The sequence below is a fragment of the Lutjanus erythropterus genome, chromosome 19 (genome assembly GCF_056507025.1).
Source record: "Lutjanus erythropterus isolate fLutEry1 chromosome 19, fLutEry1.hap2, whole genome shotgun sequence".
Lineage (NCBI taxonomy): Eukaryota > Metazoa > Chordata > Actinopteri > Lutjaniformes > Lutjanidae > Lutjanus > Lutjanus erythropterus.
In genome coordinates this window covers 33,810,229-33,954,407 of record NC_139335.1, presented here as the reverse complement: position 1 = coordinate 33,954,407, position 144,179 = coordinate 33,810,229, and the positions used below count along the sequence as shown (strand labels likewise).

Here is a 144,179-nt window from a genome sequence, read left to right as displayed (position 1 = left end):
TCAGGTGCGCTCTATAGTCCAGAAATTACGGTATATATATACATATATACATATATATATATATATACACATAACATTTGTATAAAACATAACATTTTATGTTTATTCTGTTGTTTTTTTCCATTTGAAAACTGGTCACCATTCACTTCCATTGTTTGGCAGTTTCTGCAACAATTTTTTCCTGTGAAACTCCAGCAGTGTTTTGTGGACTAAAAAAACTAAACCTGAGACCTTCAATCAACATGAGGGTGAGTAGATCATAACTATTTTTTTCTATTTGTTTTTGGTGAAATATCCCTTTAAAATTATGCATAATTAAGGGCGTACCCATTTTGAGTGATAGGTGGGTACCATCACAGATGGGTAAATGCTAGATAGCCACTTCAATTAGCCGCCTCAGCTCAACCCACAAGCCCCCTTTGCCCATTTGTGGATTAGCCTGGAGTTGGCCATTGTCAGGCACTGCCAAAATGGAAACAGCCAGAGCCCCACTCTGAGCTTTACAAACCTATGCATGTCACGCATGCTCCATCCATTATTTAGTATACTGTCTATGGCTTATAATAATAAGTGGATTGACTGAGCAGAGTCAGTCTATTGTCAGCTGCAGGAATCAATCCTACAACCCAGAAATGAGTTTGCATATTTGCACGTCTAGTTCCTTTGTCTTGAAGTCACTGGGCGTTAGATTACATGTGAGTAACACATTTTGTTTTTGTTTTGTTTGTCAGCAAATACTGCACACAATTTTGAAGCTTTTAAGTATCGGTTGCTCTGATGTCAAATCCATGTGACTGTCCTGTAGTTTGTTTATGGTCTAATGTTGTGGCTTTAATGCTTTTTACTTTTAGTATCATAAGCTTTTGTTGGCCACAGAGTTTATTTTTCAGTGGAAAAGTCCCATTGTTTGTTTGTTGGTTTTTTTTTTTTTTGTTGTCATTGAAGGAACCAGAGAGGTGCTGATATCAGGGTTGGTCTACAAAACTATGTCATCCCCACAGCACTCTATTACTGCAGAGTCACATGGACACTTTATGTGTCCTGTAACCACGGTAACTGCACAACAAAGATGGTGACAGCTGTAGCTTCAAAACACTTACAAAACACAAATAACTAAAACTAACAAAAATCTTTATACACACTTTCACCAGAAAATTAAAACTTAATCTAAATCAGGTGCTAAAGTCAACTCTGCTGCTGTAGAATATTTATCTGTCACAACCCTTCAATTTGAAAAAGACACACCGGCATTAATAGCAACATGACACACTGTATCTGTGCTGTAGATTATGTGTGTGCTCCATTTCCAAGTTGAGCGCTTCTCCACATTCATCATTAACCTATTTATAACGCTGACGTCATGACCTGTCAGCATGTTGGAGTGTGCCTACGTGCATGTGTGTCTCACTGATGAGGCAGATGTGACACAGTGCTGTTTAGACATCCACACAAATACAACTCAAACATATTGTGTATAAAGGACAGTGCAGCGGTGCGTCATTCAGCTTCTATTCATTTAAACGAAGCAGCAGGAGATGTGGAGGCTGATGCATCACTGCTAACACAGTTCAAATACACTGATTTAGTGGAACCAACTGCCCAGGGCATCAATATGGAAAGGAATGTTTTTACCTACAGTTTTACAATTGTACATGAATAATAATAAATTAAGAAAGATGTAGATTCATATTTTATTTACTCTAGATCACAAATTGCCTCAGTGGAAAATATATGATCACTACTGACCTTTGATGACTGATCCCACTGGGGCTCACTATCTGCCAGACGTTTAAAGTACACCACTATGGTTTTAGGTTTTTTACTTTAATGTTTTTAAGCTCACTGTTAAATGTCTATGAGCATTTCATGCCTTAATCAGTTCTTGGATATATTGTTTTCCTTTGCTGAATCTGCCTCACACATTTACCTCAGTCGACCTAAGTTATTACAGCATTCAAAGAAAAGTGAGTGTGAGAGAAATCAGTAGGACTGAAAGGAGGACATTTGGTCTTACTGGTTTAAACAGGACATTAATGTATAAACCTGCTACAGGTGATGTGGACACTGTGGACTACAGGAAATGCTAGAACATGTCATTTTATATTGCCCGAGATAAACATGAGACACTTCAAACTACACTTCCAATAAACTAAATGACACCAGACATTAGAGTGTGATGAAGTCTGTCTTGTGCAGACTGGACAAAAGCTTTAAATACACATGTGAGTTCAGGACAGAGACACAATAACATTTGAGAAAGATACAAAAGTAAGAGAGGTTATCCTCCATTTGTCTTCTCTAACATTAAAACTCATAAATACTTCATACAATTAATTCATTCATTAATTCTTGAGCATACCTGAGTCCATAAACAGCTTCTTTCATGGAGCAGCTGTCTCTGTGGCCGAGGAAGGAACAAAACTGTTGTGGAGGCAGCAGTGAACATATATAGTGACCAAGTCAAACCAAATAACACACAAGGGGAAAACAAGATGGACGCCAACTACAACTAATACAAGACAAAAACTAACTAAAGCCTGACACCCCCCACCCCCTCTCACTTGGCAGCACATGGTTTGGTCTGATGAGCTGTTTTTCTGACTTAAGAGGCTCCACCCCTCAGACACACCTTTTGTTCAACCAGGAAGTGAACCGACCCCAACAACCACAGTAAGTCAAAGACAAAGAAACACATGGTTAATATAAGAGAAAAGAGCTGGTTTAACCCCACAGTGTGAGAGTGTGTTCACTACATTTAAACAGTGAGAATGTGTTCACTCCATTTAAACAGTGTGAGAATGTGTTCACTACATTTAAAACAGTGTGAGAGTGTGTTCACTCCATTTAAACAGAGTGAGAGTGTGTTCACTTCATTTAAAACAGTGTGAGAGTGTGTTCACTCCATTTAAACAGAGTGAGAGTGTGTTCACTTCATTTAAACAGAGTGAGAGTGTGTTCACTTCATTTAAACAGAGTGAGAGTGTGTTCACTCCATTTAAACAGAGTGAGAGTGTGTTCACTTCATTTAAACAGTGTGAGAGTGTGTTCACTCCATTTAAACAGTGTGAGAGTGTGTTCACTCTATTTAAACAGAGTGAGAGTGTGTTCACTCCATTTAAACAGAGAGAATGTGTTCACTTCATTTAAACAGAGTGAGAGTGTGTTAACTCCATTTAAACAGTGTGAGAGTGTGTTCACTTCATTTAAACAGAGTGAGAGTGTGTTCACTCCATTTAAACAGAGAGAATGTGTTCACTTCATTTAAACAGTGTGAGAGTGTGTTCACTTCATTTAAACAGAGAGAATGTGTTCACTCCATTTAAACAGAGTGAGAGTGTGTTCACTTCATGTAAACAGTGTGAGAGTGTGTTCACTCCATTTAAACAGTGTGAGAGTGTGTTCACTTCATTTAAACAGAGAGTGTGTTCACTTCATTTAAACAGAGAGAGTGTGTTCACTTCATGTAAACAGTGTGAGAGTGTGTTCACTCCATTTAAACAGTGTGAGAATGTGTTCACTCCATTTAAACAGAGTGAGAGTGTGTTCACTCCATTTAAACAGTGTGAGAATGTGTTCACTCCATTTAAACAGTGTGAGAGTGTGTTCACTTCATTTAAACAGAGAGTGTGTTCACTTCATTTAAACAGAGAGAGTGTGTTCACTTCATGTAAACAGTGTGAGAGTGTGTTCACTCCATTTAAACAGTGTGAGAATGTGTTCACTCCATTTAAACAGAGTGAGAGTGTGTTCACTCCATTTAAACAGTGTGAGAATGTGTTCACTCCATTTAAACAGTGTGAGAGTGTGTTCACTTCATTTAAACAGAGAGTGTGTTCACTTCATTTAAACAGAGAGAGTGTGTTCACTTCATGTAAACAGTGTGAGAGTGTGTTCACTCCATTTAAACAGTGTGAGAGTGTGTTCACTCCATTTAAACAGTGTGAGAGTGTGTTCACTCCATTTAAACAGTGTGAGAATGTGTTCACTCCATTTAAACAGTGTGAGAGTGTGTTCACTTCATTTAAACAGAGAGTGTGTTCACTTCATTTAAACAGAGAGAGTGTGTTCACTTCATGTAAACAGTGTGAGAGTGTGTTCACTCCATTTAAACAGTGTGAGAATGTGTTCACTCCATTTAAACAGAGTGAGAGTGTGTTCACTTCATTTAAATAGTGAGAATGTGTTCACTTCATTTAAACAGAGTGAGAGAATGTGTTCACTCCATTTAAACAGAGTGAGAATGTGTTCACTCCATTTAAACAGTGTGAGAATGTGTTCACTCCATTTAAACAGAGAGAGAGAATGTGTTCACTTCATTTAAACAGAGAGAGAGAATGTGTTCACTCCATTTAAACAGAGAGAGAGAATGTGTTCACTCCATTTAAACAGAGAGAGAGAATGTGTTCACTCCATTTAAACAGAGAGAGAGAATGTGTTCACTCCATTTAAACAGTGTGAGAATGTGTTCACTCCATTTAAACAGAGTGAGAATGTGTTCACTTCATTTAAACAGAGAGAATGTGTTCACTCCATTTAAACAGAGTGAGAGTGTGTTCACTTCATTTAAACAGAGAGAATGTGTTCACTTCATTTAAACAGAGTGAGAGTGTGTTCACTTCATTTAAACAGAGTGAGTGTGTTCACTCCATTTAAACAGAGTGAGAGTGTGTTCACTTCATTTAAACAGTGTGAGAGTGTGTTCACTCCATTTAAACAGTGTGAGAGTGTGTTCACTTCATTTAAACAGTGAGAATGTGTTCACTTCATTTAAACAGAGTGAGAATGTGTTCACTTCATTTAAACAGAGAGAATGTGTTCACTTCATTTAAACAGAGTGAGAGTGTGTTCACTTCATTTAAACAGAGTGAGAGTGTGTTCACTCCATTTAAACAGAGTGAGAATGTGTTCACTTCATTTAAACAGTGAGAGTGTGTTCACTCCATTTAAACAGTGAGAGTGTGTTCACTCTATTTAAACAGAGTGAGAGTGTGTTCACTCCATTTAAACAGAGAGAATGTGTTCACTTCATTTAAACAGAGTGAGAGTGTGTTCACTTCATTTAAACAGAGTGAGAATGTGTTCACTTCATTTAAACAGAGTGAGATTCACATCAAATAAACTGTTTGGGTGTGTTTGACTGCAGATGAAATGAACTTGTGCAGGTGAGTGTGACTGCCTGTTAGCATGTGTGACTGTTAGCATGGCTTTAGCATTTGTGACTGTTAGCATGGCTTTAGCATGTGTGGCTGTGGTCATCAAACATTTAGCACTCTTTTTAAAGACACCACTCGTACTCATGCACACTTGTACACATTGTACTTGTAGAACTAAATGAACATGTTTTATAACTTAAACTTTCTTTGTAATGGTAAGTTAAGGTACTTCAATTAGTGCAAGTAATTCTTATTTTACAATTTATGCTGAGAGACTAAGCAAAAAGTACCTCAATAAGTATGAAAGAAATCTGATACCACAAACCTTCAGACAATCGAACAAAATTATAAAAAAAAACTAAAACCTATTAGAAAATGACAAGATTTAAGAAATAAATTAATTAATCAATTAAAAATTGCCATCTTGTGGCTTAAAATGTACTTTTTGTCCATAAATTCTTTCTGAGAGATGTAAATGTCTCAGAGACTCTGTGGTTAAATGTCTTTGACAGGTCTATATAAAGTACCTGCTTTAAGGTGTGCCACCCACTTTTCTACATAAAATATAAACATAAAACATTTTAGACTGAAGTCATCATTAAGTCCATTTGGTGCCATAGTGTTGAGTGTTAATATCCAGAACATTTCTCTTTGGGACAGTTTTTTTTAGAATGTCTCCTCTACGAGTGGGTATCGTGACCTCAATCCCACAGAACCTCAATGAAGAGGGGGGAACCATGATTGGCTTCTGCATAATGTTTGGCAATTGCATAATCCATATTGCCTCTGTGGATTGCAGTTTTATGCTCAGATATACGTTGTTTCAAGGGTCGTTTGGTCTGTCCCACATATACTAGTCCACAGGGACATTTTTAACAGCCTTTTTGATTTTTCACCCTTCCTCTTGTGTTAGCTTTCCGTTACTATCTCTTATGTTAACAGGTTGGTTTTGACCCGTGTCTTGAATCAGCCATAAAATACCCTAAAAACAATTATTTATCATCCAATTTGTTTCTTATCTCTTGGTTACCTTGTTAGGCTTCCCTATCCATGAAAAGATTGGTTTTAATATTTTTGTTGTGGCCCCCTGGGCCTTTCTTTTGACATTATACCCCTCATTTTCAATATAAAAAAACTGTCAAATGAACATCAAGAGAATTATATAAATAAATAAAAGCTTGTCATGTTACCTGACTGTTACTGAGGGGTATTAGAACACATCTCTTACATGTTCAAAAAAGAATTTTTTTTAAATTTTAATATTATTGACTATAGTAACATCTATGGTGTTACGGGTCAATTTTGACCCATATATATTTACTTCATGAAAAAGGCAAAAAACAAGTCTTTTTCTTTTCAAAAATAGAACTTAATACAAATACAAAATGAAAAGCAGAACTAGTGTCCATCCATCCATTTTCTGTAACCGCTTATTCCCGAAGGGTCATGGGGGGCTGAAGCCTATCCCAGCTGACATTGGGCGAGAGGCGGGGTTCACCCTGGAAAAGTCGCCCATTCATCACAGAACTGACACATAGAGACAGACAACCACTCACACTCACATTCACACCTACGGGCAATTTAGAGTCACCAATTAACCTAGCATGCATGTCTTTGGACTGTGGGAGGAAGCTGGAGAACCTGGAGAGAACCCACGCAGACACGGGGAGAACATGCAAACTCCACACAGAAAGGCCCTGCCTCAGGAAGCTGGGGGATTCAAACTCATTACCTTCTTGCTGTGAGGCGGCAGTGCTAACCACTGCACCACCATGCCGCCCCGCAGAACTAGTAATAATACAAAATGTAGATTTGCAAGGTCAAACAAACAACAACCAATCAAGCAAATCAAACCAACAGAAATCAAGTACTAGTTCCATAAAAACTCTATGTTCAAGAACTTGCATGTGTACTTGTGTATTATTAGCTGCATGTGTGGCAAAAAGTGACACTAGTGTGTTCTTTGCAGAGCTATTTTTTGCAGAAGAGGCACAATTCATTTGTACTAGGTCCATAAAAATCTCTGTGCAGCAACATGCATGTGTATGTGTGTGTTTAGATGCATGTGTGGCAAAAAATGACACTTTAAGTGTGTTCTTTGCAGGGAGATTTTTTGCAGGTGAAGCACAATGTGTTTGTCTTTCTGTCCTTACAGTAAATCTTCTTCTCATTGTTGCATGCTGTAAACTGGAGATGTGTACTCTGAAAGTCACCAACCCTAAACTGAATTGGCCTTACGTACCTGGACATGTCCCTCTTTGTTTGGTCAAACAGCCAAAGAGAGAAGCCCCTAACTGAAGCTCAAGTAGTTGGAGGAAGAGCTGGCTGTGAACTGTTGGCTGATAGTTTGTTTGTGATTTCAGTTTTGGCACTTATTATTATTTTATAATCTTATATTATAACTGGGTTGAAACTGACCCTAACAACACAAAGGCCATAATTTTAACCAGAGCATTTTATAATTTAGTAAAATTATTTTTTTTTTTTATTTTATTTTGTTTAAATAGAAGTTCCTGACAAAGTCAAAAAGTCTTGATGCAATAAACAAAATTTATGTAGTACTTTTATGCATTTAAAATCAAAAAGGGGTCGGTGCAGACCCTAACACTAGAGGAAGGTTACAGTTACTAGTTACTGACAGGCAGCATTTTACGGCACATTGGTTACTTTTACTTTTCATATAGAGAACAGCTGATAATGTTTAGATACATTTACTCAAGTAAGGTTTAGACTGCAATACTTTTACTTGTAGTGGAGTATTTTCACAGTGTGTATTAGTGTTTGTACTGAACTAAATGATGTGACTACTTTATCCAGCACAGCTCACCTGTCTGAAGATCACCTGGTTCCAGTCTGAGTTCCACTGTCACTATGTTCTCCACAGAGAGTTTATCATCTTCCTCTGATTGTTGTTGCTTTACGATGTCGGCTGATCAGGTTCTTTAACTCTGAGCTTCTCTTCTAACGTTGTCTTCTCAAGACATGTTGTTTTTGGTGACTTACGTCTCCATTGTAGCAGCTGACGCACTGAATTCCTCAAACTATCACCACATCTCCCTCTGCTGTATTAATTATCAGATGCAGATGGAGCCAGTCGCTCTCTGCTGCCACCCAGAGGTTGACGATGTGTAAACCAGCAGCATTCAGATGAATGCTGAGGGTGCAGGTTCTGTGCTCCACCAAGCTTTTATCTCTTGTATTGAGAAGATCAAACTGCACATGTACAACTTATAGTGAGAGTAAATGGGCAGAAAGCCAGAAGCCCAAGCCAGAAACACATGACCTATCTGTAACTTTGGACATCTTAAAAAGCACATTTTAGTACAGATGATACATTTTACTCACTAACTACACCTTATTGTTGCTGCCCATCTCAAGAAGTATACAGTATAAATTTTAAAGTAATTAAGTCTTGGGGCGGCACCCTAGCGCCCTCTATTGACCGGCTGCCATTGCAATCGTGTACAGAATTGTACCAAAAATGGTAAAACTACTGGTGTTAAAATGTTTAAGGGAACATTCATCCTCAAATCGTTTTTTCCTCTCATCTGTTTATCCATGTAGATAGTTATGGTCAGTCACAAAGTCACACCCGAGGAAGCAAAAGTTGTCATGATAAGAGAACTCAAAGATTTAGAGCAATATAAATAAAAAGTGAAATGATTACAGCTGTCATTGAGAAGTCCGTTCGTTCCTGTAGAAATGTGTGAAGACTGGATATTATGGACAATGGATTGTGGACAATGTTTTGATGTCTGTGGGGAAGCACTTCCACAGATAATGAAAAAAAACAAATGAACAAATGATAAGTTTGGATGAGGATTATATGTTTCCATTCAGAGACTTTGAAGAAGAAGATTTCTGTGGAAATGACTGTCAAGATGGGCAGTTTTCCAGTACACACATTGAAAAACTGAACTTTAAAACTTTTGAATATGCAGAGCACAAGATGTATGACCCTGAAAGTAATTTTGACCCAGATAATTACTTCTACAATAACAACGCTAAAAAAACTATAGCTGTGAGTACTACACAGATGACCAGTTCAATATAAATATTAAAATGGAAAATGCATTATCAGTTATACATTTCAATAGTAGAAGCCTTTATAAAAATCTCTCTAAAATTAAAGAATACTTGAGTAAACTTAATAGGTTTAATATAATTACAATATCGGAAACGTGGCTCGATAAGGAGAAAGTCAGTGACATGGAATTGGAAGGATATGAATTATTCACAATGAACAGGGTGAATTAAAAAAAGGGGGCAGGGGGGAGTTGCTTTATATGTGGATAGAGCTTTGAGATGCAGCCAGATTGAATGTATGTCAAATACTATAGATAATTTATTGGAATGCTTAACCACTGAAATTCATATTAAAAAAGCTGATAATATAAGAATAAGTTGTATTTATAGAACACCAGGATCGTGCCTTGACACATTCAATGAAAAACTAGCTGCCTTGTTTAGCAATTCAAATGACAAAAAAGTGCAAATAATTTGTGGTGATTTTAATATAGATTTGTTAAACCCAAATGGACACCGAACAACATCAGACTTTATCCACACAATGTATAGCAACTGCCTTTTCCCTGTAATTATAAAACCAAGTAGAATAACAATGGACACAGCTACACTGATAGATAATATATTCACAAATAAAATTGACTATGAAATAGTAGGTGGACTTCTCATAAATGATATAAGTGATCATCTCCCTGTTTTTGCAATTTTTCAAAATTACTTTGGGACAAAAACTAAACAAAAGACTTATACAGTTGAAATGATAAGACATAGGACACCAAGAACCATCGCTGCCCTTAAGGTGGATCTAGGGGAACAAAACTGGAGTGAGGTTTATGTTAATGAAGACCCTAATAATGCATATGATGCATTTCTGTCAACTTTACTGCTGTTATATGAGAAGCACTGTCCTTTAATAAAAGTTACCAGGAAGCACCAGTTCTTAAATAAGCCATGGATCACAAAGGGAATAGGAGATGCATGTAAAATGAAAAATATTTTATATAAGAGATTTATAAAACAGAGGACAAAAAGAAATAAAGTATAAGACATATAAAAATAAAATATTATAAATATTATAAGAACAAATAAGAAAGAATATTATCATACATTATTGGAATAGAACAGGAGCAATACACAAGAAATGTGGAGAGTATTAAATAGCATAATCAAAAAGGGTTCTAAAAAAATGAGTATCCAGAATAATTTATAAAAGATAAAAATTTTATCATTGATAAAATTCAAGAAATAGCTAATGAATTTAATGGTTTTTTTGTACATGTTGGTTATAACTTCGCAAAAGAAATTCCTGAGCCAGGAACTAATAATGAAATAGATCAACATATTACTAAAAACTCCTCCTCCATGTTTATTAGTGCTGTAAATGATAGAGAAATTCTTGATATTGTGAAAACACTTAAGAATAAAAAGTCCTCTGATTGTTTTGACATGTTATTAGTAAAAAGTATTATAGAATATATAGTGCAACCATTTACATACACCTGTAACCTGTCTTTTCGAACTGGTATTTTTCCTTCAAAAATGAAAACAGCAAAAGTTATTCCTATCTATAAAAGTGGAGAAAGACATCACTTTACCAATTACAGACCAATATCACTACTTCCGCAGTTCTCAAAAATTTTAGAAAAATTATTTGCTCGTAGACTTGACAAATTTATTGAAAAATACAATCTTTTAAGTGACAGCCAATATGACTTTAGAGCAAAAAGGTCCACTTCAATGGCAGTGATGGAACTTGTGGAAGAGATATCTACTGCGATAGATACACTGTTGGTGTTTTTATAGACTTAAAAAAGACATTTGACACTATTGATCATAGTATATTAATGAATAAACTAGAGAAATATGGTATAAGAAGGTTAGCATACAGGTGGATGAAAAGTTACCTGGATGACAGATATCAGTATATGCAACTAAACAATGTAAAATCAAATCAATTGAAGGTCACTTGTGGGGTTCCTCAAGGGTCTGTGTTAGGCCCTAAATTATTCATATTATATATCAATGATGTTTCCAAACTGTTAAAATGTGTTTTATTTGCTGATGACACCACTCTCTACTGCTCTGTTAAAAACCTGGAACTGTTTCTGACTACAGCTGAAAATGAATTAAATATACTGAAAACCTGGTTTGATATTAATAAGTTATTTCTGAATTTGAACAAAACAAAGTTTATCATTTTTGGTACCAGACAAATTAAAAACCAGGTTAAAATCAGGGTTAATTGCAATGAAATAGAAAGAGTGAATGAGAACAAATTTCTTGGTGTGATAATTGATGATAAACTTTGTTGGAAGCCACATATAAATAATGTGAAAAGTAAAATGGCTGGTGATGGTAAAAGACCATAGCAATCGCAAATATAAAATTGTCAAAATAAAACAAGATGGCAGACCCAGAGAGCAAAGCAGAAACCAGTTCAAATGTATTTAATAAAGAAAACAAATGGTCACAAGCTTACATAGACGCAGTCAGGTCATAACCAGAATAAAAAAAAAAAACTAAAAGATTCTACAAAGGGCAAAATACAAAAACAGTCCAAGGAAACAAACACCAGGTTCAACATGTGAAAGCATGATTAGGAGTATGCAGGAGGACACACAACGGGGATGATGAACTGACACTGAAACAGAGAAACAGAGAAACACAAGGACTAAACAGACAAGCAACTAATCAGAAACAAGTGGAACTAATCAGACAGGTGAAAAAAATGGTAATCAAAAAGGGCAGGAAAAGGACAAAAACAGGGAGTAAAGTCAAGACACATGATTGAGGACCAGGACTACAAAATAAAACTGAAATAACCAACAAAAAACCCCTAACCATGCTAAAAACATGAAAAAATGTCCTCTAGGATGCCCTTCCAGCAGACAAAACAAGAAATAGTGTCTTCTAGGGTGCCTTCCAATGGACAAAGCATGAAAAAGTGTCTTCTATGATCCCTTCTAGTGGACAAAACTTGGAAAGGTGTCCTCCAAGATATCTTCCAGGGAACAAAATGTGAAATTGTCTTCTATCATGCCATCCAGTGGACAAAACAAGAAAAAGTGGTCTCTGGGGTGTCTTCCTTTGGACAAACATGAAAAGCTGTCTTCTAGGGTGCCTTCCAGTGGACAAATTGTAATACAGTGCCATTTAGGCTGCAAAATAGTTGTTGTGCTTGTCTGAACAGGAAGTGGAGGTGTTTTACCATATGTGCATCTCAACTTTCCACACACTGGTGCCCTTTTTATTTTTTTCGCCCCTGCCCCTTGGATAGCCTTAGTCTGCCACTGCTGCTCCACCAGTTTTGGGTTGAGTGGTGCAACAACACAACCGTTTACAACCCTGAGTCTTTATCCTTTGTGGCAGTTGATGCTTATAAAAATATATATCATAAATTAAGAGTATACTATAGTTTTCCACTGCAGTGTTTCCCAAACTTTTTTCCTGGGGACCCAATTTTTTGAAATGACAAACCATTGCGACTGAAGTACCAAAAGGCCTTATGAAGAAATTCTGGTAAGAGTTGATTTATGCATAAATGAATGTTGCTGACAAATTTTACTGTCATTTCAGCATTTTAAACTACAGTATATTATCTTGACATTTTATTGATAATATATGCATTTTAAAACTTTATAAATGAGAAATAAATTCATTTAGAATGAGTTCACAGGCCACTGCATTTTTTTATTTCCTGGAAAAATGCTTTATAAAATGTGTACTGTAGATGAAAATCTTAGATTTGCAGTATTTCCTCCACTGTATATCCTCTATAAATGTCTCATTTCAAACCCTGGTTCAGTAAATAGAAAATAATAGTAATGTAGTCTCTCACCCTCCCCTTCTAGTTGTATGGTCAAAAAGGGGAGGGGGGAGGTATACACACAAACACGGCTGCATCCACTGCTGATGTCAGACTCCAGTCATGTCGACCCTCCTCAGCGCCATCAACACCATCATCTTCATGGCTTCTCTACAGAGACACAGTGAGTAACCCGCCGTCGTTTGTGTCTTTATCTTTCTAACTTGTCAGTGTGTGTGTCTGTGTATGTGTGTGTTTGTGATCTACCACTGTGTGCGCCTGAAAGCCTCGTTTACCGGTGAAAACATGTTCCAGGATTTGTCGGTCTGGGATGTTTTGGTTGCGCAGCGGTGGATGCTGTCGGTGAAAAGGCTCAGCGGTGACGCTGTGATGAATATTAGACAAATATCGCCTACATGAACATCACAGAGAGAATGTGACATAGGAAAAATATATCCAGGCTCGATAAGGTTGATGGAAACTCTTCAGTCCCACAGATGCGCTATGCGGCGCTGTGGGGAGATTCTTGGAAGATATTTGGTACATTTAGTACCGAAGCTTCAGTTTCTCTCTGACTGTTTAATCCTCACAATGACATATAGTGAAGAATACGTTTTTATTCAGTATCAAGGTTTTAACAAGGCTCATATAGAGCGCGGATGTACTGTCCGTGTGGCGTTCAGGTGTCGTCGGTTTTCTGGGAGTGTGGACATCTGTGGAAAAAATGGGGATTTTGCGTCATGTCACTTAGATTGAGAGGCTCAGTTTTAACCCCCGTTACAGACACACACGTCCTGTAGGACGACAGATGCGTTTCAGTAGCGTCTCATGTCCTATTAGCTTTCAGTCAGATCACAGGGAAGAAGCGGCGGTGGAAGTACTCAGATCTTATACTGAAGTAAAAGTACTAACATCACAGTAAAAGTACTGCATTCAAAATCTTACTTAAGTCAAAGTACTGATATTATCGAACTGATATTATGAGTTTGATACCTATCACAGTTATATCGGCCTATATTGGTATTGGCATATGTCTGATATGCACTGATATGAAAATCTTTTTTTTTTTTAAGAACGCAGTGCATTTCTTTAAATTAATGAATGATTTATTTTTTAACTCTTTGCTATTATTTGTCATTTATTCATTGTTTCAGCTTTAGAGGCAGCATTTTATATGCATTTGATTATTTCATACTTAATTCAAGTTGTAGGTCTATATATTTTGTTCTTGTTCTGTTTTTTGAATTTATAGTTATTTTTAATTATTAAAATACTGGTGCAAGTTAACTGTTTCAAGATTCAAGATATTTATTTGTTACACATATATTTGCACAAAGTACAACAGCAGTGAAATGACAAGACAACAATCAACTGTGCAAATATCAAACTTCATTATATTTTATATTTATATTTTTGTCTTTTTTTAATGGTTCATGCCCTGAACAATGAAGTGTTTGATAACCACATTTGAAGGATCAAAGAAAATGTGTGTTGATGTATTCATTCTATATTAATTGTTTGATATCATTTTTTTTGTTTGTTTGATTGTTTTTTTTGTTTGGTTTTTTACATTCCCTAACAGTGATATTATAATGTATTAGTTGCTTTATATTTTTTATTAACCTTCTAATATACTCATTGCTGGCCCTTTACACTCACAAAACAGCCTCAATTATAATGCAATACGTTAAAAAAGAGGCAGGGCTCTGATTTAATTTGTCACATGACTCTCTGGAGGTCATGTTGAATCCTTTTTTTTTCTGCCTTCCTCCATCATCTCTCTCCAAAATGTCTTTTTCTGTCATTCTCCAATCTGGAAAAAAGTTATTCACATTGAGAGATGAGTAAAGTTTAATTTTCAATCGTTTAATGTACTTTATTTGGTAATTAAGTAATTGAGAAAACAATCAAAATGTAACTGTTACCTTGAAGAACACTGTAACATTATGGATTTCCAACATGATATTTTTGGTATTATGTATTTAGGTTGAGACACTGTTCAAACAATATAAGATAAGATGTAACATGCATCAATAACATTTTTTTTAACTTGTGGCAGCAACACAACAAATGGTTGCAACATCCTGTCTGTCAGGAAAAACACACAGCAGGAAACTAAAACTTTTTTCATTGCTTACTATTATGGTATGGTGTTGCCTTAAGGTAACACACCCAAAATTTTACCTAAAAATTTATGAAATATTTCTGAAAACATCACACATCACGTCAGTCAGCCTTTGAGTTTTATTTCAGCAACATCACTGCTTTACTGCATTTAAAAGCAGTAAATCAGTATTTACTTCTAATGCTACATTTAGTTGTTAAAAATAATACATAAAAATGATAATAAAGTAAATATAATATAACATAATAAGATGTCAGGTCAAACTGAATAGAGTCCCTGAAAACTCCACACAATACAAAGAGCCTTTAAAATAACATTCTTTGTTTGTATATTAAACATGTAAAGTGAAATGGGCTGTATATCTGTTTGTCTGTTCCCATTATATATTAGCATTGAGCTAAAGGACAAAGTGCTAGTTCTTTTAGAAATCAATTCAGTAATCCAAAAAATTGGTTCAGAAATCCTAAAAAAAAAAAAAGAATTTATAAACTAAATATGGAATAAACAAATGGCACAGTATGAGACTGATTCAGATAAGATTTTAATTAAAAAGAGCATCAGCTTGGACACATGGACAGAAGACCCCAAATACTCTTTTCTTTATCCCCATCTGCTTTGTGCCTCCTGTCACTGGCTCTATCAGTGACCCGCTGTGTGTCCTCTCTGTCTGTCCACATCAGTGTTCAGTGTGATTAGCTGGAGTCAGAGGAGAGATGACTTTGTGCAGTGACCTCCCAGCCATACTGCCTATGCAGTGGTGAACAGGGTGCGTTCGTGCACGCACACACACACACACACACACACACACACACACACACACACAAAAGTCAATTAATGGGCTTTGTTTGTCACTGATGTTTCAGACATTCTCTAACAGCTGTACAAGATCCAATCGATTCAGCTGACCATGCCCCTCATAAAGCGTGCGCGCGCGTGTGTGTGTTGGATGAGGTCAGATTGTTTGATTTAAAAGAATTCTTAAATGTTCCACTATCCAGCTGATATTCCTCACCCATGTCCCCAGTGACAGCCATGTTGCAGGTCCACATCTCCTTAAGCAGTTCTTCAGGTTCTGAACTGTTTCTGACCCACAACTGAACATTTCATCTGACCCATGACTGACTGTGTGTTTCACGTCACATTATAGCTAGCTGTCTAGCTAACTAGCTCATTCAAAATCCTGTTTTAACTTTGCTTTTACTGTCAAAGGGCAATTTCTACAATCAAAGGGATATTTAGATTATTTGGAACATGGCTGTATGAAGTGCTTATCCATAGTCAGTGTGTTGCCTATAGCAGATGATGGTTGGCAGATTGGAGAAGCAGCAGGAGTACTGGGTGTAGGAAGCTAATTAAGAAACTGCTGTGGGAAGGGTCAGCAGAAAAATGTATTTTTGCCACCTAAAAAAAATAATACACTTATATCACTGTCTGCACACCAACCAGAGAGGTGGATAAAATCGGTAGTTATACCACATAGAACACTGGAGGGGGCCAGGTGTAAATGGATGAAAAGCTGTTGTGTGACTATTTTCACTCCATAAAAGGGGCTTTTTGCTCTCTTCAATGTCAATCATAAAATAGCATTAAAACTGAGCAAAACATAAACAGCAGCTTTGAGTTTCGGGTTGAGTTCAGGTCTGAGAATTGGTCAGGCTTTGGGTTTGTCGGTTTAAGCTAGGGATGTCCCGATACAACTTTTTCACTTCCGATATGATACCGATATTGCAGCCTTGAGTACTGGCCAATACCGATATCGATCCGATACGATATCAGCACAAATCATACATACTTTTATTACTTATTTTGTAGTGTGAAATGTTAGAAAAGGCTTGATCAAGTGATGTTACTCAAACAGAGAACAATAGTCAGCAACCAGAGTCACCTATGGAAAAAGGACTGCTTGTCTGAGCGCTTATATCAGAGATTTTAGATGTAGTCCGATAAAATCCGATACTCGTTTTTTGGCTGATATCGGACCGATATCCGATATCAATATCGGATTGGGACACCCCTAGTTTAAGCCCTTGTAGAACACTAGTAGCTAGTAAAACTGTTTGGGCCAGGAGTCACATGTTAACATTACGATTAATTTACCCATCTCACTTACTATCTTATTAGTTGATTGATGAACTATACGATTTTCAAGCGACCTTAATATGTGCAAGATAGTAATGGAAAGTTTGTGAGCCAACTGCAAACTATAAGAGCAAGAACTGTCCAATTTCTAAGTGCCATGTTTTAATACGAGCACATGACTGATTTTTTAAAAACCTCAGAGTTTTTCTGTACTCTCTGTCAGATATTTAAAAGAATCATATTTGCATAACTGAACTGCAGACTTGTTGGCTGCATCTGCATTACTCTTGGTTTCAAAGAGGCTGACTGAATCACACTTTGCCTTACCTGTCATTTTGTCCTCACCACGCTTCCCTCTCCATCTGAAAAACTAAAACTAGCTGGAGGTGGGTGGTCTGCTCAATCATTCTCCAATACAGCAGCTTGGAGAAAGTCCAAAAGAGCCAGGAGTAGCAGAGAGCTTGTTTTACGTGTAGTTGGCTGTAACAGCGGTATCATTTGTTGCAGAAGGTAGAGGGAGATAAAGGGGTTTGGAGAGCATGTTTTAAGTTGGTATTTGTGTGTACATGTGTGGGAGGAGAGGGCAGTGGAAGACCTGCAACAGTGTACAGTGAGTACCCAAGACCCGACTGCAAATACAAGTGAAATAAGGCTGTCTCAATTGTCCTAACATTCTCAGAGTGATGAAGGTTTGGTCCTTCATTAAGGAGACAACTGAAAGCATTTAATCATCCCTTAAAGGAGAAATCTGTAATATATTTATTGTACTAAATCAGAAAATGACCACAATGTGTCATCAGAGATCAAGGAAACATGCTAAGTTGAAATACTTTTCTCTGACATAAATGTTGCAGTGTCCTTCTTTGAAATTTTTATTCTGGGTCAGAATAACTGTTTTTGCACGCCCATTTCCTGTTAATTAGAATTCAAATTAATGCCAAATGTCCGTGGAATGAGTTGTAAGGTATCTTTACGAGCTTGTAGAAGCTGTAGATATTTTTAGTCAGTCAAGTACTCTATGACTGGCTATTTCACCTATACCCAGATTGGTCCTGCCTACATTAATTAACCCTTCAGTGGTTGTATTAGTATTTTTTATGAAAAAATATGTGATATATCTTATACAACTTATCAACTAGTCAACTCCATTTTGGTAGTGGTCAATGAACACTAAAAAGCAGTCTTCAAACTGTCACCTCCTTTCAAATGGCACATTAGAACATAATGCTGGATGGAGGGGTGCCTCTGGAATGATGCTACAGGTGAACAGATGCAGGTGCACTTTTCCATACACAGCTAAAAGCAAATATGAAACAGTAGAATAAAGCAGATACCTGAAAGTACAAATAGCAACAGAATAGAGAAACTATATTTGAGATTGAGCAGAGATTCAGTTGGAAGCTACAAAAGTATTGAGAGCTGAATGTAAAGACACTTTTAAAAACATTGTTCTCTCTGCTGTCCTGCACATATGAGCTGAGTATCACAACCCTCGCTTGTTTGAGGAGGCAAAAGGAGGCTCATCACAGGTTGGCCTGTGGGACGTCACTGCAGCAGGCTTGGAGGCAGGTCGGACTCGCTTTGGCCCCAAGCGTTACCGTCTAGACACGACCGAAAAAGGTGCAGAGCTCCAAAAATAGAAAATCATGTCATGGTGTCGATGTTTTTAATGTGGCGGCCGCCATAAATAAAACACTATTCACTGATCCACAGAGAGTCACTGAAACACTGATCACTGACCTGCTGTGATGGAAAAATACTCACATTCTTTACTTAGGTATTTTTACATTGTGGTATTAGTGTTTTTACTTAATTACAATTTAAATTTTTTTTAAAAATCAACATTTTTATTGCTGTTGTTGTACTTTAATGGTATTCTTATTGCTATTTTTTTTTATTACTAAATACAGACGTGCAAACTCATAAGAGGAGAAAAAGGTGGCATGTTGGTAAACCAGTCCCCTGTCCTCTGTCCCCTGTCCTCTGGGGGTCTGGGAGCGTCTGTCCTGCTCCAGAAGAAAAATGTTGTGATTTTAACATGTGAACAAAACATTCTGGTGACTGTTTCAGTTAAAAGAGTTAGTTCACTCTTCTGTTTGTGGTTTCTGCAGACATTACTACCTTTACTTTTACCTTTGTACTTGAAAAAAAAAAGTAAAGTGAAAACAGTAAAAGTAAATCTACATTAAAAGTAAAGTTACTTTGCTGAGTATTTTTACTTTAGCAATTTATAGTTGTTCATTTAATAGACCTGTCTTATCTTTTCTTTTGTATATTACCATTGTTCTTAAATAAAGCAAAAGTAATGTAATAGAAAAAAATGCAGAACAATATTTCTTATCTGATTACTCACTTAATCGGCAGAATAATCAATAGATTATACTTAAATTTTACTGGTTCGGCCCACTCGAGAAAGTTAGACATTATGATGTTCAGGACCTTTGCTTTATGAAATTTTCTCTAAGTGGACCTCTTTGAATTTTAATTGAATACCCCTGATCTAGGTTGTGGCTCGGCATGATAAAAGGGGTGATGGAAATGCAAACCAGCACAGCACAGTTTGACTCTGCACCAGTGGAAAAGCCCCAATAAAGTCTCATCTAATTTCCTCATAGTTTTGAAGTGTATGCCTTCTCACAAAGATGCTACGTTTAACACATAATGATTGAGAATGTGCTGGTCGTCAGAATGCACATAAAGATTACTGTTATTATCCAACTGTTATTATCATGTTCATTAAAAGCAATGCCAATCAGTAAAAGAGCATCAACACAAATGTGGTTATTGAAACAATACCACATGATTCCTCATGTTTTGTGTAATGGATCCACATGCCTGGTTCTGTGACTGCAGAGATCCATTGTCCCTTTTATCTACTTTTTTCTATATCTTTTTTCCTAGTTTTCTTTTAATCTAAGTTGTAAGTGAAGCTATTGCCCAGTAGAATGATGTAGCTTTGCATGGTCTTTGTCATTTTTCTCGCGTTTGAAGTATTTTTATCTTGCTGGATCCCCATTCTGGCGGAGGTGAGCCAGGATTGCTTTGTTTACACCAGTCAAGAATTTCCTTCAGGATTAATAAAGTTCTGTTTAGTCTCGTCTTGTCTTCAGTGAGAAGATAAAACCTTTTACTTCACACAGTCAAAGTTCCCGGTTGACTACTATGGTACTTGGTTTGTGTCTGTGGATAAGGGCACACACACACATGCAGGTGATGCACACACATTCTCACACTATTGCACTGATCTGTAAGCAGCACTGACATTCCAACATTTGCTACAATGCTATGGAGTAAATGTTTTCTTTTTCTGTTTTTTTAAGCAAAGTGATGAAATGTTCTGAACTTACAGACTGTTCTAGCTGTTCTGTTATATGCTGGAAGTCTAGAAATGGCAGTAATTGCACCTAATCTGACATTGTTTTGTCTAGCAAAGGCATTTGTTGATTAATGAAATTTATAATGAATAATAATGAAAAGGAGAAAGAAGAGAAAAAAAGTGTGTTGTGTGTCTTATTAATTATCAATGATTGATGATTGATTATTAGTGATTAATTGATTGATTGTTACTATTTTCAACTGTCGGTTAAGGAAAATGCACAAAATTTGTAACCCTAGTCTTAATATTTTGTGACTGCATCAATAGTCATACCTACAATATTGTTACAATATTGATATCGTTATATTATTGTATCTGGTCAAAAATATTGTGATATGTGATTTTGTCAATATTTCCCAGCAATAACACAGCAAACTGTCTTTATCACCTTGGCCACTAGACAACGTGTTTGCAGTCATGACCTATGTGATCAATACTTATTGATATCGACTGATATCAAAGTTCACTATCATGATAGGTCTTTCAGATATCACCCAGATTTAGTGTACAGTGACATTGAGTGTCTGCATTGAAGCCGTCCTAATATCAGGAGCAGTGGGCAGCTGCTGAGCAGCACCCGGGGACCAGCTCCAGTTCTAAGCCTGTGCTTAGAGGATGGTGGGGAAAACTGGAGCAAACCCACATGAGCATGGGGAGAGCATGCAAACTCCACCCAGAAAGCCTCTTTCTGATTCAAACTGACAGCCTTCTTGCTGTGAGGTGGCAGTGCTAACCACTGTGCCACCGTGCTGCTCAGGCGACAGGGAAGAAGAGGACTGCTAGCAAGTAAAATGGATGTAAATAATATTTATTTGTTAGAGCTCAAAGATACACACAGTGAGTTTTGTGAGTAACAGTGTCAACACAGCCTGTATAAGGAGAGCAGCAGCAGCTTCAGTGCTCCTTCTGTTACAGGATGCATTCAGGCACAGTATTGACTGTAGGTCAGCTGTGTTTTGGCAGAGCTCCGAGACCCACACACAGGTAGTGTGGTTACGCACATAAAATAGAATAAAATAGACTCAAAGCATAGAAATTGAATTCAGGTCATATTTACACCTGTATTGTGTGATTTATATGTGAGCCCTTATGAGGCCTCTGTAGAGAGCTGTTTTGATTAAAATTAGGGCTGGGCAATGTATCAATATTATATTGTTATCATGATATGAGACTGGATAGATGGATCATGATAGATTGTGGTCATTTTTATATTGTAATATGTCATAAGTTGTCTTTTCCTGTTTGTTAAGGCTGCATCACAATAAAGTGCTGTACTTTTCTGAACTTACATTCTGACTGTTGTAGCTGTTCTATTGTTTGCCTTTACCCACTTAGTCATTATAGCCAGTAAGTGTGAATGAGACGGATTTGATATGCATCTTGATACATGTTCAACATTGCAATACATACAAATTTTTAAATAGCCAACGATTCTGTACGATCGATTCAGCTCTGTCACGATACGATATAATATGATGCAATGTGTGAATCTTTACATTTTGATTCAATTAAAGCTATATTTGTAGGGTACAATTAGTTGCAAAAGAACTAATTGATAGTTTTATTAAATGCAGTTACAGGACAGACAGAGAGAAGGAGACATTACAGTGGTGTTAACATCTTATTATGAGTCTCATGTGTAAATGAGATCCTGTAGCCTAAATGAGAATCTGTGAACAAACTTCAAAACTGTTTAAAATGCATTTCTGCAGTAAGATGATCTGCTGCTCTGTTTCATATGAAGAGTGCTGTGGTTTGGATTAGTGTGGAGGAACAGTGATGCTCTGTGTTACCTGCTCTCAAAGTGACATGACGTCTCTGTGGGTCAGATATCAGACTTGCCTGTAATGATTTCAGCTATATTGCCCAGGCCTGATTGAAACAGAAGTGGATCACTTCTCTCAGACTGACACTCTTTCTGGGTAGACTTGTCTGGGTGTAAACAGACACCTTTTTTTTTTTTTTTTATACAAGAAGACTGCACAATGGCCTACAAAGCAAGAACTGGGATAAGTGAGGGAACTTAAGGATTAATTAATATAAAACAAATAATTGAATGTCAAATAGACATTTAGAATTTGAGATGATAGTGCTGTGTATAAAGTCCTGTCAGTACCAGTCACAGATGTCATAAGTTCAAAATTATGTTTGTAAGCAATTCCTACAAAATCAGAAAAAGTCATAACGTGGATAGAAGAATGTTAAGTCTAAAGAAAGTACTTTAACAGCAGCGCAAGTAGGTAAATGTTGGGGTGGACACAGTATGGGGCTGGACACAGACGCAGAGGCAAGGTTAGGTTAAGAAGATTTATTGATTTTACTGTCAGAGAGTAATGGCTGGGATGGAGGAGGGTGGATGGTATGGGCAGGCTGGAGCTGTGTGGAAACAAAGAATACTAAGAAAGGTCACTCAGTAGAGTGCTGATCCCTGTCAGGCAACAGATGGTCAAGCACCTACTGCAATACTGCCACAACTGTCAGATGCAACCAGCAGAGATTTGTTAAAGAGGACCTATTATACTCATTTTTGGGCCTTTGTATTTGATTTTTGGACTCCTATAGAGCTGCTACACACGATTGCCCGCACAGAAAGCTTTGTAGATCTTCAGGACGCTGTGCCTCTGGCTGCATCACTTCCTTGTATTTTCTGCATCCCGCAAAAACGGTCTGTGTAATTTACTCCACCCCCCGGCCCTGCTCCATGTATGCCTCCCGCCGAGCCCACTCCACTGTGATTGGTCACACTCCCGAGGACTTCCGAAGGGCTGCCGAGCGCTGCCAAGCCCCATCTCCTCATTTTGCCGATATGGGAATATACAGCAAACTTTATGAAACTTAATTTCTCTTTTGAAAATGTCAAATTTTGAAATACAGCCGTATGTGTTGGATCCCGAATCCGATCTGGAGGTAGAGACTGGACAGCCTGAAGTTCCTCAAGAACAGAGGTTACTTCAAACACTGAAAACTTCTACTACTTCAAAACATCTGTGTAGAGAAGTACCAAAAGTAACGTAGCAAATTTGAATTGTTCTGTCTTGTATGGAAAATGTCAGGTACTACTACAACTAAAGTATCTGTACAGTTATTAATCCAGTTACAGCAGCAGTTTACCAGCTAATCCAGCTTCCTACTGGCCCGTGTTGACAAAACAATCCCATGTGAGGTGCTGTAGACAGTCAAACATGGAGGTGTTTTTCTTTTGCTGGCCAGGAAAAAGCAACTCTGTCCATTTTCTGGGAGCCATTGCTCAACATACTAACACTGAAATCGTTGTAGACAGCAGAGCAGCGCACAGCGATATAACTTCCGAAGCAGAGCGGGTAGCGGGTAGGCCTAGAGCATATGCCTGGGTATAACCATATAAGTAAGTCTGGCACGCATTAACGTCAATGGGACTACATCGTTAAAAAAAGACAGTAAAACACAGCGTGCAGAGCCTCCAAAACAGCTTGCAAGGCTCACTTTCAAATGCATGAACCTCATTATTTGATGCTTTGGAATCGTTTAACACAAGTATCCGACATTGTGACAACATTTATAGGTCAGAAAAGAGGAAAAGCATAATAGTTCTCCTTTAAGTTTTGCCACCATTAACATGACATCACATATGTTCTGAACTGAAATGATTTCAAACTGAAGCAGTTGTTGATCACTGAAGAGTGAGAAGTCAGCTGTCAATGGTTGTATAAAACAGAGCAGTCAAAAAATAGAATTACAAGGGATGCTCCCATAGCTCAGTTGGTAGAGTGTTTACCCCATGTACTGAGGCTGTTGGTCCTCTGCAGCGGTCGCTGGTCGATTCCCGCCTGTGACCCATTTGCTGCATGTCATTCCCCCTCTCTGCCTCCTTTCCTGTCATATCTTCAGCTGTCCCTATCAACATAAAGGCAAAAGCCCAAAAAATAATCTTAAAAAAAAATAAATAAATAAAAGAATTACTGCTGAACAGTTGTTTGTTTCCACAAACCAGTGGTGGACAGTAACAAAGTATATTTACTTGAGTACTGTACTTAAGTACATTTTTTGAGTATTTGTACTTGAGTGATTGTTTTTTGGAAACTTTAACTCCACTACATTTCTAAGACAAATATTGTACCATTGACTCCACTACATTTCTAGGAAGGTTGTTGTTACTTGTAACTTTTAGTCTAAGCATAGCTTTGAAGTCAGCTGTTGGTGTTTTTTCTTTTCTAAAATGCAAATGACCACACACTGTGTTCCTCACAGAAGGAAACCAATCACAGTACCTGCTCTCAACTAGGATTGATGTAAAAGCAGAAATATGTCACCCAGGTGTGCTCTGTAACAAGCAAGGTAATGGTGATGGCAGGAGAAATATAAAATTAAATCTCAAGATATTATTATAATTAGAAAAAGTGAAATAATTCCAGGTAGCTTTTAAAGTTGGATTGTTTTCATCGAGGTGAAGAATACAACATAATTCATGTATATATACTGCCCCTGAAGACAGAAAGAAATCTCAGTTATTTAACAGACTTGGAGAACTCCTTACAGTTAACTTCAATCTAATTTTATGTGGTGATTTTAATACAGTTACATCAGAAAATGACAACAGCTGTCCTTTTTGTTTTTGATTATATTTCTATGCTGAAGTTTTTATAGGTGTTTCTATAGGCTTTGTGTAGCAGAGTGGTTCTACAAGCAAGTCTGTATGTTATTAGGTGGCTTCAGAGAGCTACAAGGTTCTGTAAATGCATTGATATTAGAAAATGTACCTATATAAAGTATCTATACTTTGACTCAAGAACTGGGGTTAAGTACTTTGTCCACCACTGCCACCAACCAGTCAAGTTACAGTTTACATCCGTGTCTGTCCAGATACATATAATGTCTGTAGTGAAGACTTGGAAGTAATTTAATATGGAACTTACCACTACACTGACCTGTAATTTAGAAGGAATTTAATAAAATGTATTAATTAAATTTTTTGCAAAATTTAAGATGATTCCAGGTAGAAACATGCTGTCTTCCCATAAAGACTATTTTTAGAGAGGAGGACAGTGGACTGAACATGACCTTTGACCTTTTGGCTTAAAAAATGTCATCACATCATCATTTTATCCTATTAGATATTGGTTTAATTTTGTCAGCATATGAATTCTTGAATTTTTTTTTTAGTGAGGTTGCAGTGACCTTGACCTTTGACCTTTTACCATGAAAATCATTTCATCTCTGATTCCAAGTGGACACTTAAATCAAGTTTGAAGAAATTCCCCTTGAGCATTCTTGAGATATTGTCTTCGTCAGTCTGGTAGTAAATGTACAGTACATGTTACAGTGGGTCAGTTAATACTGCAGCTACTCAAGTCCAACAGAGGCCTTGTTTCTTGTTTGCTGTGCTGGAAAAGTGAACTGGGTTAGCCTCAAAGTAAGATAAGCAGGAAAGGCAAACGTTAAGCTAATGCTAACACCAGCACTGTACCTTTACTAGGGATCCAGTGTGATTGTGATCTACCAATAGATGTCAGACTCTGACTCTTTGTTATATTATTACTGCAGACTGATAAATTCAGGGTAGTAAGCAAATTAGGGGCCTTTTTGAGCAATGTCCTGCCTCTGTATAAATGACCTTGTTTGTGGTCTGGATCTATTTTGGTAATTTACCCATGTATTGTTGCTTTGTTTTATGTCTGTACTTTATACCATGATGTGTGGTCTAGAGTAAATCAAATCTGAATCCAATCTGTCCAAACAAACATTTTTTCTCCTGGAGAACTGAAGAACAAGATTTTTAGGCCAGGGCATCTCTGCAGCCTTGCAGTACTTTCATTTTTTCACACTTTTTTCCTTCATCAAAAATTGCAGCATTTTGTGATTTGCATATTACACTTTTACTCTGGATTCACAAGATCACATGAGAATCCATCTTGCCCAGCTTAAAGTTATCTGTTTGTATCCGCACAAAAAGTGGTACAACCAATCAGAATCCTAGGAGGGACTACTGGCAGCTACAGGCGTAGTTTTGGGTGTGACGACAGCGAGAAGCGTCCATGGAAATGTCTCGTCTTGAACAAATAATGGCAGCTCCTGAAGAGGTTAGCATAGATACTGTGATAGCATCAGTTATATCAGAACTGGAGAGACTTTCTTCATTGAAAGAAGACCAAAGAATGACCGGCTTTTCTCCAAGGAGAAGATGTTTTCACTCTTCTCCTGACTGGCTTCAGCCAGAGTTTAATCTGATTGGTTGGAGTTAGCCCATGTTAGACAGACAGGCAGATGGCCAAGGGGTTTTTGAAAGTACCTGCCTTTTTCAGTTTTTAAGGGTGACTTCCCAGATGGTTCTGTGTAATAAACCATTTGGTGTGTCAGGTTAATTAAACTATATTGAAATTTCAATAATATGGTGATTAATTGTGCAGCCCTCTACTTTTCTGTGTTGAAAGGTTGTTGTTGTCAGCATTTTGTTAGCTGTCCACTGGCAATTCCACGATGCGGAGGCTTTGTTCTTGACTTGCAAACCAATCAGCGGCTGTGTTCCTGCCTTGTTGTGTCCCAGCATTGACAGCAAGTTGTATAATAAATAAATGTGCTGGTCCCAAACCCACTGCACAGTGGAGTAATATGAATCTGACCCTTCAAAATCAAATTTTGCAGAGATGATGGAAAGGAGCTCAAATGCATGGCATCACATGCAATAATGTGGTCATCTTGACCTGCCCTAGTTTCAACACAAATGTTTGCGAAGGATTTGCAACGCTGAGGTCAGTGTCCTCATAGTCACATGTGTGTTTTTTTTATATGACTAGTAGCACAGAAAGTTCTCTTCAAGACCTCATTTTCTTATTCTTCACCTCCCTCACCCTTTCTCTATTTTCTCTCCCTGTTCTTGGACTCTGTCTCTCTCCATGTCCTCCTCACTTATTCTTAATGTCCTCTCATCTCTGTGTCTCTGTTGCCTTCATTTGAAGTCTTCTTCTCCCTTTGTCTCTCTCTGCTTTCTAGCTGACTGCCCATCGTGTGTGTGCCCCCCATAGACCTACACACACACACACACACACACACACACACACACACACACACTGAGTTTGCCCTCAGCTGTGCTCATAGATATGGTGCCATCTCCTCAAGGACTGTCTCTCTCTCTCTGTGTTTCTCATGTTTGCTTGGCTTGTATCATAATTAAGCTTCTTTCTTTCATTCCTGATGTGAAACAATATGTTTCTGTTTCTCATAAAGGTATAAAAGATTGTGTTCTTCACTGTTTTTGGCGATGATGTCATAGAGCTTTTGGGAGACGATCTGAATGCTGATTGGCTGGTGGTGGCCATGGTTTTGAGAATCCTGGGAATATTAGGGCAGTGTGTACTCATGAGCATTGAATTATTACAACCATGAACCATCTTTCTGTAGTGCCTTCTTAAAGGGATACTTCACCCAAAAGTGGAGTTTCACATGAAAACTGGTCACTCACTTCCACTGTTTGGGAGATTCTGCAGCGCTGTTTTCCTGTGAATCTCCAACGGTACTTTGTGGACTAACAAAATAAACCTGAGCCTCAATCGGCATGAAGGTGAGTAGATAATGACTGAATTTTCATTTTTTGGTAAGCTGTCCCTTTAAGATGGAACACTGTCAGACTTGTAGTCCACGTTTCAGCTAAATTTGGCTGCATCTGTACGTGTTCATAATTCTAATGGCAGTTTATCAAAGCTTACAATTTTTTTTTTGCAAGCTATTAAAGAAAAACAGCACAAAATAAGTTTACTTTTTCTTAACTTTAATACTAATACTTAAATGGCGATGTTGGGTGTAACAGTAACAAAATCTAACAAACAACATAAATTTACGGGATAATTAGATCAGGAAATGAGATGTGCTAGTGCTTGGTGATTTACCGCAAGAAAAAAAATTGTATTACGTGTATGATGTAAACTGTGGGATGTTGGTCTGCTTGTCAGGGATTTACCTTTTGAAAAACCTTCAGGAACAGAGCAGTTTGATGTCAGGAGCAGACCAGTGATGGAATGAATGATGTTTTTACTGGCAGGTAGTTAGGAAGATGGGTGTACCAAATGGGATTTCTATATTTTATGTATTATTATAAATTATATTTGCCAATAACACACATGATGATAATTTTATTTGTTTTTCCCCCTGGCTGGGCTAACACTGTGAGTGAGTGCTGAGTGCTACAAAGACACAAAAGACAGAGAGAGACTTTGTGGAGGCAGTGGGATGCAGCCAGAGTGTTCAGGAATAGATTTTGTCTTTATGTGCAGTTTGTTTGAAGCATATTGAGGCTTTAATCTAAATGATCCTCTTGGGTTGAATACAGTTTGCTCTGGTGTTGCTTTGCATCATTATGTTTCATGACATAACCATAACATATGTTCTGTTTATTTTTGCACACAAATTATTAATTCAGCAGCCAAAATTAAGTATGTAGATAGAGCAGCAATTATTTAAAGTGCATCCCAGTAATTAATTTTACACTTCTGTAAGCTTCAGGGACTCACAAGTCACAAGTCCTTTTACACAGATTGCGCAATACTGCTGCAACAAAGGCTTGTCATTACACCGGTGTCGCTTTATTACACCGGTGTCGCTTTATTACACTGAACCAAACAGTGTCACTATAAAGCTGCCCCAGTGTGTGATTTCAGACAGCATGCTGGTGTTGTGGATGCAAAGAGGCAATATGTAACACAAAAGCACCGGTGTCTAATGTGACGACCACGCTGGTCAACATACGATTCTACTTCTCTGTTCTTTTCGAATCACACACAGCTTGATGACCTCATGAATTTATAACATCAAGCTTTTAATGTGTTCCTGGATATACAGGATATTGTTTCTTCTGCAACAATGAAGTTGTGTGATGATCTGTCTGTGTGTCTGTGTACATGTATCTGGTGTGTGTGTGTGAGAGAGAGAGAGGGAGAGAGAGAGAGAGAGAGAGAGAGAGCGAGAGAGAGAGTTTGCTTGCTCGTCTCTCTCTGTTTAGACCCAACTGACAAATATCTGAAATAGCACAATCACAAGCAGCAGTGAACGTGTAACTCAGCAGTGTCCTGTCCTACCTGTGTGAGTTTCACTTTGAACAGGATGTGTAAGGGTTTACTGAATGAAGCAGCAGAAGCTGAGGTGTCCTGACTTTCAGTTCCTTAGGGCCATGCTCCAACTTTTCCCATGATGCAATTGGATAGTTCTTTCATTACAAAGTCCAAATCTTACTCCAAATCTGTGCTGCTGCAGTGTTTTGTTCTGTTTCCATGTCACTGTTGTCATTGGTCTGTGATCAGATCACCTGATTGGCTGCTGAAATACACATTAAAGGTTTGGATATTAATTGTACTCAATTATGATTGTAAAAGTAACGTAAGGTAAGTAGATTACATAGTGTAATGCATACTTAAGTATGAGTGAAAGTACAAACTTGAAAATCTACTCTTAAAAGTACCAGTACCCAAAAAACCTACTTGATTACAGATAACATGGTGAAGGTAGAAAAATTCTGTCCACAACCATAGATTGAAGGAAAAAATCCCAGTGCCAGACTAATGCCAGCTAAACTCTTAGTTCTCTGTTTCTTGCATCTACAGCACCTTTCAAGATCATTCTGTGATCCCAGAAACATTTGGCAAATTGTTTCATTCTTCGTGTTTAATAATGTATTTACTTTCATGTTGTATTTTCATTCTTGGATTTCTTAATGTTCAAAAAAATATACATAAAAAAATAAAATAATGAATAATTAACAAATATAATAAATGAAATGCAACACTGATAGCTGCATAACTACATTGCTATGTGGTCAACATGGTCGCCATAACTGCACACACTGTGATGATGAGGCAGTCCACTGGGTTTTGTGTTTAATCGTAGGGGATTGTGGGTAACGCGGACTCCTAGTCCATTAATAAATGAAACAACCATGTGATGAAGACATATGGCCCTGTTCTGATCTGCCCTTGGCTGGTACTGTGTGTGTGTGTGTGTGTGTGTGTGTGTGTGTGTGTGTGTGTGTGTGTGTGTGTGCATGCATGCGTGTGTGCGTGTGTGTATGTGTGTGGACGTGCGCTGATGTGCGCTCCTGCAGAAAAAAGTCAATAAGCTGAGTGAATTGAGTTGAAAATTGAGAGGGAGATACAGAGGATGAGCAGAGAAACAGACAATAGACACAAGCAGTGTGTGGGCTGAATGTGTGTGTGTGTGTGTGTGTGTGTGTGTGTGTGTGTGTGTGTGTGTGTGTGTGTGTGTGTGAGAGAGAGAGAGGGAGAGAGAGAGAGAGAGAGAGAGAGAGAGAGAGAGAGAGAGAGAGAGAGAGAGTCTGTGGGCTGTAAGAGTGGGAGTTACCTGCAGAGAGATGCTCTGACCTCTCTGCTACTGCAGCTGCCTTTAGGCTCTACATGCACACACACACACACACACACACACACACACACACACTGAACATGGGAGTAATAGTGTATTATTGAAGGAGAGAAGGGGGGATTTAGATGTGTGAGAAATCTTTTCTGTGCTACTGTACTCTGCTCTTGAGCTGAACCTCAGAGCTGGAGGCCCCTGCATGGTGCTCTGTGGCAGCTGCTGCTCCAACAGTCACATTGTGTCACTTTTGATCATTGGACTGTTTTTTATAGTCTGTTTATTTGCTAGTTGAAGCTTGTTAGCAGTGTACCAGAACAGTCTTATGGCAGCTTGTCAAATAGTCCAAATTTTATATATATGTTTTTATATTTGTGTATGTGATTTTTTTTTTCTAACACTCAATATAGCACAACTTCCAAACTATTAGCATAGCAGTGGTTCCAAAGTTTGTTTTTTTTTCTGGTATGCCCGCATTTCGAAAGTTGAAAAAAGTTTGTGCTCCTTTCGCCCCACAGTTTTTATCAATCATTCAGAATCAGTGAAGCAACTGATAGAAATGGATTCAATTCAATGAAATAAAGGTCAGCCTGGTAGTATCAGCAAACTCTTGTTTGTTCATTTCCCTTCATAAATCATATTCATTCAACTTTGTTTCACTCTCACCCCCAGTCATCTGCACCCCCCTGCAGTGCCTCTGTGTATAGTATCTACTGCCGTTTATAATAATAAATAATGCAACGTCTGGGTACACTTTCAAAATAAAGGGTCTTTGGTAGATTTAGGTGCCAAAACTACTTGGTTTAACCTAACACTACAGAGGGTTTGTTACATAAAACCATGTGGGAAGTCATCCTTACAAACTGTCTGGAAAAGGGCAAACACTTTCAAAAACACTTGGCAGGTGATTAGATGAACCATCTGTTTATCATCTCTAACACAGACTAACTTCAACTAATCAGATCAGTATTACCATGCAGATTTCCTAAGATAAAGGGTGTACTTCAGACATATATTATACATTTGTAGAATTTCTTCTAAAGTTTTAGTTTTTCTTTAGTCTTTTTCATCAGTGACCCAAAACATAATCTCCTAAGACCCACCTATGGGTCACGACCCAGACTTTGGGAGTGACTGCTCTGGAAGGTTAAAACAATCAAGATTTACTATTGGTCTCACATTTGAACCAAACTCTAGCCTCCTGTGTGAACTTTCTGTTTTCAACAACCCATCCAGTCTGTCCTCCATGTTGCCATGACACTGAGCTGAGTGTACATACCACATACACTAAGTGCCTGTGCGGTGTTGGTGTGACAGCTTAGCTTCTCACGTATGTAACAGTCTACGAGTCTAGAGGCCATTTTACCCTGTTCAAAATTCCTAGGCCACTTAATCAGCAGAGTATCATGTTTTGACTCATGGTCTATTTAATCAAAGTCCTTGTGAAAACCCAATATATCCACATTTATCAAGGCAGGTAAACTTGAACAAGGGTTTACTGAATATTGATTACAGCATCACAGCAGGTGATCAAACTCACATTCCAGCCCAGTTCATTACTGACTTAAAAATATATGTCACTCCTATGCTGCATATATCCAGTACATCTTCAAATCACACAGTCAGAAACTAACAATGATCTAAACCTCTGCTGATTTGCAAATATCTTTTTTTTGACTCTTGCACAAAAACTGCATCACAGTATTATCACCTGCTCACCTGACATGACTACAGCAATAAATGATATTAACAATTTACACTGAATAATAGAACATAATAATTAGAAATAAACTTAGCAGAGTACAATACTCAAAATGTAAATTACATGTGACCATATAAGTGATATGTAATAACAAATGTACCAAAATATGAGATGTGTTTAAGTGGCACTTAGAACAAGGAACTGTAGTTCTCTCTGTAACATTTCTCCACAGCCCTGTCCTTTTCATCTGCTCTGTCTCTTTATACAGTGGAGTCACAAAGCCTCAGGATAAAAAACAATCTTTCACTCAAGTAGAAACAATTGTAACTCTTGTGGACATGTCTTTGCCTTTGGCCCACCAGGGAAAATCTGCATCTATTTGTGTTAACACACATTTTTACATTATATACAATTGCACTGCCTCTAAAATTCACTTTATATTCAGTCTGAACTGTTTAAGAGGTTTTGTGGTTCACATGACTTCCACTTTTGCTTCTCGGAGGCTACAGTCATTATTTACACAAGAGGCTGGTTGTTAGGGAAACATTTAAAATCTTATACTCTCATTCTAAAGCTAAAGCCAATCTAAACTAAGTTATTCTGGTTAAAATGTGAATGTGACGTGAGAACCACACTACCTGCTGCATTACATGATTTTCACTAGCATGAGGGATTTGTGCATGCATATGTGTGTGTGGCTGCTGTTGTAAAGGAAATGTTGTGGCTGTTATGAATCTTGTGTAAGATGTTCATGTATGAAATGTTAATGTGCTGCAGAGCTGCACACTCCATCCCGCTCTCATCAAACTGCTGTTGCTGGCTCAGCATCTGAGGACTGTTCCACATGAGGCAAAATATATTTTTAATTTTACATGGTCAGACCTGTCTCATCCACAGAGACCATGGAAAAATATGGTCACTCTATTTGTGACTTCACCATGTTCAGGTTTCTCAAGAGGGGCGTTTGGAAGACAGGGATCACTTCCATCTTGGTTTATTTGAAACCCAAACTGCTTGTGCTGTCTTCACTGCTCCTGGAGTCCTGGTCAGAGCTGCTGTAAATCACCATGGCACTGTATCTCCTGAAGTGTCAAAAAATTGATATAGTGATATCAATACTGAATATTTAAAATGCTTTAATACTCTTTTTTTTCACCACATCAATACTCCAGTACCAAGTGCACTTTCAGACTCTCTTTTCTCTTCGACACACAGCTATAGTTGTAACTCTCACTTACTCACATAGTGCTGTCACCACTCTTCTCCTTTGCTATATCTGTAGTCATGCTATATCCTCTTTATGTTTATCTTTAAATAATAATTTGCCCTCAATTTTGAGTCATTGCTACTGATATTATTCGGGGTATCGAAATGAGAAATTCTAGTATCATGACAACACTAGTTGTAACTGGCTGTTGTAAAACATCCTTATGTTATGCATTGAGACAAATATTACACATTTGTTTTTTTAGATTCTTGGATTGGAAAAGATCAAGTTGGTGGTATTCTACAATAGCCAATAAAGCCAGATATCACACCTGTCGACCATATTGGAGATGGCTGAGAAAAATTCTGAACAAAACATACAGTATTGTTTCTTTACTGATGCCTTCATTTGTGGGTGTTGTTTTGAAATGAGATCCTCTTCTTTTTGGGGAGAGTGGTCAGTTTTCTGTTGCAACCATGGAAACCGCCAGTGAGAGGCAGGGGACAGGGAAGAGACGATGTATTTTACAGCAGCAGATGGAAAACACCAGACCTTTGGCTGGCAAGCTCAGTGTGCTTCTGGCTGAAGTTTGACAACAAGTACACACACACAAACGCACTCTGACTGTCACCTCTGCCAGGACGTGGGGCTCAGCAGATTTATTGCCATTAGTCCCCCTGCTGTGTGAGGTGGAGAGTGCAAAGTGACTTACTGAGCTGACATGGCTGCGAGCCTTCTTGTCTGGCTGCCCAGAGTCCAGTCTGTGTTCTCTGCACTACATTTCCCAGAGACTCACTGCAACTCTCTATTTCTCCTACAGCTAACTGATGATGGATCTATTCCGCAGAGGAGAGCTGGGACTGCTGGGAGGAGGAGAGGGGCTGAGAGATGATGTGGGCGTTTCTGGAATAAGCTGGTCAGCCAATCGGCTGCCAGAGGACATGTACCCGGCATCAGGGTTGGCTCTGGCTGCTGCCTATCATGACATCAAGACCCGACTGGCCAGTCTGGAGAGGGAGAACAGCAGCATCAAGAGGAAGCTCAAACACTACGAGGTCAAGGTGGAGAGCAACCCCCACACACACACACACACACACACACACACACACACACACACACACAAATGTACACACACAAAATAGGAGACAATAGAATAGAATAGATACTTTGTGTGCATTATTTTGTGGAGAATCAATCTCTTCTCTCGTCCTCCAGTTTCCTATGATCAGTGAATTTGGAGAAGAGAGGATAATGTGCTGTTCCTGTGAGCCCATCGTCAAGGATACCAGTGTCATCCAATCAGAGACCACCAACCTACAACAGAGGATCAACTCTCTCACTCAGGAGGTACTCTGTAATATTATCACTGTTGTACTTACCAAATAAAGAAGGCACCAGCTGTATGTGGCAGCACACCAGTGTGGTGAAAGTCATGATGCATTGACGGTGAAACAGTTTCAATCACTGGTTTATATCAAAAGTGTTTCATTATGTGACTTAATGCATGCCAACTACCTAACCTCTGACATAAAAACACAATAAAAATATTAAGTCCAGAGTGAACTGCATCATGTTTTCTCCACTGGAAGGACACCTTTTATCTTAAGTTCAACTCCACATGACTCTTTGACAGGTCAGGACCTCGTACATGTGGTCGTATCTGAAAGAAAATTAAATTGGTGAATGCCACAAATTCTCCTAAATCACTTGTACACACCACTTAAAAACACATCTGTTCATACGAGTGGTTCTTCAATAAGGCCCCTTAGTAGCAGCAGAATAAAGCACAACACAGTATGTTCATGTATATTACTAACTTTGAATTCACTATATTTGTGTGGAGTGCAGAGCTAAACAATACAACAATATCTAACAGTAGCAAAAGCTCCTGATAGAGGGCTCTGAGGAGCCACTGGACCCACTGGACCCACACAACTGAATTAATGGTGATTGGAATCACACACTATACTATACAGACTGTTACACCTAGGGATGGGAATTCATGAGATTTTATTGATACTAATGCCATCATTGGTTCTGCTTTATTGATTCCCATATTGATTCTTGTGAATTTTCTGTGTGGAAAAAGTGAAAGTTCTAAACTGTGATAGTCTTACTAATGAATATATTACATAAAACATTTCAACTAATTATATAGTTGGTAGTCAGTGATGCGATTTGTCCAGTTTCAACACTACAGCAGCTTACACTGAACAGCGTATGATTACATGTGAAAGGGGCCTCACCACAATGTTCAAATGCTTCTGATAAGTCTGGGTATCATTTGGATTTGATTCTGATGCAAAGACTGTTGTTTTTACTATTTATTATTATTATTATTATTATTATTATTATTATTATTATTATTATTATTATTATTATTATCATTGGTATTATGTGTAAGGTTACATGAAGCTGAAACTGAATTTTAGTGGTGTAAAGTTCTGTGTCGGTTGATGTTGATGGACTGTGTTTGGGAGTTTTCACCATCTGGGAGGCTTGTTTAATGTTCATGGCTTCTTCCAACCACTGTGGGGTGCTGTAGGATTCAGACTTGTGAGGTTCATGTGTGCAACAGATAGGGGGTGCTTTCCATTCAGTAAATTGGTCTCCTCCTCTCCTCCACTCGCTTCCTTTCCTTGTGTCTTAGCTCCACCCAGCGAGGAAATGAAAGAGGGATACGAGGAAAAAATGCGAGGACAGAGGAGACAAAACTCGGAAATGAAAAATCCTGGTTCCACAGCTTCAGTCTGAAGTCAGTTACTGATGACGTGTTGCACAGCTGTATTAGCTGTCAAAGGGACTGCAGCTGAATGCCCAAAGAAGCCTTTACTTGTGAACAATTTATAAAAACTCACAGTAGTCTTTAATTTTGTAATTTGTTTTAAATATGTGGATCATTTAAACTCGTTTAAATCATCTAATATTAAAGTCACCTTTATATCCTAAAGTGTCAGACACATCACGCACAGACTGACAGTGCATGATATTGTGTTTCATCATGTAACTGTGAGAATAAACTGTGTAATTAAAATGATTTCATTGTGTTCAGGATAACGTGGAGTGCGTCATTTATTCGGCACGTCCCTTAATTGATAAAAGACTTCTGCGTAGGACACACCGGCGTATCCTCACTCTGAGCTCCTCCAGAAGCCTCCTCTCTCCTCTCTTCTCTCTCCTCGTCTCCTCCAGGTGTATTTAAGTAGTTGGAAAATCCTTCATCATGGTGGAGGGGTAACGACGAGGGGAGACGAGGAGGCAAAATTCAATGTAATGAAAAGCACTCATGATGCTGAGACATAGCCCTCATTTGCATAATGACCAGGATGCATTGCTGAGAGTTCAAGTTTACTATTTAATGGTCCAAAATACAAATGTTACATTTTGTTGGTGTTTGTGACTTGTTTGTTCACGAAATAGTGTTTTATGTTGGTTCAGTTCAAAGATTTGTTGTCACTGATTTATATGTAGTCTGTTTTCTTTCTTAATGCTAAACTAAATGGCTGCACCAACATTCAAATACACTTCAGTAGGCTACATACAGCAGTGTAATTATGACTGTTGCTAGTCCAAGCTGTCATATTCAGTTCAGTACAAAACTAGCCTCTACAAGCTGTGTACACACGGCGAAGAGCTCTGCAGTCTTTTACTATGTTTTTAATAATGAAGTGTTGCACTGTGAATTACAACTGAACTGACAGTCACTAGTGAGGAGTGACACTGCTAAAAGATAATGAGCTCTATCTTCCACTATTTTCTGACCGACACGGTCGTCATTTTCTCACCCTGCACCCTCGTTGTGTAGGTAGCAAGTGTACTTGTGCCACTCTGTGCTCCCATCAGTGTACGTTCTCATGTGCACTGTAATGTCACAGCTGTCATCCTTCTGTGACTCGTTGTGCATAACTGCGCACACACATGGGGGACCTGCTGAATCCATTATTTAAAAAGCACTGTGTCAGAGGCACGTGCTGATGGCTCTTAAAGGGAATGGGAAATGACAGAAGGACATTCACAACTACTGCCAAAAAGTAGTCCACCAGTCAATAAGTCGACTAGTTGCAGGAGACATAGATTCTTTTAATCAGTAACAGCTATCAGTTCTTTTCATCAAAAAGGTTTCAAACACAACCACTACTGTTTGACAGCAGAAACAATGTGACTGCTGAGTCTTTCCTTCTTTAAATACCTTAAACTCTGTTTCTTGAACACGACTGACCACAGATGAACAGCTAGTCTACAGTGATCCACAGTGTTGACCAGTGGTTTTGATGTTCAGCTGTTCTATAAAAACCCTAGATGACACCTTGATTGGTTTCATCCATGCTACACATGCTATGATAAACATGATAACATGATAAATTAAGAGACTAAATATAGCCCCTTTGCAGAGGGGAACCCTGAAGGCCTTCTAGGCCTAACATATCAGTATTTCAAATGCTGTATTTAAATATATCATATTTGATTTATTTAATTTAATTTTTAGGCTATTATCTTCTAATTCCAATTTCAACCTTGTTTTCTATCAACTTTGCTTGTGAAAACAAGAAAATAGTCATCCAATCAGATTTTTTTGTTGTTGTCTCGAAGCAGAGAAAGGTTTCTCAGCTGGCCTGCTGAGACAGTGGCCACAGCCTGTGTGTTTGTTTAGAAAGTGACAGGTAAATTAACATATCACATTTTGATTTACACTGGGTGGGACCAAAATAATCCCCTTCCTGAAGGACAGAGATATTTTACTGGAAACAAAGTAGACAAGACCCACACTGCTGCTAGGTGGCTAACTTGATAGCGCTGCCTTTTTCGCAGCGTAGCAGAAGATCTGCAAAGGACTGTGTTAGTTTGGAGACTGAAATTGCACTTGTCCCTGAGTTTGTTAGAAAACAATTTTCAGAGGCTTAAATCTTCTTTCAGAGCTGTGTTGGTAAACAGAAATAATAAAACTGGAGATCTATACTACATGTAACTGTGTGTGTGGTACTGAAACAGAGAAATAAGAAACTCAGAATGATTCATATAGATTATTACAGCTCTCAATGTCAAACACAAACTTTATTCTAACTTATCCAAACAAAAGTAACAGAGTAAATGGAAATTCTATACCGTTTAATACAATGTTAAGTAAACTTTTTCTATTTGTGTTTTTGTGTGTTTGTTTTTCATATGTGGCAACTACACACTATAAATGTATATCACAATGCCTGGCTGTCTGCCACTTATTCCAGCAAAACCTTTTCACATTTTGCTGCATTCTTAGTGTTCTTGACTGAGTTTTGGCCAAACTGAAGTCCCAGCTCTAATAGCCACGGTTTGCCTCTGCCCCTCTGTTCCTGTTGCCTTACTTTGCGCCCAGATTATGCACCATTTAAATAGCAAGTAGTAGTTGACCACATCCTAAACACGCCCTAAATGCCCTTGCACTATGACCATGCACTACAGATCATCTAAATAGGGACCACAGATCTTATCAGTGACACCTGTGATAGTCAGTTCAATTTGAAAATTCATTGAATATTTGTTAGTACATGTACTGAATACCTCCACAATGGGATGCATTTATGAATAAATAAAAGTGTTAATTCAGATTTTATCTGAATATGAGACACTTGATGTGATGTGTAAATGGGGACTATAGAGATATCATTTTTGCAGATTTCTACTATGAACTACATGTTTTCATTAACAATAGGAATGACAGAACAAAACAAATAATATAATAATAACAGTAATGTAAAATATTGTAGTAAAGTGGAATTACCCATTTTCTCTGTCTGTGTCTCAGCTCCAGAAGAGTAAGGAGAGAGAGGAGAGGCTGGAGGAAGTCATCCAGGCTTATGAGAAGATTCACCTGGAGAAAAGTAATGTCCAGAGAGACCTAGATAAGATGGTAAACACGCACGCGCACACACACATACACACACACACACACACACACACACACACACACACACACACACACACACACACACACACACACACACACCAGTGTTACTTTGTAATAATATTCTAAACTAGAGTGTTGTTAAGCAGCACTTTGAGTTTGAGTTTGGCGTGTGTGTGTGTGTCAGACAACTCTAGCAGAGCAGCATGTGGAGCGGATCCACAGTCTGGAGTCGGCTCTCAGACAGAGAGAAACGTCCCTTCAGAAACTCAGCACTCAACTCCGCAGCAAAGACACACATCAGTCTCAGCTCCACGCCAGCCTGGATGTACCCAGAGGTGGGTTCTGTTTGGAATCATGGTAGCAGTCGCAAGTCAAGAATTATAATCATAAAAGCACTGTTAGCAGTCAGCAGGACCTCTCATAAAAATAGCAGTTGTACTACTAGTAATTTGTCATTAGTTAAAAAACTCAACCAAATGTCCTCTTATCACATGAATCTGTTTAATTATGAGTTAAAAAGCCAGAATATGCTCTTTGCCCTTTTACCTACTGCTTTTCTTAGAGGGGTTTTAAGTTGGAAGGAAAATTTTAAAGGAAAATTTTGGCACCTTTAATGTGGATGTCCAGTTAGTGTTGATGGTAAATGTAATCAATCAGCTGTGCCTACATGTACCAGGATGCATTTGAGTTTATAAAACAAAACTACTTGGGTAAGTTTAGGGAAAGGTCATGGTTTGCCATTTGGGTTTAAGTAGCCAAGCTGGCTATTTACCCATTGGACGTAAATAACATTGTTGGCTACAGACACCTGGGTATTGTTTCTGCTATGCTAGGATATATACAGTACCTCTAGTGGCCACTTTATGCTCAGCAACAGTTGACATTAATATCCAACCAATAAACATTCACATGATTTAGAAGAATGAATGTTATTGTTCCATTCATGTCGGTGTAGAGCAGTGACTTGTAAGATAAAGAAGAACTAGGCAGGAAAGATGAAGCACACTGAAGCTGTTGTGTGTGGTTCTTTCAGAGGGCCGTGGGCCAACGCTGCAGAGCTCCCGCAGTCTGGACGCCCTGTCAGACCTGAAGCTGCAGCGACTGGAGGCCGAGCTAGAGGGGGCACGGCACCAGGCTGAGGGGGCCTGTCAGAGGGAGAAGGAGCTGAGGGCTGAGCTTCAGAGGCTGCAGCAGGAGGTCACCCAGCTGCAGGAGGCACAGAGACAGGTAGGCCTCATGCTTAAAAGACTGGATGTCTGTCCCTTTATCTCTACTGCAGGCCTTCAAACTTTGGCCATTTTGTCACACTTGATGGACATTTTTGGACAACTTAAATGCAAAGACCTATTTGCAAATATATTCTTTATTGCATATAATGGGATAGGGTATTAAATGACAAAACAAAATGTAATGAAATTGGAATGAATAGATTTTTGATTTATGAGTTAGATATGGGACATATGTGTTACAGAAACAAATCATAAAATAATCACTCCAACCAATTTTATATTATTTTCATACAATCAACAAATCTCACATCCAGAGACAAACTGACAATGATTGTATCCTGTTAACAAGTAGTGTGTCCTTATGAAAGTCCTATTTCCCTGTGCCATGGACCTCCACTGTATTTTTCCTCTAGCTTGTAGTGCTATTTATCCATCTAGATAGATTTGGTGTGAGCTGCAGAGTTTTGGAGATATCAGCTGTAGAGATGTCTGCCTTCTCTACAATATAATGTAACTAGATGGCACACATGTATGTGTGTATATGCATATACATGTATATGTATACACATATACATATACATATATATATATATATATATATGTATGTATATGTATAGACAAGCATATATATATATATATATGTATAGACAAGTTGTTAATCACAGCTGTGCTTCTCTCTCTGTCTCTCTGTCAGTCCCAGGACTTGTCCCCACACTGTGAGCACTGTGATGTAGAATGGATAAAGAAAGCTGGTGATGAACAGTGAGTCTCATTTCAAACAGGAGAATATTTTGATGTGTCTCTTTGTGTCTGTGTATTCATGTATTCAGTAACTCCCTTTGTGTTGCAGGGTGAACCTAGCATTAGCCTACACTGAGCTAACAGAGGAGTTGGGTCGTGTTCGCAGTCTGGCTGTGAAACAGACTGACCTTCTGAGACATGTCTCACAGGAGCCTGGTAGGTCACCAAGTATCTTCTTGGTTTATTAACTTTGTGGTATCATTGGAGATTTTAAAGCAGAGCAAAGACAGATGGTTAGACAGACTGTCCTTCAGATATGGTGAAAGTTTCAGTTTGAAAGTTCAGAAAAATGGACTGGGACTCACTAATAAAATTTTGTATCATTTTCACTGCATGTCCATGTGGACAGAATTGAGACAAAGTCTAAATCCTTTTACCATCCTGTTTGTTAACCTCCTCCTCCTCCAGTCTCTCGTCCTCCCCCTGCTCCTCAGCATCTCTCCCCCACTTCCCCCCAGCGCCCATCACTCTCCCCTGACAGGCTCCTTCCTGCCACCTCTCCTCCTCTGTCCCCAAGTGATGGCCCCGCCTCCTACTCCCATCAGCCAACCAGCAGCCGTCTGCGAGCAAAGTTCCAGGGTCGCCGCAGTTACTCGGAGGTGAGGCTAGATTTTTGGTACTACTTGGTTGGAAATTAGACTTGGACTACATTTCAGTAACTCAAGATTAATTTAAGCCAAGATTATTATTTAAAATTAAGCAGAGCGCAATTAAAAACAAGTATTTCTTTAGTAAAACTTTAGTAAAAGTTTGCAAAATGTTACATTGTTTTATAGCTAGCTTAAAATTCAACAAAATGTTACACTGTTTGCTAGCTGGCTAAAAAGTTAACAAAACATGACATTGTTCGTAAGTTTGCTAGAAAGTTTGTTCACCCGGTTAGCCTACTCAAAATGGTTCAGCAGAGGAGCTCTCATTTTTCAGACTATTTTAAGAAACTCAATTTGCTTGAGTCTATCCCTGAACTTTCATTGAGGAACTTGATTATTTTGCTCAATCCATCTCAAAAGGCAGCCATTTTGAAAACTAAACCTCCTTAAGAGTTTAAACTTAATGCTAGATGACGGTTTACGGTTTTGGTGTACAGAATTAAATTTAATCCAAACTTAAATGGATGTTTAAATAAGTTCATTTAATATTTCTTAATTTGAGGCTATTTTTTAAAGTGAGTTAAATCACGATTTAATCTGTTTTAAAGGTTAATCCTTGTTGGTGCGCACAATTTAAGGTTTTGTGTAATTCTTCAGTGACTATGGATTCACTGCACAGACAAGTCCTTTGACCTTTTCCCAGGTATCTGACCCGTCAGCCATCCAGAGACCCCCGGCTCGCCTGATGAGGGATCCAGTGTCTACCCTCCCAAAGCCCAGGCCCCTCCTGGGGGAGATGCAGGGTTACAGCCAAACTAAACCTCAGCTTCGTACCTCCCTGGTGAGCCTGGTGAGGCCGGCCTCGGCTCATGGAGCTGGAGGGGAGAGAGGAGGAGCGGGAGGCGGAGGAGAAAGAGGCGGGGGCAGCAGTCTGAGCAGCAGTCCTCATCACTGTGCTCTGGACCTGGGCTTCCCTCTGGCTGCTGAGGTGAGACTGAGACAGTTTATTTGCTTTGATGAAGTCAGTCACTTTTCTCAGTATCAGCGTCTTACAGGCCATCAGTTTGTAGGTGCTCATAGAAAAATGATGGGTAGTGTTACTTTTAAAAGTAATGTTTTACATGCCAAGGTTACCGGCTCATAATGTAACTAGTTACTTTAGAGCATTACGTTCTGAGAAAAGTAACTTGGCAGAATACCTTTGCATGACCAAGAATGAAAGCCCCTTTTTGATTTTCTGCAAATGTTGGTTTTATTGTCCTGAAGATGTGACAGAAAACAGGACAACTGAAATTCCACTTCAACTTTATTTTCAATATTGCTACTTCATTGTCATAATGAAGAAAAACTCCTCTGTTTATTTTTATTTATTTATTTATTGTATACCTGGCATTAATACTTAAAGTTACACTTTATTCTCAACATTCTGACTTTTTTTTTTTGACATTTTGTTTTTTTCTTATAATAAAAAGAAAATACATAAATTCATTAATGTGTCCCTGATACTGCAAAGTTCTACTAAAAGGACACTGAAGTGAACAGCACTTCTACATACAGTCACTCAGTGTTAAAATGAACTAGTTTTCATATTCGTAGTACAATTTAAAATTTTGAATTATGTCCACAGTCACAAAAAAGAACTACGTCACTTTTAATTTTTTTGTTTTCTATTGTTGGTTTGTTTTTTACAGTGGCTGACAAGCGCAAACATGCAGCTAATGCAGACAAGCTGCATATAAGAAAACAAATGCAAAAGGAAAATACTGCAGTCATACAATGGAAGTGCTCCAGGCCTCTAGGGGCAGCTCTTTTTTTGTGTGTTTTCTTTCTTTCTTTCTTTTAACATTTGGCCTTAATCTTTTACAGTATTATGAAAGAGCAAAAACATAAGAAATAAAGAAAAAGGAAAGAAAAGCATACGTACCTTTTTATGTGGCCTCTCCCAACTCCAATTTTCCTCCAACCATAACTTTCTTCTTCTCACTCACTTCCTCATCTCCATACCATACATTGATACGTCTTTTGTCTGTCCCTCAGGTGGAAGCTCAGCACTGCCCCTAGAGGCCTGGAGCACTTCCATTGTATGACTGCAGTATTTTCCTTTTGCATTTGTTTTCTTATATGCAACTCGTTTCTATATATGTAACTTGTTTTCTATATATATGTATATATATATATATATATATATATATATATATATATATATATATATAGATATATATATATATATATTACACCACTAAATAATATGACTCCTGTACATTTTACAGAAATAATGCAGATCTATTTCTGTGCTGCTCACATAGCTTATATAACTTAAATTATTACCTGACAGAATTCTACATAAGCCAATCCGTTACTCCATACTCCAATACTCCATTATCATAGCGACTCAGTGACACATCACCTCCTGCATGTCATAGTTTCTAAGATCAGTTTTACAAGCATTGTATTTGCAAGAAAATCCTTGAATCTGCAATATTTTTCAGAACAATCATCATGCTCTCCCCTGCTCCTCCTCTCATCCAGGTACATCACTTCTGTCGCCTCGATGACCCACCTGAGCCCACCCCACTGGTGACACCACCACAGTCCTCTGATGATGAAGAGGTGATGATGACGATGATGCGTGTGGCTCTTCTCATGGTTCTAAAGTGGGGTTATTCATGTTGAACGTGTGTGTGTGTGTGTGTGTGTATGTGTGTGTGTGTGTGTGTGTGTGTGTGTGTGTGTGTGTGTGTGTGTGTGTGTGCATTTATAGGATGTATGCACATATCTGTCGCCGGCTGCCAGCCCTCCTCGGACACTCGGTGCCATTGGGATCGCCTCATCATCTCCTAGGGAACAGTCCCTACACCCTTCGTTCCCGTCTCCTAGGAAACAGCCCCATCATCCCTCCTTCTCGGCCCCTGAGGGCCCTGCCACCCTCTCCTGCCATCTGCCTCCCTACATGAACACTGAGCATGCTCAGTCATGGCCCTCCATTAATGTGAGTTCAACACAATAATGAGAATTACATAAAGTAGCTCACAGATACCCTGCAGGACCGGAGAGGAAACTAGTGCAGCAGCCAAAAGAAGACACAAAACAGAAACTTTGTACAGAACAAAAAAAACACAACAAGTAACACCAGACCACCAAACACTGTGGTACTGTAAGCGGGAATGAGATAAAGAGAGTCAGACTATAACTATAACATAACTAAGAGAGAACGCTGTGAGGCAGAAAAAAAACACATTTTGTGTGACTAAAGATTACAAAGAAAACTAAGATATGACAGGCCATAGTGAAAAAAAATCAAACTGGACAGTGTGAAACAGAATATTTTGAATTAGTTAACAAATTGGTGCACTTACCTCATCATTAAAGCTGCCTTAAAGCGATAGTTTGGAGTTTTTCAATTTGGTTTATCATGGATGACAGCAGCCATACGTCACTTCCCTCAACCACACTGCATTTTGGGTGAAAACAAGCTCTGTTAACACTGCCAGCATTCTAAGACCCCCAAGAACCACCGCAGGGTCATGTTTACCATACACACACACACACACACACACACACACACACACACACACACACACACACACACCTCACAATCAGTTTCATCAGGAAAAGACACACCTATTTCCCTTTCTCTGCCATACACACACCACTCTCCCTCTTTTTCATCTCTCTCTCTCTCACACACACACACACACACACACACACACACAACTCACAATCAGCACACACAGAGACTTTCACAGTGCACTGTAGAAGTAGAAGCGATTAAGCTATTAACAGTAATTATAGGCTACAAAATATTGTGATATTTAGTTTATGCTATAGGCAGGATCATACCTGCCAATGCCTTTTTCTTTGGGGTGAAGGCTCTCCTCCTCCTCAGATGAAGATGATTGATCAGGTGAAAATGACAAGTCAGTCACATTGATATCTTTCATCCCTCATCAGAATCTCCCCCTCACTCAGGTCCTGAAGCTTTCAGAGTCTCTGACATTTCTGTTTCTTTTGAAACATTCTTTTCTGTCTTTTGGTGAGATAAATATAACCTACAGGGGTAAAAATGACCCCACAGCGGTTTTAGGTTTAAATGTTGTTTTGTTTCTTTTTATCTCACGCCCTTCATACTTCACTACATGATTAATAAATCCATTTTAGGAAAAGTCATGAATCTACAGATGTTGGGATTTTATTTTAACAGAAAATGCCAGTGGGGTAAAAATGATCTCTTGGCGTTCTAGTGCCAGCGCCAAATATATAAGACTAGTGTCATTTTTATGAACATTAATGTAATTAGTTTACCATAACATAATGGTGAACAGATGACTAAAACAGCAAAAGTATGTATGTAAAAAGTGACAGGTGTCAGGTATCACCTGGAGATTCAGAGAGGTATTTGCATATGTTAGGATATACCATCTCCTACAGTGGCCACATTCTTTCACTTTGATGGGGGCAGACACTCAACTCCTATTTATTTAAGTTTTTTCAGTGTAAAGACATAGCATGATTATTCACCTGACTGTGCACAGGATTTGGTCTCCTAATAGTGATCCGGTTTTCTTGTTTCATGCCAGTCAAATTATAGTGGTTGTTTTCACCCAAAAAAGGTGGAAGCATGACGCAGGAGTAAAGCACCTCGATGGGTCGCTCTCATCTATAAACTAATTCCAAAACAGTTGGGATGTTGGGTAAAATGTAGGTGAAAGCAGTGCCAATTGACAAGCTGTTGTGGTCCACCATACTTCTGTTGCCAAACTGCGCATGTAGCTCGCTCATTGGTTATAAACTGTAAAAAGGGTCTATAATAGTACAAAGGAAAGATATTTAACGTTCAGCATTTGGAAACTGAAGACACTGATAGTTGAAGTGAAATTCTTTCTCATTCCTACTTGATATATGACTTGAGGTGCTCAACAGTCCAGTGTTTTGTGCTTCATAATGCACCACACATTTTCAATCGGAGACAGGTCTGGACTGCAGGCAGGTCAGTCTAGTACCTGAACTCTTTTACTATGAAGCCACGCTGTTGGAACACGTGGACAATGTGTCTTGGCATTGTCTTGCTGAAATAAGCAGAGATGGCATCATATGTTGCTCCAAATCCTGTATGTACCTTTCAGCATTGATGGTGCCTTTGTAGCAGTTTTTCTGACTACATATCAGGACTATTATTAAAAATCTGACTAATGCAACTTAAAAAAAAAAAAAGTTCTTTGCAACTTTGAACAACTTGACATCCTTGGCCTGGACACAGCTAATGCTCCAGTGTAATTCATGTTGAAAGTTTGGATTCTTGGGTTTTGCTGCAATTTGAGGTTCTGTGATTTGACGCCTATGTCTTCCTCTGTCTGTAGTTATGGATGGAGTCAGAAGAGAGCGCTGTTCGTAGCTGTCCTCTGTGTCAGCTGACCTTCCCAACTGGTTATCCTGATGATGCTCTGATCAAACACATCGACTCCCACCTGGAGAACAGCAAGATCTGACTTCTTTTTTCTATCAGCACTCATTTGCAGCTGAGATGAACACCTGCATGTTTTTTTCTATGGAATTAGCCCGGTACGACCACAGTCTGCAGGTACAGGGGCTGCGTTCAATCTGCCTGTCCATCCAGATCGTGACATCTAACCAGCAACCTTACAGTTCAGAACAAGTTTGTTCTCTACCCTCAAGAGTTTATTGTTCATTAATGACAGACACACATCTCTCACAAAGCTCCATATCAACACTTCTGTTTCAAAGGATATTTTCTTTTCTCTTTTCACAACAAACTCTTCATTTGTACATAGACCTGAGTGTTGAAGAGATGCAGAAGTGTAGAAGAGTAGAGCTGAGTTCCTAAAGCTCCGATGATAATGTCCTGTATGCTGGTCTGAGAGCAGCCCTGGAGACAGAAGACATGCTGGAAACATCTGACACATGTAATGTCAGAGGCGCCTGTTAGTTTCATGTCCCAGCATGCATCAAACCACCTGAAAGTCATAGTTCTTGTATTGGTTTGAGGAGGATCCAAATGACTATTATTTAAAAAGATAACTGCAGTCAACTGTTGTGAGGTCAAATGATGACGAGGATCAAATTTGTCTGCAGATTTAGTGAGGAACTTAGATGTTTGGATGTGATGACAACATCAACACTATATAGTGTAAAAACAAATACATCACACAGGCAATAAAACATGGATAGTTTAAAGAACCAATCTACAGGCTGGTGGAGCTCCAAACAAACTATATGTAAACTCCAGAGTGTGAAATACTCCTACAATACAAGTGTAATATAATGAAACAAGCACCCACTGCCATCTCCTGCTGTGCTCATCAAAGTGCCTTGGTAAAACCACAACCTTTTAAACAGACAGAGAGCTATGGAAGGTCATTCATGCCCAAAAAGTCTGTTTTTTTTTCATTCATGCCCATTTTCCACATAATTACTCCATATTATCTCAGCCTGTTCTCATTCTCAGGTCATCAGATTCCTCAGACAGGAGGTGGACAGATGTGTTTTTTTAATCTTTATTTCAAAGAGACAGCTGAAGACGGACAGGATGGGGGGTGGAGTGAGAAGCAGCAAAGGGCCACATTACTTTAACCCAAACCATAACCCAAACTGCAACTGTTTTACAACGTTAACTATGTGCTACAAATTTTTTCACACTAAAGGTTACCATGTACATCAGTGTGAGACGCTGGGGGCAGGAAAAAAGATGACCTGGGATGAGAATACTATGACTTAGTGTTTCATAATTATAAGATCATTTCACACAATGACATATCTCATAATTATCAGTTATGATGTAGAATTTTTTCATTAAATTTTTTTCCTCCTCATAATTATGACTTGGTATCTTATGAAAATAAGATATGAGAATATCATAATTATGAGAAATCTTCCTGTAAGTCTGAGTTTTTCATCATTTTCAAATACATCATTATGCAGAAACTTTACAACTTAACTTAGAAATGTATGTCATAATTCTCACTTTATATATCATGATTACAGCATGAGATACTAAGTCATTAGATTTTATTAAGTCATAATAGTTTTTCATATCATAATGAGACTGGTCATAGAATATCTCATTAAGCTATCATCTAACCTCTAGAAAAAAAAATACATAAGAAACCCATTTTCATATGATATTTAACACTCTAAGTTTACATATTATGTTTCGGGAGAACAGCAGCTGTACAGGTTTCCCATGGTAGTAATAAGAGACACAATACTGGAATTTCTCATGTCGATACAAGGCCTTGAAAAATATCAATATTTGACAACCATTTTCCATATCACCAGGGAAAAAACTAACTCAACATTAACGGGGAAAAAAGTATTTTTATTAAAAGATAAATATAACAAAGACATACCATGAGTACAGATCTAGCAAATGAGATGAGTGACATGAAGAAGACAGCAGTGTGGGTGAATGAGAGAAGGCGGGACTACGTGGACACTACAGCAGTGTGTGCGTCAGAGACAACGAAAGCATTTCTAATATCCACTATCAACATATATATATATATATATCGATATTTCTGACGATACTACTGCAGTGATACAAGAGAAATATCACATTTGTCATCACATATCACTTCCTTTGCATCTGTGCTGCTGCACTGAGAACATCTGGACTCATCTGGAGAAACTGTGGGCAGAGACTGAAAGAGATTTCTTGACTTTTAGCTGTTATTGTTTCAAGGATGAAAGCCAAACTTATTAAGCAAAAAATGAGAGAATCTAACATTAATGAATTAAAAATAATCTTCAGAATGTGGTTCCTGGGACAGCAAAGACTTTGTTCTGATGGATTCTCAGTGTGATGAGCTGTAGGTGAGGAGTCGCCGCCTTGTTCGATGTCAGTGTTTAGACACGCTCTGGCTAGCAGAGGCACTTTGAGCTCTCACTGTTTAACTGAGCTCCTCTTCCATGACGCCAGTAGAAAGCTGTGGGAGAGCAGAGCTGACTCCAGATCAGCCTCTGTGGAATTTCAACCTTCAGTCACTCCAGCATTACGGTTCCTCAGAGACATCACTGCAGTCAAGTCTTCATTTAGATATCATTTTTAGACAGGAAGACCAACTAACTAAACACACAGGCACAGGCCAAACTGCTGTCCACACAAAATGTCAAAATCTGGTAGTGATTTTGCAAGAAGCTCTGTATGGGACTACAGTAAAAAGATGGTTCATGCACTTCACTTACCCCAACAACACTGAGCCATACAGATAGCTTAGTTTTAATTTGACAAAAAAAAAGTTTGATTTTTAAATGATATTTTCTCATCAGAACTTTCAACCATGTCATTTTGGTATTCAAGATGCTGTGACTGTGGATGGATCTTGTTAAGACCATGTAATGTGGATATAAGCTCCAGAAAGAAGCTTGTTTACTTAACTGAATTTGTTTGGAGATATCTGTCTCTGAGATTTTTGCCTCCACTTCAATACAAAGGGCATGAATAAAATTTCACTTGTGGTTTCCACAGCAGCCAAAGGCACTGACTCAGAGTTGTGCTTCAGAGACTCAGAACTGTGAGGTTGTGCTTCAACACAGCGGTGCCTCGAGCTAAATGCTATTATACAACAGTTAGTTCCAACCAAGTAATTTGATTGGACGAGATACATTCCAGGACATTCCACTTTCAACTGCATCACTCAGCTTTACAAGTGTTGTAATAACTGCTAGCCTACATTAACGTCACAATGACTAACAGATAGAGACCACAGAGACAGGAGGACACAGGAGGACACAGGAGACGTCTTGTAAATGATTCAGGCCTTATTACCATGATATTGTTGTCACGTGCACTTTTTAAATCTGACAAGGAAGCAAATTGGGAAGGATACAAGAACAGCAGCTTTAACAGCACTTACAAGCATGGAAAATGAATCACATTATAAGCTGAAATATTTATTGTTATAACAAGATATTTTCACATCATTATTTTATTCTACTTATTTATAATGTTTTACATTATAAAGTGATAAGTTATTGTTAAAAATGCTTTGCATCATAATGTGAAACATTTATTCTCTACAATAAGTAAGTAGAATATTGTTTTCTATAACAAGAAAAGTTCCTTGTATTGTAATGATGTGAAAATATCTTGTCATAAGATGAAAAATGTTTATAATGTGAGAATGATCATTTTTTCCTTTTCTTTGTGTGACAGCAATATGCTGATGTAGCTCACCAACTAAAGTACTGAACAAATTAAAGTTGTAGGCAAAGAATGGTGCTAGATGGAAGGTCAGGGGATTATCTGCAGAATTCATTCAGGAATGACACAAAATTGTGTCCCAGTCCATCTGTAGATTTTGAGACATTCTGCTGGCAAAGTAAAAACTGTATCTGTCCAGTAATTGTTAAGATATTTCAGTCTGGAAGACAGAGGCAGACTGACCAAACAACACACTGATGCTGCAATTTACTGAAACTTCCAATATTTCTACATATGAAAACTGTGTGGGAGCAGAAATCTCAGAGACAGCTATTGGACAACCTTTCAAAATATTTGCTGTTCAACTTATTTGATGTTGTGATCTTCTCATGGCTTTGTGAATCTGATCAAACCACACAGACTCATGATGAAAAAGATGCTCTGTGCTTGTTTGAATTATACGCAGTGTGTTGCATTTGCCTCAGTGTGGTGATCTGTCTCCACCTGGGGAATGGACAAGGAATTACAACAACTGCAAAGACTAACACAGCTGGATGTGATGCTGCTCCTGCAGCCTGCATGACGTGTGCCCAGGAAGCACCAGATTTTCTCTAAGTGTGTCATTTGTTTGGCACAGATCATATCTGTGCCTCTTTTCAACACTGCATTCAGTATGTAAATGAGAATGCACACTGGCATACTTTTCATTTAAAGTTTTCTGTAACACAGTTTGTGGAATTACACAAGTATGCAGAGTGTCCCAAACTGGAAATGTGGACACGTTGATTTTAAGTGCAGGTGCACTGGTGTACATAGTAACATGTATGTACAATATTACACTAACTGAACTGCTATATTGTACATACAGTACAAATATACTAGGTTAGGGCTATACATTAAATATAATTTCAGGATACTCTTTATTAATGAGTTTCTCCATTTTCTTTGTATGTTTGTCACTTGAACTTGGTTGTGTCTAGATGGTAACCCCAGACCTGAGAAAGATCTCACAAGAGTGATCATCTTAACCCAGATCATGATCTCTCCCCAAGCCTAAACCTTAACCACAGCACTGTCACATTTTAAAATATAATTACTTTTTACAAAATGCACAATGAAGACAAAAAGTGTACAAATCTCAAGTCTAGGATTCCTTTCTAGACATGACTTATTTAAAGCTGCTACAAGGAGTTTATAACCGGTTATAAAATGATGTTTCTATATGACCTGCATAGGTAAACAAGACTCTCTGCCAGAAGCTATTCTATATAGTTGTTCTTAATACCTGCCACCAGACTGGTCAGACTCTCCTTGAAATCAGATGCCCCTGTTTACATTTTCCTACACTGTAAAACATCAGTGCTTAAATTAATTAATGAGTGAATGAGAATTTAAAATTTCTTTACAAGTTCTAATAACCTAAAGATATTGAGTGACAGTAAAAAAAAAATTAAACTCATGTTGTGTAAAAAGTACTCAAAATTATATGATGTTACATATACTGAACTACTGAAATATTACAAGTAATCAATTACAAGTAAAAGAACTGGTGTTAAAGAAGTACTTAAGTAAAAGTAAAAAAGTATTCTTCTCTTTGTCAGTATGTTATTGTTTCATAGGCCTATTATGTCATATTGGTTACAAAAATGCAAATGAAAGGTCTGAAAAAATTCAAATTATACTCAGTACTCAATTATGACTTTAAAAGTAATAAATAGTGTAGTGTAATGCATGTGATGAGTAAAATTACAGACTTGAAAAAATACAGGTGCCAAAAAAAACAATTTCATGACAATAATTTGAGGAGTGGGCAGTATAATGGTGCAGTGGTTAGCACTGCTGCCTCACAGCAAGAAGGTCCTGAGTTTGAATCTTTGGCTGGGGCAGAGCCTGTCTGTGTGGAGTTTGCATGTTCTCCCCGTGTCTGCATGGGTTCTCTCCAGGTATTCTGGCTTCCTCCCACAGCGCAAAGACTTGCAACATAACAGGTTAATTGGTGACTCTAAATTGCCCATAAGTGTGAATGTGAGTGTGAGTGATTGTCTGTCTCTATGTGTCAGCCCTGCGATGAACTGGTGACTTGTCCAGGTGAACCCCGCCTCTCACCCAGGTAGGCTCCAGCCCCCCGTGACCCTTCAAGGATAAGCGTTCAATGAATGAATGAATAAATAGAGGAGTTGACATCAGTTACCTGTTAAACTCACAATGTTTACTAAACATGAATTAATGGGTTTCTATACTTAAAATAATTCAGTTCTGTTAACTTATTGCAGTGAAAGGGGTAAATAAAAATTCTGAGTTGCATTTACTGAAAATATTTGAGTTAGCTTAATCAACTTTAATCAAAAAGCACACGTAACTAGCTCAAGATATTTAAGCTCCAATAACCTTAAACTTAAAAACCGTGGCAACCAATTGCCTCAGTTTTTCTGAGTCCTGCGGACTTATCCAGGATTACAGTACAGGCAACATTACAGTGATAAATCTGTCAGCCAGCTGAATTGAGCAGGGAGAGATTTTTATTTACAGTTATATTTTTGATGTTATATGTTATATGATTATGGTGGAAACACTACAGCTTTTGTCCACAGGGGTCTCCAAAGTCAACCCAATATCAAAGTTCCGTGTAGTAGCTTTAACCTCTCTGGAAAAAACTTTTTTGGGTAATGTATGTGTTAGCACTTGGCTCTGTGAGGCCAGTTTGGGTGGTATGTAGCTGCTTCACTCTTGAAGTAAAGCTCCATTAACACTGAAAATACTTTTTAATACTAAAATGGGAACTATGACTTTTTTCAGGCATCAATTTTGATAATATTGTAACCTGCTAGCAACATCACTAAAAATAGGTACAAAGGGACAACAAACACGAGCAGTTAGATGGTCAGACAGGTTTCAAAGAAGCTAACAAGCAGCATTATGTAAAACACTTTATTTGGAGGCAGGGTTGGGCAGTATGAACAAAATCAAATAGATTTTTTTTTTTTTTTTTTTTTTACCAAATACCATGATATTTATAGATCTATTGGTGCTTTCACTAAATAGATACTATTTGTGATAAATAATCATCAGAAATACAAGTTCAGGGCAAATACTGTAATACATGCTTTATAACCAGGAAAAGACAACACTTATTCCATATCACAATATAAAGATATCCTAAATCTAAGACAATATCTGATCTCATATCACAATAAGGATATTTATTGATATATTGCCCAGCCCTACTTGGAGGTATCAAGACAAAGAGTCTACAGTGATGCTACTGATCCATGAGGTTTACTTCAGCAAAGCAGTGCTTTGAGTTCAATGCTAACATGCTCCTAATTATGATACAAGCATGCTGATGTTTGGCAGGTGAAATGTTCACCATGTTCATCATCTTAGTATAGCCTGTTAGCATACTAGCATTTAACTAATTAGCAATAACACGCATGAAGCTACCGACAACACAAAAGGTCAAATAATCGCCAAAGTGCATGAGTGTATGAACCAAATAACTGTTGAGATTTCAGGATCAGTGGATTGACATTTCCATCCCTAAAAAAGTGAGCGCATCTGAAATGTTGCTCTTAATTCTTTGTTGCACAGAGATAGAAGAAGTGTGGAAAGTCCCCATCTTCTGTTTCCCATTTCACTCATGGCGTTCCCCAAGGTTCAGTCCTGGGTCCATTATTGTTTACTCTATTTAAATGGTGCTATTGGGTCTGGTCATTACTAAACCTAATATACCATAACATTTCTATGCTGATGACACCCAGTTATATGTCCCATTATAATCTGCTAGTCATAGCAGCACCTGAACCCAACTTACCACCTGTCTCTCAGATATAAATTGCCGGACTTCCCAAAACTTTCTCAAACTTAACAATAACAAAACACAAGTTATCTTGCTTGTCATACTCAATTCCTACAGCCACAATACCAATATAATATATTATAATATTATAATTATAATAAAATATAATAATTTGGAGTCTTATCACATAACATTAAGCAAACTGTAAGAAATGTAGGCGATCTGTTTGATTCTGGCTTTTGCTTTGATGACCAAGTAAAGAAGGAGGTTCTATTATGTTTCTTTCAACATGAGTTAGTTAAAAAAAAAAAAAAAAATAGATCATAGTTATTTGAGGATTCACACACAGTTGCCTGTGACTTTATTTTTCCCTGGTCAGACTTCTGTAAAGCCCTCTCCACACTCCTTCTATCCCTTCAGTCAGATCAAAATACTGCTGCTAGAGTTATCAAGAAAACAAGATCACATAACTCTCATTCTGGCTTCCCTCCACTGACTTCCCATGCACTTCCCTGCATTAATTTTATAATGTTATTGTTAAACTTTAAGGCCTCTAATTAGATCAAAACTCTTCTAATCCCTTATGAGTCTGTGTGTCCTCTCAGATCAGCTGATGGTGCTCAGTTATTGGGTTAGTCTGCTCTGGCTTTCGCAGTCTGGAACCCAAACTTTGGCTACACCTACAACCTTCTTATATCATTCTTTTCTTTTCTTTTTTTTGAAAAAAAAAAAAGCTTTTCTCTTTGTTTGAATTTGATCTTTTTTCATGATAGTTTTATTTCATTTTATTGTATTTTATTGTGAAGTGCTGTATAAATAAAGTTTATTATTATTTTAGTATGGTCAGTTTAAGTTGACGGATTGAGGCTGTAAACTGTGATGTATGCTTAAAATGAACAGCTCTGATCATAATTTTGATGTTTGCCTTTGTTTTCTCCTGGCTAAACTATGCATGAGACCGGTCTAATCAGCTACCTGCTCAGGTTTGTTGTCGTGTGTTTCCAGATCTTAGGAAGATTCTGGTATTGATTATGTGGGACATGTTCTTAGATAAAATCAGAATCTAAATCATTACAGAACCATCCAAACTGAATAATTTCCTAAGTTTGGATGACACAGACTGTCCTAAGTTCAAAATAACTTCCAGAATTAATGGCTAAATATTAATTGCCAAGAAAATTAATTTTGAATTTGATTGAGGTGCTCTGTCCATTCCAGTCTTTATCCTTGGATGATAACTGGGAAAGGAGCTTCCACCTACATATAGAATATGCAGGGTGGCCCTCCTTAGGCCAACTGGTTTGGAACAACACTCAATGCGAATGTACAAATGGAGTGAGTATGTGTAGGGGGAGTGTGTATGGTCTGGTCTGGGATTGAGTTTATAAGACACTCCATTTGATGGTCTGTCAGTTCACCAAAATTTGTCCAGCTTTCACCCTAGGAGGCTGAAATTTGGTATAGATGTAAGTGTGTTTGTGTTCATGACAAATGGCGAAAATGTTGTGTAGATGATGATGCAAATGTATTCAAGTACCAAACAACATTACTAATGTGAAAGTTGACTGGCCGGGAGTGGGAAGAGGGGGTTGTACTCAGGCACAGTATGAAACAATCCTACCTCATGTGTAAACACCCTCAAATGATTTGTAAAGCATTAGTAAATATTTCATCAATATAATCAGCCTCTATTCATAGCTTAAAAGCAGTTTCTAAAGAGCACCTTATTAGAATGTGGTAGCAGCAAATCTTTCTTTGTCATTATTTTTGAATTAAAAATCAGTGTGACAACTCAATGAACTCCCCTTGAAGGAAGGACTTGAGATGCAGTTTGAAAATCCCTGAAAAACCCAGTGCAAGGACCATGAAATAAGAACTGAACAGTGGTGGAAAGAGTTCTGAAAATCTGTACTCAAGTACTGTTACGTTACTAACATATTACTCAGTTACAGGTAAAAGTATGGATGTTAGAAAAATTCTGCTGCTCAGTGGTCATTAATGATATACAAAGTCATTTTATCCTCATTTGCAATTTTTGTTTTTTGTCATTTTAAATTTCCTTATTCAACAAATGGCAGAAATGTATGGTGGATACATTACTGCCATTTCTAGACTACTGATTGCATTCTTCGAGATGTTAATGGTTAATGTGTAATCATTAATCGCCTTTATGTCAAACCTGTGCTGCTGCAGTCCATATATGTTCATCCATAAGTCACTGTTTTCATTGGGTTCTTTGTAATCAGGTGACCCTGTTGGCCACAAAAATGTGGATGAAAGGTTTGGATATTAACTCAAATTGTACTCCATGCTCAATTATGTATTAATTAGATTACGTAGTGAAATACATACTTAAGTCCAAGCAATAGTACAGACTTAAAACTACTCATAAAAGTAGAAGTACCTCCCAAAAAACAGTAATCTGAGTACTTGTAATTAGTTACTTCCACCCCTGGAACTGAGAGAAACAAAAGTTAAAAAGGAGGCAAAACACAGCTGATTATGGAACCTTTTATTTGAAACAAAACCATTAAGAAAAAAAAAAACATTTTACTGAGTTTTAACAGTTGTCTCTTTTCCTTATTAAAATCCATTGTTGAAACATCAATAAAAATACTTCATTGCATCAACTGAGAGCATAAAGGTCCAAGAGACCAATCCTCGTCTGTCAGCTCATTTTGGACATCAACAAGTCATACAGAGAGAGGAAGCAGGCAAGGCTGACAGGACTGCTAGATTCAACCAGCATTAGGACACTTTAGAAAACTTTATCACCAATGTGTCACGATTTAACACGAGAAAACAGACACTGACTTTACAAAGCAATACAAGTTCATACAGTAAGACCCACTGAGAAAGAAAGCAGGACAGCACCAGTTCACCCGTAACACACCCCACAAGCACCAGAGTTGGCCCTGCATGTGTTCTAGATCCCTCAATCTATTAATTTCTGAACTTATCACAATGTCATAAAAATGAGCTGGACTAAAAATATTTTTATAGACATTTTAAAACTTGTCCCACATATGTGATATAAGAGACTTTATATACAGAGAGGCCTCAATCCTGACAGAAAACAACTTGATTTTTAAACAATTTTCTCAAGGGCAGCAAAGTTGGATTTGAAGTTAAGATTTGTTCTGGAATCATGAATGGTTATATTGAAGGTCTCCATTACGGTAAGAGGTAGGCGAAAGGCTGGCAAAACATCCGGCCTCGTCTAAATCAGTCTTCATTTGTTCCATAGTGGCACCTCACCTCTTCATGGTACAAAAAAACCCAGCAAGAGGTTCATCTATGCTTCCAAACGCCCTCCTCCTCTGCAGCCTTGCAATACTGGTTAGCAGCAGACCTCTGGATCTTTGTTGATGACGAGAGTAATTCATGCATAGATTATTGGACTAACATAGATACAATCAATTATTCCTCTTCATCATATTATCACGTGTTTAATACCTAGCTAATGTCATTTAGCCTCAGTGTTAAGCTAGGTGCAGTGTTCTACCACAGATCCAGGTTTTCAGTGTTGACAAAGCCGGGCTCTTTGCGGAGATTCCAGTAGGTTCCATTGGACAGCCACACCTCTCTGCCGGCCTCATCCAAATCTTTCCTGGGAGAGGAAACAAGAAAATTTTTGTCAAGCAATCATTTTGGAAAAATGTTGTTTCTGTTATCAGAATTTTATCATTAAACATTAAGGAGCTGGTGCTGCCTCCTCAAAGTCCAAGATTCTGAGATCCTTCAAACTGAGCAGTCGCATGACTAGTTTAGTTTTCTTTTTTCAGTGTATGTTTTATCAGTAAAGCTTGTCTTTCTTCAGATACATCAAATATTCACTTTATAAAATCAGCACACTCACTCCAGCATTAACCACCTTGCACACAGTCTGTCCTCCCTCATTAAAGGTTTCAACCAAACCTGAGTTGGTGATTGTTGGAACAGTGGAAAGATGAACCAGTTTTTGGTGAGTTTTATTTTTCTTGTCAAATTTGAGTTGTTTTGCAAAAAGAATCTGGTGAGTTGGTGAGAGCAATAAAAACAGTTTCTGGTTAAACAAAACTGATCTCACTCTTGCTTCCATGATGTTGCACATCAGTGGCAAAAACAAGCAAGCATCACCTGCTCTGCACGCTTGGCTGGGTGAAGGGGCTGACATGACAGTTCCATACAGTTTTCAGTTCATACAGATGCACCAATTGTTATTCTGAATTATTTATCAATATGATTTTTTTGTCAGTCTGACCTGCTGATTTTGGCAGATTATGGTTTTCTTCCAACTATAACTATAATTAACATTACAGTACATTTTTCTAATTTTTCTGTACAGAAAATTAAGATGCAAGTTCATTAGGCTTAGGTGGTACAGAGGTATTATGGTATAGCAGGGTATTAAGAAATCCTGATGGTGTGATTTTCAATTCATCATTAATACAGATGCTACTCTTTCTATTGAGCCAATGGGGAGATGCTGTATTGTAGTGTGCAGCTTGTGCCACCAGGGGTCAGTCTCTGCACGGCAGTGCAGCTAAGTACACGAACATACACCGATCAGGCATAACATTATGACCACTGACAGGTGAAGTGAATAACATTGATTATCTCTTCATCATGATACTTGTTAGTGGGATATATCAGGCAGCAAGTGAACATTTTGTCCTCAAAGTTGATGTGTTAGAAGCAGGAAAAATGGGCAAGTGTAAGGATTAGAGCGAGTCTGACAAGTGCCAAATTGTGATGGCTAGATGACTGGGTCAGAGCATCTCCAAAACTGCTGCTCTTGTGGGGTGTTCCCAGTCCACAGTGGTCAGTATCTATCAAAAGAGGTCCAAGGAAGGAACAGTGGTGAACTGGTGACAGGGTCATGGGCAGCCAAGACTCACTGATGCATGTGGGGAGTGAAGGCTGACCCGTGTGGTCTGATCCAACAGACGAGCTACTTTTGCTCAAATTGCTGAATAAGTTAATGCTGGTTCTGATAGAAATGTGTCAGAATACACAGTGCATCCCAGTTTGTTTCGTATGGGGCTACATAGCCACAGACCACTCAGGGTGCCCATGCTGACTCCTGTGCACCGCTGAAAGTGGCAACAATGGGCACATGAGCATCAGAACTGGACCACGGAGCAATGGAAGAAGGTGGCCTGGTCTTGACGGGTCAGGGCTGTTTTGGCAGCAAAAGGGGGACCAACACAATATTAGGCAGGTGGTCATAATGTTATGCCTGATCGGTGTAGCTTTCATAAGAAGAACGGACAGTGACAGTTACATAACATTTACATTTTCTCCTGAAGTGTTCCAGGTTCCTACCAGGCCTTATTTATTAAGATACCTGAAGTACCATGATTGCATGTGATCTAATGTGGATTGTGATCTTGTGTGATCTCATGTGGGAGCCAATGTAAACAAACTGGAGACTGAGGTGGTGCAACAGCTTGCTGTAGTGATGCTTTGCAGTAGAAAAAACAAACAAACAAAAATAAACAAAGCAGAGGTTTACTTCATTAAGACCTGGACGTGAGATTTTAACAGTCTGTGAACATTAGTTAGCTAACATTAGCCTGAAGAGCTGAAAGGTTTACAGTTGTTTGACAACACTGAGAGCTGCTGCATCTTTTTGTAGACTTGTCTCCTCTTTATTTTACTTCTTGGAATGTATCACTCCTCTTTGTGTGTGTGTAAGTGTGTGTTTGGTTGTGACCAGCACTGTTTAATATGGATGTGATGTTACTGTCTGTGCACACGATGTAAAGTCTAATCTGGTGCATGTGTACTATTTACATATTAATGAATCCTTGAATACTAAATGAAGGCAAAGTGTAGAGCTATATGCAAGCCATTTTAACAAGGTATTTGAATTTATTTTGTAAAAAAGCCCATCAATTCATCTCTTCTTGCAGAGAATCTGATATTGTTTAAAATATGATTGGAGGCAGACTAAATCATAATCGGGACCAAAAGTGAGGACATCTCAGCCTCTTCTGCTTTTTTTTTTTTTTTTTCCAAACAAAGTAATGCAAAACAGTGGAATATAATGATATTACAACTGCTTCTATTTTCAAACTTGTCTTGTCAATCCTCCATCACTGCAGTGACCCTTCAACATATGTTGATACATGTATATATACGTTGACAACATGTATATATTGATATAAAGGATGGGGCATCATCTGGTTGTAGATAAATGTGTAAAAGTTTTCTTTTGAAAGGTTCAAACACACAGCTCTGGACTCACCTGAAGAACCTGGGGATGTGTTCCTCCCCTCTCTTGGCCATCTCCTTTCTCCTCTCCCTCTGCTTCTCCTCCACCTCATCCTTCTTTTTATCTGCCTCTGCTACCTTCCCCTCCTCTAGGAGCCTGATGGAGAGAAGCAAGAATTAAACAACATGGAAGATGGTGGAATAACTAACTGGTTGAAAGAAGAACGCATCTTTCAGTTGAAAGAACTAAAGATCCTGTTTGTACCTCTGGTCTGGTCTGAAGCGTGTGTCTGTAGGCGGCAGGACCGCCTCCAGCTCAGGGGTCAGTTCGTTCAGTTCTCTGGCGTAACGTGAGAAGCCGTAGAAGTCAAAGTAGTCATCAGGCTGCACATCTAAACAGGAAATAACATAATGCATATTTAGATTGGGAACATCAGCCTATAAGAAATCCTAAGGGGAGGATTTGCGCATGACAACTTTTTCCATTTTCCACTGAAATTCACCCATATTTGTAAATCTGTGCTGTATCTTCGACAACACAAGGGGATTTTAGAGTCAGTGGCTCCTATTGAACGTTAGCATGCATTTAATCACATGTGACATAATAAATGAGGTTAAGCCTAAATTGGTCAGATTTTCAAGGCCTTTTCTGATTATAACATGGTACACCAGAATACCTTTATACCTCAGGCCTAACAAGACATATGTAAATGGTGTTTGCAAGTTAAACCTCTGTAGAAACTAGCACAGACCAGTGAAAAGGCAGGTGTGTGCATTGTGAGTAGCTCAGTAAATATCTACACAGTTGCTGGTATGGTGTAAGTAGCCTTTCAAACTACCTAGCTGCCCATGAGGGACAGTCTGACCAAGATAAAGCTCTAGCAACTAAAGGGAGAAATACGATTTCTGCCAGTCAGCCATGAGACCACCAATTCATTCCTCCATGCTTGTAGGAGAACAAAACGTAATAGAAAACAATAACCATCTCAACATTTGACCTCATTCTCCCCCAAAAAGCAGAATAAGGATTGATAAAAATTCAAACAATACCCAGCCCTCAATGCTACTCACTGGGCTTCCAGATGCACTTTGGAGTCATCAGCGTGTCACAGAAGATGCCCTCATGCCAGAGGCCTCCAAAACGATGGACCACTTCTCCAGCCCGGTCCAGAACCACACCCTGCACCTCGTTCTTACTGTTGTCTGAGCTCCAGTAGCGAGACTGAGAGAAGAGAGTCAGGTATGTTAGAGATGAAAAAATCCATGTACATTACTGTGTCTTTTAACTGACACTGTGACACTGACGTAGTCAGTGTGTGCACACAGGGTTATGCCTACGTAACTTAAAGGTGGGCCGCCCTTTTTTTTGGCCACTGCTTTTGTTGAAAAGTATGACAAAAACAGTTGCTTTAACAAATCCCAAAATGATTGTTTATTGTGTTTAATGAGATATTCACAATTTCTGCAAGATCAAGGTACACATAAGACAAACTAATGTATGTTTGTGAGTTTGTAATGAAAGCTAGGTTAACTCAAGTTAGAGAAGTAAAGAGGACTAGATATTGAACCTCAGTACTTGACAGGTCATCAGCTGTTCAAACTGCTGTGCTTGTTGTCACTCTCTGTACGGTCACCTCATCAAGTCCATTAAAAAGTGGGTGACAGTGATCCCACAGTAATAAAGCTTGAGTCATAACTCCTCAATAATGACATATAACCAAAGTTATTTTCAATACCTTTGACAAGTTAGTCTCATGTAGCATAATACGTACATACATAAATATCTGAGTATAAAACAACTGCAAAATACAGGGTACTCCAAGGGCGCACACCCTAACTGTGTACAGCTACACACGCCATGCACATCATACAGTGTTTGTCACCTTTGTCTCAAAAAATCCAGGGAAAACCCTATGTCTCTGTGTGTGTGTGTGTGTGTGTGTGTGTGTGTGTGTGTGTGTGTGTGTGTGTGTGTGTTTGTGTCCTGACCTTAACAAAGGTGATCTTGCAGGTGCAGACGTCACTCTCTGTGTTTCTGATGACCACCTCACCATAGTGCTCCAACCAGCGCTGCTGACTCAGCACGTTATGGATACATGTCACTGCCTTGTTCCACTCATAGTGATCACCGTACCTATACACATACCGTACCACACACACACACACACACACAAATTATAGATTATAATTAAATCCATGTTATCCAGATATAGAGCAGAGAGAGATATGCCTGTAATTAATGATTACACACCTATTATGTGTCATGAAAGGACCAAAAAATTTGTTATTCAATTGAACTGTGTGAACAATTAAAGCAATATGAGTGGGAAATGAATGATGAACTGTAGCTGATCTGCTTCTTATTTATCCAGTCACAGATTAGCCTACACATCAGTACTGACACACACCAGGACAACCTGACAATACTTTTTATACAAAGGAATAACTTCATGTATTACCTTTGCAGAATTTACAAGATGGGACAAATAATTAAGAATATGTCTTATATAGTGTTTCACAAAGTTCATGAAGTTTCCCCAAACTCAACAACTCACAAAACTGTTCTTTTAGAGGGAGGCTGAAGCCGATTTGTCACGACCTCAAACTACTCTCACACAGGTTTTTGTCTGTGTGTTAATACCTGGTACTTTAATACATTGTCATGGAGATGAGATCTCTTTCCACCAGTCATCAGATTGATTATTATCTACATAGCTTGTCTGGATAAAGATCCCATTTTAATACCAACATGTAAATAAGGTGAGAGATATGACAGAATAGACTTTGGTCCCTGACCAGTTATAGCTAGCCATTTTTCATGATATGCATGATGTCACTGGGAATACAATTTGGGATCCAATCTTTGCATGATTTGATTAGAATACAGCCAACAACTGTTTCTCAACATGATCTGTTGACTGTGTAGTATGCTCAGCAAAGTACACAGGCTGTCAGTCTCACTATTGTTTGTACTTCATTCAACTCAAAGTTCTGACTTTATACTAATGTTGTCTGCTGCTCTGTGTGACTGCAGGTGTTAAAAGAAGCAGTGGCTCACTTGGGCAGGGTGACGTTGACCAGTCCAGAAGAGATGATCTCCACCGACTTCCCCCAAAACTTGTTCTTCCATCTCTGATCTGAGAGCAGACAGAAACAAACAGTATTAGCTTTGCCCCCCCTCACACAGTACAGGTAGATCCAGCTGTCATCTCTATGCAAACGGCTACTACCTTGCCAGAAAGTGAAGTTTTCGGACTCTGCATGACAGGCGGAGATGGGAGGGTGATGACTGACCTGAAAATGCAACATATAACACAGAATTAAAATGTGTTCAAACCACTGGTTCCCAACCTGGAATCTGGGCCCCCTTTAGGGGGACGACAAAAATCACAGGGGATCCCCAAGGGTTTGTCCACAACTATTTAAAAAAAAAAAAAAAAAAGATACTTTTCTTTGTATTTCATTTCTTTCACCCAAGCCACACCTCTGTGAGCTCTCAAGCTCTGTGATCATCAATCATTATTATTCTTTTGGTAAAGATGAGTGTCTATATGCCCACTTTGCAAAAAGAAAAAAGTATTAAATTTATACTAGAAAAGAGTCTTCCCAAGTCCTGACCCTTTTAGCTCTATGCTCCAATGACAGTTGAGCTTAAGTTTGGTACCTGGGTCAACTGTCTCCTCTCCTGTTTCCTGTACTAAGATAAACTATGTGCTCAGCTTGTCTATGTTGTGGAGAAAAAAAAAATAATAAAAAAATAAAAAAATATATGAAGGTAGTCAAATGACACTGCTGGCACACCTGTACAAATTAGGGCTGCACAATTAATCACAATATTATCAAAATCACAATATGGTTAAGTGTAATATCCAAATCACAAAGGACAGTGCTTTTTTTTGAAAAAGGAAAAGTATGTATAAACAGCATTATGAAATACTCTAGTGCTGTGCAGATGACCTGGCCTGGAAATCTTGTTTTCTGTTTGGTGCATATGCTAACAAATATCACATCATCATAACATCTATGGACAAAAGGTTGGGAACCACTGTTCTAAACTCCTGTGCTGAGGTCAGGATGTTTCTACATCTTTCTCTGCTGGTTACCTGCTCACTGACGAAACGGAAGCCTCTGTCCTCTCTGTGGCTCTCGTAGGTTTCTCCCAGAACAGGGTTGAAGGGTTTGTAGCGATACCTCCAGGATGCCCAGGCATATCCAGAGATGGAGAACACTGCCACATAAACCTGGGAACGGTTTCATTCATTAATGAACTTGTCACTGAGCTCATGTGCATCTGGTTAGGATTCCAAGTCAACCAGACTCACCATTCTCTCATATGGATCGTCAATGTGGTTGGCAATGTCCAGCAGCTCAGAGTACTCCAGCTCTTCACTCAGTCTCTGCAGCAAAGACACCGGCTCATTGAGAGCGACTGGCATGGACACTCTGGACAGGTCCTTGCCGATGTTGTTGTACAGGATGGTCATGATGCCAATGTGGCTGTTGTCTGTTCCTGGGGCGGGGAGGGCAGTGCGACGGCCTGGATCACAACACAAATGAGAACACATAAAAAGAAACATAAAGATCGTCTCAAAAGCCAAAAATTCACAAAGGAGTCAAATAACACATTATAAATGAGATCAAACAATGCTGGTGTTACCAGTATTAGTGGGCACTGGACTGGGTTTGTCAGTTGCACTGTTCAGACTGGCTCGGTAGTTGAGGGTGGCTGTGGCTGAGGAGGATAGAGAAGACAGTCAGTCATTCTTGTCATTCAAAATTATGCTTCAGTGCGTGCGTGCAGGCTGGGGCTGACTGGTGCTCACCATGTCCCTCCTCAGGCTCTGAGTTGCTGGTTGTGGTGATGTCACTCAGGCCCGACTCGTCTGAAGCCTCCGCCTCTGATGAGCTCTCACACACAATGACCTCGCTGGCGTCAAAATACTCTGCCATGGAGTCGGCCACTGAAGGCGCACGATGACTGTGACGGCCCATAGATGGTGTCCTCTATGAGGGATCATGGAGGAGGAGAGGGCAACAGGACTCATGGGTCAAACAAGTGTTTTATTTTACAAATGAACAGTGTTAAATTTAGATTTGGGGCCTAACCACTAGCCAACAGGTGTGTGGACTATCAGACTCGCAGGCAGGAGGAAAACACACACATTGTTCTGTACGGAAGCCCTGAGAGGCAGGTGTGGAAAAAAAATCGTGTTATCCATTTTCTAAGTCTGATTTAAATTGTCTTCTCTTCTGTGCCAACTTTCTTAGTTCCTTAAATGTTTTCTCTCTCTGAAACAAGTGATTTTTTGTTGGGTTTTTTTTTTTTGCCAGGATCAAGGGATTCACAATATGGTTTTTTTTATAATCTGATACTGATAATTTACTTCTTTTCATGGCCAATATTCATAAGATCACCAATAATTTTGTACTTATAATTTTGTACTTTTGTGTTTAAAAAATTGACATGACCTGCACCGAAGGATAAAAAATGCTCAGATGTAGTGAGCAAAGATTTACAATCATTTAATATTCCAAGCTTTGACCGAACCAATTTTGACATCACTATTACAACAAAAACAGTTCAGACTCTTCAATTGTTCATTTATTTTGTCAAGTTCATCAAAAAAACAAATCACAAATGTACTTGAACTTGTATAGAGATTTTTGTTTAAGAATTCAAATAAAACGTTTGACATTCTGTCAAATTACATATTAATTATAGCTGATATTTATAGGCTAATCTAAGCTGATAGACTGGTTTTAATATAGTAAATATACACAGACCTACAATCGTGCAATTATGAATACAAATCAATTCAAGGCAAAAGACAAAAGATAAAAAAAAATAATAGATCAATGAATAAGGGCATAAAACAACAAAAGTTTAATCTAAACAAGTTATGGAGACCTTACGGCAAAGTGCTTACCACCCTCTATTTCTAGTCTTCCCTGGGCAATGTGAGCGAATGCTTGATCTAAGAGCATTTTCACACTAGGTATGATTGCTTCATATCATGCCAGACTACAACTGACAAGGTTCATTTCCCTTCAGTGTCTTAGTTACTATTTATCCATTTACAACTAGCATGTACTGCATTAACTGTGCTTTCTGGATATCTTGTGTATTATGTGTATTTTCATGTGTTCTCTCTATTGCATGTACATTGCTGCTATGACAATTTAATTTCCCTCAAGAAAGTTATCTGTCCATCCATCCATCCATCTATCTTCAGATATAAATTAAAATTTTGTAAGTAATTAAAAGGAAAAGCAGAAAATCTTCACATTTGTGACGATGGAACCATGAAATGTTTTTGCATGAAAACTGACAACTATCGAAACAGTTTCCAATGTTGTGAAATGAGCCTCTGACATGTTTTGGCCCAGACCCTCAAAGAATTGAAGTCGAGAATCATTAAGAGCCGCAATCAATAACATCCAATTGATACCCAACCCTACTGTGTTAGCAAGTTATGTAACATTACTGTCATTAATCTGCACCAAACATCAGTGACCAACAGAATGACATGGCAGGAATGTTACATAACTTGCTAACACACACGCCATACCTTGTGTTTAGAGTGTGTGGAGAAATTAAAGGAGAGACAGCGACCAAAGAAACATGTTCAGTTCAAATATTTGCTTCTCTGACAACACCACTCCAGACACGGTCCCCTTTGATCAAATTTCTATGACAGGCCAGAATAACTCTTTATTCGCCTGTTTCAGATTATACTTCAAATTAATGCTGAATGTTTACCAAATGTGTCTCTTTAGAAGTCATGCGACAACATTCAACATCTTGTAGAAGGAACAGATGCTAACACATCATGCTAGCTGGCAGTGAGACTGGGGTTTTGTTTTCACGATAACAGGCTTAATTTTACATCAACAGACAACTGATAGAGTTAAAAACAGCTGATTAACTCACAATAGAGGAATCGCTTGTTATTGCCAATTTACAATGTTGTGCTCGTCTTGCACTCCTGCAGTGTTCTTACAGCCTGCCTGAGCTTCCCTGAGTCTGGGGGAGAAATGACTCACTTCAATGAATTGATTGTATATTAAACGGGATTTCAACTTATTTAATATACAGTCTATGGCTCCAACTGGCTATTTGGACTGTGGTACTCATTTTTGCATGAGAAATTGCTACATAGGTTTTTTCCCCCACTTGTCTTTAGTTATAAACACAGGAGAGAAAACAAACTGGATTAGAGGAAGGAAGGGAATGATAACCAGACTTTTTCCCTTGGTTTCATCTCAGGGCTTCCGCAGTCCTGCTCTGAACTGCTGAACAGCATGAAGTGACTAACCTGAGCCACACCAACCACATGACAAAACTGTCATTCATTTGTATTTTCTTGCAACAGGCTGCCACAAAAGGAGAATTACTTTGTCCAACATGCTCTGCTACATGATTTTTAAACTACTGTCTTATGCAAGGTGAAAATAAATGCAAATGAGTGACAGCGAGACAATGAAATTGACATGCATAAACTGAGTTTCACGCACCAACGCAGTACACACCTGGTCAGGACGGACGGTGCAGAAGGATTCCTCAGTAGAGTCAGAGGACAGTGAAAGCGAGTGGACTTTGGTCAGACGTGACTGTATGTCAAGCTGGACACACATCCACACATACACAGACCAGCCATGCAAGATACATGAGGAGGACACAGACATAAATGGTCAGGAAGTCATGCAGACTGCAGAGCATTCACACAGCACGTAGTGTGGATCAACGTTTGGTTCTATTGGCCAGCTGTTAGCTGGGAGCCAGAGGACAAAAATGCATCTTTGTTGTGGTATTTAAATGAGTTAATTAGGTCTTTTGCTGCACTAGTATTGGCTCAAAAGTTGTTTTAGCAAGTTAGTTAGTTTGCCACCAAGTGTTCATAGATTCAATAAATGAGAAAAAGTTTTCATCTCTCTTTGCTTCTCCAAACTGAGGGCGTACTGACTGCCGTCTACTGAAGGCAATACAATAACAGACTCACTTCAAATAATCCGAAAATGTCCCTTTAAAAAGAATAGTCAAAATCATTACAGAAGGGGGACAAGAAGCTGCCTGGTAAACACTGATGCCTCCACACGCCCAAATTGTAATGTAGGCTTGCCAATACGAATGTGTTGATTTCAAGCTAAGATAAACATGATGATATAATCAGGGCTATTTCCTCGACCTTGACGAAATCTCCAAATGCATAATACAGTGGTAACTAATCTTATAATGTAAACTTGGTGGAGTGCTCCTTTAAAGCATCGCCCAATCAATAGATGCAACAATTCCACAGCTGTCATTTAGAGTCATTTATTCCTGCTGTGTTCTCAGTCAGAGCAGGGAGCAGGAATCAACTGACTTGCTGACTGTTGATCACAGTGAGAACATGAGGTGACAGCCAGCTGCCAGGTAACCAACAAAATAAAGCCCACAGTCACAACAACTGCTGTCCCATTGGTTGAAAAAGACAGTCACACACAGCATGGACAGAAAACAAGCATGCAGCAAAGAAGAAACCTCATGCAACACCAAACAGGAAGGATTACTGAGCGCCATCAGTTTGACAGCAGGAATTAACAAGGTCCTCAACTGACAAGACTGAGTTTCAGTGTGTGACAATGATTGTGCTTTTTGTATGTTTGTGTGTACAGAAATGGGGAGAGAAAGACTTGAGGTGTGTTCCTTCAGGACGTGCCTGTGATAACTTGTGTCAGTCCTGCCTAGAAACAACCCAAACCTGCTTAACAGCACCTCGCCAACAGACAGCAAGGGCTTGGCCTCCATTGTCTCTCTCATCGCTCATCTGCAAGCCGATACTGATTTTTTTTTTTTTTTTTTGACAATTAATCAGTGTTTTAACTGTGTAGAGTAAAACAGTAAGTAAAGTACAGTAAAGTGGTGAAGAGACACAACTAAATTCATGTCAGTCAGTCTTTGCTGTCCTCCAGTTTTCAGCTTCAGGAAGAATTAGGATAATTGATTTGTTTTAACATAGCCCAAATCATTATCATTGTGTGTGTGTGTGTGTGTGTGTGTGTGTGTGTGTGTGTGTGTGTGTGTGTGTGTGTGTGTGTGTTACCTCAGACAGTGTGCTGCACAGTGTCGCGAGCTGCTGTGAGGTGTTCTGCCTCAGGTCTGGGCCGGTCCAGGCCTGCCTCACTCTCTCCCTCTCCAAGGTCAGAACATCATGAATGGACTTGAGAGAAGCGTGAACTGCAACACAGGACAAAACAATATGAGTTATAAACACTCATTTCAGTTCATACACAAAAGATGCTGCATGTAATAAAGAGAAGAAATTATGCAGAAAGTCAGAGATACTCGGTTGTGGCATTTTTTACTTTTTTCTACTCAGTTTAATTTATAAACATGCCAAAAAAGTAACCAAAGGAGCCAGAACCTAGAGTGACATCTTGACATTTAATTGACATTCATTTTGGTTAACTTTTTGTTTATATTAATGATGACTTGTATATTTGACAATCAAAAGATGTCACTTATTCAGTCTTTGTCCATTCATTTACCAGTTCTTTTAAGGGATAGTTCAGATTTCTTGAAGTGGGCCTTGTAGTGATGTACTCTGCCATATAGTGTTTAAACCTACAGTAGGGACTGGTGGAAGAAGCTAAGCGATACACTGCTGTGGACAGAGTCGGCAGAAAAATATATTTTTGTATCAGTTTAACCAGATTTTGGAGCTAAAGCTAATCAATTATGAATAGACTATTAAATTAATTTAAGTATTCTGATAATGAATTAATCCTTTTTTTTTTTATGTCTTTTTTGTTTTTATGTTTCTTATGTCATCTTGGGCTTTGGAAAACACTGATTGGCATTTTTTACCATTTTCCTTCATTTCATGGATGAAACGACTGATCGATTAATCAAGAAAATAAGCTGACAAATTCATCGATAATAAAAATAATCATTAGTTGCAGCCCCTATTTTCACTGCTTTACCTTGCTGTCAGACAGTAGAAAACCACCATTATAAAAGGTAAATTTTGCTCCCTCTTTTGCTCTCCCACCAGACTGTGTCATTTTACCTTGCAGAACATGGGAGTTGCTAGTCCACTGCTGCTTTGATCGGTTAGTTAGTTGGTGCTATAGTGTAATTCTGATGTTTTACACACAATGACACAAATAAACTAACCAACTGAGGCAGGGGTAGATTGTCCTGTAAGGTAAAATTACTTTTTTTTTTCAAAGGGGGTCTGGTTGCTTTAGACAGTTAGACATAGAGATATTTGGCATATAAAAGTGGCGTCCTGGCAGAAATGGCTGTCTGATTGCAGTAAAGCAGTGAAAATATTCTAAATACAATGTACACTTAACTGATATTGATTTTTTCAAGCTAAAATATATGTTGCTGCTGACTCTGTCCAAAGCAGTATATCGCTTAGCTTTCTATACCAGTAATCCTGCTGCTTCTCCAAAATGGAGGTGTGTGACCACCATCTACTGTAGGTAATGCACTGACTGTGGACAAGTACCTCATACAACCACACATCATATAATCTGAACTATCCCATTATTTCAGAACAATGAACTGAGAACTGGCCTCAGTATTTAGCCTGGTCTTGGCTTTCAAAACTCAATTAAACCTATTCACAGTTCACAGTTGTTGGGTGGGAGGGCCATACTTCTTTGAGAAACAGTGCAGATGTCCTGGTGAAGCTTCTTGGCTTCAGGTGAGGTGACTTGAGGGTTGGACAGCTGGGAGTAGACATAGTCAGGGATGGACTGAACAGACGAATCTAGACCAGAGCTCCTGTTAGCACTCAGGTGGCTGGAAGTGAACTGGACAAGAGAAGACAGAGAGAAATGGAATGGTATTCTGGCAAACAGAGATTTAACTTGTGGAACAGAGGATATTCAAAAGAGGTTAAAGTCAGTCCTACCATTCCCCCCATGGCTTCAACACGGGACAGAGTCCTGGAGTGACCAAACACTTTTCCTGTCTTCTTCTTGGGTTTCTCCAGGGTGAGATTCTAAAACAGAGACCAACAGGGCAATAGATTCCATCTGTATTAGGGATGTTGCTGCTTAATCATTAATTTAGAATTTAACTAATTAAAAATGTAATAATTACTAATTAAATGCATTAATTCTGCCTCATCTGTCACTTATCTGGCAGAGCCATTTACTAAAAACTGCATGTCTATTTGTAGAATCATATTTATGTTCTACTTTGTGTAGTCTTGCAGTTAAAGAATACACTATAATTAAATACATTTGTTTGGATTAAAGCAGGGGTCAGCAACCTTTACTTTCAAAACAGCCATGTCTGAACCCTACAAAAATTGCAAAAAAAAAAAAACTCTGCCTACAGCTACAACTTTTGTAAATTCTCCATTTTCCTTCAAGACTGTCCTGTTTTTGGATTTGGAATCCATAGTTACAAAAGGAAAACGCAGGACTAGCCACTGGTGAAATTTAGAGAAAAAGGTGCCAAGCCATTGACATATGCTATGACACTAGAGCTGAAATGATTAATAGATTATCAAATGAATCATCCACTATTTTAATAGTCGATTAATCACTGAGTAATTTTTTTTAAAGAAAAATAGTCAAAATTCCAATTCCAGCTTCTCAAATGTGGATATTCCTGGTGTCTTTACTCCTGACAGTAAACTGAAAATCTTTGGGTTGTGGACAAAACAAGACATGTGGGGGCATCATCTTAGACTTAAAGAAAAACTAATCAACATTTTTCACCATTTTCTGACATTTTATAGACCATACAACTATTAATCGATTAATTGACCATGAAAATAATTGTTAGTTGCAGCTCTATATAACACATTACACACACTTTGATGGATGAAAAATTAAAATGTTTCATTATTTGGAATGTAAGAATTAATTTATGGCTATAAAAATTACAGATAAAAATTTAAATGTTAAAAAAAAAATTATAATAACTGTTACTGTTTGAAGAATCACACACACATTCACAGATGTTACCAGAATACTCACCTGCATGCTGATCCGCATCTCCAGGTCTGTGTTTGTGATTGGTAGGCCTCCTTCTAGCCAGTGGAGTCTCTGGATGAGCTGGGCCAGTTCTGTCAGCTCTACCTGACAGCGAGCCAGGTCTGAAAAACAGGAGGGTCAAAGGTATAGGCAATATATGCATTTATTTTCTGTATCTTATTGTACTGCTAAATATGATGAAATATGAGTGTGAAGCAGGCTACAGACCGTTAGACGTTGCGTCGATGTCATGGGTCTGCTGCAGCCAGGCTGACACCTTGTTGGTCACCCCTGGGTGAGAGGCAACGACAGGGGCAGGGCTTCCCATCTCTTGTTGGTACAGTGATGCTGAGCTGGTATATTGGGGAAGCTGGATGGCCAAACAATCGCAGTTAGTCACAAATTAAAACTAAATTCAGATTCTCAATTTCTTCTGTTTTTCTGTCATTGTGGGATGTACTGTGAATAATCCCTGAGCAAACTCAAAGGACAGTTCAGATTATGGGAAGTGGGGTTGTATGAGGTACTCATCTATTATCAGGAATTCCAGTGTAGGAAGTTAAGCAGTTTACTGCTGTGGACAGGGTCAGCAGCAAAATGTATTTTAGACAAAAAAAAGGTCAAGTTTATGCTATATCTAGAATATTTCTACTGCTTTACCTTGATGTCAGACAGCTTCTTCTGACAGGAAACCACTATTGTATAAGCCAAATATTACGCTCCCCAAAGCAACCAGACTCCTTTGGCAAAAACAGTCATTTTACGTCAAAGAACACTGGAGTTGATGAGGTACTGCTGCCTTGATTGGTTATTTTAGTTGTGTTATTGTGTGACTTTAGTAAAATAACACAAACAACCTAAGGCCCCTTTTAAACTGGGCAAAAAACACACTAACACCCACAAACATCTGGCTTTTTTTCTTCAGTGGAAAAGGGTACAATCGAAATTGAGTCTGGGGTCAAGTGATGTGAACATGACACCTGGTGGACAAGCTAATTTTGCCCCTTTTCAGCAGAGGCAGTGAAGGACTGTCGCCTCTTTAGCTCTTTTGTTGGATTTTGCACCTGCTTGAAAGTTTAAATTTACTGATGTGTTCGGATTTAGCGGCTGAATGATGCATAAACATTTTACTTCCTATTAATTTTTCACATTAAAAGTCACCCATTATTTTGTTATTTTATCATGACTGATTCAGGCAGCAGCAGTGCAGTAACACCTGTTTTCTGCAAAGTAAAATGATTTTGCTTATGGAGTTTGGCTGGTTTGGAAGTAGTGATCTGGTTTGGTTTCCTGTCAGAAATGGCTGTTTGATTAAAAGAGGTAAAGCAGTGAAAATGTTCTAAATATAGAACACACTTAATGCATTTTGATCTTTTAGGTGTCTAAAAGACTTTTTGCTGCTGACCCTGTCCAAAGCAGTACAGTGCTTAGCCTCCTACACAATTACTCCTGCAGCTTCTCCAAACTGTGGGCATGTTGACCACCATCTACTTTAGGACACAAACTAACTATGGAGAAGTACTTTATACAACCGCACTTTAGAAAATCTGAACCATCCCTTTAAACTGAAAATCTTTGAGAATTTTGACAACTGGTCAAACAGATGAGCATTTTTAAGAAATAATTTGAAACTTTTTTGGACTAAGCAATTAAATACATGATCAATCAATAATGAAAAGAGCAGTTATTTAATAGCCTAGCTGAGACGCCTTTTGTACAAAGTTAAAGGTATGAGTAACCACACTACATACTGGCGTTTAAAAAAAGAAAAACTGTAGAGAGCTGATGCCACTATGTAATCAACCATCTCCCACAGCTCTTTGTGCTTTGTTGTGTTACCATAGAAACAACCCACTTGGGGCATTTTCTTTAAAAAGATACAGTGTTGACAAGTTGAGCGAATGAGTGGCAGTTTTTTCATTCAAATGTATAAGTGTGTGACAGTAAGTGGAGCAGGAAGTTTCACTGACCATTGCTCTGTTTTTCTGGGCAAGGGTGGCCATGGCCGGCAGGTTGTTTGGAGCCATTGAGAGAGCATGAAGGACGCCGTGATGAACGCTCATCGCCTCATTTTTCTTAAACACACGATGGGCACACAGCTTGGTCAGCCAGATGTAAAAGAGGTCATGGCTCTTTGTCTAATGGGGAGGAAATGAAAGAGAGAAAACACCACCACACCAGAACTGAGAAAGAGGTGAAGGTTCACTGTAGACTGAAGAATATATCCAGACATTTGGTTGTAAACTGAACTCAACCACACTGTGCTGAGTTGAATTTTATGAATTACCTTGAGGTGGTAGAGGTTGTCTCCAGCATCCAGGTCTATGCGTTTGGCTTTCTTGTTGATGGACATGACAGCCAGGCTGACATCCAGAGAGCCATGGAGTTTCCCTCGCTGAATCTAAAACACAGCCACAAAGCGACTTTTAAACCTTTTTATGACCTATTCACTACATTTAAACTGAGCTGTTACAACTACACAGGAACTGACATAACACAATATGGCTGTTGGCATTACTGCTCTTTGTGACAGTGTGGTGTTGGCAGCTGCAGTTCTTTTTCATGACTTACATCTTGCTGAGTCTTTGAATACTTCAGAATTCCTTTCTCCAACAGGAAGTATCTCTGGAAGGACCAATCACAGTGCAGTGTTAGAAAGAAAACACACACTGTCCAAGTGAAATGCATCATGTGACCATTTAGAAGGTAAAACAGCTCTGCCTCAGTCAGAAAATATCTATATTAACATAGACATTAACAGTGGACTCGGTGTAGACAGAGCAGAGACGTTCAGCTGCTGTCCAGTCTGTGTTCACCTTGTGCCAGCCTTTGAGTGGGTACTTCCTCCTCTTCATCAAATAGCCCTCACAGATCCCGGGAATACTGAGGTCCAGAGATGAACCGGGAACTGAACACATGTCCAGATGCTGCAAGTCATCCATCACCTCCCAGTGACGAGACTGCCAGAGGAAACATTTACATTATTGCAAAATTTAAAAAAGAAATTCTAAAAACTGCTTTTGACTTTTAGTGTGGTTATGGATTTTTACCCCCTAGAATAGGATAACTTGGCATAATAATAAAAATGAGCTGAGGTTTGTTCTGATTGGGAAAGATGTGAAGTTTAAGTTGTCCTCTGGCAAACTGACACTTATTTACTGGACAACATGTTCTCACTCATCAACAGTGTTGGGCACGTTACTTTGAAAAAGTAATTAGTTATAGTTACTTCTCCCAAAAAGTAACTGAGTTAGTAACTGAGTTACTCCACTATAAAAGTTGCGTTACTTTTTTTTTTTTTTTTTTAATCCAGCTTTTGCTGCTTGGACGGCGTGGCTCTGTGTCCTTCTTTGTTAGCGGAGCTCACATTAACAGCACCTGGCCTGCTATCATCATTACCGGTGTCAACAGTGTTTTTGGCCACTAGTTTAGTAGAAGCGTGTGCCGTCGAGAGGTGCTTCATTAAATTGGAGTTGCTTACACCGGACGTGGACAAACTCTTTGCTCTGGGACATAATGTACACTCAACATGTACATTTTTACCTTTTACCTCGATGAGATCAAAGTAGTGCCTGTATTTCCACCTCGAAAACGCCGTCTTTCCCTGCGACTCCGGACCCGCTATCTCTGATAGTTTGTGTGTGCGTGCTGCTATGTGCTGGGTTTGTGTGTAAACACCCGCCCACCTGATGTCTCTGGTTGGCTTAACATGAAATCTTACTCTACCTTAGCCAATCATCATTACTTAGGCGGTTATCTTGCCCCTCCCCTCCCCCCTCACCAAAGGGAAAAAAACACACACATTTGCAGCTCCTGTGTCTGTGTGAGCCAAGTCGGATGACAGCTTCAGTGAGTAGCTTCAGTAATGCGCAGTAACGGCATGTTGGTAACGGTAACGGCGTTGTAACGATAGAAAAAGTAATTAGTTAGTTAGTTAGTTACTGAAAAAGTAACGCCGTTAGTAACGGCGTTTTATTTTAACGCCGTTATTCCCATCACTGCTCATCAACTATACTGTTTGTACCATAAATATGCAACATCTGGGTAGATTTTCAAAATAAAGGCACAAAAACACTAATGTTGTCTCACACACACACACACACACACACACACACACACACACACACACACACACACACACACACACACACACACACACACACACTATGTGATGACATGGGATGGGAGCCATGTGAAGTGCAGCATAAGAGTGATATGTTGCAACTATGCAATAGATTAATTAATATGTCCCATAACAGACTTACAAAACAAGTTTTCTGTTGGGACTTTTCAAATAAATATTTTTGGATATTTTTATATTTGAAAATCTTAAACAGAAATGATCAGTTACTAGAGCCAGTAGGGAGTTAAAAATACAGCAGAGTCAGACTCTGTGCCTGTGGATCCTGTTACCTGTTTTGAATGTTTGGAGGAGCCAGTGCTGCTACTTCGTGAGTGGCCAGGTTTGAATGCACTGGCTGGGGATTTGTCAAGGCCGCTGATCACAGACTGACTGCTGCTCAGAGGGGGTGGACACACCTGAGGGTCCATTGGCGCGATGTAATGCGGAAAGCGTTGCATGGAGTGAAAAGGACCTTCAGAGCAGGTTGTGTCTCATGGCAAAGTACACAGCACTGTGGAAGTCAACAAAATGTGTTAACGCCACGGTGATAAACCAATCACAAAGACACTGGGATAGTGATGACTCAATGAATAAAACAAATGACAATCCCCAAATGAGATGGTGATGATAGAGTTTGATGATCTCATTTTAATTATCGAATATTTTTTAAAGATGCAGTCACAAGTTTATGAGGACACATACAATTAAAATCAGTATCTTTCCTGTTAAGGAAATAAATCTTGCAAATATTTTTCCGTGTGCTCTGGGTACCTCATTCAACTTTTCAAGAAACAAGAAAGCTTGACTGAAACCTCCCATGAATAGCCACGATTTCATTTTCATTAGTTATAGCTGATTATAGTTGATTCAGAGCAAAACAGAAAATATGAACATTTCAACGATAAAAAAAGTATACTTAAGCATTATTTTTGAGGCCCAAGTGTTTACTACTGCAACTAGAAAATCCACAACAAAAACAAGTACTTTACATTCTTATCTGTCATAGCCTCTTGTACCATGCCAGAGATTCCACCCTTATCTTCTTCTCTACATGCTCTGAACATTCAGTTTTATTAGAGAAAAATCTTCCTTCTCTCTCACAGTTTCTTACCAAACTCATCAGCATCATCACATACGTTACACTTGAATGGATGCATGCAACAAATGTGAGAGATCATTGTCTCTAATTCTAACCCTTGGTCACATTATAGATCTATTGGCTTATTAAAGTTAACAAGGCTCATTAAACAGACAGGCCAGGTACTAGGAATAAAACAATATAATGAATATTGTGATATTGCAACAAAGTGTCTCAATACTGTACCAGACAATAGCAATATCTACTGTGATACTACATGGTTAAATATTTTTAATTTATAAACAGATCAGCTACTGGCGGCTGCATTGTTTTTGTTTTGCATTAGCACAAGTTAAAGTAATTTTGTATGCACAAAAATACTGTACACAGATTTATTATTTCATAAAAAACTTGTCAAGATGTCTTTTTTCTTTGTTATCATGATTAATATCCTATTTTTAATTGTGGTATTATTGTACCTTGAATTTTTGGTATTGTTATGTCTGCACCAGGGTGGACATTTAAAATATAATAAACACATTAATGCAAGTAGGGTTTGATCAGAGACCACATAATTCATTAGCCCAAAATGGTACCCTGATACTTCCCAGTGATCCCATACTTCCTTCCAGGAGTATGTTTTTTTTTTTTCTCCTTTCTTTTTTTTAACACACTGGTATTGGATCAGCCGATATGCAAAGTTTGGAAAGGAAAAGAATGGTATCAGAACATTTCTATACACAAGCACAATAAAAACTACCTCCACCTTATAGCAGTGCTGATATAGAAGTCTGAAAGTCACTAGATCAAGAGGTCAACAGAGACAATGAAACGCATAATTAGGATGAAACTACAGTCGACAGATGGGCCCACAAAACAACACACACCCCTCATCCCTCTGCTGCCATTCCCTTTTGTCATTCAGCAGGTGAAAACAGACAGCAAGAGGAAGTCTTCCATGTTGAAATTCCAGTCGAATGTTTTGAGAAGCTTGAAGCCTGGCAGCTTTTGTCACATGATGGTGTGTTCAACACACATCTAAGTGAAAAAACATTAATTATTCAACCCTCACAGATTTTATTACACTGTTCTTATGCTGGCAGCTTCCACTGTTGTATCTCTAAGTGAATTAGGGCACAGCAGTCAATACGGTTAGAAATTTACAATAATCACTACATTTATCAACACATAAATATTGATACCCGGTTGTAATATTTGATAGCAATTGATAGTAGGGCTGTACTGTTAATCTAAATTTTATGGAAATTACCATGTGGCCATGTGGTGATTTTCTAATCACAGGAGGTGCAATATGGGTATTTTGAGGCAAAATACACACACATTTTGCCTTTAAATCTAAAACCAGCATTTTAAATTAAATTAGATTCATTTAATATTTCCCAACTATTCTGACTGATTGATTGGTAATCAGTTTGAGTAATTCTTTAGGAAAAAAATTAAAAATTCTGATTCTAGCTTCTAAAATGCAAATATTTTTCTGGTTTCTTTACTGACAGTAAACTGCATATTTGTTTGTTGTGTGCAAAATGAGACCATTGAGAAACAGTGATTGGACATTTTTCACCATTTTATGACATTCTATAGGCAAACAACTATTTATCAATTAATCTAAGAAAATAAGTGTCAGATTAATAGACTATGAAAATAATAGTTTTTTGTGGTGCTAAATTAAATGTCCTGACCTACACATTATATTTAAGACTATAAACTATATTTAAGCACAACTGTTTTGTGTAGATCCCCACAAAAGTTACAATATTTTTCAATGAAAATATAAAAATGATCATTCCCTCTAATATCACACATCCAATTGCAATTTCAGTAAAAATATTTGTTTGATATTTTGTCAAAATCTAAATTAACACTTAAAACCAGAAAAGCACTGGTAACACAACAAATGGAACACACCTGTGTTGGCCTGATGTCTAACAGGCTGCTCCCACAGTAGTCCACAGGTAATTCCTTTAGTCAAGAATAACTGTAGAGCTACAGAAATGTCCCTCAAAGTTCCTGATTAAGAGAAAAATCACACCACAAAAACAGATTTTCCTCTTCCAGCATCAAAATTTCCTGTGAAAAACAGGAAGCTCTCCTCTGTGTTACACTGAGAGTAATGCTACATCTGACTGATCGTGTGCCTGTCAGACTGGTGCATATCAAAGCCAGCAGCAGGTATCTGGGCGGGGCTGAAAGCAGAGCAACACTCTCACACTGTCTACCTGACCCAACAGGCCTGCCAGCTCTGTCATCACTTCAGGGTGACAAGCTCTGGAACACATTTGTTGTCAGCATGTAGAAACAGAAGAGTTGTATTCAGTCATCAATTCAACCTTACAAGGGCAAATAGCAGCAACTACTGTGTGTACTACAACTACTATGATTTAAAAATGGTCACACTTAAAATAAATGGTACGTTTCAGGGTTAAAATCATACTTTTAAACACAATCAGCTATGATCATTTTACTTTTACAGAGCTATTTCTGTTACGGCAGTTAAAAAAAATGGTGTTCAATCCAAAGACAAACTATTCACTGTCAAAAGAATAAAGGTTTGGGGATAATTCTTGTGATATTTTTCTTATTATCAGCAACTCACACATGCACAGCCAAACCAACACTATAATAACACCATAACAAGTATGGTGTGTGCATCAAAGCCCGATACATCTTCTCCCCCTTCCCTCCCTGTTCAAAAGAGCTCCAGCGTTGTCCAAAAACACATTAAAAACACATTGATGAGCAGGGATTATTGACACCAATACTGCTTATTGATAAAGATAAAATTAAGACAGACTTATTACGAACATTCAGCTGTATCTGAGCTCAATTTTCATTACATTTAAATTCATCTAAAACTTAATAAAGTGAGCCACAATATTTTGTCAGCTGTTTAGTTAACGTCATCTGTCCAGAAGCACCAATATATACTGACCACTTTGGAACTGGTACTGGTTTAGTGTCTGTTACTGATAGCCATTCCAATCAGTGAGCCACACTGTTGCACTGGCTGACATGTTCCTTCATTACCCAGTCCCTCCGGAAGTTTGAAATTGCAACAATTCACAAAAATTCAACCAATCCTGGTGAATTCTCTTGTCCAAACTGCCCAGATTTTCCACAAACCAGTCATTGTTGCTTCCCACGAGTTCCACCAGTCATAGTAGTCCCCTGCACAAATATCATTACATGAACATATCAATGAACCAACTCAATGTTTTATTATTTGCTATATTTTTGCACTTATATATTTTTTTATTTTGTCACAAGTACTGACACAAACACAAAGTTTGTTATTGACATTTATCAATGCTCTGTGCACATTTCTTTTATTTGTAGAGTAGCCCCCAGGTGATATCTTTTTCATCTACAAATAAAGCAGATTTTGTTATGAATTTTTTTGTAATTGTGAGCCTTTTTGTTAAGGTTACTTAGAACACTCAGAACAGAGCGCTGTTTTGTTCTCCCTGGAAAAAGTTGTCTTTGCCTTATCCAGTAGACCGAGAGTCACAAACAGATATGAGGGTATTGAGAGATGGACTAAGGCATAGTTGGTTTATTTTTACATTAGGAAAAAATGGGGAATAACAGGACTCATCCTTCTCAGTGCACTCAGTCAGTTCATGGCTCCATTTTAATAGTTTTGGGGCAAAACGAGCAAACAAATGAGTTAACATGTAAAATCCCATTAATAGCAAGTATTCATGTTGTAATGGTGCAGGTGGAAGGGAACGTTTCCTTGGAAAGTCTAAGGAGTTTTGTTTAAATATTCTGTACTATGCATTCAGTAGGAAAGAGAACTCACTGAACTTACTGATATGAAGAAAATATATTAATCTAAAGTTCACTTGCTTCATAAGTCTTTTTCCCTCTGGGAAATCAAGACATTAACACAGCTTTACCTCTGAATGTTGTGACCTGACCCTTCACATCTTTGCAACTTGTAATGTTTGTGATTCTATTCTTCAGACCTCTACATCTCTCTACAGGAGGACTTAGGTTGTGAAATAGTTGGAATGACTACCTCATAGCCAAACATCCAGTAAACCCGGTTGGGTCTTTGGAGTTTCACTGTCTATTGGAACCAGAGAAGAAGAAGCTGGAGGAGCAGAGAGACAGAGTCACTAACATTCTCTACATGTTTTGCACTAAACATCATCATTGTGCGATTACATTACTCACTGTATAAGATTTTTCAACACAAAGTAATAAGTGGTGTTGTATTGTTGACACCCAGCCTTATGATGCTATATGCCCATATGAAGGATGTGACACAATTGGCATGCCCATTTTTTATTCCTTTTGTTAAGTCAACTGGTCACATCCCTAGTTTAAGACAAATGCTCTATTCAATAATGACGTGAAGCTGTCATAATAACATAGCCGATACAGATTACCATAATTACTTGCTTCTCATGGCAGCTACCAATGAGACAACAGATAATTTCACAATCGTGTTAGGGCTGCAACTAACAATTATTTATGTGATGGATTAATCTGACAATTATTTTCTCAATTAGTTAGGCTGTAAAATGTCAGAAAATGGTAAAAAAAAGTATTGATAAGTCTTTCCCAAAGTCCAAGATGACATCACATCACTCACATATCTTGTTTTGCCCAAAGATATTCAGTTTACTGTCATAGAAGACTAAATAAACTTGAAAATATTCATATTTAATGAGGTGGAATCTGAGAATTGTGGCCATTTTTTCTTTGAAAATTACTCAAATCGATCAACTGATTATCAAAATAGTTGATTAATTTAATAATCAGTTATTTGATTAATCATTGCAGCCCTGTTTGTATTTTAAAAATAAGTTGAAATGACCTGTATTGTATGCACAGCTGAGGGTAAGAGAGGCTCAGATGTAGTGAGAAAAGATTAATGATTTAATATTCCAGAGCTCAAAATACAAAGAACAGTTCTGACTCCTCAACTCTTCTATTAGTTTTTCATCAGAATATTACAAGATATTATTATAAAGATGTGCTAAAGCTGTGACAGGCAAAGCAAACAGATATTTATTGTGTGCCCCTGGTACTCACACAAAAAGTTTGATTTACCAAACAGACATACAGAAACTGTTTTCAATTACCTCCAGCTGTATCTGACCATGCAGATAATTTTGGTTTGGGTTTTTTTGACAACTGATTCCATGCCATTGCATTGAAGATGAATGGGTTTCTGTTTGTGGTGGTCGCAACACTACACAAAGAGAGCAAGACACAACAAAAACTCAGCAGAATGAATCTTTCCAAAAACAACGTCCTTGTTACTCTATATAATTCACAAATCTCACTGAGTCACCATAAATTAACTTAATTTCCCCTGCTTTGTTTGGGGTAGAAGCATAATATTGTGTTCCCCTGGCTGATTTCTGTTGCAGGGCAGCAAAAACAGAACCAAACAGGCTCAGGATTACATTGGTAAACAAAAGGGAACAACTGTTGTAGTTGCTTTTAGGAAACTGTGCTGATCAGCCAGAACATTAAAAACCAAAGACAGGTAAGGTCAAGTTTAGTTATAATTAGAGATGCACTCATCGACCAGCCAACAATCAGAACCGGTTTTCAGTCATATATGCACAAGGGCTGGGTGATATCTACCAAACTGGCATATGACAATGTCCATAGTGAAACACTGTGTTGGACGATGTTATCATCACTGGATCTAAAAGGGTCTTTGTCTCAACAACACATCCTTAACTTAAAAGAAAATCAAACACCACATGGAGACATAGTGCAATGAACAGCAGCAGCAGCTTTGTTTTATTTTCTCTCCCCTGTGTACTGCACCACATAATGGTTCCCATCATACACACAGACAGTGGCAGTAACATCGCAGCCATATTCAATAGCGCTGCCTGGTCACAGCCACACATACGCTAGCATGTCGACTGTGTGAGAGTTCTTTACCCTGAGTGAAGAAGACACAAAGCTCACAATCTGTAATATCTGTGGAGTGATATTTAAGAAAACAATGTTATGCAACATAATGTAATTACTTGGCAAGTCATGGTAGGTGGTGCCACCACTGGCAAATGGTTCACGAGCCTTCACTGCTCTAACCTTCGCCACCAGCTCAGTGCAACCATCAACAGTGAAAACTAAAGATATCTGCAAAAGGTAAACTACAGCAGCAAGTACTACATTTTTTATTTAACAAACCCCAGGTTGTCAATACCCCCTGCTGTAACTGTCCTCCATCTGCATCTTTGGTGGACATCCACAGTGACACATATTCACAACAATACCTTACGGTTGATGTCATAACTGAAGTATGACACTGATATGGTGAGTCACCAAGTAGGATGGAGGAAGGAGTTCAGAACAAGCATGAGAGGTATGTGGTTTGACCAGTAAACCAGAGAGAGAGCTGATTTACAGTCCCCAGAGCATGACTTAAACAACCATTTTAACCCTGGAGCAGAAATCAAGGCCATGTCGCAGCTGTAGAATCTGGTGTTTGAAATCTGTGAACTCATTCAACAACATACAACAGAGCTCACTGTGGGTTTCAAACAAGATCCTCTGCCTCAAATCCATCCATTTGAAAAATTAGAGTGCAGTGGCTAAACAATTGGAGTCTGCAACATCTAGGACTTAATCGCTTCTTCAAATGTGTTTTGCCCAAGCAGCAGCTACCAAGACTGAATGTTAACCAGATAGCCAGTTTGACTAATAGATCCACGAGCATGAAGGTCTGTCAAAAGTACAACCCTGTTTTTTTCCCTGCACTATCATTGGGTGATTAGGACTGGAAGACCTGCATACTAGTAAGCAGGGACTAGTAAGTAGTTAGCAATCTAACTCTGTAAAGTCTGTCATGATGTCTAGTGAAGGCAGTGGAGGCTTGAATTTGAACAACAGTCCTCATCAAGGACTTTAGCAAAATCTAACCCAAGTGAAATAACTGAAGTTAGGTTGTTTAAACATGTAAAACAAGTGGTATGGTCCTTCATTAAGATGTTTTTTCGCTCACCACCACCATTTTGGTTCTCTGTAGCTAAAGTAACTTTGCCCATTGCATGCTTAAGTGGTAAAATTTAACAAAGCTTGAAAGCACCTAGACAAACAGGTTTGTCAAGGTAGTCCATCATGATGAGTTTGGCTGTTCACATTTGACCAAATTTGGATTTCCTGACTTCAGCAGCATGACAGTGAGCACTAAATTGAGTTTCAAACCACCTTTTAGAGCTTACAAGTGATGTCTCTGATGCCACAGCCATGCTTTTCTATATTGTCTGTGGTTCGATAAGGAAGGAAAAATGCCATTTAAACATTTGCTTCACTGAACCAGTCCAGTGATGCAAATGTTGCAAGTATAGCACTACTGATTCTAACTGTACAATGTCCCAGTCAGTACATACTCTGTCACAGTTCCTAATTTTTTTCCCTTATCAGATATATTTGCCATGTGTCGCAATATATACACTCTGTCTGATATACTCCAATAACTCATTTTAATTTGTTTGAGCATCAAAAGAGTAGATTATAGTTGGTATAGTTGATAAGAGATTTTAACCAAGTCTGCAGCCTTACAAACTACGGTAAGCCAATGGTGTGGCCAAGATATCCTGCATACAGCAGAATTTAAGAGCAAACAAAAGCACGTGCTCTGAAAAATAGAAAAGTCACATACACCTGCAGAAATAGGTGTATTTGACATGTATGTCGATTTTCCTGTTTGTTCCAGTATAAAACTGCAGTGTGGTGGTGATACAGTGTCACAGTAGTCTGAGCAGCAGCAGCATGCAATCACTAACAGATTTCCAATTAAGGAGTGTGTTATTCCAAGACAATCTCCATATCTATAGCTGCAATTCCAGTGGCTAAGCCTGGGAACCATGGTACAACCTGACCAAACCAAATCTATAAATGCAGATTGTATCATGGTGTGTGAAGTGTTGTCAAGAACAATCTGTTCTATCACATTCATGTCTGTGATGTCACCTCAGACGGGGCCAAGACCTGAACAGACGGGTTCTTTCTCTCCTCTATCCTACATCTTTCACTTCCTCCCTCCTTCTAGGAATGTACCAGAGCAGCATGCACAGGCTGTTTGGTCACATGTGACTGATGGCAGTTCCCTCTGGGTTTACAACACACTGTTTAACACACATACACTTAATGAAGTCTACACCTGTAGTCTCCTCCAGTGAAGAGAGGCACCTAGAGGTGCACCAATGGACAGGCTTGTGACCATCAGTGTCAGATATCTGATCTGATGTCAGATTTATAAGCATGCTGTGGACGACGGTTCACGTCATGGGCACAGCAACACAGACAGGAACTAGCCAACTAGCCATATTAAACTCTCTAGTCGCAGCCACACGCATAGGGTGTAAATCATTTATTCATCATCACACGATATATCGATTCACTGGACGGTACAATGTTTGACATCACAAAGTCTGCCATGACACAATTTTAATTTGTTTCAATTCATGAGATTGAGCTCCCGTCTGTATGATAATCCTACTAACAGCCTGTACTGTATATTGTGCCATTATTTTCAAATCTTGTAGCCCATGTTTTATTATGAGCATATCATTTATTTCCTAGTAAAGAAAAGTTAAAAAATGTTTGTGTATGCTGTCAATTTTAGTTAATAGAAAGAAAATCAGAATCAGCAGGTCAGACTTTAAAATCGAACAGACTTTAAAAAATTGGCCAAGAAAATTGGTTCCTCTCTACAAGCTGGGACAGCCACGACTGGGTTTCTAACCTCAATTCTGTTCTTGCACAGAACATTTGTCTGTAGCCCAAAGTCATGAAAAATAAGTGCTATTATTTAACAATTTATCTGACAATTAGTTTTTCAATTAGTAAATTAATCATTTGGTGCAGTGGTTCCTAACCTTTTTTCCTTGGAGCCTCCCCTACATGTATCTAAGAAAAGCTGAGCCCTCCTAGCCCACATACACACTCACACCAAAAGAATAATGATGCATTCCAAAGCTTTGTTGTAAAAAATAAACAATTATAATCTTAGAACCTCTACCTTTTGTAAATGTATCTTTTCTAGTACAAGCTTAACATTCTCTTTCAACAAACCAACAGAGTAGACTTATACCCACTCATCCGTACCAAAAGAATAATAATTAATTATCACAACACTTGAGGTCACAAAGGTCATCTTCTAAGCAGCCAACTATTAATGAGTTAGCACACAAAAGGGAAAGGGCCCACATATGTACACAGCACATCGTCAGTGCCTTCTAGTCTGCCACAAACATGACAGACAGCAGAGCAACAAGAAGGAAGGAAACAAGTGCATACTTTCAAAGTAAATTTGATTTGGGTGGCCAGAGCAAATGGGCAGACAGACATTTGTAGAAATCCATTTGGAATTGCATTTCAAACAACCTTCAATTAACTTAAATGCTACTGGGAGTTACCTGCAGTTACCTGCAGCCTTAATTGCCTGATTTCATGACAACCTTTCTAAAAATCTGATTCATGTTGCAATGTTTTTAGGATTTTTTTGCAATGAAACTGCAGGACCAAGTGAAAGTTGCAAAAAGTAGTTGCGTTTTTTTTTTAATTATTATTATTCAGTAATTCAATAAACATCAAAGGCAACTTGTTCCAGGGAGAACAAAAACACACTGTTTTATAACGTTATGAGTACATTTGCTAAAAAGCCTGAGGATTACAAAAAATTTTAACAAAATCTACTTTATGTACATGAAGAAGTGCTCAAACTCAAAACAGCACACACCAAAATTATAAAATACAACAGTGCACAGAGCATTGAAGAACGTCAATAACGATGAAACACCTTGTGTTCTTTTCATTACCAGTGATAAAATAAAATATATAGATAAATATATATATAGATAAATATATATATATATATATATATATATATATATATATATATATATATATATATATATATATATATATAAATCAAAATAATTGTTCCAAACTGTGGAAAGGTTTGTACAGAATTCATGGAGATTGGTTGAATTTGCGTTAATTGTGATCACAATGTCACAATTTCCTGGAGGGAACGTTAAAGGCATGTAAACAATGTTCTATCACTTACACACAAACAGATGAAAAGGACAAAATTAGCAAATCATCAAACTTGGGAAGATGTAACCACCAAATGTTTCATACTTTTCAGTGTTTCCCCTATAGTGTATTTGGCAGGGCACCCCGCCCTCTCAACAGATGCCCCCGCCCTGCCAACGGGACGCCCACACAGAAATTAGAGTTGGAGATTTTTTTTTTATTCCATTATTGAATTTATATTTTAAAAGGGCCTATAACATGTGTTCTTTTTATCAAATAAAAAAAGCTAACTCTAATTTGTGCAATTTCAGAGTTTGATGCGTTGCTATCGTTTCATTACATTCATTACAATGCATTTCTCCTCTCCCGTGACGGGCGGGTCTCCCCCCCTCGCTCCTCTCTCACAGCACACACCCATACACCGGTACAGACACACCCACCCACACTCAGAGAGCGGAGGAGATACAGTTTCAGACTGTTAAGGTAAAAAAACACCAACAAACAAACAAAAATTGTAAATGGACGACCGGAGGTTCCCCAACTGTTCGCAAAAATATCGGCGTTTTTTAAACAAACCGTACGTGGTGAGGTGGGAAGCACAGGTAGCTCTGCGGCCAGTGTTAGCCAAAATGAGAGCATCTCTCCCAGCCCCAACCACAATTCTGTCAATCTCCTGCCCCTGTTAACGTCGCCACGACTAGACCCAAACACACCTGTTCCAGCTCTCCTACCGAAGCACACAGTAAAAACCTGCAGACGGGTCACCACCGTCAGTCTGGCTTTGATCCAGCATGGCTGTCAGACTGTAGATACTCCACATGGCTGTACAAGACCGAACTTGGTGAGTGAATTGATTAATGAAGATGGATGGATGGATGGATGGATGGATGGATGGCAGCACGTCGCCAGGATTTTAATTTTGGGTTGGACACGGTAACTTCAGTTGGGCCTTTTAATTACAAAAGTTAACACTGTTTTCAACTGATAATCTCACTTTAACAAAAATCACTGGTATCATACTGTGGATGGTGACGAGCACTTCCAGTTGATTATGACACTTAAAATCTTTTGAATAGTTTCAGTCTGCAGTTTATATTTATTTCAAATGGCACAGGATATCTCCTTATCTATGTTTTCACTATGGATCAAGTAGATCAGTATATCAGTTCATTAAGAAAAGTGTCATTTTATTCCTTTTAATGCATTTTCATTTGATCTGACTGGATTACTCTTTAAATTGATTGTAAGGAGAGAGAGAAACGAAGCGATCAGAATAATGGGTGAACTACAATGACTTTTAACAGGAGAGAGAGTGTGCGCGGCAATGGGGTCCTTTGGCAAGAGGGTCCACGCTCATTCCAGCCCAGGCACCAACACCAACACCCCCCCTCCCTCACCCCCTCACCCTGCCAAAGCAAAAAAGCTAGGGGAAACACTGCTTTTGCTTGATGGTTTGCAATATGTAATTGTTCAGCAGAGTTGTGGTTGATTAATTTTCTGTTGATCAACTAATCGATTAATCACATAGGGATGCAGAATATGGATTTTTTTTTAATGCAGATACCGATAAGGCTCAGATGAAGTGAGCAAAGATGGATGATGTAATATTCTGCAACTCTAACCAATGAAATCTAACTGACATCATTCTGTCCAATCAAATCTAACTGGCATCACTATAACAACTAAAATAAAGAACAGTTCAGACTCTTCAGGTTAGGGCTGGGCAATATATCCACATTTTATTGTATCAGGATATGAGACTAGATATCATGATGAATTTTGAATATCGTTATATCATGATATGGCACGAGTGTGGTCTCTTCCTGTTTTTAAAGGCTGCATTACAGTAAAGTGATGTAATGTTTCTGTATGTGAAATGTTCTATCTGTTCTATTTGCCTTCACCACATCAGTCATAATAGTCAGCAATTATCAAAAAATCTCACTGGGTTAATATTTTGCGAAAACACCAATAGTCATCCCTACAATATTGTCACAATATCAAGGTATTTTGTCAAAAATAGTCATTTTTACTCATTTTATCACCTCAGCTGCTTCCACTGCTTGGAGTACACAGATGTAGTCAGCCATAACCTACATGATCAATAATGATTGATATCACCCAATTTTTATTCTGTGGGGGTTTTTTTTTTCCTGTTTGTTTTGTTTTTTATCTGAAAACTTTCTGCAACACTGTTTTCCTGTGAAACCCCAGCAGTGTTTTGTAGACTAACGAAATAAAAATTCTACTGCAATTATAATCAAAGCACAAACTGAGTATAGCAGCAGTAAAAGTTAAACTGGATAATACACTTTTATATTCCAAAAGGGCAGCAGTTTGGAAATGTACCAAACAAGACAACACACCCAACTGGGCTCAGGTGAAAAGAAGAGCCGTCAGCCACACAGCAGGGTGTGTGTGAGGATTGTGTGCTCATGTGTTAATGGGGACAGGTAGGAGAACTGATGAACAGGTTTGGTTCAGGTGAACAACACCCCAAACCGCCCAACACACGTTGGGACAAACACTGTGAGATAAGACGATTTATACAGCTGATAGACATTTCACGTGTTTCTTTGACATATTTCTTAAAACATTTGGCCCTGACCGGTCTGACAAATTTGCCACGCCAAAATGCCGTCGTTTTTTTTTTTTTTTTTTGTTTGTTTGTTAGTTAGTTTTGGCTTGTTTTGTATCATCGGATTTAATCAAAGATGAGAACACAAAGATAATACTGTGGAAATATTTCACCGTTCAAAGAAAACGAACACATGGACTAAACGGCCCCTAACTGAGCAAGCCGAAGAGTCATTTCTGAAAAGTTTCTGTTCATATAAATGTAAATAAGCTCTTAAACATGGCGTCAAGTGAAACGAAACAAATAAAGTAGCTTTTGTGAACAAACTCACCTGTTTTTACTGAAGTCGCGTCCGTTCCGACCAGAGAGCAACAGCTGAACTGATGAGACTGCTCCTCACACTTCACTCTGCTGCCACCCGCCCGCGAGCACTGCGTGCGCGTGCCACAGATTACACTCTCACAGGTGCTCCCGTAGGACAGGTGCATCATGGGAACACCTTTTTCTTTCTTTCATTTTTCTGACAAAATGCTGAATTCAAATATTGAAACAGGTTACATTATTATTATTTTATTTGCATTATTATTTTAATTAAAAAGACTGGCACGGACTCATTTAAAGGGACATTTCACCCCCATATTATTATTTTAAGCTGCAAAGAGTTGAGTTGCCTTCTCTAAATTATATGGAAAAAAATATAATATAATATCCAGGCGTGCATCTACTCATAGATGAGGCTTGTGCTCATGACAGCGTGGGATAGAAACAGTAATGGCATCCTCCTTGGCTGGGCTGTCATCTGTACTTGATCTGACACTTAAACATCTGACCAGGTGAAACAGGGTTCAGGTGCTGATCAGCAGCCTGCTTCAAAGCACACTGACTGAAAAAATGACAAATATATAACAAGGGGTTGTTGAGGGAGGACATAGTCTTATGATAATTATTGTCCTCAGTACTCTCTGCAAAGCAGTGTTAGCATGGAGTGCATTATCCTGGAGAAATGAAGCTGAAGTTAAACTGTAAGTAAAGCTTTACCTGTCAGTCTTCACTTGGGGCAACTAAATTCCTTAACCAAGATTTGAAGGAAGGGTTACATGTCAGCCAAGTAGGTATGTAAGTCTACAAAAGAAGTAGACAACCATCTAGTGGACAAAGAGAAAACTAAACTTCCTAATCTGTGCACCAGTGTGAATAAAGTGTTTTTCCCTGAGCGCAGGGTTGCCAGGTCTGTGTGGCAAAACCAGGCCAACAGCCAAGAAAACTGGCACCAGCAGGCAGAGAACATAGGCACATATTTGTTTGTTTATGTTGGCATGATGTGGGTCAAGTCTGTGTGTGTGGAGTCAGTTTGGTAGGATTTAGGTGTAAATAATTATTTTATTTAAAATATGAATGTATCTATGAATGTATTCATAGATAGTATTTATGTAATTTGATGCAAAATAGGTCCACTCAACCAGCAGACAAAAAAATCATCCTGTGGTGACACTACAGTACAGTAATCATGCCAGTGTTTTGGGTACCTGCCAATCAATGTAGCAGGACATGTAAACAGCATGAGAGGAAATGCTGCCTGGGACGCTGAACTCAGGACACCAACAAGAGGAAAACAATGTTGTTGCTTTTTTTCAACTCAGGACACTCCTTTCTCCACATTAGACTTGCAGTGCCACCAGGCTCGAATCAGATGTGTTTCCTCTGCAGATGAAGAATGATAGTGTCTTCACCTGAATGTGACTTCTTCATGTTCAATAATAATAATATCTGTACTGCTGAACTGTGACTGTGAATTTCCCCGGGGTGGGATCAATGAAGTTCATCTAATCTCTGAGTACTTGTACTTTTCTGAGTATTTTTTTAAGTGTGTAATTTCACTCAGAAGTAAGAAAGTAAATATGCATTACATTATGTATCTGCTTTGTTACTTTTAAAATCTTAATTGAGTACTGAGTAAAATCCAAAATCCAGGACAGGAGAGGTGACTGTGACCATGTGAGCAGAACAGAGCAGGAGGTGTGGGACTGAAGATTTGCAGAAACACAACCTCCTTTGAATGCCTGCCACTGATAATGCAACGATTAAAAACTAACTGATGATCTGAGCAGTTTCTGAGAAGAACACATTGTACCTTTATTAACATTCATATTTTTAGCAACAGTAGTTTTACTTGTAATTGAATACTGTTTCAGTAATGTGACAGTACTTGTACAGATTTTCAGTACTCCAAAGTTCACCTCTGGTAATTAGTCATCATGTGATTGTGGACCTTCTTCAAGTTCTTTTTTCATACTGTTTTCAGTTTTACTAGAGTGAAGCCCACATGTTCCAACATGTCATGATATTGGTAAGATGTGGGAAAATAACAGAACAAGTCTGCATGTGTGCACGCAACATTCAGACTTGATTTGATTCCAAAAACTCAGAGGAAAGTCCAATTGTCTGCTTTGTACAACAGCAAACACAGTGGAAATACATTATTTTGAAAGGGTTCTTAAAACCTGTATTAACCTGTATTACGTGATGTGAAACCCTTTGACGTAGATGTTTTCATTAAAAGCTGTAATAGCAAACTTTGTTCTCTTTAGTTTACTTTCCACTGTGTCACTGCAGCTGAAGTAAAAAGGAACAAACAAGTTATGTGCAATGCTGTCCTGCAAATCACCATGTCAACCACACATCACTACCAACAAACAAGGCCTGCTGACTGGGGTCAGATACAAGGATATGCCGGCTAGGAAACAGATTAAGAAAAATACATAGATAGAGAAATACACAATAATTATAAATACACAATTAGAAAATAGATAAAGTTAAAAGCTGATGATTTAAGGTTAAAATAAGAATAAGATTAAGATATGCTGACGTGGTTAAATGCTCATAATTTATTAACGAATATGTGATGAAGCTGACAGGTATGAATGCTGTTGATGGAGAAGACAAAGCAGTAAGCAATGAGATCTGAGGGTTATCAGTACAGATAAATGTGGGCTCACTTTTTGCCAAGTAACAGGTCACTCTTACTGTTTTTTACCTAACATGTTGCAACAGCTTTTTTTTCTTTCAGTATCTGTTTATTTCCAAAGAGTGGACCAAAAGCCAGCACCAATATGTAAAATATACAACCATAACAAAGTACACTAAGTTTCCGCAGGTCCCTCCACCATCATACACCCAAATAAACAAAACAAAACTGACAGTCAAGCAAGCAAAACAGAAAAAAAGGAAAGAAAAAAAAAACACCAGAAAGTTTTACTTAGAACTGCACAGAACAAAACAAAACAAAAAAAGAAAAGAAAAGAGGAAGAAAGAAAACATTTCTTTGCTAAGTGTGTTATGGTAATTAATATTCTGCATTTTTGGGATCAAATTGGAAATCTGGTGTATCATTTAATAAATACAAGCAAAGATTTAAATTAAATTCTATTTTAAGGGCTGATTTAGTGAATGAATGAACTGAATACCAATCTTTCCACAACATCTGTAGGAATGTTACTTCTGTAGTTCTGCATCTTGGACAGCTGAGTGCATTATCTTTGGAAATTTTATGCATTTTTATGGGAGTGACATAGAATTTGTGGATGAACGTTAAGTTAGTTTCCTTGATATTGTTAGTTGTAAATGGAAAATGAATTCTTTCACAGATGTTTGACCAAGTATTTTCATCTAGACTCATCCCCATAACTTTTTCTCAAATCTTTAATAGGGGTTGGGAAAGATGATTGAACTTCATTAGCTATAAATCATTTAAAAATTACAAATTACAAATTACAAAAAAAAAAACAACAGCAAGCAGCAGCTTGTTAATGATTTATAAAGTGTTTACAACAATTCATAACCATTTATAAATCATTTATAAATCATCTGGGTGAATGTAAATGACAGAGATTTTGTTTGTGTTTGTTTTTGTCAAAAGGTCCAATAAACACTTACATTTAAAGATGGGTTCTTGAGCAAAGTGAAAGACATAAAGGTGCAATAATGCTGGTTGACAGTGAGCTTAGAAACTCCTACAAAGATTTGTGAGAAACAAAATCAGTGTGAAATATTCATTTTAGACCCATTAAACTGTTCAAGTAAAAATATATGGTGCACAGTACCAATACTACATATAATAATGTAACAAAATAATAAATATGACCCAGCAGAGGTGGCAATAAATACACACATTCTTTACTCAAGCAGAAGTACAAATACTAAAAAACAACTCTGGTAAAAGTAGAAGTACTGATTTAACTTCTTTCCTCAAGTAAAAGTGAAACAGTACAGGCTCTGATATATAAAGTATTTATATATGAGTATAAAAGCAAGAAGTCCTCCACTGAAGAAGAAAGCTAAGTAAATGTCACCTTTTTGTCTCCCTCTCTTGTCTGTTTTTGTCTTGTTACTTTTCATGTTGTTAGATCAGTTGACTGTGATATGCACTGACAAATACACCAAGGAATCATCTTTTCTGTGTTATTGTCCCATTCATTAAAGTTGAAATCAGTCTTAATATGGAGATGATGTGTTGTTGCTGTTTGATTGTCTTGTTGTTGTGGGTAAAAACATCCTCTGATTTATACAGGAACCAATCATAATGGCTGTTAGAGAGCTGCTTTTGGAAAAACTGGATGATCTTGGAGATGAAGAGCTGAAGATCTTCAATCCTGGAAGACTTCCCAGCCATCCCAAAGAGCCATCTGGAGAAGGCTGACAGGCTGGATACACCGAACCTGATGGTGCAGACCTACAACCATCAGTGTGTGGAGGTGACCAAGAAAGTGCTGACAAAGATCAACAGGAATGATCTGGTGGAGAGTTTGTCCAACATCAGCTCAGGATCCAAACGTAAGCCTGTCATCAAATGTGCCATGTGACAAAAGTGAAGTCCTGGATTGAGTAACATGAAGGTCTGAATGCTCGTTTCTTTCTTTGTCTCTCAGTAATTGTGTGTGATGTTGGAGAAACATCAGAGAGTAGAGGAGCATCTTTCCTTTCTCCTCCTCATCCTCCCACCAGCAGCAGTCATGCTGAAGGTGAAGGCAAAAACATGTAGTCTTTGTAAAAAATCGTTCCATGAAAAAAAAGAAAGTTAACAAATGAAATTTTTTAAGAATTTTAATCCTAACTCAAATTAATGTGAAACAGGCAAACAATAACACACTAGAATAGAAATTTCAAAGGACACTGCAGCAAATGTTTCAACATAGCATGTTTCCTTAATTTCTGATGACATATCATGATCAGTTTAGGATTTAGTACAGTAAATATATTACAGATTTCTTCGTTAAAGTAATAGCATCAACAATTCTGGAAATATACTTGAGTGCTTCTTTTTGAGAGTTAGATGTGAAGATCAACACCACTCACATGGATTAAACTGTGATTAAATTGTGTGTTTATCTGTTCTAACGCCATGCCTATCTAGCTGCCTTGCTATCTAAAGAAATAAGCTAGCAATATTTCTACTATTTCTACTAAGTCTGTTTTTGGGGGACTCTAACATCTCTGGTTGAACTTGTGTTAGATAACTCCTCATCATCAAATAGAGCAAGCAAGTGAAATCCAGTCACAGGTTGTTGGCATTTTAAATACAGGTGTGAACTGACACACTTGCTGTTTACTTGTGATTGGAATAGGGATGTTACAATACCAGAAATGTAGTAGTCAGTACTAATACTAGTGAAGTTCCATGATTCTTGCTACCTCTTTTGGTACCACAGTTAAATAAAAAATGAGAATAATATTCAGCGATTGTTGTTTTTCTTTGCCACCTGAAATAAAAACTCTTCTGAGCTTCTAGGACAAAAGACTGAGGGGGAGATTTACTGAGCCTGGCACAAATCACTGTCAGGAGAACATGTTGCCATGTCTGGAAAGTAATGCCAGAATGATTTTTGCTCAGATGATAAGTCCATTTCCTTTTCTTTCTTGTTGTTTCTCTCTTTTTCCCTTCATATTTTAATGTATCTGTTTTGTTTTGTTTTTTATTTTTTTCACTCCACTACATTTCAAAGACAAATATTGTACTTTTGACTCCACTACATTTCTAGTAAGGTTGTTGTTACTTTTCAACTAAGCACAGTTTTGAAGTCAGCTGTTGCTGTTTTTTCTTTTCTAAAATGCAACTGGTCACATGCTGTGTTCCTCACAGAAAGAAACCAATCACAGTAGCTCCTCTCAAATGGGACTGATGTAGAAGTGGAAATACGTCATCCAGGCGCTCTGTAACAAGAACAAGCAAACTCTCTCTTTCATTCAAACAAAAAGCGGTAATGTGACGGTAGGAGAAAAACAAAATTAAATCTCATGATGTAATTATAATATTCATTATTCCAGGTAGCTTTTTAATTAAATTGTTTTTATCGGGGTGAAAAATACTTCATAATTCATATATATACTGCCCCTGAAGACAGAAAGAAATCTCAGTTATTTAACCCTCCTATTATCCTCAAATATCACTAACACATTTTACCCTTGGGGTCAATCTAACCCCGAGGATATTTGCCTCCAGAAAATGATTTACAGAAAATTATTGGCCAAGTTTTTGTGTCAGGCACTTTGTTTATTTGTTGAATACATAAATAACCCCTTGATAATGAAACCTTGACCTGTCCTCTAGCCCCACCATCAGGCCAAACTTTTAAATTAGAATTAATTTATCTTGAAAAGTTTTCATCCAAATCTTCTCAAATTTACTGACAACATTAATGACCACAAGAGTACCACAGAATGAACCATATTGATTGATGTTTAGGATTTTTTTTTTTGGGTTGTTTTATTTGTTTTTTTGGTGTGTGTGTGAGGGGGTTTACATGTTTGAAAATTCACCCATTTGTGAAACAGAAAATCATAATGAGAACATCAGTCAGATAGTCAGAACATGGAACAGTTATGCTCACAGTCAAGCTTCTAGTCTGCACCACTTTACACAGGATGTGCAGAGAGTGTGTGAAAGCTCCTTACAGACATATTCCTTGCATAGCGAACAGGTCATGCTGGTCTTAGAATCAGAACACCGATGCGTATAATATGTGTTCAGCACATTGAAAAAATATCATCATGATAATTTTATGCTTAATCAATTGTATCCATCAAATTAGGAAAAGTCATGAAATATGAAGCAAAAAAAAGTCAACTATTATTTTTTGAATGATAAACACTGAATGGGGTCAAATTGACCCCAAGGATAATAGGAGGGTTAAGTACAGTACTCAAGTAAATGTACTTTACTACTGTCCACCACTGCTCAGAGGACAATATTTTATTAAAGACAAACTATTATTAATAGTTATACTAAACAAATAAACAGATGCATATAAATGGCGATGTGTACATTTAATATATTATTACTTTGTTGTTAAAATGACTCGAAAGGACTCAAAACTCAAAGTGTAGGACTTGCGACTTGACTCGGGACTTGCCTGTCTTGACTTGGGACTTGACTCGGGACTTGAGGGCAAAGACTTGAGACTTACTTGTGACTTGCAAAGCAATGACTTGGTCCCACCTCTGTTATCTACTCCCCCTCATGCTGATTGAGGGTCAGGTTTATTTTATTAGTCCACAAAACACTGCTGGAGTTTCACAGCAAAACAGTGTTGCAAAATCTCCCGAACAATGGAAGTGAATGGTGACCAATTTTCAAAGATAATTTGTAGAGGTATCACAGACACAGGCATCCAGTTAGCCTCATCTCAGCTGATATATAGTCAGGCATAAAAACAAAAACAAAAAAACAACAGAATAAAAACATAAAATGCTTCCATACTGCTTGTCTGGTTTAATCCAAGTCTCCTAAAATCCCAACATGCCAAGCAGACTTGAAAAACATTCATTCAAGTCATTTACACCATGTTTTTAGCCTGAATCTTCACTGTAGATTCTTAGCTTGGAGCCATGCTCATGTGCACATGCACACTGTCTGAACTTGGTGTGATAGTGTGCAAACAGCATGTTGGGACTTAAGGAGACTTGGATTACACCAGACAAGCAGTATGGCAGCATTTTATGTTTTTTTCCAGTTGCTTTTTTACATCGGAAAACTGGCCACCATTCACTTCCACTGAGATTCTGCAACACTGTTTTCCTGTGAAACGCAGTGTTTTGTGGACCAAAACAAATAAACCCTTAATTGGCATGAGAGTGAGTAGATTATGACTGAATTTTCATTTTTGGGTGAACTGTCCCTTAAAAGGGGCATCTTTGAAAGGCTCAGTCATTGACAAGTACGGATGAGGTGAGATTCACTACTTTGTGAAATACATGATTGCATAAATGATGTTACTACATGGGCTCAGGAACACTTTGTGAAACAATTGTTGGTTAACTTTTTTTTAAATTATGCTTTTCTCAGTGTCCCAACTTTTTGTAATCGTGGTTAGAAAATGCTGTCTGTGTGACTCCCTGCGTAAACTACACTTTCCCGTGCAAATTGGAGAACATTTGTAAGTTGTGGTGAGAAAATCCTGACCAGCAAAGCAAACCATCTCACATATATTGTGCATCTACAGTATATCTTTCTGTGTGGAAGAAACAGCAAGTGTGTCTTTTGAGTTTGTTACACCACAGAAACATGTGTTATCAACCCCCCAGCCAAATATGACACACTGGGCTCCGTTGTCTCAGTGTCAAACACCGCCACCACAGGTACCATCTATGGGGAGGTCATCGGGTTTTATGCCCCCCTAAAGTTGAAGTTGAGGTGCAGTGAACTGCCAATCTTGAGCCAAAGCAGGAAAAAATGCAGCTGTAAAACTGCCATAGACTATAAAATTTAATTGGCATTTGACAGGAAAATAAAATAAAGTCATAGCATGTGCAACATTATTCTAAAGATTAAATCTTCATGTGGTGTAGTGTGTGTTTTGTTGCTCTTATGTGTTACCAGCCGAGCACATCGAGTGCTTTAATTAAAAGAATCACAAAGTGCCATGAATTGAGACACTTCTGACCTTTAATGCACTTCATACTTTATTTATTAATGCACTTAATACTTTGTTTTGGTTCTCTACCATGTGAAGAAAGAAACATAACATTATGTCTGGAAATACTTCAAAATATTTAACAACAGGGAAGATGTAAATTGTGTGCTGTGCTGGAGGGATAAAATATGCTGTACTGAGCTTTGCTGCAACATTTGGAATCTCAGACAGAATTCCAAGTGAAAGCTCAAAGCTTCAAGGACACTGGATTTGTACTTTATCCACAACATGGGTGAACATCTGGTTGAAGTAGCTATGATGGATTTACCTTCAGTGATCATTAACTTTATTAAGCCGACTATGTCAAACAGTGGGTTCGGTGCGCGCCGTCTGCTTCGCTCAGCAGCCTCTGAATGTTAAGAGAATATGGAATCTGTCTCAGCTCAATATCATGACTTTGAAAACACCAAATGACTTGATATAACAAATTTTGTTAGTTTGAAATATGAAGAATTGTAAAATATTTCTTCCACAAGGCTGTTCAGTCAGACAGTGACAGACTGCACACAGCCTGCACAGTTATATTATGTTCATTATAATGTTGATTAATGTTGAAATGACGTCCTTCTGCCTCAATAATTATTAATACCACCAGCTAATTGACTAAAGTGATCAGATTTGGAACCCACATACATCAGGATAGTGTGCCACTGGTCCCAGGATAGAAAATGTGTAATTTTCAGGAAAATATTCATCCCTGCTCCTCACCACATCTACCCAAGTTGGTGCCCATGAATACCACTACAACTTGAAAATATCCTTAAACATGCACACTCTGTCTAGCAGTTTTACTGGACATGTCCAGACATGTTTGAGCCACCACAGCCAGAGGACAGTGACAACATTTGTTTTTCTGCATCGGGTTGTTGGAACTGAGGTGAGCTGAAGTGAACTGTTGGACTTATTTGGATTGGGGTGAAGGTATGTTCATAACTGACCATTAAGGAGGGTGAGGGGAGGGGGGTTCAGCGTTGTTTGTGTGTTGGTTGGTGGGGCTTACATAGTGTTGGGGGACCATGGCTCCAGAGCCATGTTTCCACCCAAAAACTCCTGAACACAGAAATTGTACACAATAGTTTTACGGTCTAACTTTTTCCATGTATAATGTGTTTAGAAGAAAAACTCCATTTTGCCTTTACATGATCTACAACATAAGAAAGTATTTAGAGGCTGGTTACTAACATTTTAACTGTCTATTGTTCTCTCTGTCAGATGCCTGTGAACTCACCCTGGACCCAAACACAGCAAACAGGTTCCTGTGTCTGTCTGAGGACAAAAGAACGGTGACGCTGCTGAGACAGAAGCAGGTGTATCCGTGTCACCCAGAGAGATTCCACCACTGGAAGCAGCTGCCTTGTACAAATGGTCTGACTGGCCGCTGTTACTGGGAGGTAGAGAGGAAAGGCTGGGTGACTGTGGGAGTGACTTACATAGGAATCAGAAGGGGAGGAAAAGGTGCTGACTGCTGCCTCAGCCTCAGTGACACGTCTTGGAGCGTGTGCTGCTCTTAGGACTGTTACTCTGCCTTCAACAATAACAGAATGACAGCCATATGTACAACCATCTCCGTTTGTGACAGCGTCGCGGTGTATCTGGACTGGTCTGTCAGCACTCTGTCCTTGTACACACTCAGCTCCGACACACTGATCCACCTCCACACCTTCCACTGCACATTCACTGAGCCGCTCTGCCCTGCGTTTGGCTTTGAGTACCTGATCAGGTTTGACTCCACAGTGTCTCTGTGTCACATGGAGGAGGAGCAGTCGCCTCCTGTAGACAACAAGACTGCACAAGGTCCCACATAAAGGTAACAAGACAGAAATTATATACAAGAAGTAACAAGATACAAAAGATGCAACAAGACATAACAGCACAAAAATTCTGCAAAAGAAGTAACAAGACAACATTGAGTACATGTTTACTTCTACTTGAGTAAAGAATGTGTCAACTCTTTCCACCTCTGGTCATTGCATTTTAATGTCATTTGTCACAATGTCTTAATGTAGCCTACATCCATGAAGGGAAATAAACAGGGTTATAACATAATCCCTTAATCTGTATGATTGTAGATTAAAGAATATTTCCTATGAATCATTTTATTTGGTGTTTCTTTTCTAAATGTCACCTTCTAAGCTTAAGAAATGTCAGTGTTCAAATGTTATTATAAATATTTTTAAAGCTGTAGAAAAAAAATGAAGTAAAGAAAAATCTACTCTGCAAAAGTTCTGAGATGGATTGATTGGCAGGTTTCCAGCTGCAGCAGACAGCTGTTTTCATTGTTTCAAACTCTGATAAAGCCACTGTACATTAGCTGCTGGGTATTTTTACTACAGTTTTAGTTATTTTATATTGAAGTTTTGTCATTGGAATGAAACATCTGTAGGGTTAGGGTTATTTAATCAAAATAAAAGCATGTAGATTCCCACCATCCAGCTTAATTAGGAAATCAGATGAACTCACTGTGGAATAATCTATTGAAATAAAAGCTAGTGTCCAAGAAAGTTGCATATACTGTCTTGACTTACTCCTGAAAACCCCTGTTGCAGTGACAGTGGGTGTACATACAAAAAGACCTGTTAACAATTCTATTTAAAGATGTCTGCAATTCATGGCCTTGTAGCTCAGTTGGTAGAGCGTGAGCACCTGTAGCAGACTTGACTCCTGCCTGCAGCCCTTTGTGTTCCACAAAAAACTGAGAAAAACTAAATACAGACTGAGTGAACACAACCTGGCAGTGGAGGCAGGTCGACACAGACAGACCTGCTGCACAGAGAGGAGAGGCTGTGTTCCTGCTGTGACCAGGGTACAACAGAGACAGAGCTGCACTTCCTGACTCAGTGTAAACAATACAAAGATATTAGAGCAATATTTTACTAAACTAATGAAGATGTTCCCTGATTTCCTCTACCTATGTGACTCTGAAAGACTTCCTGACTTACTGGAAGAGAAGAAGGACTGCTGTCCCATGAGCTTTGCAACTCTGTGGACCCTCTGTCCCGCCAGGCCAATAATTAATGTTTCTTATTAATAAATAATTAATTTGTTGTTGGACCATCAACAGATGATGAACCTACAACAACTCTTACAATTCCTTAACTCCTCTTGTTCTCCATGCCCTTTTACCTTTCGTTTTTATTGTTGTGAAAGTTTGTATTGACATGCTTTGACAACATATTTTATGCAGTCATGCCAATAAAGCCTATGAATGGAATTAATGATTTAAATAAATTGATGTCAGCTTGGAACTAGTAAGAATTAAAATTAAGATGACTGAGATATGTCAAAATTATTTTACATTTTAAATTAAAATTTCAACATTTTGATATTTCCACTTGTGAAAACTGAATTCCTACTAGTCAGCCCTATTGATTAAACGTTAATATTTATTTTATATATATATATAAAATAAAAAAATAAAAAATAAAAACACCAATGATGTGTCAGGACTGAACAACATTTTATTCTGTTCTTTTCAAGAACTTCTGTACAATACCAACATTTTCAAGACCTGGAAATAATCACTTCTGTCAGTAACCCAGGCTTTATAGAGCCACAGAGGAACCCTGCTTTAAGCACAACACAACACAACCAGACAGGGATATGATCTCTTCACTTCCACTACAGGAAGTGTGATGCAATCAACATTTTGGCAATCACATATATTCTGCTAGGAGCTGCTTCTCATATAACCATTCTATAACAGAATAAAACAAATAAAAAGGAATGCCCTAAATTAGTGATCCCATGTAAATCTTTAGCAACCTAACCCCTGACGACACATTCACAGCAGAGGCCAACTGCCCCACCCCCCACCCCCCACCAACATGGCTGCAGAGAGCTAAAGGCAGACACTGGAGGACAACGGAAGGCAGAGAGGAAATACAACAAGCACAACAGTTGTTAGTCTGACACCATGTTGGAAGGGCTCTTCAAAGAGTAGAAGAAGAGTTTGGATGTAAAGGAGCAGTTCAACATTTTTGGGGAAATACACTTGCTGGTGGAGATTTTGATGTGAAGACTGACAGCACTCTCACATCTGTGAAACATGCCGCTGTAGTCATTAGCCAGTTAGTTTAGCTTAGCACAAGGACTGGAACCAGCTAGGGGTGGGGTTTTACTGGACAAATTCTTGGCTCATAATTCCTCCCATAAAATGGTGTTTTGCTTTTTGTTTTTTTAATAAGATATGAAGTGTGAATCTCTGAACTTTAGAGATTCTGGTCGGTGGATTTTGATACCTTTGAACACCTCCACCTCCACCTGTTTCCAGTCTTTCTGCTAAGCTAAGCTAAGCTAACCTGCTGTTGGCTTTATCTTCACAGACATGAGAGTGGAATCAATCTTCTTATCCAGTGTTGGCAAGAAAGCAAATAAGTGTATTTCCCAAAATAACAAACTGTTCCAGAAGGATAGGTTCAGATCTGATCAACTCTTATTTTCATGACAATACATATGAATGCATATGAATGTAGAATCTGTAGGCAAGAGACAATATTTTGTTATGGAAGCTTTCTGGTTTCTGCTTTTAGTCTGAGCAGTACTGACTAGTCACGTTTGAGTGGGTTGCATGGAGATAAACGGTCCATGTGGAGAGTAAAACAGGAAAGTCTTGGCCTGGATATCTGTTATTGGACATTTGCTGGCTACAGTGGAAGCCCCAAAACATTGGCTGTTGTCTTAAGTGGGAAAATCCTTATAGCCAATGGATTCAGAGACTGGTTCTCATTACAATACTCACATCCTGCAGGTACTCTGAGGTACAAGAGTTACTGCCTCTGGTTACTCAGTATAATCATTCCACCTCTGCATACTGACTGTGAAGAGATGCAAAAATGCATCGCAAAGTTACCCTGAACCTCCACCTGACTACCAGGACAAATGTACTCACTTGATTTGCATAACTTGCACCACCAAAGTCTCATTAGCTTCTGTTGATTGTGGATGGACTGTAGATTTTGTCCTGCTTCTTACAGTCCTGTCAAGCTATTCTCATGTGGAAAAGGTGGAATGAATATAGAAACCAATAACACTTGAAACGAATCATGATAGACTTGGAAAAAGTCTAAACCTATCCTTTTGGAGGGTTTCTTTCGCCAATAAAGCCCTACAAACTCTGCTCCCATCTCCTTGTAAACACCCTTGAACCCGTGTTAACACTGCAAGCTGTGCCATCAACAAGGCTAATCATCTCCTGTGATGCTGAAGAGTAAGATTTGGCTGGTGTGCACCCGAAAAAACTGTTAGTTGTAAGATGCTTTTTAATCAGATTTCAAATCGAGTCACATGAATATTAAATATTTTCTTCAAAACAACACTTAGTCAACAAATGCCATCTTTTAAGATTAAATTAAATTATGCAGCAATCAAACCAAAGCAGTGACACAGCTTGGTTTGCCTTCTGTGTACACCTGTGGACAAAGCCTCTGGTCAGACTGTCCTTCAGACTGAACAGAGCGACTGAGCTACTTGCAGTATGAACACGTGGAAAGTGTTCGCTTGCCTCCATTATTTTCATGGAGCCCAGGTGGATCTAGCTAAAGCACGGGATGGTTTGGTTTGTATACTGACGGGTTAATCACAAAAGCCAGCAACCCAAAGAACAGTAGGGCCTCCAAATAAACAACGCACCCTACACACCGCAAATTAGCATTAGTTTCAGCACAATGACAAAACAGCATAACAAAGGGTATAAAGGTGGATGTCAATGAAACTGACATGTCTCTAATGGCTTCTTATCTGGTAAACAGATTTCAACAGCACTATTAGAACTGAAAGCTAAGCAGAACTTTTTGTATAATACACAGGGATCATTGTTTTTAGAATGACGCGTTGCTGATGAATTATGTGGCCTGGTCACAGAGGCGGCTGAGGTCCAGTCGGAAAGAACTGTGGCCAGAAGAGACAAGGCACGTGACTCAAAGCCTCGCCAGACAGTCACCTTCCATTGTTAAAAGGTCCGTCTTTCCTTCCCTCTTGAATTCACAGATGACGGGGCTACTTTGAAGACAGCCTTCCACTGCGTCAGCCAACTCAGGCTAATCACCCCGACTTTCACTCTTCGTTTGGCCCAAATCTGCCTCACCTTCAAAGCCTGGCTAGATTCCTGTTTCGGCAGGTGGGCTTTTTGTCCATTCCTACAGCCCAGTCAAAGGTTTGAGCCATGAAACCTTTTATATTCACAAGCGACAATGGCTGGTTAATCTCAAAATCTGTCAGACATTTGAGCAGCCAAAATGACAGCTGGTTAGCTACAAAAGTAGCACAAATATACCGCTCCAGGCCAAATTTGCCAGCATTTGACTTGTGGATGGTGTTTATTTCTCATTGTCAAGAGAGCACTACCATTTCTTCTCTCTCTGCAACATCTGTACAACAGAAGCATGATTCCAATCCTAAACTCTAGACTCACAAAAGCCTTTAACGTAGGTGTTGCATTCTCATCTGTGATTTTGTTTCTCCACTGCAAACAAAACAAAAAAAGGTCCCTTTGTCTTCAGTTCTTGGCCTGGCTTTGAGGTCCAGCACCATCTAAGGAGTCAGGGCTGGGAGCTGCCCTGACTGTCGGGGTCCGTCCCAGAAGAGCTGGTATCTGAGTCCGAATCGTCATCATTGTGGTCATCCTCCGCCAGGCTTTTCTCCCGTATTCGCCTGTGGGTGGCACTGAGGCGAGCCAGCAAGCCCTGGTAGTCAAAACGACCACGCTTCTCACCAAATGGGTCCTGGGGAGAGGGATGGAAAAATAACCAGAAGTGAGCTAGGTTTGGGCATATAAGCACACAGCCATAGAGCTTGACGCGGTGGCACCTATATTCTGACGTCTCGCTCAAGGTAGAACCTTGAGCAGTGACAATAAACCTTGTGTGAGAATGATGAACCAGTCGAAAAACTTGACCTGTTTGCAACCACTTTGGTTTGACCAGGTTGATAAATGGGAAGATGAATTTGCCAGGATCCACACAAATATTTCAAAGAATGATACATGCATGCATGCAAGTTAAAGGTAAGACCTGACGCCTGCCCAGCCTGCACTGGAAACACTGTCATGTTAGGCTAGCAAACATGAAGTCTACAGTAAACCATAATGTCAGATGACAAATAAATCCATTTTGTATGTACTAACATTATATGGTTCAAAAGCAAGTTTTTCCTCAGCACAGTCGCCTCAGTGCTTGCTCTTGGTGGGAACAACTGGGTTTATAAAGAGTACAGTCTAGACCTGCTCTATATGAAACATGCCCTGAGATAAATGTTATAATTTGGCACTATACAAATAAAATGAAATTGAAATTCCTGATCAATCTGTGCATCACTGCTAACATAACCTGTCATTGCTGTTTTATGAAGGACTAGTGTTCTAGTCTTTTTTGGCAGGTTTCATATTGCAAGATAAGATTATGAAACAGAATCCGGAATCATTTGATATAATAGAAACATAACAGTCTAATGGTAGCTAATAGCTACCAAATATGTTGTTTTACCTAATATGGCCGGTGTCCCTCCAGATTTTCACTATCTGTCTTTTCAGTTGCTAATCAATTGTGAAGTTGTGACATGACAGCAATTTGTCAGATGTGGTACGTTTGTAAGAATTTCCACCTGGAATTATCATTAGTCTTTTGACAGCAGAATCTGAGATTCCCACAGTGAGATGAAAGTAACTGTGTGAATATGGTACATGCATTTGTCCTGATGACTCTGCTGCAGAAGAGGTGTAACATATAGCTACTAGCTGTATCTGTACTTATATCTCAAAAAGACTGAGATTGATTTTCTGTGTTAAGTTGTATGCTCTTCAGTTTAAGTTAGTTACTCAAAAAATATAATAAAATCTAATAAATAACAAATATTTTAGCCATGTACCTATTTATTTTTCATTATTTACCACTTTCATTCTATTTTATTTTATTTTTCTTGGGTGCCTTTATTGGACAGTTAACAGTACAGGCAGGGCATGAGGAGAGAGATGGGGTGTGACATGCAACAAAGGCCCAGCTCTTTTGTAATGCTGATTGAGTATTTTTTTAACTGAAAATATGGCAGAATTTGAGTGCAGTAAAGAGTGTCTCCAAACATTTTGCTTTGACTGGTGACTGTTACTGACAATGCATGCCAACAATCACAACTAAAACTGTAACAAAGACGGATTTGTTCTTAAGTGGAGTCTAAGAGTGATTTAAGAGAACTTGTAGCATTCACTACTTTTCTTGTATTTTGAATGTTCTTCTTTATTATTTCAGTGGCAGTCAGATCCTCAAGTAACACGGTATTAACAGCACTAGTTTTTCCCGTCCTTTGCTTCAACAGGTCCCCACGCTGTTCAAATTATATACTTTTTTTAAGTGGACGACTGTAAGCAGGACTTCAAATTCCAGACTCGTAAAGTTCTTCTTTTTTACTCTTTAATGTCACTCTCATGAAGGAACACTTCCTGACATATGAGGCAGGAAGTGCAGCCTTATGTGGCATTAGTGTCATGCATGTGCACTGAAATTTGCACAGGTGGATCTTTTACATATGCATCTGAAGTTACGAGCATCTGCTGAATCTGACGTGGCGCGTTTCTATAAGTTCTTTGAATGAAAAACTTAAAAGAATATGAAAATGTTCTTGAGTGTACCGTTCCACCTTTAAGATACTGTGTAAATGGTGAACCTTACATTGTCACTAGAAACATAATGACAATAATCTACAAATGGAAAATGGAAAACATAAGTGAGCAGAACATGGATTTGAATAAACAATAATAAATGTAGTCACCTGCATGTTCTGTCCTTGCAGATGCAGTCTCTCTTTGCAAACTCCCTCGTAGAAATCATAGTATTCTAGGAAGGACTTTTCCATCACACTCCTAAAACAAACACGCACAATAGAGTGAATGAAGAGGAGCAAGCAAGTGAGAAGGACAGGAGAAGAGCGTAGAGAGGAGACACATTAAAAACAGATAGAAAAGTGAAAAGATGGACAGTAAAGATTAGTTGGACAACTCAGTTGGTCTCACCACAAAGCCTCTGGACAGGGGACTTTACCCTCCAGCATGTCACACACAGCCACCCTCATGGTTTCATGGCGGATACACTCATTGTAGTTCTTACTGTCTCCTGGGTGGCGCTCCTGAGACAGGCACAGACAGACACAGACACACATTGATGAAACTGCAGTACAAAACGAAGCCTGGCTCTACACTGGTTATGACTGTCACATAGCTGGTATTATTTTATACATAGTCACCGAATTTCAGAACTGTCACTTTTCAACTGGAATCATCCCTCAATGAAATTAAATTTCCCCTCAAAGCTGTGGTAGGCAACATATTTTTGGCATCACTGAGTAATAATTCCATAATAACCTTCCAGCATATTGTAAATCAAGTGGTCAGAAAAAAATTAGACCTCTACACCTCCTTTTCACAGGTTATCTTAGGCACCAGATGTTGCTATTGCCTGCCCTAGTAGTGCAGCTGCATATACAGCCATTTTTTGCTAAGCCAATGTGAAAAAAGTCAGAATATTTTTCATGCACATACTATTTCAATATTACAATTTCAGAAACAACCTGAAGCTTTGTCCCACATATCAGTGTAAATGATGTCTGAACAGAGCTGAACGGGTGTCATATGTTGTCCTGGCTGGTGTTTTCTCCTAGACCAGGGGTTCCAAAACTTTTTTCTGGGGACCCATTTTCGATGACAAAATGACAAACCATCGTGACTGAGCTTCTTCCAAATGTCTGAGCCCCTCACACCCTGAGAGTTGTCTGGCTTTGAAATCCAAAGAAGTGCCACACTGGTGTGCTGACCTGTCCTTTTTCTTATCTGCACTCGTTTTGCATACTGTTGTCTCATGTGTCAGTCATGCTGTTTGTTGCCTCATGTGTAACTCCACACCATTTCTCACATGTCGATGGGGCAACCAAACCACAAATTGTCTGTTTGCGCATCACTTGTAGCACCTAGGGATGTGATTGGCTGATCATGAGCCAGGGAGGGAACACACGTTGGGTCTTTCTGTAAAATGATTAGCTGTTTGTGTGTCAGTCGCTGCATTATCAGAGGATATGACAGGCTGTTTATAAGCCAGGGCGTATTCATTTCATGCTTTCATGGTGGTTTGCATTTAATTCATTTTAAGCAAAACTATTAAACATTTTATCAAACTACTTTCTCACAACTACTTGTGTCTTAGGTACTTTTCGTATCTAAAAGTCCTGATCAAGGTTATGTCACTACTACCAGCAGTACCAAAGTTAAGCAACACCTAAAAAGTGTCACATTTTTTCCAGTTGACTCTTTATAAAGTTGTCAGATAGATGTCAATTTAACATCCACTCCTGTGACCCATTTTGTTTTGGTGATTGGTGACACTACCAACAAACCAAACCATGGTTCAGTTTGATCTGGACTGAGACCACCTCTTTTCGCTGGTCCAAAGTCTGGCTTTTTGGTCTGGACTGTGGTCCAGGAGGTTTCACACCTCTAATTTTGGTCCAGATCAAAGTGAAAAGTCTGAAAGTCTTGACCTTGTTTGGGCCAGTTAAAACAGACCCTGATCTGTTTGCCCATTTAGTCCAGTTTGTTTGGGCTAGTGTGAAAGCTGTCAATTGAACCTTAGTGCACACCAAAGAATCAGGCCGAGTCTGCCTGAAAAGGTGGGTCTTGGTGCGGTTCCAAGGGAACTCTGTTGCAGTTCATTTGTAGTGTGAAGGCAAACATACCAATCACAGGATTTTATGATAGAAGATGTGATATTAGCATGATTTCAAAAGCTAAACTGCTAATAAATCCATCAGCTGATTGTGAAATATGTTCAGAAGTCGATCGTATAATTGATAAGACATGTATAGCCTATATTTATTAATTTAGTAACAGGTGAGTACTTCAGTGCAGGTATTACAGCAGATTAACAGGTGAAAGGCAGTTAAAACTGCTGTATCCTACTCTGTGTCTTTGTCTGTGACAGTGTGGACATTACGCACATACAAGATACTGCAGGTCAGTGAGGTGTGCACAGGTGTATAGTGTCCTGGAAGATACAAGACTACTCCTTTTCATTGTGTTTCTATCTGTCAGTCATTATACATAACAAGCTGCAATTTGCTAAATATTGCTTAGGACTGGTTGGTTGTGAGCTCTTAAATATTCACATCTTAAGCATTTGATTTTTGCACATGGGTCCTGATGATGCAGGATGACAATTACTAAAACTGTTGAATCAATGAGTTACCTGTCAGCCTGTAAAACAGCATGTTTCCTTCACTTGGTTCATTTATAATAATTCAATGTGAACATGAACCACAACCAAGACTAAAATGCAACAATATTTATTTTTTTAACCTTTTGGTCTAGACCAAATGAACCAAACTACAGCTGTGAAAAGGCCCTTAGATGCTTTTCAGGGACAATGGATACAAATGGACACACTGTTTTGTGCAAAAGCTTTGTGTTTTAGTTTAGTTTTAATTATTATGGATACGGTGTGTTCATCAGCTCTGACTTCTGTTCCCACATGACACTGACTCAGTGTGTTGAGGTACATGTGGTAAAGAGCCTTGCATAAAAGCTTTACTGATTTTATCATTTGTTTCAAATACAAAGATGTGTCACTGCTGTTTAGTAAACTTGTTCCTTAAAGCACCTCGAAGGCAAACTCACAGATTTTTGCATAGAGAGAAAGACAGAGTACCTGTTCAAATCCAGGTTCATTATGATAGGGGTTCTCTGTCATCAGAGACTGGATGGAGATGAGGACAGATGAGATACTCTGAGCTGGACTCCAAGCTGGGCCTGTCCATGTCCTACACACACACACACACACACACACACACACACACACACACACACACACACACACACACACACACACACACACACAGATTATACCACTGTGTCATAGTTACAATGTATTAACTCCAAGTCAGACAGACACACATTTACTGTCTCTCACCATGACCAACCATCTGACAAATACAAACTGAAATGAACTCTGACTCACCCCAGGATGCTGAGGCAGACCTTGCCATTGCGGTAAAAATTGGGGTTGAAGCGGACAGTGTTGTGTCCGGTGGTGATGAGCTTGACCCGCGGTGGGTGGATGGGGTAGTCTGGGGGGCAACGGAAGAGGAAGAGGAAGAAGCCGCCCTCATACGGTGTGTCGAATGGCCCTGTGATCAGGGCATGGATCTGAGTGGAGATGAAAGAGAGGCAGAGCTGGATTAATGTATAAGAGGAACACAAGGTGTTGGGAGGAGGGGTCTAGAGAGATCATGAGATGGATGCATAGGGAGAGAGGGATGCTGGGAGTGAACAGACTCTGGAGCAGAAAATCTGACCTGAAATACAACTGACAACATTCACATTAGAGCCCGCTGTGAGGAGGAAATGTAGAGAGAAGAACATCAAGTTTCAGTGATTCCATGACCTAAAAACTTTACTCCTTCCTTCTCCTTCCTTGTGTCTTAGTGGTTCTTCCTGATCTGATTTCTGCTCTAGTTGAAGTGGAAAACCCCATCAAGCCAGTCAAAGTGTGACACGTGCTGGAAAATGCCCTGATACTGCCCAACATGCATACAATGTTCTTCTACAGTCTATGAATAGTTCAACCACCTGTACTAATGGCAGTATTTCTACAGAGTTCAAAATAACTTCTAATTGCCAGTTAATTCTTCTAAGTTCATTTTTGAACATGGAAAACTCTCCATGGGCAAACAGACAGTGAGCTGCAGTTGAAATCACTGAAAAAAGCTAACAAGAGGAATTCTGTCAAATTCATATTTCCACTTAATCTTCTGTCTAAAAAAAAGTCAAATGAAAATGTGAAAAAAGAATGTTGTTGCTGTTTATTTAATCACAGCAAAAAATAAGTGAGTTCATAAGAGGTCACAGACACAAACAGACACTCATAGTTTGATCAAGTACTTTTCATGATAGCTAAACCAAACATTTCGGACTCTTAAACTGCAGCTGCAATGTTTAATCAATTAATTGACTATTAACTTAATTGCCAACTATTTTTATAATCAATTAATTAGTTTGAGTACTTCTCTAAGAATTTTCTGCCTTCGGCTTATTAAATATGAATATTTTTGGTTTCTCTCCTCCTCTCTGACAGTAAAGTGAATATATTTGGGTTGTGGACAAAACAAGACATTTGAGGACGTCATCTTGGACACTGATCAACATTTTTCACCAACTTCTGACATTTTTAGGCAAACAACTCTTACTTGAATTATTGAGAAAATAACTGACCGATAAATTGACTATAAAAATAATTATTTGTTGCAGATTGGATATCAAAAAGCCTGAGTTTAAATGCATCCAGATTGAAATCTGATCACTTACTAGCCACATTTTGAAAAGGTGTAAATGCAGCCATCTCTCTCAGATAGATACATGTTATCTTTACCCCTCCCAAGTGTAACTATGTCACCAAGTGCTCTGTAGAAACAGACACTACAGTCTTTATAGCCTGTGTCTAGCAGATATGATCATACAGAAGACAGACCATGCTGCTGTAGTGTTTTTCTGATCCCTGGTTCATACACTGAATGATCTGTGTGAATGAGAGTGTGTGATGGCAATATTTTTCTCTGTGTTAGAGTCAGTCAATGGCCACTTGTTGTTTTGCACCAGATACTCTACCTCTGGTGTTTTTAGCTGCTACCAAACAGTTTCAGGTGCATTACCACCACCGTCTGGACTGGAGGAGATTAGACCCATGTGGCCCAGGGAGAACCAAGTCACAGTTACCATCAGATCTGTGACTACATGTGTTTAAGTGTTAAATCTCAGCGATTTTATCAGGATATGAGACACTTGACAAGTGTACATAAGGTTGTGGTGTGAGAGCCTTGTCACAGGGGACCTGGCTTTTTACCTTGGTCATATCTTGCGGATCAGGGACAACAAACATCCCTGGTGGAGGTTCCTTGTAGATAGACATGATGTCCCTGCAGAGACAGACAAGAGGTTAGAGGGTTAGGATTAGAGGAAGGACAACAACTGAGGTTCCTGAAAGGAATTCTAGAGGTGGAAAGAATCTTAACAAACAGATATCTGCTCCTGATGTGATGAAATTCCACTCATCTCCATTGTATTAATTAGACAGAAATCTCGCTGACATCTCAAAACCACAACTACAGGCAAATCCAAAACTAGCTGGCTCAATGTCACAAGAAAAGTGAAATTCATCGTTATGTAATTTGTGTGAACTGACCAACTCAGCTTGTGGTGCTCAAAGCACCAAAAAATACATTTGAAAAAAAACAACGTGTCTTTCAAGAAATCATGACTGTCACTTAAGATAACCTACATACAGTATGTCACAAAAGTGAATACACCCCTCACATTTCAGCAACCATTTTATTATATCTTCTCAAGGGACAATATTATAGAAATGAAACTTGGATATACTTTAAAGTAGTCAATGTACAGCTTGTATAGCAGTATAGATTTTCTATCCACTGAAAATGACTCAACACACAGCCATTATTGTCTAAATAGCTGGCAACACAAGTACAGTACAAGTACACCCCTAGTGATACCTGTACATGCAAAGCCACCTGTCCTATTCATCATGTTCATGTTTTTGCCTGCTTGACTGGACCATACAAATTTTTGTGTCATGGATTGGAGCTGTCAAATTTGATACTTTGGGTACAATTCTCTCATATTGGCCACTGGAAGTTCAACATGGCACCTCATGGCAAAGAACTCTCTGAGGATGTGAGAAACAGAGTTGTTGCTCTCCACGAAGATGGCCTAGGCTACAGGAAGATTGTAACACCCTGAAACTGAGCTGCAGCATGGTGGCCAAGACCATACAATGGTTTAACAGGACAGGTTCCACTCTGAACAGGCCTCGCCAGGGTCGACCAAAGAAGTTGAGTCCTCGTGCTCTGCGTCATATCCAGAAATTGGCTTCAAAAAACAGACGCATGAATGCTGCACACATTGCTGCAGAGGTTAAAGAAGCGGGGGGGCCGGCCTGTCAGTGCTAAGACCATACGCCGCACATTGCATCAAGTCAGTCTACATGGCCATTGTCCCAGCAGGAAGCCTCTTCTGAAGCTGGCTCACAAGAAAGCCCGCAAACCGTTTGCTGAAGACAAGCAGTCCAAGAGCATGAATTACTGGAACCATGTCCTGTGGTCTGATAAGACTAAGATAAACATTTTTGGCTCAGATGGTGTCCAGCAGGTGTGGTGGCGCCCTGGTGAGGAGTATCAAGAAAACTGTGTCTTGCCTACAGTCAAGCATGGTGGTGGTAGCGTCATGGTCTGGGGCTGCATGAGTGCTGCCGGCACTGGGGAGCTACAGTTCATTGAGGGAACCATGAATTCCAACATGTACTGTGACATACTGAAGCAGAGCATGATCCCCTCCCTTCCGAAACTGGGCTGCATGACAGTTTTCCAACATGATAATGACCCCAAAAACACCTCCAAGATGACAACCACCTTGCTGAGGAAGCTGAAGGTGAAGGTGATGGAGTGGCCAAGTATGTCTCCAGACCTGAACCCACCTGAGCACCTGTGGGGCATCCTCAAGCAGAAGGTGGAGGAGTGCAAGGTGTCTAACATCCACCAGCTCTGTGGTGTCATCATGGAGGAGTGGAAGAGGATTCCATGCCCAAGAGGGTTAAGGCAGTGCGAGATAACAATGGTGCTCACACAAAGTATTGACACTTTGGGCACAATTTGGACATGTTCACTGTGAGGTGTACTTACTTGTGTTTCCAGCTATTTAGACAATAATGGCTGTGTGTTGAGTTATATACAGTAAATCTATACTGGTATACAAGCTGTACACTGACTACTCTAAGTTATATCCAAGTTTCATTTCTATAGTATTGTCCCTTGAGAAGATATAATAAAATGGTTGCTGAAACATGAGGGGTGTATTCACTTTCGTGACATACTGTGCCTTATTGTGAACAGTTTCATGCAGGAACTACTTTTTTTCCATCATCTGCCAACTCTATCATTGTGCAGAAGGGAGTGTACATCTACTCATGAATGAGAGGCTTGCTTATGACAGCGCAGGATGTAAAAAAGAATGGCATCCTCCCTGGCTGAGCTTTAACCTCTTGTCTATGAGTACAGGGTGTAAAGTGTCAAATTTAAGGCCAAAACTAAACATCAAATGTGAAAACACAGGCATGCCCTTCTGAGTAAATATATTGTCATACATGTCTGTTCAAAATTATAAGATAAAATTACAATAACTGGTTGCAAATTTGTCCAAATATGTTTATTAGTGTGAAAAAATATATTTGTCCCTAATGATAGGGCCAAATGATTTGGAAAAAATATCTAATTGCTATTATTTTAACTGATCTTGCAATAGCGATTCAATTTGCCACGTTCAAAGGAATGCTAATTTTACTTAATTATTCTCATTTCATTTACAACATATCATCATGGTGTGATTTTTGCAAGGATGTGGACTAAACAAAGATGTTTTCTTAAGTCTGTAAAAATACGATGTGTAAGCCAGGACATTTCTGCTGCATCATCTACAGCAGCATTTAATTTGAAATAGTAGTCTGACAGACATTTTACATTTCACACATATTGCACCTCCTGCAACTCTAAAATTGCCATAGTCATACTGTAGTTTTGATAAAATTCTGATTAAAAGTTCAGACTCACTTAATGATATTAATCACTACAACTGACAGAGTCTGAAATGAGGCTATATCATGGTAGAATTCTCAATTTCTATGCTGAAAGTTATGGTTGTGGTTCTCTGTTCAGTTTATCACACTGAAATAAATAGGCCTAGGTAAATTCCATCCTGCCTCATTTAGCCTACAGACAGTCTGCTGTCATAATGAATCTTGTCAATTTCTTTATGTAGACTGGACTGATAACTGCACCACTTTTCACAGCAGATCTTTTGCCCACGAGTTGGGCAATTATTTATCTGCCAATGTTTCCTTCACATTATTTAGCCAATATCGTTCCTCTTATTTATATTCTGAGTAGGGACCTTTCAACTCTTGCTCAGTTCTCATTGGCAGATAGACTAAATGTACAGGCATTTGCACTTGGAGTCAGTTTTAGACCACTCAATAAATAAATATTCAAGACTTCCCCAAATTAAGATTATTTAATATTTTTAAGACTATTCGTAATTAATGTGAATTTTAAGACATGAGGCCACCTTGGAATAGAAGCAGACTTCTTTCTGCACAGTGACAGCACTGATAGGTGTGGCTCTCTAGAAAGTAAATACGTCCTACTTCCTACATGAAGCTGCTCAGACAAGGTCTGTGGATTATCCAGAGTAGCTGGGACAGGAGTTTTTCAAACGTCTATTGCTCTGGTGCTTTAGGCACCACAAGCTCAGTGCCATCTAGTTCCATTATATTGGAGAGAAGGCAGCAGAAAAATATGTTTTTTTGATCTTAGGCTCACCTGGCTCTTTAAAAATAACTTAAGAGGTGATCGTCATGAAGTGGGAAAATAACTTTTATACACTTCTAAATCTAAATCATTATTTTGTGTGTGTGTAATTTACCAGCATGTAGCAGTGCTCATTCCCCTCTCTGCGTACATCTATCCTAAGTATTTTTGGCTGAATTCAGGGGTGGAAGTAACTAATTACAAATACTCAAATTACTGTAATTAATTAGTTTTTGGCGTATTTGTACTCTTGTGAGTAGATTTTCAAGTCTGTACTCTTACTTGTACTTAAGTTTTTATTATACCATGTAATCTACTTAGTTACTTTCAAAAATATTTATTGAGTATTGAGTAAAAGTTGAATTAATGTCCAGACCTTTCAGTGGCATTTTTGTAGCCAATCAGGTGATCTGATCACAAACAGGCCAAAGAAAACCAGGACATATGGACGATAAACTTAGGGTTTGGAGAAGGAAGCCATTAGGAACTTAACCAATTAAAAATGTATTCATGGATATTTAATAGTTTAGAAATGGCATTAAATGCACCTCATTCGACATTGTTTTGTCTGGTGGAGCCATTTGTTGAATGAGAACCTTTAAATATTTAAGTTAACTCCTCTTTAAAGTCTCTTCAGGGTTCCAGTGAAAGCATAAACTTCATGAAAAGCTTTCACTTTCGATTTTTATTCAGCTCATGGCAAGTCAAGGCCTGAAATTACCTGAAAACTACAATAACACAGAAAAATGTAGAAAAGTGTTTGAGATAATGACCTCTTTATCCTCAGGATGCACTGCTGGGAAGCCTTCTCGTTGTCCCAGTCCGTACTGAGGGTCGGGTCCCAGGAGGTGGCGTGGATCTGGGACAGGAGGCCCGCTCCTGCCACCCCGGCCACCCCGCCGACCCCGAGCCCGACACCGGGGAGAGGTGAGGAGGCGTGTACGGTCGGTGAAACGGCCACGACGGGTGGCGAGGAGCCGGGGGTGAACGTGTTCCCAAAGCCGGCTGTAGCAGTGACAGCGGACATTGGGGCCACTACAGCGGTTAGGCCACTCTGCGCGGCCGCGGCAGGAGGAGGGGAGGCCGGGTTAGCGCTGGAGTGAGCACCGCTTCCTGCAGAGTGTCCTCCCGGCAGAGAGTTGGTCAAACTCGGCAACAGCGGAGCTCCGCCGCCCTGTCCGGTGACGCCTGAGCCCAGTGCACCGCCGCTGGACTGCTCGCCGAAGCTGTCCGCCATGGCTTCCGAGCTAGTGACGTTAAGCTCGAGTAAAAGCGCTGCTGTTGACTAATGTATGAGGCTAGCTAACTGTTAGCTGCATTGACAGCTGAGTGCCAAAGTTCCCTCTGCGTGTGTTGTCCAGTGGGATCAGAGAGCAGCGAAATGGACCAGAGCCGAACACAGAGACGAGGCCACAAAACAAGGCATTTCTTCCCACGACATGGTGGCTACTTATCGTTAGCTTCTGTGTTTTTCCCCAGGCCTCCAAAAAAGTATCAAGTCGTCAGCAAAATGACCCCGTCCACCCCGCTACGGCTTCTGAAGCAGCTTACCGCCCGGTTCTTATCGGTTTTAAGCAATATGGTGTCACAATTTGTATTTTAATCCGACCACATCCCCACTTGTCCATTCACGTAGCGCAACTTCAGGATCTGATTTCTTCTCAGTGAAGCTTCCTGAAATGACAAAGACGGGACATCCTTTGGGGACTTTCAAAATAAAATTCCTCTTCCGTTTTTTGCAATAAATTATATTATGTAGAATATTAGAGGGGGGAAAAAAGAGAAGAGGAAAAGTTTTTTAATTTGTATTTCGAGAATAAAGCCGAAATGTTACAAAATAAAGTAAAAATATCAAGAGTAAAGTTGAAATGTCAAAATAAAGTCAAAATGTTCAAAAATAAAAGTGAAATGTCAAGAATAAAGTTAAAATGTTGAGAATAATGTTGAAAATAAAGTCGAGATATCAAGAATATAGTTGAAAATGTTGAAAGCAACATTTTCCTAAACTAAATAGTGTATAGACTGATAAATGTAATCTATAATCCATAATCAGTCATCTGCTGTGTCTGCAGAGAGCCTGTCCTCTGTATTTCATTTGCTGTGCTCAAGATGCTTTATTAGCCAAAAACAGCAGCATCTGAGTCAACAATAAACTATCTCTCTGGTATGTTTACAAATAGCTCCAACAAATCATATAGATTCTACCTTTAAAGCCAAAATTTCGACTTTATTCTCAAATGAAATAAAATTTCTGAATTTGAGAGTTCTGTTTTATTCTCAACATTTCAACTTTATTTCCAATAAAACTTCCTGATTTTTTTTCCTTATTCCTGGCTCTAATACTCTTCCATACAATAAATTGTAGTGAAAGTGGTAGGTTGAAAATTAGGATTGAATTATTCCATCACAGTATTCATGGAGATACCTGTGATACATGTAAACCCACTTGAATTCTTTTCATATAAAATCTTGAGAACGCTTTTTTCCTTGAGGGGTCAAGACCGGTGATACTTCAATACCAAAATTAATCTCTTGTGATGTGACATCCAGACCATGTTAATAACTACTTCCTATTCCCCAGTACCTGGAAATGAGTGAGTCCTATATTATGACAACTAAACATGACATTAGCGGAATCTGGTATAATCTCCAATGCCGTACATGTAGTGTACCTCTCCCTCAAGTGTGTAATAGCATGTTTTGGCATGTTTCAGTCAAGTATTACACAATCACATACCGCTGACACTAGTCCTACCGTACATGATGCTTCCTGTGGTGTTTTATTTGTTGAGTTGTTTATAACTACCATGTAGCAATTTGTTTCTACTAATTCAGTTCTTCTAACATCAGTTCTTTCTACACAAATACAGTGTTTCCTCTCTCTGACACTGGGCCATTGTTTGCTGTTTGGCTATTTGAACTGCATACTTTTCTCGTCTGGCTCTGTGAAACAGCTTGTGTTCAGGTCGTCACTGTGCACTCACGCAGTTCAATAACATCCAGTTTAACCATCTAAACTTTAAAAACAACAGTTTTGTTTAGCTTTCTTCACAGATATTAATAAAAGGCAGAGAATTTAGCACACTGTGTATATATTTTTCAGGTTTCTTAAACCCCATTAACATCAAGACATCTTGCAACCCCAAAGTGGCGACCCCTAGTGGAGGTCAGGATACCAAGATTGGGAGCCAGCACTTGAAGGGATAGCTCACCCAAAAATGTAAATTCAGTCATTATCTTCTCACCCTCATACCGATTGAGGGTCAAGTTTAGTTTTGAAATCCACCAAACACTGTTGGGGACTGTTAACTTCAAGATTATCACAAATATTGTGTTTTCACAAGAGCTCCAACAAGTTTTCAAATGTACTGTTACATCTTACATATTGTCATTGAAATGTTTTAAAGGCATAGTTCATCCAAAAATTAAAATTCAGTCATTATCTTTTCACCCTCATGCCGCCTAAGGGTTGGGTTATTTCCATACAACACTACTAGAGTTTCACAGGAAAACAGTGTTGCAAAATCTCCCAGACAATGGAGAAAAACCCCAACAGAATAAAAACATGAAATGACTCCATACTGCTCATCTGCCGTAATCAAAGTCTCCTAAAGCATGCAAAGTTGACTAAAAAATGTTGTTTACACCATGTTTTTAGCCTGAATCTTCACTGTAGATCTTTAGCTTAAAGCCACGTTCACGTGCACACTGTCTGGACTAGATGTGTGTGGTGAGACAGTGTGCAACCAGCATGCTCGAACTTTAGGAGACCTGGATTACTCCAGACAAGCACTATGGAGGGAATTCGTGGTGTCTTTCCAGTTGTTTTTTCTGTTTGAAAACTGCTCACCATACACTTTCATTGTTTGGGAGATTCTGCAACACTGTTTTCCTGTGAAACTCCAGTAGTGTTCTGCAGATAAACCTGACCCTCAATCAGCATGAGGGTGAGAAGACAATGACTGAATTTTCATTTTGGGATGAACTATTCCTTTAAAACATTTCAATGACCATATGTAAGACATGACAGTATACTTGACAGTTGGATAACATGTTGTTGCTTGCATGAAAACATAATTCTTGTGATTGTGTTGAAGTTAACAGTACATCTAAATAAGCCAAACATTTTGGTATTTTTCACAACTGGCAGATCATTTCGTAAGCTGCCATGTTTACCTCAATCACAGCTGATGATGGGGAATCTTGGTTCTGCCAGAAAATATTAACACTTCTGGTTGCCAGCTTGTTTTAACATTTAGAACAGCAAATACCTGACTGATGTTTCACTTGTTCAGATACCAGCCTAAAATACAGGAAGCCACATGTGCACTGTACAATTTGTAAAAACAAACAAACAAACAAAAAAAACCACACAAAGAGAGGGGGCAACCTTGCATTAATGCTCTATTAAGATAGATGCCAACCACTATTAAACAAGAACAGGGAACATTTTCCTAAATAAATACTTTTTTAATAATTGCTATAATATAGGCATAGGCATGTTGTGAATTTCTCTGTGCTTTTGCAGTTTCATATTGGTATTCACTTTCAATATCTGACAAACAACAATATGCTTGTTATTATTTATAAGTTACTTGACAATACCTGAGACAGTTATGATTTATTGTAGAGCTGCAATGATTAAATAATTATCAAATTAATCTACAGCTATTTTGATAATTGATTAATCAGTGTGACTATATTTTTTAAGAAAAAAAGTCAAAATTCCCTCATTCCAGCTTCTTAATGTGTGAATGTTTTTGTTTTCTTTAGCCTTCCATAATCTATGGGTTGTGGACAAGAGACATTTAAGGACATCATCTGAGGCTTGGGGAAACACTGATCAACAATTTAAAATAATTTTACAACCAACCAAGCACAACTGCTAGTGTCTACTGAGGAAGTTCCAGTGAGGTGTCCACAGCATCTGCTAGCACCAAATGATGCAAAACAGAAAAGTGGTACTTGGAGAGCTCAATATTTTTTGAGGTGGTACACAGTGTACATTATACACACTGTTACATTATTAACCCCAGTCAGGACCTTGCTACTCTCCAAGAGTGTCCCATACAGTTTTTTTTTCCCACAGAAAGGCAAAATGTCATTGTATGGCATTTATTCTCTGTACACATTTGTTCATATTTTTAGGGTTGACACCTGGTGGCAAGTTGGTCAATAAGCTCTTTTTCAATCAAATTCTTATTGGTCTAACAGTCACTGGTGTTATGGTAATAAAGAGAGAAGTGCTTGTGTGGGATATATGCAAACCTTTTGAGTGACAGGTCATTTACTGAATATTTACTGTCTCCAGACTAATTGACACCATGTCAAAGTTCCAGCACAAATCACTGCTTTTGTCTCAAACCTCAGTGGAAAGAAGAGCTGAAAGAATAAAAAGTTTACTGGTATTTTGATTATGTGTGAGTTTTTGGGCCAGTTCAGGCTCAGTGACGGATAAATATCAGCTGTCTGTGACCTAACCTAAGAAAGACGATGAACACTGCAGATGGTTTTTAGTTATCCCAACCATTTATTTTGGACAGATTCAACCGAAGTGAGGTTTTACATAAAACTTCTGAAAAACAAAAATAAGCGTAGGAACATAAAAATGTTGGATTGGAGGTTTGTTACCCTCAGATGTGATTATTTTTCCTTTAATATTTTTCCCGTCGATTGGAATGGCGTACCAGCTCATTCAGAGTTCCCATGCTGGAAACCCCCCTCCGGATGGAAGAAAGGGAGGGAGAAGGGAGCAAGGAAGGAAAGGAGACAGGGGGGAAGAAAGGGGTGGGTGAAAGGGAGTTGTGGGCATGTTTCCAGGTTTACATGGCAAACAGGATAAGGAATGCCACCATCAGACAGAAGAGACCCATAGCCTCAGACAGAGCAAAGCCCAGGATGGCATAGGAGAAGAGCTGCTGCTTCAGGGAGGGGTTCCTGTAGAGGACAACAGAGAGGCACAAAGTCAAACAGTCATTTTACCACAATCAAGACAAGATACATATAGTATGCAAAATGTTGTCGTGCCAAATACTGAATATTTAAACAATACCACCCCGTTATGTGTTTAAACCCTAAGCAACAGCCTGGGTGTTTTAGATGCCTTCTGGCTGACATGTACATGTGAATGTTTTGAGGCAAGATTCAGTGTGACCTATCACATGTAACAAAAGACATTTCTGCTTTTTAACTGTGGCCACAGTTCTGTTTGGGTGAGCTCAGGTGTACTTCATTTTGGATTGGTTCCATTAAGGCTGAATACATGCAAGGAAAAATGTCTTAAATTTGTAGGGATGATAATTTTTGCATGCAATTTTCACTTAAATATAAAAGTGATTTTTGATGGGGTCTGAAATAAAGCAAGCACGTTCTCTTCCATCAACAGAACAATTTGTAGGTCAGGGCTTGTCTGTAATGGTAGACAGGCATTTTACCTTTGTATCTTTTGATTACCTATACACATTCTTCCACTGCTCTGTCTTGGATCAGAACCACTGAACTGATAAGTTATACTGCTTGTGAACACAGTGGTCTGACATTTTATTTACCTTCTTGTCATGTTAAGATGATATCTTTACAGCTGGAGCCAGCAGCTGATGAGTTTTGCTTAGTCAGGACCAGCAACTTTCTGGAGTCTCAGGGTGGGTTTTACACAGACAGCTGATCAGTGTTGCTCTCACCAACACCATGTCCACACATACAGATGGAAAGTAGCAGGCAGTCTTTGGCCTCACATAAAGCCAGAGCTCTGTGTGTAGGCCTGCTGCAGTCACTGCAATTTTCAAATATTGTGCCATTAACAAGCCAACAACAGGGAACGGCAAGCCACCATCACTTTAATGTGTGATTTATTAGAATCAATCAGTGCTTCAAAAATAAAATCTAACAATGAGTTCAAGCTCAACTACTGATCAATACTGGCTGTCTGTGACCCAATTTTAAACTTGGAAGCTGAAAGTTTTGCCATGTTTTATGTTGTTTTACTGTTCAGTTTGTAGGTCAACCTGTTTATACCTGCATAATAAGTGGCTACTACCACAGGCTGGGGTGATGCTGAACTAATGTTGTAATATTGAGAGACAATCAAGAGAAACTGCTCAGCATCTTTTGAAGCCAAGGAAATAAGTTAAGGTGTTCAGGTGCTGGTAACTTTTTTTCCCCACATTGCTTTACGTGAAAGCATGGACTGTTACTTTGTTGCACAGAAGATGGACTGTTCTGTGTGATCCTCACTGGTGTAAGGATGCGTTGCTGCTGTATGAAAACATACATGATAGGCATGCCCTTGAAGTAAAGTTATAGCTACCTGTGAGAAAGGTTAAACTGGTGGAATTCATTTACTTTGTAACTATGACTAGCACCCAGCTGGCTCAGACCATACAGTTTCCCACTGGGCAATAAGTTGAGATCCACATATAATGATATGTTAATAGTTTGCTTCATTCATCGTGAAATAATTTGCAAGAACAAAAAAAAACAGATGCCAATACTGTAGACTGAGCTGTTGAGGCAAACCTAATAGCCACAGAGGAAATCCTGTCACTTCAACAGCCCCATCTTTGTGTCATGTTGTGCACACCATTTACATACGCCACTCTGAGTGGACAGTTGAGTTCTGATGCAGCCACCATACTACACACCAGGTAGCTGTTAAAGTTTGTTAAACTTTTTTTTTTTTTTTTTTTTTTCTTTCAAATGTTGTATGCCTTGTTAAAACTCCTTTAATACAACAATGACACCCAAGCAGCACAGTTCTGATCTGCACTGGAAATGATCCCTGCTCCTCTGGAGCTGAGTAGTAAACAACTCAGCTTTTGCAGGAATCGGAACAAACAGGAGCAACTGGTTGTCACTCACATTTGCATTAAGTTGATTTTTTAAAATCAACTTCCCCCTACTGTGCTGCTAGATTTCCTTTAAAGCTCTGCAGCTCAGCAGATGACACCAGGCTGCGACACCATATCTCACTCTCCATGAAAAGCAGCTTGTTGTTGTCACAGCTTTTGAGTCCACATGTGACTGGCCCATAACATGTACAAACCCTCTGTCCATGGGGCTCCACATGAAGAGTCAGAATAAGCAGCTTGGCTTTGTTTGAGAGATGGTTTATTATGTTATACTTCAAACTGCCCATTTAAGGGCATCCTTTAACATCTTAAAATGTTAATATTGATTAATATTACCTTCTGTTCATTTATGGAAATAAAATCACCCGTTTTAAAGAACAAATTATTTTTTGTTCAGTTTCTTTCTCTATTGTATAAATATATATGTAAAATAAATACTAATATATAAAATGTGAGGCAGTCAGTAGATTATGTCACTATGAAGTCATGGTCCTGTTTTATGACAAATCTTAACTCAGGGACCACCACCTTGCAAACACCAAACTTCATCTACAGATGAAGACTGGTGTTGTTAAATCTTTAAATACTAGGACCTTGAGTTGTGATCTTTTTTTTTTTTTTTTCAAGCTACAGTTTCCAAAGTCAAGACAGTCTTGTGAACACTTATCTGAATAGTTTGAGATGTTCCACTGCTACAGATGCAGACACTCCTCCTAATCCCTTCGGAGGGATCAAAAGGCCAATATGTTGATGTCCATGTCAATTTATTAAAAAAAGGAGAGAATCTGTCTGGGACTGCCTCTTCCATATGTTTTTATTAAGCCCCTCATCAGTTTTGAGGAGATCTGGCTTTTAAAACCCGGTTCAGTGATATCAGGGACTGAAGAACAGTGTCACAGCTGTAAACACTTCAGGCTGCTGTTGATCATCCAGACAGATCATGTAAAAAACCTACCTGGCATAGCCAATGATGAGGCTGCCGAACACTGTTCCGATTCCAGCTCCTGAGCCGGCCACACCCACTGTGGCAGCACCAGCACCAATGAACTTGGCGGCAGTGTCAATGTCCCGGGAGACAGCGCTGGTCTGGAAGGAGCGGGTCAGGACTGCAGACTGGCTGACTGGCAACAGAGCCTGAAGGAGGAGGGAAACAGCTACAGTATATGCCACCACTGTATCAGCCAAGAGCAACAACGTGAATGCCATTTATGCATTTCATTTGTATCCACTGCAAGTCACCCACATAGTATTTTAAGACAAAGAAACTGAATTGTTAAACTGCAAGATGTGAGGGATGCTGACACTAGTGGTGTGCCATAATCACAATATGTCCTTATGATTTTTTTACATTGTGATAATGGCAATATTTCAGTGGAGAAATGAATTCCAAGAAGGGGGAGCAACTTCAGCATTGAGGTTACAAAAGATCAGATGTACAGTAAACAATAGCCATATGTAAGAAGTACAAGACTAATTTCAGAAGGGGCAAAACTGATATTACCACCACAAGCAGATGCACCAGGTTAAGCTTGACAGGTCAGCTATTGTGTTCTAAACAAAAAAATGTCAGTATTTTGTCATCTTGTCAAGAAGATCGTTATCCCAGAATACTCTAAAATATCACATCATTTTAAGACCATATCGTCCTCCCCTTGCTGGCACACCAAGGTGGTGAAATCTGATATCATTAATTGAAGACATCTTAAGGTGAGATGGCAGATAAGTTGTAAAGCTGGACGACATTAGTAAACCAACCATCACTCTTTGTTCATAAATATGTTCTGTCTTAATACTGCAGAACAAAGTTTTAGCCAGAATCTGTGCAGGAGTCTGTTTTGTGCTAATGTTGCTGTGATGATAGTCTTTTTTTTTTTTTATGTAAACTTGAGGTAGCTATCCTTAAAGGGATTGTTCACCCAAAAATGAAAATTCAGTCATTATGTATTCACTAATGCTGAATGAAGGGTGGGTTTAGGTTTTTTTTTTTAGACCACAAAACACTGCTGAGTTTCACAGGAAAACAGCATTGCAGAATCTCCCAAACAATGGAAGTAAATGGTCACCCTGTTTTTAGCCTGAATCTTCACTGTAGATCCTTAGCTTGGGGTCACGTTCACATGCACACCGTCTGAACTGGGTGTGTGTGGTGTGTGCACGTGAATGACATTTCGGACTTTACGAGACTTCACTTCCATTGTTTGAGATTCTGAAACACTGTTATAGCACAGAACACTGCTGGAGTTTCACATGAAAACAAACTAAACCCGACCCTCAATTGGCATGAGGGTGAGAAGATAATGACTAAATTTTCATTTTTAGGTGAATTATCCCTTTAATAAAATGACAGCATCCCATGATTAGTCAGGTGTGTTGCAGACAGGCCACGGTAGTCAGGCTGCAGTGCAAATGCTTAAGCATACATGCATTACATTACTTGCCCACATATTTTTTTATTTATTTATTTATTTATTTTTTTTTTTTTAAATGAACACCGACAAGGGTTTTTTTTTTTGCTGGTGCTAATGTGCCTACACTAGCCAGACAAGGAGTGTACGTAATGTTGGCGCTTCTTTACAGCTTATCTGTGGACATCACCTACAGATGTTTGGGTGAGTGTGGGCGATGTTTAATAGACCTGGCAACACAAAATGTAATGAACCAACCTTCTGAGCATTTTGTGGACAAGAGCTAACAAAGATCAAAATCAGAGCCCTAATGTTGCAGATAACGAGACTCATCTTTTCTAGTAAAAAGTTGATGTAATTGCCAATGCCAATGTTGTCAAGTTTAACTGGTGGGAAAATGTCCTCATCATGGCACCCTGGTGTGCTGCAAGGAGGAAAAATCCATTTAAGGACAGTTGATCACTGAAGGTCAGAGGACTGACCTGCTGCTCCACTGTGGCTTCAGGTCTGTTGAAGAGGGAGACTGAGACTGGCCGGGCGAGGACTCTGGACCCCCCACGCAGCTACAGAGACAAAGTTAACTGTATTAGCACACTTCCATAATAGGTCACTGTTCAATACATTTCCTATGGTACAGACCAAAAATATTTCGCGCTTTTGGTGCACAATGACATTCACTGAAACTTATACAATGACATTAAATCGTTATCGTTTTTGGGAATGATCACATTTTCATAACTACTGCCTTTTGTCAGCCATAAGACATTGTATTTTGTAAAACTGGTGAACAGAATAATAACCAAGGATGGAAAAAATCCTTAAATTTAAAAAGATTCCAATAAATTACAGCCAATAAATTTCAGCAATAATCTGGTTTGACAGATTATGTCAAAACTTTGAATTCGTAAACAAATGCTGTATTAAAAGCCAAAGTATATTGTAATATTTGCTGTACTGTACTGCTGAAAACTAATTTTCAGAGTCAATTCTGTTTTAACAATGTCAGATTTGGTTTGTTCAGAGCTGTGGGATATTAAATCCCCCATCTTTGCTCACTGCATCTTGCCCTTTCTTACGTTCAGGTGTACATAAACTACAGGTGAATATGAACCTTTTAAAATACAAAAAAAATCTGTTATCTTATTGTATCTGTGATACAATCAAAATAAGCCACTCCCAAGTAGTCAAAAAAATACCTATATTCAATCCTGTAAATGACTATTTGTATAGTTTTCCACACAGCTTATCACAGTAGATGTTAGATTTAATGGAAGGACTAACTGGCCAACTACTGTAATCAAGTCGTCTATTGGCATTTGTATCACATTCAAGGATAATGGTACTGGTACTACTGTTGCAATACTAGCTAGCCCTAGTATCAGCCACGAAAAGCCGGTAATTATTGTTATTTGGTAAAATAAATAATGTGCATCCCTAATAATTAAAAAACTACTCTGTCAAATGACGATACTTGTCAATACTATAAAGTGATTGATCAGACTGTCACATTCTGCTCTGCTGGTTATGATTGGTCTATTGCCAGCAATTTGCAATAGCAGTGAGCCAGACCGATGTCAAGATGTGATTGATAAGAAGTCTACATTAGTATCTACTTAGCCCTGCCCTCAGTGTACATTATGTATGAACAACTTGCACTGTTCAGGAGGACAAGCAGAACATCAGAGTGACAGATGTAAATATGGAACTTTGTCCTCCACAATACCTCCATGACTGAGATGCCTAAATGCTGCAGTGTCAGCTGACATGGAAATGCCACGAACTGTGCAACTGTCATAGAACATGGACCAAATATGGCTGTCATTCACAACTACTGTGACCCAGAAGATAAATAAAGATGCAAAAAAGCTCACATAGCCATGAAACTGAATGTAGTCACTTACATTTAACTGCTTAGTTTATTCTTTTCTATATGAGATAAGAGCTGCACAACAGTTAAAAAAAACACAATCAACTCTTGATGCTCAATAAGTCAGAAAAATTAAGCAGCTTCCAAAGTTATAAACCTCAAACACGAACAACTATACTTTCATGGGTCTAAAGAATATTGTCTCCCAAGAAAAGGATTTCAGCTGACGTACCACAGCAGGAGAAGTGACAAACTTGGCGCAGGCATACATGGCTGGGAGCTGCAGAGAGAGGAAACAATTGTAGTCAGTGTTTTCATGCACAGACACTTCTGCTTGATCGAGCAGCAGATTCAGTGATCTGGTTAAAGGCTGTTGCATGAATCAAACCTGGAACATTTCAGTTACACATGTTAACAGTGCAGCTACTGACAGCTTATGAATATGAATGAAAGGCTGACATCTAGAGGTTGTACGAGTTGATGAGACACTGAAACACCACAGCACACTACTGTATAAGAACAAGCGATCAGCTTTATACACATCATAGGTGCTTTACAAGCACTTCTGGTTTATAATTTAGGTGACTTTCCATGTAATTTAAAACATTGTGCACCCTTTGTAAGTTTGAGCAGCTGGATATTCAAAAAGGTGTGTGCTGCAGCTCTGGGGGACAGTTTGTTCTTTACTGACCTGTAGATTTGACAGCTTTACTGTTGACACGTGTTACCTTAAGTTCACGACTCAGGGTCAAAGTATACACATGCAGCAAGTTTCCAGAGCATAAAAGTCCATCTCCATGTGAAAATAAACCTTTTTCAGTAAAAATGTCTTGGTCAGAGAAAGGACCGTGTGGAGTAAGGTCAAGTCTAGCCACAAGTTTATCGTGAAGAGCAATTCCGGTCTGTTGCTCTTGGCCAATTCAACCAAGAGGCTAATCCAATTGCAACGACTAGTGCAAGGATCAACTTCAGATAAACCGCTAAATATCCACACATGCTGCAGAATGAATGGCTTTAATACTACACACTACCAGACGCCATTAGCTGAAACCTCGAGGACATTTCTCCCTGAAAGACTCGCATAGTAAGCCTAGAGTGGGAAACCAACAAATCAAATATTCTATGGAAACACAAATACGACTTTCATTGTCTCATGGGCAGAATGAGGTTAGCTTGCATGTTCGTGTCACCTGTTCAGACCTGGATCTGTCCGTCCTAGTAGAAGAGGGGGGAGCGCCAGCTAAGCTAAGTTGCTAAGCTAACCAGCCTGCAGACTTGAAGGTCAAAAATGAGCCGTAGACGGTCACATTGAGCCTGGAGAGTAGGCACCGTGCACTTTCTGCTAAAATAAACCTCCTTTAGTGCAATGACAATGGGATACATGACAGCGCGGGTCTCTGACAGGTATGTCCTTGCAGCGGCGGACTGATTCACAGCCCGGTAGTTAGGCCCCAGACTGTCAGACATTTTACGTTCAAGTGTGAGTGAGCGCAGCTCTGCCGTGTTGTGGCCGCTGTGTGACCCGCTGCTCACCCGGCAGCACAGCATCCACAGTGGCTAGTCGAAACGCTTTCCCTCACGGTCCTACTTTTGCATTACCTGTCACGAGGGTTAACAAAGAGCACACACACACACACACACCAGTCGGCTCAGAAGTCAGTCCTAGGAACCTAGTCATTGAATGGCCGACCTAGCTTGCTAGCGGTCATGTCTGTAAGGGAACCCCAGACCTGCGGCAGATCTCGCGAGAGTGCCCACTATAATCCACACGTTTTTTCTTAACTCCTACCAAGTCCTTTCTGTCCCTTCGAATACCCAGACTTTCAACATAACGTTGTCACTTTACTAGACATAATTAGTTTACACACTGTGCTACGTAGAACAGCGACAAACCTCTACAAATCTCGCGAGACTTTCGCAAATGAAGAGTTCCCTTCTTAAAAGGAACCTTGCTAGCTAACGAATGTTAGCAATGACAGCTAAAATAGCTCAAGCGACTGATTCACGGTGTTAACTTTAAATATCAGACGACCGTGCATTTAAAACGCGCACCAACGTCAGTACATGTGAAGCATGGTAGCGAAGAAAGGCAAATATTACCGGTTTGTTACAGCTTTCGGAGGGTCCGGGATTAGCTGCTCTCGCGCACAGCGGCAGTCAATGAATGTAGGATGTGCAGATTGTCACCTTGTCATTTATAAGCGCACAATCTACGTCCTAAACGCCCATTGGTTACAAGGAACCCTCCTTCATACAGAATTGACCCACCGCCGTGTTACTTCCGTCATTCTAGCCTATCGGACAAAGCTTTATTGAACTACAGTGTTTTTGACTGGGCGGGAGGTTTTATAGGGCGGGATCAAATGAACTTTCATTAATTTGATTGGACAGTGTTGCCGGGAAAGACGAGTTTATGAGGAACGACCTTTCAAAGCACATCCAGTGTCCTATGTACCAATTGGTGAGTCAATGGGAAGTCCCGCCTTTTATACGTTTAGAAATCCATGGCAAATGCTGTTATTTTGGAAGATCTTATTTATTACAAGGTGTTACTGGATAACAGAGGGTATCTAGTAAGGTAGAAGCTGTCTGCATTAAACACAATCCACACAATTTATGTAATGCATTAACAAGATATTTTATTTGTTTCTAAAAATGTAGCCCTTATGAATTACCAGTATATTCATCCACCATGAGCTTCATCCGAGTTGTTTTGCGTTTCATTGTGCAGGTTAAAATGGGTTTTGACTGGTGGACAAAATTTGGGCTGGTGTAGGATGAGTTGGGAATGTTTTAACATGTGTTCACTGTTTAAATTTTGGAGGTGAAACATTTGAAACAACTGAAATACTGAAACAGTACTGTAAATTAGTTGAAATAGTAATTAGAATTAAACTGTTGAAAGAGGTGGAAGTTTCAGTTAAAGCATTGAATGATGATTGAGTGCCAATTTATGTGTAAATTTGAATTTCAGTTGAAGTCATGATTTCCATAAACTATGAAGTGATGGACAAATTAAAATTTTGATCTGACGATAGTCAGTTTCCATGTCCTGGGGTTGGGTCGTCGGGGCCCCTGCCCACGACTGCCACCCAAACCACACTGCATCGGCCCCTTCTGAACCCTCCGATGGGTGATGGGCCCAACCGGGTCCCGTGGGCAAAGACCCGGCCACTAGGCGCTCACCTGCAAGCCCCAACCCCAGGCCTGGCTCTAGGGTGGGGCCCCGGTAACACCAATCCGGACGATGTAGACGACCCTAATCTTTCACCACTCATTGGGGGCATTGTAACCACTCTTAGTCTGACCCATCACCTAGGCGCCCTACCAGGGGCAATAAGCCCCCAACAACATAGCTCCTAATCATTCAGGTTCTCAAACCACCCCATCACGATAAGGTGGTGGTCCAATGTCGCAAGGAGCCAGCTGAGGTGGCTCGGGCATCTATATCGGATGCCTCCTGGACGCCTCCCCGGGGAGGTGTTCCGGGCATGCCCCACTGGGAGGAGGCCCCGGGGAAGACCCAGGACACGCTGGAGTGACTATGTCGCTTGGCTGGCCTGGGAACGCCTTGGGATCCTCCCGGAAGACCTGGAGGAAGTGTCCAGGGAGAGGGAAGTCTGGGCATCCCTGCTTAGACTGCTGCCCCTCCGACCTGGCCCTGGATAAGCTAGATAAGAAAATAGATGGATGGATGGACCTGATGATAGTGTCAGATAAAAAGTCATAGAATCAGTTATCACAATTCATCCTGGGGGGGTCATGAATGCACCAGAAGTAAAATTGCCATCCATAGGATTATGAAGGGAAGAAACAAAGAAAAGACAGAAGTAAAAATACAATGTTTAAAGGGATAGTTCACCCCAAATTGAAAATTCAGTAATTATGTTACCTTCATGCTGGTTGAGGGTCAGATTTATTTTGTTAGTTCTGAAAACACTGCTTAAGTTTCACAGCAGTCGGCTCAGAAGTCAACAGTGTTGCAGAATCTCCCAAATAATGGAAGTCAATGGTGACCAGTTTTCAAACAAAAAAAAAAAAAAAACAACTTGAAAAAAAAACAAAAAAAAAAACATAAAATGCCTCCATACTGAAAGCTTCCCAGCATGCATACATACATTTTTTTTGTTTGGCTTCTATATAGACAAACAAATTTCTGACACATACATTTTTAGATTGTTTATTTTGTTTTAAAGGGAATATTCACCACTTTTCACCTGGATGTTCAATCAGAGTTGATGGTAATTATAGTCAGTTGAAGCAATAAAATCTTCAGTGCTGCTATAATGACAGAGAAAGCCGAGTTCTCCTGCTGCAAAATCTGTTCTTCTTCCTGTATCCAGTGATGTCACAGTGATGGTGTTGCTATTTCAGCTTGGATTTCCAGCCTCTGGGTATCCAGATGAGTACTTTTGTTACCTAATGCTATGGATGAAGGTACTTTGCTCCTGCATCATGCTATGTCTAGTTTGACTGGCAGTCAATACATATTCTAAAGTCTTTGCCAGTTTAAATGTATAAAACTTTTAAAAAACTTTAAACAACTTTTAAAAAAAGTTGATCGCTGTTTGCTAATTAGGAAACCTAATTCAATCCCCAGTCAGGAGAACAATTATGCACTGTCCATTACATAGAAAAATAATGAAATAAGAGTTCTTTCTGCCTGCTGCCATCAAAGTGGACAAACATGATGTACAATGTCCTTATGTCTTCATCTAATCTTTTTATTTTGTTAAGACACTGTGCTGTTTTGGTACTGTTGAGCCAAACTTCATTCTGAAAGCAGCTGTTTTATGGTAGGGCCAGACTTTTTCACAGTGTAAATGATAGTTCCACCATCACTGAGACTCTTATTTGATTTACTTTGATAAAAGTCATTCAAAACATTTTTCAAGAATTCTGAATCACAGAGGCCCCTCAGCACACAATCATGAATGTGCACAAAAAATTGGGCTGAATGGTATGACAGATTAGCTGCAGATAAGATGCAGGTCAACTGATCACACATGCATACTCATGCACACACTCTCACAAACACACACACACTTGTGCACACACAGAAGTGCTTGCAAGATCCCCTGGTAGGGATAATGAACCGACATCAGGACATAATTAAACTCAGATACAAATTTTTTTCAGTGCAAATTTAAAAATGAAAATGAAGTAATTTCATGGTCACTATGGTAGGGTTATTCTTAGCAGCCTACATTGAAATTATTTGCCAGTACACAGACCTGAAAATATAATTTAGTTTTAGTTTTTTTTTGTTTTAGGTTTATCACATGAGATGAACAAAATTAAATTTCAACTTTTGACATGTATATATTTGATAGCTTTACATGTTGTTATAATGTAAATGTTGACTTTTTATCCTTTTTTGCCCCTCATTTTTTTTACTTACTTTCCTTATTATTACATTTCACTACACATTTTATGTTATTTGACAAAGTAGCCTTTGTATCCTTACATGATTTTATTTCATTATTCACAACTATAAACTTCCATAGTTTTTAGCCCTTCCTTCATCCCTTCATACCACCCATCATCAGACACTGTGACCTCTGACCTGTCACTCTGATGTTCTCTAACTAGTTACCGCAGCTTACTCCATTTAACCCTCCTCTAGATGAAAACGTCAGCTAAATGTTAAAAATGTACATGTAAATAATTCAGTGCCATTTACAGCCACCACTGAACAACGGAGGCAAGCTGTCAGCTGATTTATGCTTCCCATGCTGTCAGCTGATTGGCTGATCTCAGATGAAGGCCCTGCTCATAAATATTCATTATATCTAGTAAAAGAATTATAGATTCCTCTATAGAGACTCAGAGAAACACACACACACACACACACACACACACACACACACACACACACACACACACACACACACAGAGAGAGAGAGAGAGAGAGAGAGAGAGAGACAGACAGTGGGTGAGACATAAAGCTTTATACTCCATAACAGCAGAGGGCGCCAGAAGATAAACTGTAATAGAGATGTTTATATAGTTTCTGTCAGAATTTGTTTTAATTTGAATTCAGTTTAAGTTCTGGTATAATTTCTTCTTCTTTCAGTATTTGTATACTTTTAACTTATAATTTTCTTTCAAACAACTTACAGGTGCAAATCAGCAAAGCATACAAGCTCAAAAGTACAAAAGGTTGAATCTTTTTGATAAAAACTGACTAAAACTTAAAACATACAGTGAATAAATTCTTGTTACTAAACAAAGAGTGCTCATATTTTTCTCTTTGATTCTGTGGTGTGTCATGATAACTTAATGGTTAATGGTTAATGTGTGTACCACATGACTGCAGTGTTCTCAGCAGGGATGTTCCTAGCTTTTAGGATCACTATTTTGTGATGCTATGGTGGGGGAATGCCTAATCCTCTTAGGTGGTCTGGGGAATGCATTTAACACTTAAATCTTGTGAACTTTAATACAAAAGAGGCTAGAGCTGTGAAAAACTCCTTTAACATTTTTTTTTCTCACATTCAAATCTAACATTTTAAGTTGACCTCTTGCAATTTAACCTACAGAAAATGCTAATAATAGGAAACATTGTTGCTCCACTACATCAAGAAACTTTTGCAAATTGACAGGTTTTAAAGAATCTGCATCTGAACATCGACCATATGTGCATAAATGACGCTGCATTTTCCTTAAAATGTTTATTTGAATGTTAGAGACAAATTTGTTCACAACTTAACTAGTCATGTTATTTACAGACCACATAAAAAGCGAAAGAAATCAAAGTTTTCAAATTCACCCTATTCTCAAAAAATATATTCAAACAACCTTTGATGGTTTCAAAGGAGCACAATGTATCCAACATGCCCAGCAGCTCTTCTGTCTGAGGATCTTTGAAAGAAAACATCCATAATACAATATTCCAACTTAACTAATTCAGGTTACTTATCTTAGACTACAAAAAAATAATGACAACAGCCAGCTGCTAGAATTTTCACCATGTGTGCGCACATGAATGCTGTAGTGACAAAACGTGACAGAGCGTCCCCACCGATCTCTGCACTGACATTACACTGCTTAGGGCCCGCCTGCTGGCTTTGAGGTCACTGTGCAACTGCATACTCTACATGTTAGCAAGACACAGCTGTAGTTCTCTCCGAGGCAGTTGTCTGCTGGGTACTTGAGTCTTGCTTGCCTCCCTGCAGGTGGAGATTTGGTCATCATAGTGGGTGGGCTTGATCACACAAATTCTCCAGAAAAAGGGCAGAAATCAGCAGCCGAACAGTTTTGTATTTCATCTCTTTTGTCTGTCATTAGTCTTTGTATTTGATAAACAGCAGAGCAGATATATTGAAAGTGGTTATTTCTCCTCTGTGAATACAAATGGATACTGTCTATCTATTAATCTTTGCAGAGCCCCTGTAGAATGATGAGCTAGTGAATGCACAGATGCCCAGTTTGCCAAAGACAAAGGTTTGCCCGTGGTGGAGCTGACTCCATCCCCCATGCTGCCTTCAAACTTTAGTCCAGCTGTCCACCAGATGTCCTCCTAAACATGACACTGTGCTGAGTTGGAGCTGACTGGTGTCACCGACACTAGAACCACACATCTGAGTGACGGCCTTTTTCAATATATAATACACAAAAATCTTCCGGATTTTATCTGTAGAAACACTAAGCAAATGAGAATAAAGATATTTATTATTAGTTTGGTTTAAAGGTAACAAGATAGCCAGAAATGTTATTTTCTTTGTACAACTGTTGTGTAGAGGAGCAGATTCTACATCCTTTAGAGGAAATATAAGGACCCCAAACCTATCTGTGGACATGCTTGGCACCATTATAAGATAACTACATTAAAAGTATGAAAAAATTAAATATTTTGTTTAATACAGTACATCCGCATAATGTATTGTTTCATTTTATTTATTAATTATGCCCTAGTGTGATTAGTTTTGTGCACTGTTCTGTTGACTACAGGCCGTTGTATACAATCATTTCCATTTATATGAATGCATCATGTATTTGTTCCATCATAAAACCTCAGCAAGTACACAAGAGCTACAGTCAAATATGTAGAAATACAGTCAAAAATAATATCTTTTTTGTTCCTTATTTAACCATCTTTTATTCCAATTTATTTTATTATTCTGGTCGAAGAACACAAGCAGTCAGGTGAGAGGGCTGGTTAAAAATCTATCTATCTGTCAGACTTATTTGGAAGAGAAAAAATATAAAATTAATAAATTATTATACAAAATATAAATATCTGTCACCTTTTACAGAAGCACTTACCACTTCAGTTTTGACCTACTCCACTTACTACAGTAGTGTGCACTCACAGTTTGCCTGAGCAGTGACTGATTATTAGCTACACTACATGTGCTGACTTTGAGTTAGACTCTAGATACTGGTGGCTGAACTGTCGGCTTGTCAGCCTGTCCAATACGTCTGACCTATTCTTAGTCATGTCGTCATGGTCTCACATCTCAGCAATTACATTGGTTAAGTACAATGTTATATTTGGGGCTACAAAATCATTCTGCAGTTTTTAGTAGAAGAAGCAGTAGTAGTTTTTTTTGACAGATTTATGATTTCTTGCTTTTATTCTGAAAGGAAGGTGCATATTCAGATATCCTTACTTCACATGTCCCCTGTAGGTTTAAGATAAGATTGAAATCTTATTTAATCCTGGAGAAAGTTCTTGTGCCAGATTGCTCCAAAATTACAGTAACACAAGAATAGCAACAATAGAGCATCAAATAAATAAAATATACACATAAAATATAAAGTGTATCACGAGTAAATGCAAAGAAACAGTGCCTAATAGAATAACAATAGAAGTAAGATAAGTTAAGTGCAAATGTAAGCTAAATAGAAAAAGTGATAGTGAGGGGTAATTAAAAAAGTTAGGCACCAGATAATGTGTGTAAAAATAGCACAGAATTTTGCATGTAATTGTACATGATAATAATGAAAAGTGATAGTGATTGTTAAAGTAATATTGCACAGTGTATAAAAACACGGCATTAAATGTTATAGTAAAAATAATATTGCACATATAACCTATGATACTGAAAATATTGCACATGGTTTAAAAATTGTACATTAAACATACTAGGAAATATTGCACATGATAATAAAAAGTAATATTGTACATGATGTGAAAACATAAATAGAAATCTGATATCATACATGACAATGAACATAATATTGCCCATGATATTGAAAAATAATATTGATGTTGAAAGTAAGACATAGTTATGATAAGTGAGTCATAGTATTGACAAGTAACTCTGGCAGCTGCTGCCCAGCACACAACTCACTCAAAACTCAAACATTTGATTTGATTTATTTGAATCTCATAACATTTAAGCATACAATAATTTCTAAATAATTCAACACATAATTCGTGACACACACATGCATACATACATACACACACATATAACCTACACTGGCATATATAAAAGGTAATGTACCTACATATATACACATCTACATGTGTTCATATATAGTATAATAACAATATTCTACAAACCTACTGACAACACAGTAGTGTTATGTAACTACATCTCGCAGTCAACAATCTGCTCTTCTGTTCTTGACTGTAATGAATCCCATTATTTAACAGTTCTAAAAGTGAAAGTCTGTCAGCCTATTTTAGTTTTTATGTTTAGAAGTGTAAAATGATTTTTATTTCTCATTCTTATGTTAACTTAATGAATACCATACTAATAACAGTTTGCCCTTAATACTAATTGGCTTTTTAAGCTTTTGAAGTTTTTGACGTTTGCAATAGAATGTTGTCTCATGTGTTTTATTACAGTGGGCCCTCCCATTATAACATGTTCACTCACCACTTTTTCAAATCCACACCTTAAGAGCATTCTTGCTGCCGTGTTTAAGAAGATCTGCAGTCGACTCACAGCTCCCTGAGCTGCACTATTCCACGCTGCACAGCAATAATTAATGTGACTGTAGATTAGACTCTAAGATATTACGATAGGAATATCTTTAGATTTAAAAAAAACCCCTCTGCAATTCAGTCTCTAATATGAGCTGTTCATGAGTGATTGTTTTGTATTTACTCTCAATAATTTGACTTCTGTAACCTCTTTAACTTGCCATATGTAAAGTACCATGGCTTCAATTCCTTTTCCTTTCTTGCTGTACTAATTATATTTTATTTATTATTTATTTATTTTTAGTTTTACAATGGATGCCAATTTTTTTAATGTATTCTAAAAATTATTTGAAAATTCATGCAACTGAGCTTGTGAATCTGTTGCTGAAGTAATCGTTGTATCTTTGGAAATATGTTCAACTACACTAAAAGAAGATCATCTGTGTAAACAACAGTGGTCCAAGGCAGCTGCCGTGTGGGACACCACAGGTAATCAATCATACATGGGAACATAAATAGTTTACTTTTTACCATGTCCTATTGATAGCATTCTTACGGAGGCCATAATGAATACATTTTTAAGTAGAAGTATGTACTATCTCAAACGTAACACTGCATTGAAATCAAGAGGTATTGATGCACCTTGATCAAGGTCACTTAGCCTCTCATCCAACATATGTATCAAAGCAGTTTCAGTAGAATGATTTTTATGATGTGCATGTTGAGAATGGCTTAGAAGTACTCCATCCAAAAGTTTGCTTAAGGATGAGAATAAACTAATTAACTGTAAGGTGCAGTGAAAGGTGTCTTTTGCATAAAGACATCAACTTCTTCTTTTTTAAAAAAAAAAATGTGTACTTTTGGGAGAACTTACATTTAATTTAAAAAACACCAGCATATCCAGTCCATTTCAGTTCTTGATTTCAAACAATACATTTTACAACATCACCAGGTGCTTCAATCTCACATCTACTGCCATCAGGGATTTTGGATATAGTATTTCATTTAGAGGTGTACAAAACACAACAGCATAACACAAGTTAGTAGTTTATTAGGCCATTTTCATCTATTGATAACAGTACATGAAATATTAATATTCCCAATGTCACAAAAGATCATCCAAGGTTTGAACTGCGCAGGGATCCTGAGATATGGATTAGATGAAAGTGAATTTGAAATTTTTCTCACTTTTTGTTGAAGGAAATTTATATAATGCTAGAGCTATTGTGCATACTTAATGAGCTACTGTATAAGCTACGGATACTGAAACGAGATGTATTTTTTCCATTTTTAAAATAAGCTCATATATCTTTGGTTACGTACTGTCATATCACAGTTGTATATGAGTTTTCAAATAACTAGTAAAGACTGTGTTAAGTTGTAGATCCACCAGAGGTCCCTACCTGCCATCGTGATGTGAGCTGAGTAATTGCAGCAGCCTTTAATCACTCATCAGTCCTGCTCAGTAGTGTTGGGCTGTTTGCAAATGTTTGGTTCAAAAGAAAGGATCTTTAAAGTGAACAAGCTGAACCACTTCCTGAGACGATCTGTTCTCAGTCACTTCAGTTGAGTTTTCAGTCAGCTGCAAGCAAACATGCAGGGATTCACTCACCAAGCCTGTCTCACTGCAAGGGAACAGTAAATCATTCACTGAACATACTGCACAGTGAACAGGAACCCTGAGTGGAACTAGTACCACATATCTTATTGAATCATTTGGTGTGAAAACATATCTGCTGTAGATAAGAGCAGGCAACAGATTAGCATTTTAAATGTTGCATTTAAATATATTATATTTAATTAATTTTATTTAATTATTAGACTGTTCTCTTTTTAATATCCTTTTCTATCAGGTTTGCTTTAGAAATGAAAGGGATAATATCCTGAAAACAGCAAAATAGAGTCATTGTTGTCTCAAGGCCGAGGAAGGTTAGAGCTGGCTCACTCATTGGTTAGGACATCATCATCAGGACACAAGGCCACAGCCTGTGTGTTTGTTTAGAAAGTGACAGGTGAATCAACCAATCAGATTTTTATTTACAGTGGGTGGGACCAAAAATCAGTTCAGGGTTTCGGACAGTGAGCTGATCTGAACAGTCGGACATGTTTCAATTCAGTGTGTGGGGCTGTGCAGCAGAATTCACCTGAATTAAAAGTGTCTTAAAACTCGTCTGTTGAGGGTTTTACGTTTTTTTTTTTTATATTGAACTTGAAATTTAACTCAGTGAAATACAAACTTAACAGCACAATGGGTGATGAGCTCCATTCATCCTGTCACAGATTTAGCTTCATTAGTCCAACATCATGCTTATTAAATGGACAGTTGCAGTATAGTTCACATCTAGACTGCAAATTACATCATTAGTTTAAAATGAACTTTAAAACAAAGTTTCTGTACAGAACACATCATGAGAATGTTGTCATTTAATCTGTCTGTTCTTATCATGATGCTAGCCTACCTCTTCCTAAACTAATCCAATTTGTGAAAAACTCTGGATTTTTTTTCAGTGTAATGGAGCTAACTGAAGATGTGTCTTTTCTGACTGTCTGGTTTATAGTAGCCTGATTTGTTTTCGTTTGTTGCAGTACTGCAGTTGGCCACTGGGACAAAGTAGCAGCACTGTGTTTAGGTGTGTTGATACATCCATGTCTTGGTTCACAGCTGGTTCATTGACTGTTTGGCTTTAGAACTGAGATGATAGCTATTTTTAGTGCCCCTGCATACAAATATTACACCAATCAAATTAGAGCACCGTCACCAGCAGTCTGTGCCAAAATGTCATGCCCCCCCATGAGAACAGTAATGTAGAGCTGTGCTGTCACTGCAGAAAAATAAATCCATGAATGTTTGTCAGCAAGCAAGAAAACTCTGCTCATTTTCCTGTTTTTTACTGAGGCAGACAGATTGAACTCTCCCTTTACCACCGAGACATATCCAGGCAACACACACACACACACACACACACACACACACACACACACACACACACACACACACACACACACACACACACACACAAACGCACAGAGAGGGACTGCCATCTTCATTAGTGCTGAGTGCCAATGTGGCCTCTGGATTTATTGGCAGGCAGAGGGGAAGCAGACATGTATACACACACTGCAACATACACACCCAAACACACACATACACACACGCACACACACACACACACACACACACACGCACACACACACACATACCTCCTCAGCATTCCACTCCACAGTAGCCTAGTAATAATGACCAACCTCAGTGGGATCAATAGACTGGAGACAGATGAGCCTGGTTAAAACACACACACACGCACACACACGCATACACACACTCTCACATACACTTTCACATCTTCACTATTCTATGCTGGTCTGGTGTGAGCTCAGGAAGATGGATAGCTGCATTCACACTGCAATTAATAATGTTTTTACAAGACTGATAGCAGTGTGTGTGTGTGTGTTTGTTTGTGTGTGTGTGTGTGTGTGTGTGTGTGTGTGTGTGTGTGTGTGTGTGTGTGTGTGTGTTTGACAGAGATCTATGGTGTGATGGAAACATAGCTGGATATTCCTCCCTCCCTACCTTGGATTCATCCATCCATTTTCTAAACTGCTTCTTGTGACAGAGTTCTAGAGCCTATCCCAGCATGCAATAGGTAAGAGGCAGGCTGTAGTCCTGAGTGGTCTTCAGTCTATCACAGGCACTCTAGAGTTTCCAGTTCACCAAACCTGTGTGTCTTTAGCGTGTAGAGAACACACACTGGTTGTAGGGACTTTTTGTGTCAGAACCCATGACTCACTGAATTTTTGTGATAAAACTTAAAATTTTGAAACAAGGTTCCCTCACCTATTATAAACAGCAATGTGTCAGCTTTTTTTGGTTTTATTTTTGTACTTATTTCAAGCCTTTTTTCATAGGCTATGATTATTTCTTGTGATGGTTCTAGGTGGAATTGTGTTGTTATTAATATTAAAATAACAGATTTATAATCTTGCAAAACACATTTAAATACTGTTTCTTGCTCTGAGTAATTCTAGATTAATATAAAATTTGAATCAGATCACTGATGATTATTATCCTACAGAAAAATACTGCTGTGAATATATACAATCATTAAAGTTAACTACAAGTGATGGCTGCATATTGATAAATATATAAATGCATTTTACTAAATTTACATTTTGGTGTTAAGTCATTTCCAAAAATATAAGATAACAGAATAACTGCATTAAACTCTTAGTCTGGTATTTATCACAAGAGATAATAGAGTTTGGAAGTCAAAGGTTAAAATGACGCTTATGGTCGTTCTAGTAGTTCTGGAATTCTGGCACTTCTAAGGTTAGAGGATACTGTGCATGATTTTACTTGGTTGCCTGTTGTCACGGGAAAGTCTGAATATTGATGCATTTGTCAAAGTCAAAAACATCCATTTCTGTAATCTAGAGCAGGGGTTCTCAACCTGGGGGTTGGGGCCCCCAATGGGGTCGCCAGGGGTTCTCCTGGTCACGAGATGATTGTGGAGAATAAAATAAAATAAAACAAACAGTGACAAACTCAGACATTTGC

At 38.7% G+C, this 144,179-nt stretch overlaps 4 protein-coding genes across 4 annotated transcripts; 1 reads left to right on the top strand and 3 right to left on the bottom strand.

Annotated features, from left to right (window-relative positions):
* Positions 1–13,082: 13,082 nt before the first annotated feature.
* LOC146310326 (TANK-binding kinase 1-binding protein 1-like) lies at positions 13,083–52,389 on the top strand. The gene is made up of 13 exons (XM_084744997.1): positions 13,083–13,168; positions 34,626–34,866; positions 35,021–35,152; positions 39,588–39,692; positions 39,874–40,024; positions 40,723–40,916; positions 41,613–41,680; positions 41,769–41,875; positions 42,128–42,318; positions 43,013–43,297; positions 44,839–44,919; positions 45,071–45,298; positions 47,667–52,389. Exons 2-13 carry the CDS (start codon positions 34,633–34,635, stop codon positions 47,793–47,795), a joined length of 1,905 nt encoding a protein of 634 aa, XP_084601123.1. The 5' UTR covers positions 13,083–13,168; positions 34,626–34,632; the 3' UTR covers positions 47,796–52,389.
* Positions 52,390–57,759: 5,370 nt separating this feature from the next.
* LOC146310325 (oxysterol-binding protein-related protein 7-like) lies at positions 57,760–91,714 on the bottom strand. Its single transcript, XM_084743788.1, has 23 exons — positions 91,591–91,714; positions 77,853–78,073; positions 76,256–76,399; positions 76,011–76,064; positions 75,727–75,840; positions 75,410–75,577; positions 73,668–73,809; positions 73,443–73,561; positions 72,365–72,454; positions 72,107–72,263; positions 70,544–70,677; positions 68,991–69,083; positions 66,284–66,464; positions 66,118–66,192; positions 65,783–65,997; positions 65,564–65,701; positions 64,691–64,754; positions 64,519–64,597; positions 63,450–63,594; positions 62,532–62,682; positions 61,726–61,852; positions 61,495–61,617; positions 57,760–58,872 (listed from the first exon to the last, which is right to left on the bottom strand). The coding sequence occupies exons 2-23, from the start codon at positions 78,018–78,020 to the stop codon at positions 58,764–58,766; spliced, it is 2,790 nt and encodes a 929-aa protein (XP_084599914.1). The 5' UTR covers positions 78,021–78,073; positions 91,591–91,714; the 3' UTR covers positions 57,760–58,763.
* A 14,875-nt stretch (positions 91,715–106,589) lies between these two features.
* Positions 106,590–119,312, bottom strand: ube2z (ubiquitin-conjugating enzyme E2Z). Its single transcript, XM_084744102.1, has 7 exons — positions 118,399–119,312; positions 114,094–114,166; positions 112,213–112,400; positions 111,904–112,015; positions 109,224–109,336; positions 108,983–109,073; positions 106,590–106,944 (listed from the first exon to the last, which is right to left on the bottom strand). Exons 1-7 carry the CDS (start codon positions 118,860–118,862, stop codon positions 106,762–106,764), a joined length of 1,224 nt encoding a protein of 407 aa, XP_084600228.1. The 5' UTR covers positions 118,863–119,312; the 3' UTR covers positions 106,590–106,761.
* A 3,820-nt stretch (positions 119,313–123,132) lies between these two features.
* On the bottom strand, positions 123,133–131,957 carry atp5mc1 (ATP synthase membrane subunit c locus 1). The gene is made up of 5 exons (XM_084743652.1): positions 131,845–131,957; positions 129,977–130,024; positions 128,360–128,440; positions 126,428–126,606; positions 123,133–123,562 (listed from the first exon to the last, which is right to left on the bottom strand). Exons 2-5 carry the CDS (start codon positions 130,013–130,015, stop codon positions 123,448–123,450), a joined length of 414 nt encoding a protein of 137 aa, XP_084599778.1. The 5' UTR covers positions 130,016–130,024; positions 131,845–131,957; the 3' UTR covers positions 123,133–123,447.
* Between the last annotated feature and the right edge of the window lie 12,222 nt (positions 131,958–144,179).

Excerpts from the sequence above, each read along its gene's own strand:
- LOC146310325 (XM_084743788.1), bottom strand. The coding sequence starts at position 78,020 with ATGCAACGCTTTCCGCATTACATCGCGCCAATGGACCCTCAGGTGTGT. Across the intron at positions 75,841-76,010 it reads ATTCAAAGACTCAGCAAGAT|ATTCAGCGAGGGAAACTCCA; the intron begins GTAAGTCATGAA and ends GCTGTGTTTTAG. Across the intron at positions 61,618-61,725 it reads CGCTTCAGACCAGACCAGAG|GCTCCTAGAGGAGGGGAAGG; the intron begins GTACAAACAGGA and ends TCTCTCCATCAG.
- ube2z (XM_084744102.1), bottom strand. The coding sequence starts at position 118,862 with ATGGCGGACAGCTTCGGCGAGCAGTCCAGCGGCGGTGCACTGGGCTCA. Across the intron at positions 112,016-112,212 it reads GTCTGCCTCAGCATCCTGGG|GACATGGACAGGCCCAGCTT; the intron begins GTGAGTCAGAGT and ends GTGTGTGTGTAG. Across the intron at positions 106,945-108,982 it reads TGCAAGGACAGAACATGCAG|GACCCATTTGGTGAGAAGCG; the intron begins GTGACTACATTT and ends CCCTCTCCCCAG.
- LOC146310326 (XM_084744997.1), top strand. The coding sequence starts at position 34,633 with ATGATGGATCTATTCCGCAGAGGAGAGCTGGGACTGCTGGGAGGAGGA. Across the intron at positions 34,867-35,020 it reads TCAAACACTACGAGGTCAAG|TTTCCTATGATCAGTGAATT; the intron begins GTGGAGAGCAAC and ends CTCGTCCTCCAG. Across the intron at positions 45,299-47,666 it reads AGTCATGGCCCTCCATTAAT|TTATGGATGGAGTCAGAAGA; the intron begins GTGAGTTCAACA and ends CTCTGTCTGTAG.
- atp5mc1 (XM_084743652.1), bottom strand. The coding sequence starts at position 130,015 with ATGTATGCCTGCGCCAAGTTTGTCACTTCTCCTGCTGTG. Across the intron at positions 128,441-129,976 it reads TTGTCACTTCTCCTGCTGTG|CTGCGTGGGGGGTCCAGAGT; the intron begins GTACGTCAGCTG and ends TTGTCTCTGTAG. Across the intron at positions 123,563-126,427 it reads CTCATCATTGGCTATGCCAG|GAACCCCTCCCTGAAGCAGC; the intron begins GTAGGTTTTTTA and ends TGTCCTCTACAG.